At 58.7% G+C, this 120,768-nt stretch overlaps 4 protein-coding genes and 2 long non-coding RNA genes across 11 annotated transcripts; 4 read left to right on the top strand and 2 right to left on the bottom strand.

Annotated features, from left to right (window-relative positions):
* The first annotated feature begins 2,890 nt into the window (after positions 1-2,890).
* On the top strand, positions 2,891-10,713 carry C1QTNF6 (C1q and TNF related 6). The gene is made up of 3 exons (XM_070599169.1): positions 2,891-3,395; positions 5,812-6,070; positions 8,473-10,713. The coding sequence occupies exons 2-3, from the start codon at positions 5,818-5,820 to the stop codon at positions 9,018-9,020; spliced, it is 801 nt and encodes a 266-aa protein (XP_070455270.1). The 5' UTR covers positions 2,891-3,395; positions 5,812-5,817; the 3' UTR covers positions 9,021-10,713.
* A 22,518-nt stretch (positions 10,714-33,231) lies between these two features.
* Positions 33,232-50,869, top strand: IL2RB (interleukin 2 receptor subunit beta). Of its 3 annotated transcripts, none has more exons than XM_008540235.2 (10): positions 33,232-33,392; positions 36,498-36,618; positions 37,049-37,163; positions 37,952-38,030; positions 40,261-40,366; positions 41,744-41,892; positions 43,036-43,210; positions 43,795-43,918; positions 45,334-45,418; positions 48,271-50,869. In XM_008540235.2, exons 2-10 carry the CDS (start codon positions 36,531-36,533, stop codon positions 49,024-49,026), a joined length of 1,677 nt encoding a protein of 558 aa, XP_008538457.1. In that variant the 5' UTR covers positions 33,232-33,392; positions 36,498-36,530; the 3' UTR covers positions 49,027-50,869. The 3 variants fall into 3 exon arrangements, with proteins under 3 accessions (XP_008538457.1, XP_070455245.1, XP_070455244.1); XM_070599144.1 differs by having other exon boundaries at positions 33,256-33,392; positions 36,974-37,163; positions 48,309-50,869; XM_070599143.1 differs by having other exon boundaries at positions 33,256-33,392; positions 36,974-37,163.
* A 5,330-nt stretch (positions 50,870-56,199) lies between these two features.
* LOC139080322 (uncharacterized) lies at positions 56,200-59,385 on the bottom strand. Its single transcript, XR_011534755.1, has 3 exons — positions 59,305-59,385; positions 58,210-58,349; positions 56,200-56,453 (listed from the first exon to the last, which is right to left on the bottom strand). It is a non-coding gene; the product is annotated as an uncharacterized lncRNA (long non-coding RNA).
* Positions 59,386-63,593: 4,208 nt separating this feature from the next.
* TMPRSS6 (transmembrane serine protease 6) lies at positions 63,594-102,913 on the top strand. The gene is made up of 18 exons (XM_070600314.1): positions 63,594-63,911; positions 69,464-69,660; positions 74,248-74,381; positions 75,510-75,577; positions 76,164-76,348; positions 76,594-76,635; positions 80,792-80,996; positions 83,701-83,837; positions 84,999-85,111; positions 85,445-85,554; positions 94,517-94,662; positions 95,036-95,134; positions 96,076-96,189; positions 97,503-97,619; positions 97,953-98,121; positions 99,418-99,689; positions 101,461-101,597; positions 102,106-102,913. The coding sequence occupies exons 2-18, from the start codon at positions 69,465-69,467 to the stop codon at positions 102,262-102,264; spliced, it is 2,403 nt and encodes an 800-aa protein (XP_070456415.1). The 5' UTR covers positions 63,594-63,911; position 69,464; the 3' UTR covers positions 102,265-102,913.
* Positions 102,914-105,610: 2,697 nt separating this feature from the next.
* Positions 105,611-117,791, bottom strand: KCTD17 (potassium channel tetramerization domain containing 17). Of its 4 annotated transcripts, none has more exons than XM_070600316.1 (7): positions 116,297-117,791; positions 115,020-115,128; positions 112,569-112,660; positions 111,507-111,602; positions 109,380-109,505; positions 108,010-108,088; positions 105,611-107,838 (listed from the first exon to the last, which is right to left on the bottom strand). In XM_070600316.1, the coding sequence occupies exons 1-7, from the start codon at positions 116,504-116,506 to the stop codon at positions 107,477-107,479; spliced, it is 1,074 nt and encodes a 357-aa protein (XP_070456417.1). In that variant the 5' UTR covers positions 116,507-117,791; the 3' UTR covers positions 105,611-107,476. The 4 variants fall into 4 exon arrangements, with proteins under 4 accessions (XP_070456417.1, XP_070456416.1, XP_070456419.1 ...); XM_070600315.1 differs by having other exon boundaries at positions 105,611-106,440; XM_070600318.1 differs by lacking the exon at positions 116,297-117,791 and adding an exon at positions 115,993-116,130 and having other exon boundaries at positions 105,611-106,440.
* On the top strand, positions 110,348-110,734 carry LOC103542655 (uncharacterized). The gene is made up of 2 exons (XR_542746.2): positions 110,348-110,473; positions 110,617-110,734. It is a non-coding gene; the product is annotated as an uncharacterized lncRNA (long non-coding RNA).
* Positions 117,792-120,768: the final 2,977 nt, after the last annotated feature.

The raw sequence follows: 120,768 nt of genomic DNA, 5'->3' as shown, positions 1-120,768 counted from the left end.
GTCCAGAGGGCCTGGGACGGCGCCGGCTCTTCCCTTCTCTGGGTCTCTTGGGGACTCAGTTTCCCCTTCCGTAAAATGGGATTAAACTCGCCCAACTCGGACTGACGCCCCTATCAGACATGGGTTGCTGAAAGCCCAGGCCGGAGAAACTGAGTCCAGAGAGCGAAGGTCACCCGGGCCACCCCGCTAGTCAAAGGAGGGCTCCGTGGACCCGGGGAGCCCAGCGAGCGGCGCTCCGCCCGTTGCGGGGGGGTGGGCTCGCAGGAGGCAGCTGCATCTTCCCGCTCCCTCCCGCTTCGCCGCCTAGACGGGGACGGGACGGGGGCATCGCCCTGCGTCTTGCCCCTCCTTCCCGCTTCGCCGCCTAGACCCCCGGACGGGGGCATCGCCCTGCGTCTTGCCCCTCCTTCCCGCTTCGCCGCCTAGACCCCCGGACGGGGGCATCGCCAGCTCGCATGATGCTGGTGGGACGGCGAGCGTCGCAGCCGCCGCGCGGGTCTGTCCCCAGCAGGTGGCGCTCACGGTCCCCTTCGTTTGGTTTCTTAGTTGGTGGCTGTCCTTGAACAGTCAGATCGGTGACTTGCCGTTGACAATTTGCGTAGCTGACTCCAGGAACCATCGTGTTTTCTGTTCTCTCGCTTTTTGACAGGCACACGTTTTGTTTTTTGAATACAGGCAGGGTTCCCGCGCTTTGTAAGCACTAAATGTCACCACCTGTAGACCTTTTCCCAGCCCTGGGCTGAACGGTGGATGTGGCTGGAGCTTGGTCCTGAGCGGCGGTGAGCCGGTGCCTTATTTCCCTCATCTCTGCACAGGAGGAGAGGAGAACGGGTCCTGCCCTCACCGTGCTCGGGGTTTAGCCAGGCACTTGTGGGTGGCCGGTCTGCAGTTCCCCCTGGGGGGGGGGGTCCCACAGGCTGCTCAGATGGTCTTGGCCTCCTCATGTCCCTCTAGCCCAGGGACACCAAGGCTCAGTGACACGGCTAGAAGCAGGGGGCACTTGGACAGAACCGGGTGTGTCTGCCCCAGGGCGAGGGGTGTGCTACGGGATCCTTGAGATGGCAGGGAGACCAGGGATGGTAAACGAAGGGAGGGGTTTGAGGCATGGTGGAAAAATATTACAGTGTACTATTCCTGAGTCCTGCTCTCTTGTCTGCCCTGTCCCCAGCCAGCATCCTGGACCAAGGGGGACAAGGGGCCTTTTCTGGGGTGTCCACGTAGCTGGGAGCCAAAGGGGCTGGCCCAGGAGCCTGGCCTCGAGTGTGTGCCTCTTCAGGCCTCGACCCCTCACCTGTTCAGGAGGATGAGCAGCCCTCCCTGCAGAGGGGCCGTTGAGGGTGGCATGGAGCCCAGTGCCAGGCACACAATAGGCCCTGGACAAAGCCATGCCTCTGTCCCCAACCTGCTGCTCCCCATCCCCCACCCGTCTCCCATTCCCTTCCCCCTTTCCTCAGTTGCTGGGCTTTCTAAGCCAGAGAGCGAGCACACACACAGCCAGGAGCAGTTTCCCGCTCCGGTGCCGCTGACTCAGCCCTTTTGCCTGGTGGCAGCAGTGTTGGGGGGTGGCTCCCCTGGGCTCCCGCCCTCTGCAGCCCTGGCCCTGTGCCCTGGGAATGCTGCCTGGGGCAGGGCCACGTGGAGTGCACGGCCACGTGGGGTGTGGACCTGACAGTGTTCCCAGCCGTCAGAGTCGTCCATCTGCTTTCCTTTGGACCCCTTGGGCCCCTAAACAGGCCTGGGGGGCTGCCTGCGGGCTCGGGACGGGGAAGCATGCCAGGCTAGAGGTTGGGAGAGTCTGGCTCTGGTCCCAGCTTGGACTCCAGGTGGCTGTGTGACCTTGAGCCAAAGACTTGCCCTCCTTGGGTCACAGTGTCCCTGCTGGACAGCTGAAGGAATTGGATTAGATCATCTCTAAAGATCTTTCCAGGCCTGATATTTTCTGTTTGCTTTCCCCAAAATGAATAGGAAACTGAGACCCAGAGACAGAGCTGGTCGAGGACACAGCCCCGGGGCTGTTCCACCCTCCACACTTTGCCCAGCTGTGAGTGCCGACAGGGGTTTACAGCCCAAAGCCCCAGACTTCAAGCGATCTCTGCATTCCCGCGCCTCCTGAGGGTGATAATGTCACCGGCTCTCTCTTCCCAGGGAACAGACCCTGAACTGCAGCCTTAGCTCACAACCCTGCCCAGTTGTGCCTTCCTGGCAACTCCAGGGGGATGGAGAGCGCTTCCATTGGTTCCTTTTCACTAGCTCTGTGACCTCAGGCGAGTAGCATCCCTGACTCTAGCTCCCTAGGAAATAATGGATGTAAATGCCCTCTGGGTACCAAAAGCCCTGCAAAGGTGAAACCTGGTCCAGGCAGTAAGCACTCAACACAGGTAGCTGAGAGGCTGCTGGAGGGCTGGGGACACTGGAGATGGTCTTTGCACAGGGAGTGGTCTCTGACTAGAGAGAACCAGGGTGCAGCCTTGGCAAGACCTCCCACAGCCCAACCAGAGGGAAGCTGAGGTGGGACCCCGCCCAGGCCCAGGGCATACGTGCAGGCTGCCCTCCTGCGAACTTCCTGGGGGTCATTTCCATGGGGGGGTTGGCTCTATAGACCAGAAGGATGGATCAATCATGGCAAAATTCCAGGCAGAGGAGGAGGACTTTGGTGTCTGTTTGGGGTGGGGGTATTAACCTGGCTGCCACCGTTTCCTGATCCCTTGAGGAGGTGACACCTTCACTCAGCAAATGTTTACTGAGCTTCCCCTGTACCCGGCATGGATGGGGCAGGGGGCTGGAGTTCCACAGGCGCCTAAGGTCTGAGAGGTGTGGAACTGGCCCCAGTCACTGGCTAGTGGGTGGCGCTGGCAGGATTTGAACCTGAGGCTGCTGGGCTGGTGCCTGTGCCCGCTCCACTCTGCATCCTGCAGTGAGTGAGCTCTTCAGCTCAGGCTGGAGCCCGGACAGGGGGATTCCAGCGCTGCCCCGGCCTCCTGAGCATCGGAGGGGGGCTCCGCCCCGCCCCCTCCCCGCCTGGCTTTCCCACCCCGCCCATCAGGGGCATCAGACCCCTTCCTGCTCTGACTTTATTGGGCCTCTGAATCGACCAAGACCCCCTTGGACCACCAAAGAGTTAAGCAAAGGAAATCCAGCGCTCCTTTTATCTCCGCTGAACCCAGAGGCTGGAGGGGAGGGAGCCAGGAGGAGGGAAGTGGGAAGCCAGCTCAGCCCGCTCCCTCCGCCCGCCCGCCCTCCCTCCGCCCTGCCTCCATCCCTTCCTCCCTGCCTCCTCGGCTGGGCCTGGGGGCCTGGGCCAGCTACAAGTTGTGGTTGCAGCCATGGGCCAAGGAGCCAGAGGCCGCCCAGAGGCCGGGGGTCCGGCAGCCGCTGTGTGAGGCGCAGGACACAGGGTGAGTGGTGGGAGGCGCCTCAGCTTCCTCCAGCCGGGCCAAGGGGGCTGGGGTCAGAGCCTGGAATGTCTATCCTCCCTCCTGTCTTCCTGGACGCTCTCAGGTCCTGCTCTCTCGCTGGGACCCCGGCCAGCCCTCTAGGCTCTCCCCTCCCCGTTCTCTCCTGTGCCTGAGACCTCAGCCCTGGCCAAGGGCTGTCGTCCGCTGCTCCGGCCCGTGCCCACCGCTGCCTGGACACACACTAACTCAGATCAGCAGGTCTGGCCCTCCCCCGACCCCAGAAGGTCCCAGCTCCTGAGTGGAGGCAGCAGGGACCCCCACATCGCCCCCTGTGGCATGGTCCTCACACTTGCTCCCTGCCTGGCACCATCCCCCAGGGCCAGTCAATGATGTGGCTGTGGTTATTCTTTCTTTTGTTTAAGGCTGCTTGGCTTCCTGCTTCCTGCCCCCTGGGTCACAGTTCCATGTCTCAGAGCTTTTGACTCCCATCCAGGGCCGGGGCCAACAGAAAGATCCCCAGACAGGGCCACCCTCTGGGAGAAGTTCTGTTCTTCCTATCCTGTGCAGGCACATGGAAGTGGTCGTCTTGGGCAGAGGAAGGACAAACTTTATTAGGAGTCTTTTACAAGCCAGGCCCTTTCCCTGCGTTTAAATCCTCCCAAATAACCTGGGAGGAAGGTGGTGGTGTCATCTCCTTGTAAGTATCAAGGAGCAGGAAGCCCAGAGAGGTTAAGCCACTAGTCCTAGGTTACACAGCTTGTCAACTCTTCTGGGATTTCAGGTCTGACTCTAGGCCTCGCCTTTCTCCAAGAGGTCACATCTACGGCCAGGAAAAAGAGGGGATTTTTGCTCTTCTCAAAACCACCAGGATGTGTAATTTACAGACAAAAAATGAGGGTGATAATCTGGATGTGGGGGTGGGGTGGGGGAGCTCCCATCCAGCCCAAGGGAGTGGGGGTGGCGTGTGGGGAGAGGGCTCCTGGCCCTTTAAAGCCCAGCTCTTACCTCCGTGCTGAGCAGAGACAGCATGGCATTTAAAAAAAATAATAATTTTACCTTTTCTACATGTATTAACCACAGAAAAATATTTTTGAATTGTACTAAATGTTAAAGGAGAGCAAAAAGGAAATAAACAAACACCAGAAGTGTAAAAACCCATCTGGTTTCAAAAGCTGAGTTTCTGATCCTGTGATAACCGGGCGCCAGCCCCCAGAGCCTGCCGCCACCTCAAAGGCGCTTTGCCCAGCTTCCCGCCCACCCGGCCTGGCCGGCTTCCAGCGCTGCTGTCCAGGCGGCTTCCTTCCCCTCTCCTGGAACTCGGGATCCCTTCTTGGCCAAGGCCAAAGACAGACCCTCACAAACCCTTGGACTTCTCTGATCCTTTTGGATTTTCCAGACCTCCCGGTCCTGCCCCTTAATTCCAGTTTACCACCTGGGCAGCTGGTTGGCAGGTCTATGATGATTGACACACCACCTTCCAATGAATTAACTCTCCAGAGCCTTCCATGCAGGACTTCTGTGTGAGGTTGAGTTGTGCAGGTTGTTGACTGCACAAAGATGCTGAGAGGGGAGGTGGACTGACACCAGCCCTTGCAGAGCTACACTTCCTCAGTGTCACGTTCCTCCAAAAGGGTCTTCTTTCCTTTTATTTCTAAGTTGTCCCTCTAGAGTGGCACCTTCTTCTTCCTTGTACAGAGGCACTGTGTAGGCTAGCAGTGGCCTGCCGTCTACACTTCAGCATCCTTGCCCGACTTCCCACTGATGCAGTAACATCATCACCGGGTGTAACCCCTGCGTTTTCTCTCATGGATGCTGCTTGCTGTCTGCTCAAGTAGAGGGGCCTTCTAGCTCCTTTGTCAGGACCGTGGTGCTCCAGTGTCGGACCATGGGCTCTGCCACGTGTCCCCTCTTCTGGAGAACAAGCCAGCAGAATCCTCTGTGTTTGTCCCAAGGGCCCACTCCCTCCCTCGTGCTGCTCCTGGAGCGCTGCTTGCTGGAGGATGGTGGAGCCAGTGGGAAGAAAGCAGGCCCGAGGGAGGCGGGAGGGCGGGAAGAGCATTTTACCATCTCATGGGGGCAGCTGGGCATCTTCCCCACCGCCTCAGCAAAGGCCTCCAGGGACCCTGCTCTGCCCCTGGCTGTGGATCTCGTCAGAGGGGCTTCCTCCTTCACAGGCCAGGGAGTGGCAGGCACCTCCGCGGACCGGGTCCCGGGACACTCGGCCTCCCTGCCCTGCCCGAGTCTCTCCGGAGCACCTGCTTCGTCGTGTGGGCCTCAGTCTTCCTGCCGGTCGCGTGGGGCACTACGCTCCCTCCCACGTTGTGTCGGGAGCGCGCTGGCCGTGGGTGGCAGCATCCGCACGGGCTCTGCGCATACATTAAGTTGGACATGTTTCTGCCCCTCCTTCCTGCTCCAGGTCGCCATGGGGACAGCTGCCCTGGGCCTCCTCTGGGCAGTCCTCCTGCTCCCTCTCGTGGTGTTTGGGGTCCCTACCGAGGAGCCCACCTCTGGGGAAGCGGTGGCCTCCAGTCCCCCCGGGCACTGTCGGCGGTGCTGTGACTCTGAGGACGCCCTGGCCCCCGCCGACGCTGCAGACCTGTCCTCGGCCTCGCCGTCCGCCCTCCCGTACGTGCTGCCGGAGGTCAGGCCCTACATCAACATCACCATCCTGAAGGGTGAGCGCCCGCCGCAGCTCGGCTGGACCGGCCTGGTCAGGGACAGGGAGGGCACGAGAGTCTCGGCCAGGGGAGGTGAGGTGGAGGGAGCAAGAGAAAGCAGGACAGAAGACTGTCCCGGACCCCTTCTTCCATTCACACATTTATTGAGCACCTACTGTATGCCAGGACTATTCTGATTTCCAGGATGGAGTGTGAACAAATCAGGCGGGGACGCCCACTGCCCCGGAGCTTCTGTTCTGCGGGGGCGGGGGAGCCAGACAGTCAGCAATATGTGTCTTATCCAGGTCAATGAGAGGGAATGTTCGATGGTGACAAATGCTAGGGAAATGACAAGGTGGCACAGGGTAAGGGGCATCATCGGAGTTCAGGTGTGGGGCAGGTGGCCTGTCACCTGGGGTGCTCAAAGTAGGCCTCACTGAGAAAGGGAGGGAGAAGCCATGTGAATATCTGGGGAAGAGCATTCCAGGCAGAGGGAATGGCAGGTGCAAAGGTCCTGAGGCAGGAGTGGGGCTGCTGTGTTTCAGGTGCAGGGGGCAAGGGGAGGAGCTGAGGTTGGAGATGAAACAGGTGCCAGGTCACACTTGGGCTTCTCCTCTGAGTGAGATGGGGAGCAGGGGAGGGCTAGAGCAGAGGAGGGACCTGACGCAACTTTGGTTTCAAATGGATGCCTCTAATGTCACCTGAGGAATAGACGGCAGGGGACAAGGGTGGAAGCAGGGAGACCTGTGGAGGCCACTAAGGCCGTCCAGGTGAGAGCAGCTCCCTGTCCTCTAAGATCTCACTTGAAGGAAGCTACTTCTGCGGCTGGGGCGTGAACCGCGGGGCTGGGGCCCTCGGCATCCTTCCCCTTCTTTGCTCACGACACCCCCTCGAGGTCTGTACTTTGTCATTCCTCCCTCTTTGCACACGGGGAAACTGAGGCTCCCAGAGGGGAGGCAATCTCCTGGGGTCACACAGTTGTCAAGGGAGGAGCCAGGATCTGTCCCTGAGGTGTCCACAGGGCCGTTCCACCCCACACCAGGCTTGGTGGCGTCCGAGACCTTCTGGCCTTGGGATTTCCTGGGTGCGGATGCCTCTCCCCCCACCCCCCGCCCCCCGACATTGCAGCTTCCCCAAGGCGACAGAGCCCCCTGCATGAGGCTGAGGAGGTGCCTGCCTGCTGACGGCACTTCCCGCCCACCGTCCTCCTACAAAGCCCCGCGTCACGGCTCCTGGGCCAGGCTTAGCTGCCCGCCGGGGCGGGTGGGCAGTCTGCTGTGGCAGAAGGCTGGCACCAGCTCTCCAGCTCCTCGCCGTGGGGGTCTCTCCCTCCCTGGGCTCCCTGCCTCACTTGTAAAAAGGAGAAGGTAGCCTCTCCTGTCAGCACTCTCCACCCCCTCGGGGCCAGGGTGAAGCAGGTGCTCTGCAAACTGTAAAGCCCTGTGCACATGACGAGGCAGGGAGTTCACCAGCGAGGCCACCAAGCCAGACCTCCGCGGAGCTGTGGGCCCCTCCTCCCCCTTTCTCCAGGCTCTCCTCCAGGGCCCGTGCCCCCCTCTCTGCCCCTCCTCCACTCTTCCCAGCGGCAGTCACAGGGGACCTCGGGACAGCATGGGCCGGCCAGTTCACTCAAAGGGGTGTGGCTGAAGGTGAGGTTTCAGGCACCGGGAAGGCGGCCGGGAAATGTCTGGGGTCAGGTCCCTCAGGATGTCAGTGGCCACCTGCTCTTCCTGTGTTCAGGGTCAGCCTGGAGCGAGGGCTGGGCAGAGGCATGTCTGGCTGGGGGCAGGTGACCAGACCCCAGGGCAGGCAGAGATGGCCGCGCAGCGCTGGGTGATCCACCCTGCCTCGTATTTGCGGAGTTCGCAGAGCGTTTTGTGGAGGGCTCCACCCCTGTGTGGTGGACATGCTCCTCTCCAAGATGCAGACAAAGAACCAGACGCCAGCCACAGAATGCCCCAGGTCACACAGTGGGGCGACCAAGGGCTGCCTGGCTCCTGGTCCGGGAGCTTCCCTCCAGGGGGGAAAAGGTATTTTCCTTGGTTCCCTCTCTGGGTCAGAAACACAAATGCAGTAGCCACAGCCTACATCCCCACTGGAGTCTGGCTGGCTGATGTGACCCCTGGGTCTGGGCCTGGCCTCCCAGAGCCCACGGTCAGACCTTCGCTGTTGGGGAGGGGAACAGGCGGGTGTGGGGACAGACCGCAGTTGGAGTTCTGCCTCGCCTGCTCCTGAGCTGTGTGTCCCTGAGCTAGTCACTTAACCTCTCTGTGGGTATCTTCTTTAGAGGGTGTTCAGGGAGGCAACGTCTGGTGTGCAGTAGGTGCTCAATAAATGCTGGCTCCTCCTCTGGAGCAGAGGAGCCTCCTCAGTGCAGGCCTGGGTGTCTGCCCTGACTTCCCCTCATCTTGTCCTCACAGGTGACAAAGGGGACCGAGGTCTGTTGGGCACGCCTGGGAAGCTGGGCAAGGAGGGCCCCCGGGGAGAGCGCGGCCCGCAGGGCACCAAGGGCGCCAAGGGGCAGGCGGGCAGTCCGGGCGGCCCATGCCAGACGCGCTTCTCGGCCTTCTCGGTGGGCCGCAAGACGGCTCTGCACAGCAGCGAGGGCTTCCAGCCTCTCCTCTTCGACACGGTCTTCGTGAACCCCGACGGCCACTTCGACCTGGCCGCCGGCCACTTCGTCGCCCCTCTTCATGGCCTCTACTTCTTCAGCCTCAACGTGCACAGCTGGAACTTCAAGGAGACGTACGTGCACGTCGTGCACAACGAGGAGGCGGCCGTCATCCTGTACGCGCAGCCCAGCGACCGCAGCATCATGCAGAGCCAGAGCGTGATGCTGGCCCTGGCGCCTGGCGACCGCGTCTGGGTGCGGCTCTTCAAGCGCGAGCGCGAGAACGCCGTCTACAGCGACGACGTCGACACCTACATCACCTTCAGCGGTCACCTCATCAAGCCCGAGGACGATTAGTGCCTCGAGCGGGCAGCTCTGGCGTGGGTGGCGGGGGCAGGTCCGTCCCCAGAGGGGCCTCGCTGTGGCCTCTGTGAAGCAGGCCCCCGGGAACCGGCCTTCTCCTGGCCCCCTCTTCTTCCCCCCTCCACCGGACCGCCCCTCCCAGCCTCTTTCCACCTCTCCTCTCTTGGATACATTTTAAGAAGCCTTCTAACCTGAAAATTCTAGAACTTTCCCAGCCTTTTAGACTAGCACTCCTCAAACTCGAATGTGCCTATGAATCATGGAGATCCTGCAGATTCTGACTCCGCAGGTGCGGAGTGGGCCCAGGATTCTCATTTCTAGTAAGTTCCTGAGTGATGCTGACACTGCTGGTCTATAGATCCCACTTGAGTAACCAGATTCTAGAGGCTTCACAACATTCGAGTACTCACTGAACATTCTGGGATCCTCCAAACATTCTAGAATCTTCCCAACATCCTTAAGTTCTCTCATTCCTCTAGGACTCCTCCTCCTCCTCTGTTCTCTTGCCCCTTCCCCCTTCTCTCTCACTCTCCTCTGCACCCCCGCCTGTGCAGCTGCCATTCATTTATTCATTCATCAAACACCCACTGAGCGCTCACTCTGCACCAGGCTCTGAGGTAGCTGAGGTGACCCAGACACAGGCCCTGCCCTCCGTGAGTGCCCAGTCCAGCCAGGCCTGGGACACTGGGTTCTGAAACCAGACCTGGAGAAACTCACGGGGCTCTTATCAAGTCAGTCTGTGCTCTGGACATCAGGTACTGGGGCCCCTCATTACCCACTGCTCCCCAAGGCTGGTGGGCTAGGGTCCCCAGCCCACTCCTTTCCTTCCTGCCCAGCGCCCATTGTTAAAGTGAACCCGACAGGGGCCTTGGTCAGGGCAAGGGTGCTGTGCGGGCAGGGCCTGGGGCCTTGCGGTGTTTTGGGGTGAAGGGGGCCCCTGGGGGAGCCCAGCTGGTTTGGTAACCGCGAGGGCTCCTGCCCTCCTCACGGCATCCCCTCCCTGTCCCTCATGGGGCTGTCAGGGCCTTGCTCAGCCTGCCCTGCCCAGGCGCCAGGCCTCTGTCAGACACTGCCGTCTGTCCCCGGGTGCTCTCGCCGGCCCAGTGCCCCCAGCTCCTGGGCTTTGTTAAGGTGCTAGGCCCTTGTGGGCAGCTCCCGCCCAGCAGGGCCTCCTCTGGCCTGGTGCTGCCTTGACAGACGCCACTGGGCAGTGGGCCAGCACGGGAGGTGCCTGGCTTTGGACCCTCAGCAGGTCTGGGGAACTGAAGCGGGCAACATTCCAGGTCAGTCGGGGGACCCTCCTCTGAGCCATGATGCCAAGAGAGGCAGTGGGAGAAGCTGAGGCCAAGTAAAGGTGTCAGGCCTTCTGTCCCTCTCTCTCCAGGGGTGGAGCAGCCTGGCAGCCCCCAGCCTTCCCACCCCCCACCCCAGGTGGCCTGAACCCTCCCAGAGGGAGACGGCCTCCACCCATTGGTGCTCCTGCAGACTCCGGGGCAGAGGTGGTCCCGGTGGTGGTCTCTGGTGCTCACTTGGCCAGGGGAGCCATGGCTGCATGGTGCGTGGCTGGGGGATGGCAGCAAGGCCTGAGCAAGTGCCACGAAGGCCAGTGCTGTCCCGCCGCCCCAGCCCAACTTCGCCCCTGCCTTGCTTGTCTGGCGTGATTAAAGGATGTGTGTCTTCTTGGCAATTAGGGCTCGTTCTTTCTGCTGGGCTCCGCTCCCCTCCTTGGGAGGGCAGCTGGTCCTGGTTTCTGCCCGGGGCCTGGATCTGGGGCTCAGAGTGACCGAAGCAGCCTAGGGCTCCTCCCCACATACTCGCCACTCACAAGGACACCAGCCCCTCGGTCACTCCAGCAGCCCGTGTGCCTGGGGGTGAGTGGAAGTTGCTCAGAGTTTGCTATGTCGGGCCCTGGCTGTGGCCTCGGGAAAGTCCGCACATCCCTGAGCCTCAGTTTCCTTGTCTGTAAAATGGGGACAATGATCATCTACCTCATGAGGTGGCCATAAGGATTAGAAGAGGGGCTGCCCAGTGAGCGCCATGTTCATCCTTTGAACCACACCTGTTGAGCACCTACTGTGTGCTAGGTGCCCAACTAGGCACGGAGGCTGCTGTGGGGAGCACAGTCCGTCACCGCCCCGCCCCGCCCACGGAGAACACTTATGGAGTTAATGTCCTAGCGAGGCACTCGGGACCGGGGCATGACCGCAGCCCCTCCCGTGGGGGTTCTCTCTCACGTTTTGGTTTAACGTTTACGAGAGAGCTGGTGGATGTTCTCCGGAGTTGGACCGCTTCGACAGGTCCTGAGCGGCTGGACAGCCTGGCGGCCGCTCACAAAAACATACTGAAAGTAATCGTGTCGACTGCCCGTGCTGACTTGATGGGGCATCTGTGCTGCCATGCGTCACGCTGCTGTGTTACGTGGCTTTCTGGGCACCATTTGGAAGCGCATGCTCTGAGAACAAACCCATCATAACCGCCCCAGGATTAGCCAGGCCCGGCAGCCGCCCAGGCTGGGACACACTTGGGTCTGCGTTCCCTTGGAGGGCATCCGGCCTCTGAAGGAGGCTTCCCAGCACCCTGAAGGCCTGGCAGCTCCCGCCCTGGAGCCCTAACAGGGCAGAGGCTCCTCGGAGGAGGAGGAGAGAGCCACGGCCCGCTTTTGGTCCAGGCTCTGTGCCTCCTCCGCCTCACCAGCACCCTTGCTCTGACCCTGGTGGTCCCGTACCCCCCATTGCCAGGCGGGAGCCCTGTGTCCTGGCCGTCACGAGGACGGGCAGTTCGCTCATTGCTGAGGCAGCAAAGCTTTTGAAACTTCTCGCCAAGCACCTGCAGGAGGATTGAAGTTTGTCCCTCGCAAAGTGAGGCCAAAGGCCGAAGACAGTTCCAGGCCACATTCGTTCAGGGCTCCAGACTGGTAGCTCCCGCGTTGCCTCATCTGGCCCGCTGGAGACGCTTCTCCCGTCCGCGCCTCGGATGCGGCCTCTGGTCTGCCTGGGCCCGTCTTTCCCCCAGGATCCCAGTTCCTGACTTGGCGGCGCATCCTTGGTGGGTGGTAAGAGCCTCTAGGTCTCTGTGGTGGAGAACCCCCCAACAGGCAAGGCCTTAGCGGGAATTGGACAGGGGCCCTGGAAACCGGAGGCCCCCGAGCCTGCTGCCAGGCCTGTGGGGACAGTGCCCCCCAGGAGATCCACAACACTTAGGCCCGGTGACCCCAGCGAGCTGGGGAAACACGGTTGTGGACACCTCCCCACCCTGGGGACAATCCTTTTCAGTTAAGTATCTCAAAAGTGATATTTCCCCGCTGAAATGTTGGGCCACAGGGAAGGGAGAGGAGGACCAGGAGGAGAAGCAGCCCCACGAGATGGCAAATACCCCAGGCTGGGCATCAGGGGGCCTCCCCCCAGCTTCGCCATTGCTTGGTTGGGTGGCCTGAGGCGACTGTAGGGATGCTGAGGGGCAAGGGCGATCAGACAGTGACCTGAGCTGAAACCAGGGCAGAGCTGGTGCAGGTGGCTGAGTGTGGCTATGTCCCCGGTCGCCTGTTGCCTGGATGGGGTGCTGCATCCATTCTGTGGGCTTGGGCAGGGTGTGTCCGGAAGTCCTCAGCCTTCCTGGGAAGGATCCACACAGGAGCTCCTTCCTTTGCCACATGGGAGAATGGAGAAGAAAGTGGAGAATTCCAGAGGGGGGGGTGGCTGAGAAAGCTTCTTAGTGGAGGGGACATTTGAGCAGGGCCTGGGAGGATGAATAGGAGTTTGAAAGACACATGATGCGGGGAAAGGGGACAGTGGGATGAAAGGGTTGGAGGTGGGACAACACAATCTATGTTCTGGGTGGTGAGAAAGACCAGTGTGCTAGATAAGCATTTGGAAAGGAGGCAGAGAGAGAGACCAGGGCGGGATTTGAGACTGGAGAGATAGGGGCCAAGCCATGGAAGGCCTTGAATGTCAGGCTAAGTCTGGGCTTGAGCTCCTAGGCGCTGGGAGCAGCTGGAGGGTTCTGAGCCACACGGTTACTGGTTCGAGCTGATTTAAGAGGCGGATCGCTCTGGTGGGGCATGCATTGTAGAGGGTGAGACTGGAGGCAGTGGCGGGGCTGTGCCATGGTCCAGAGGAGGACATGGAATGCCTGGAGAGTGGGTGAATTGTGGGTGCCGTCCTGGAGGAGAGGGCCATGTGCCCACGGGACTTTGAAGGAGGTAAGAGATTTTATAGCAGAGGGGCGGGAGGAGGGCAGCCAGCTGGGAGGTCCAGCTCGGGCCAAGGGTCTCCCAGGCCATGTTACTCCTACAAGACTTTTCTCTAACAGCAGGAAGAGGGCCCGCCTGGTGCCAGGAGGTGGGCTCCTGTGCCAGCTCTGCCTGGGGGCATCACTGATTGACTCAAGGACTGGAGGGCGCTGGGTAACTGGTCTAGTCTCTCTGGACCCCCTCATGGTCCTTATCAGTCACATTGGATCCAAATCCCTCCTCTCTCGCCCCATCAAGGCCTTTGGGGGTATCCAAGGCTATAAGGGGTGACTGTATTTTCAGAACCTCAAATCAGGACCCCTGGACTAACAATGGGGCAAAAACCCTGAAATTAATGCTGATTGTCCCAGAAAACATTAAGTGCATGCGACAAGGCTTGAGAAGTTTCAGAGAAGCTCAAATCCCAGAGTGTGTGGCCTCTGGAGCCGGCCCAGGGGTTCTGTCCTCATTTCCTTCAAACAGCTCCTGCCTCAGAGCAGACATTATTTTTCCTACAGGTGTGATCTGGGCTTGTCACTTCCTCCCTGTGAGTCTCAGTTTCGTTCCGAGCGAGGACAGAATGTGGTGGTGTTTTGTGCATTAGCAGCAGCTGGCACACAGCGGGTGCTGAAGGGCGCTGGTTCCATAAATGCTTTTCACTGAGCGGCCGTGGGGAGAAGAAGAACCAGGAATCAGTGGCTGGGCGATGAAATCAGGCAACTCCCTTGCCTGCTCCCTCCTCCTGCCAGCTCCTCAGGCCCTCCGGGAGCCACATACTGCCACGTGTACATCTGAGGCAGGAGAAACAGAGGCAGGAACTCAACACTACCGAAACAGATGTCAAGAACGTTATGGGTGGGGCCGGGCGGGGGAGAGCTGGAGCCGGCGGGCAGCCGCAGGAGCCAGAGAGGAAGGAGGGATTTCCAGGACACGAGTCAAGAGTGCACGGGGCTGAGCCTGCGTGGCTGGGAGCCGCTGGCCTGCAAACCCAGGATGAGAGGAGAGTCTGGGCGGCTAGGCATGAGGCCCGGGGTCTAGGGCAGGTCAAGTCGAGGCCCGGAGGTGATGATGTGGGCGGGAGGAAGTAGTAAGTGAGGTCCAGGCCCACGGAGGAGACGGGGGACCCTCTGCAGGGCGGCAGCGGCGTGAGGGCACAGCTGCGGGTGGCTGACCTCCGCCTGGCTGGCTGGCTGTGCTTCACCACTGCGGGGGATGAATTTACCCTGCAAACTCAGATGTACCCAAAATAGAACTTGCTTTATTTCTCCACGACTAAACCTAGTTTCCATTAGGCACTTCCATTCTGTTAAAGTCAAAGAAATGTGATTTTGGCCAGCTGGGGTTCCTCTCCCACCACATTCCCCAGGGGGCTGCCCCACCCTTGCCGTGGGGAGGGGTCACCTGGCACTGCGTGTCCTCATGACATCTCCCGAGTTTGTTGAGGTCCCATCCGCTCTGGGCTCCTGGTTCCGCCCACACACCTGCTGTCCCCTGCTCGTGCCTGCAGAGCCTCTGGGTCCGCATCCCTCTTGGGACATCCAGGTCCTCTGCACAGGGGCCTAAGTCACAAATTCTGTGTCCCCAAAGGCCTGTGTGAGCCTGGCCTCATCTGCCTGGATGTATCCTGTGATCATTTCTTCCCTGGGGTCTCAGCCATCTCCCTGGGGAGAGAGAAACAGCCCCTCTGAATCTCAGATGCCCCAAACCTGATGGGGGTCTTCTCTGTAGCCCCCCCAGGCTCAGATGGGGAGGAGGGACCAGGATCCACTTTAGCCAGGAAGCCCAAAGCTGACACATTCCTCGCTTCCCCTCTGCCTGCCTCCCCCCGGGGGCATCTTGGGTGTCAGGGAGAGGGGACTATGTGTCTACTCAATGAGCTCTCTCCCCTGACTCTTGGCTGGGCAGACAAGCTCTTTCCTTCTTGTTTGGAAACTTAAGAACCTGGAAAAGACCTGGAAAAGAGCCTTTCTTCCCTCTGTTTTTTGCTGTCTATCCCTTCTGTATTTGTTAGGATTGGTGGTTTAGTGGTTAAGATCCCACGTTCTTACTGCAGTGGCCTGGGTTCGTTTCCTGTCAGGGAACCACGCTGTCTGTCGGTTGTCATACTGTAGCGGCTGCGTGTTGCTGTGATGCTGAAAGCTGTGCCACCGGGGTTTCAAATACCAGCAGGGTCACCCAGGGTGGACAGGTTTCAGCGGAGCTTCCAGACTAAGACAGATTAGGAAGGAGGCCCTGGCCACCCACTTCCAAAAAACTTGACCATGAAAACCCCGAGAACAGCAGCAGAGCATGGCCTGACATAGTGCTGGAAGCTGAGAGGATGGCGCGAAAGACCCGGCAGGGTTCTGCTCTGCTGTCCGCAGGGTGACCAGGAGTCAGAAGCGACTTGAAGGCACTAACAACAACAAAGAATTTGTTGGGCTTCTTCTGGGGGCAAGGAGCACATATAGAACACAAGGCATCAGAAAGGACAAACGGCCCCGAGTCGCAGGGTCAGGCAGCCCTGGGGCCAGCTGCTCCAGCAGCCCCACGGCATCACCACGGACCCCGGTCTGTCCCCTACTTCCTCTCGGCACACTTAGTGCGACAGCTTTGCTGTTAGGCAAGCTTCCCTCAGGGCCACAGGACGGCAGCCACAAGATGGTGGCTGCGGGATTGCTGTCCCGGTTCCGGTTGTCACATCAGGCATGACGAGGGCCAGTGACAGCAGCATCAGAGGTTCCTTCATCCAGCAGCCTTCCTCACTTCTCATTGGCCAGAAGTGGCCAGGTGACCACACCTAACCCCATCACTGGGAAGGAGGACAGGATTATGAGAAGCAAGACTTACCCCTGAACCCCGAGGGTCTGGGCTAAACCCTCAACGAGATCAGAGGGGTTGTGGGGGAGAAGCGGTCAAGAGCACAGCTGGGTCATTTCTCATCAAAGCTCTCTGGCCGCCTTATCAGATGTGGTGTCTGACTCAGCCAGAGTGTCTTGGTTCCAGGAAGTGGCCTCAGCCCTGTGTGTCCCCTGATTACAGCTCTTACCAGTTGTCAGCCCTGCCCATGGGGCTTCAAGATCCCGGGGCACTGGGCTACAGCAGCAGCAACGTCACCATGTCCGGGAGCCCTCCCCAACCCTCCCAAGCAGAGCCGAGCTTCCCTGAGTTCAGCTGAGGCTGCAGGAGACGCTGCCTGGGTTCAAATCTAACCAGGTAAACAAGGGCAGGTCACCTCACTTTCCTCACCTGGAAAATGGGGGTGATCACAACAGCATCTGCCCCGTAGGGCTGATGAGGATTCAAGGAGATGATGTCTGGACAAGCCGGGCACACAGCAGGCTCTCTATCGGTGTTGAATATTATTTTCAGGCAGACGTTCTCCATACTCACTTTACAGAGGGAGGAGCTGCAAGGTACAGAGACTGGATAATTTCTTCCCACATCACGTGTTCATTCCTTCAACGGTGGTGGACCGACTACCTGTTACAGGCTCCCGCTGTGCTGGACACGGGGCCGAGCGGTGAAGGAGAGAGCCACACAGCCCCTGCCCTCACGTAGTCTCCAGTCCAGTGGGGGAGATGGACTCACACAGGTCGTCGCACCAGGGCTCCAGATCAGGGGACGTGCTCAAGGAGTCACGGGAGAAGCTGGTTTGGAAGGCGGGAGGCGGGGTCTGAGGAAGAGGTGGCTCAGCTCAGCCCCAGAGGTGAGGGGGGCCCAGCCCGCAGGCGGAGGGCAGATGCTCGGCGCCTTCCAGGCCTGAAGGAGGGGCCAGGAGGCAGGAGGCAGCCAGGTTCACGGGACCCGGGTTTGGGATCTGTCCAGTGGGCGGCACCTGCAGGAGTTTAAGGTCACTGGGAAGCGCTTGGACGCAGGGGTCAAACCCAGGCCTTTCCGACAAGCGGCCAGGACCTGAGCCACGGTTTCTCCGAGGGTGGCTGGAGGATGCCACATCCCCTCGAGCTCTTTGGGTGGCTCTCCTTACAGGAGTTGGTGGAGCTCCTGCCCTTGAACCTCGACACCCACAGCCGAGCGTGTGGGTGTTCAGAGACATCATGGTGTTAACTTGAAGCTGGCCGTGCGGCTGTACTCACACCACAGAAAGTGGCAAATGTTAGAATTTTGGTTTTTATAAAACAAGGCCTTCATTAAGAATTAACCTCCGCCCCCTGGGTTGAAGGGGGTGGGCAGGCTTGGGTGGGGGCAGGGCCTCATCGAGGAGGCATTTCGGGCGTGGTCCCCAGGCTAGGGGACCTCCTCTTTCCCTGGAACCCCTCACCCCCCCCCCCATCCCACCCAAGGCCGAGCTCTCTACTTTACCCTGCCCCCTGGTGGCCAGGGTGGTTGGTGGCTCCAAGGGAGGCCCCAACACCAGCAGCCTGAGGCCGGCTCCCGGGATTTGGGAAGCAGAGCTGCAGCCGCAGCTGCCTGAGCCGAACACATTAAGGGCTCCAGTCAGGGAGCCCAGGCATGGCAGGTGCCAAGGTCCTGGGGCCGCCCTGGTTTTTCCCTCCCTGAGGTTTGGTTGGGTTCCAGCTCCTTGATCCCATCCTCAACATCACCCTTTTGTCAACTTTAACAGGAGTTGAATTTTCTTGCTCATAACCAAAAGGAGTTCAACTAATGTACCCAGGTCCCGGAAATGCAAACCACTTCCCTGAGAGGGAGCATCGAAGGGACAATAGATCTTTCAATTCTGTCACCATTAACCTAGCATCTCCAGGAGGCTCTTGGGCTCTAAAAATACCTAGGGCAGGTGAGATCCTCTCAAGGGCTCCTTGTCCAGGGGAAGGCCCAGACTGCAGGAAAATGAGGGAAATACAGTGCCTTGTGGGCTGTAAAAGAAGTTTGTATAAGATATAAAGTTTGCATAAGGGTGGGTAGCTCAAAGGAGAGAGCAACCAACTCTGCCCATATGTGTTTGGGTCTTGAGGGGTGAGTAGGAGTTTGCTAGGAGGAAGGTGAAGAAGAAAGTTGTGGGTAGCATTCCATTCTATACAATCCAGTCCACAAACCCCATAGATACCATCTGAGAGTGAGTCAAGCCATCTCATCCCACGTGGAACTCACAGGCTGGCGTGGGCAAAGGCGTGGACCAGAGGTCATGGGCACATTTCAGGGAGTTGCCAAGTGTCATGCACATTCTGGAGATATGCCATGTTTTCCATCTCTTCTCCAGTTCTGCCTGGCTCCCTGCTTCTCCCGGATTTTCCCGTCATCTTCTCCTGAGGTCTCCTCGGGCCGTCTTATTTAAAATTGTGCTCCTCACCTCCCCCATTCTGCGCTTATCTTCTAACTTCCTAGGGAATTTCCTGAGTTGTCATACTTATAGTCTATCTTCTCCTGCCAGGGGTGGGAATCTTTGTTGTGTTCACCGCTGTATCCCAAGCCCCTAGAACAGAGCTTGGCACATAGTAGGTGCTCGATAAATATCTGTGGACTGGATGAACACGAGTCCTAGAGGGTGGGAGTCTGAGCGTGTGGGGGCTCCGCTGCCCGCCCCAGCCCAGCGAGCTCTGGTCCTTTGTCCTCTGCATTGGTTCTGTTTGAACTGGACACGCCTTGTCTCTTACACTCACTGTGACCCCATTGTCTAAAGACAAAATTGCCTATATAGTTGGAAAAAATATTTCCTCTGTCTTGTTAATTTATTTAGAGAAAGACTTGAAAGGTTTAGAATCGAGTCCCCTGTACTTACTCCTATCGCTTGATACCAGGACTGGCTTGAAAATTCAAGCGAGGGGTGACCATACGGATATGCCCTTTTGTTACAGTTATTCGTGTATTTGTCCTAAGCCCATACTAGGAGCAGCTTCCTTGAGTTAGGCGGGCTTCAAGTCCCGCCGTCCTTGGGGCCCCCGCAGTGCCCAGCACAGTGCTGCCGGCAGGTGCTCAGTGACGCCCTGCTGAGTTAATGACAGGATGAACAGACACCGCCCCGTCCTGACACCGAGACCTTCCTTCCCTCTCTCCTTTCTTCCATCCTTCCAAGCATTCTTTCCATATCTACAGTTTGAGTGTCTACCCTGAGCCACACACGGCTTTAGGTGCCAGAAAAGCCAGGGGACTCCACGGCCTTGACCTGTGACCTTGTGGAGCCAGCCCAGAAGACAGACCCCAAGCAGATCTGCACCAGTGCGCAACCAGTTACAAAAGAGAGCAGGGCGCGGGGGCGAGGCAGGGGCAGGGCCCGCTGGCTGTGGCTGTGGACGGGGCAGCGCTGGCCGGGGACGGGCTCCTTGGGGAGGGAGCAGAGGCGAGGCCTGGGGAGGAGGTTTGAGTTTTCCAGGAACGGGGACAGGAGCCAGGGGCTGGACGGCAGGGCGGGCTCCTTCAAGACCAGGGGGTGAGGGTGCATCATGGGAGGCCTGTGAGGGCTTTAAGCAGGGATGCGACATTGTCTGATTTTCACTTTAAAGGACGGCAGCCGAGGGCATGGCAGTGGTTCTCCCGAGGCAGAGTGATGGACTGACGAGCAGGACGCGGGAGACAGGGCTGAGGATGCGGGTCAGGGCCGGAGGAGGTGCAGGACTGTGAGTCCTGGGCCCTCAGGGCAGTCAGGGCCGGCGGCGGGGTGGAGGCCATCACCAGGCCTAGGGGAAAGAGATGCAGGAGGAGCAGAGGGCTGAGCCCTAACAGTCAGGAAGGGAGCCACTTCTGATCTGCACCAACTAAAGGGAGGGGAGGACCCACCTGTTTTAACTTTCTTGCACTGAGTCTGGGGGTTAAGTGGCATGAAGGGATCTGAGAGTTTGGAGGCCAGAGTTCAAGCCCTCGCCCTGCTGTGCAACCTAAAGCTGATAGCTGCCCCTCTCTGGGCCCAGACTCATCCTCTGCACAGGGAAGCGATAGACTTGAGATCCCTTGTGGGTCACTGGCCTCAGCCTTCTCCTTCCTTGGCTCCCTCCCTGCTGCCTGCCTGGAGTCCAGGCGTCCTTCCTGCTCCCCCTCATGTCCCGCGGGCTCCTGGCACTCCCAGGGAGGAAGCAGGTACCGCTCCATTCCGCCACTCTCGTGCCTTTGCCTCATCTCCCGCCTGCAGAACAGGCCTGTGTGGATGCTGGGAGAAGCAAGCGTCGCCCTCTGGTGGCACCTTCTGGGCCAAACTTCACTGGGTCCTGCTCCATTTGAACTCAAGTATGCCTAAAGCAATTATTGAGTGCCTTTGGTGTGCGCAGTCCTGAGGCAGGCCATTAAGGAGGTGGGCAGTGAGGGGAAGTGGGGAGAATCCTGGGTGTGGTGTCAGAGTTCAATTCCAGAGTCAGGCCACCTGAGCTCAGATCCTGACTCCAGCCCAGATCCTTACCCCCCGGGGCCTGGGTGTCCTATATGTGGGAATCAAGGCCAAGGGGGTTCCTGGGGTTGCAAGGGGATCAAATGGCACCACCCTGGAGTGCGTGTCAGCCTCGCTCCAGGCCCCAGACACGTGGGCTGTGTTTATAACACACGCATGCTCAGTGCCTCAAAGGAGACCACCATGCGGAGGGGTGCTCTGCTGTGTGGGTGGATGTGCCGGCCTCGGGGTTCCTCCAGGCAGCGTGGAGCTCATGCTGAGGGCCCTTCCCAGGGCCGTGCCCACGGTGCAGTAGGGGCCCCCTGGCAGTGGCTCTGGGCAGGGAGACCTGGCTGTGCAGGTCCCCTGCAGTTACACTCCTGACCATCCATGGCGTTTCCAAGGAGCCGGGACGTCAAGCGCCTGGGGCTGTGGGGGCCCGTCCAGGGCAGCAGAGACCTTGGGTGTGTGCAGCATCTCTTGTTCCCCCGTGAGCAGCTGGGCTGGCTGTGTCTGCACGGCTCAGGTGTGCGTGAAGGAGGCCTCCTGTGCACAGGTGTCCTGGCTTGAATGAACACATCTGTGTGCACGCCAGAGCTGGATGGGCTTGCTCCCCTGAAAAGGAATGATCTCCCCATCACAGGGGGAATTCAAAGGAGTCTGGGATTCTGGGAGAGATGCTGTGGAGAGGAGATAGGTATCAGATGAGGGTCGGATTCAGGGATGTTTAGAGCTCCAGGCATCTGCTTCAGCCCCACAGGCCTCTTTGCATCTGTGTCTGCTGTGTCAGACCCCTTTGCGTCTTTGCTCAGGCTGGTCTTTTATCTTTGCTGTATGTTAGCCATTACTGAGCCTTCAAGGCCTGACTCAAAGCCACCTCCTCCAAGAGGCCTGCCCTGATCACCTCACGCCAACTCCAGTTATTGTTACTGCGTGCACGCACGGGACTGTCTCCTGTCTCCCGTCTCCCGTCTCCCGTCTCCTCAGCTGGGCCCTGGACTCCTGGAGGCAGGAGTGAGGCCTGAGCATCTTTGGTAGCTGCCATTACTCCCGGCCCAGAGCCGGGATGATGTGGATGCTGGACAAATGCTCCATGCTGACTGCTAGCTGTTCTTCCCTTCTATGCCTGAGAAAAGCATGATCCAGACTCCCCCTGAGGAGGCAGGGGCTGGAGGAATGGTGGGAAGGCCAGAGTGGGTTCTGGAAGGCCAGAGCAGCGCAGATAGGACAGGCAGAGATGGCCAGCAGTGCCTCGAATTCCCACAGCTCTCTCATTCCAGAGGCAGCAGCAGCTCGATAGTTAGAAGTGTATCCTCCAGAACCAGACGGCCTGAGTTCAAGTCTCAGCCCGGCACTTACCACCTGGCTGGCCTTGGGCAAGATACTTAACCTCTCTGTGCCTTAATTTCCTCACCTGTAAAGTAGGATAATAGGAGGACCTACCTGCAAGTGTGGTTGTCAGGATTAAATGAGTTAATATGATGCTTCTCAAACTTCCACGTGCACACGAATCACCTGGGGGTCTGATGAAAACCCAGATTCTGACTCAGTCATCTGGGGCCTGAGACGCCGCATTTCTGACAAGCGCTCGGGGATGCCAACACTGTTGGACCTCGAACCCTGCTGGCGTCCTCGGGAATTAATGTGTCAAGTGCTTAGAAGAGACCTGGAGCATAGTAACGGCTTGGGGAAGTGTTGTTAGCTGCTGCTAGCTGGCACCAATCAGGGAAGGGATGGGCTTCTAGAATTTTCCAGAGCCTTCTTGGTGCTCTGCTCTCTGGAGCCTTGGCGAGGCTGTAGCCTCTGAGGTCTTTGAGATGGGGCGTCCTGAACCTCCTTGCTCGGTAGTTTGTGCTCTGGGCCCTGAGGAGGGACAGGTGCCGGGGAGCAGGCAGAGGGCGATTTCAGGAGAGAGCTGAGAAGAGAAACCGGAAGAAGGCCCTGCGGCAGAGGCGGCTTCTCGGGCCCACTCCCTCGAGTGTCCGGGCTTGCTCTGGTGCGAGCTGCACAGCCGAAACCACACACCTTGCAGCTCCCCGCCCCCTCCGCTCCTGCCGCCCCCTGCTTCCTGCGGGGAAAGTCACAGGTGACTTCAGCCAGGGTGCCAGCAGCACTTCTGGGCTGGAACCGCAGGCCTGAAACCACGGCCACATCCTCTTGATTGAAGTGCCCCTTGGCCTCTTGCTAGGCCTGCTCCCTGGCCCCCGGCCGCTGGTGCACCGGCCAGGCCTGGTTTGGTCCCTGAGCCCGAGCTACTTCTGAAGAGGTGGGGGAGGTTGGGAGGGTGGGTGCTTGGAGGGGCCGAGGGGTGGGGGTGTGGAGAGCGGGTCCTGGGTCAGGAGGCTGGAGGGCCGAGTGTCCGACTCAGCTCTGCTTTGAGAGCTGCCTCTCTCTGCATGCCCTCATCTCATGGTCTCTCTCTCCCACCTCCCGGGGTCATTTGCAGGGGTCCCCTGTGGCAACCTGCGAAAAGGGGTTGGCAACACAAGCCCCTTCATCAGTTAGGAGAGGGCGAGGGCCTCCTGGCAGGTGCGGTTGGTTGCCGCCCAAGTTCCAGTTTGAGGTCATTTCCCGGAGAGCAGCTCCAGGCCCCGAGGAATTGAGCTGGTCACAGCGTTCCTCCAGCCTTGCCCCAGAGAGGGTGATGCAGCCTGGGGCCCCATCCTCTGCTGCTTTCAGGTTGGCTCATGAGCTCTGGGAGGCCCATGAGATCAAGGTCACTGGTTCAAGGCCCATGTCGGGGAAGAACGTGAGCTTCCCCCTTTCCACTCAGGTGGCAGCTCTGACCCTGACTGGTTCTCTCCTATATCGGGGTGGGGGGTGCTCAGGGTGAGTGTGCAGGCGTTCTCAACCCAGGATCCCCTCCTGAGGGCTGAGAAGAGTCCCTCCTCCCTGAGGGAGGCAAGGCACCCATTCAAATTCCTCCAATCAGAGGATGCCTCTCCTGGAGGAGCCCTCAGCATCATCTGACCGGATCCCACGCTTGTAGGGCCGGGAGGCTGGGCTCAAAGTGGGCAGGCCTGGCGCCCTGGGTCTGGCTTGCTCACCATCATCTAGCCCCCTGTTTCTGGTCGCAGCACCCTACTTTTCTTTGGACATCTACCTTCCTGCATTAGGTGAGGTCTTGGTCAAGCTGCCGATCAAAGTACAGCATCCATCCTTTCTAGCCAGGAGGTGGGCATTTGACCCCATCTTAGCCGATGAGACTCTGAATTCTACTGGGAGGCGGCCAGGCAATAGCTGGAGGTTGGTACCTTGAAGGGATCTTTGAAGCTGGTCTGGAGTCTGCTGCCCCTGAGGTCTGGGTCTTCAGCTGTCTCCAGAACTGTGAACCACTCCAGATCCTTCTAGTTAGTTCTGTTTGGCTCAAGTTAGCCACAGGCTGTTCCTGTGGTCTGTAGCCCCAGAACAGTGATTACGGTGGGGAGGGACATGTGACTAGCGAGCTGGTGGCACTGCTGGGACTCCAACCCGGGTCTTTAGACTCTCAATCAATGCTCATGTCCCCTGGGAGGAGCCTCTGGTCCCTAGAGGAGCGGTGGGACTCAAATGAATTGGAACCAAAGAGAAGAAACGAGAGTTCTCATCTAGGGCTCAGTGCTGGGTGGGGGTGTTGGTGGTTTGACTGCTGGGCAGAGTGTGAGGAGGCACACAGAACCTGGGCAGGCGGGCTGCGGGGGTGGGGAGGGGTCAGCCAGTGAGGCCCCTTGTGGCCCTCACACGTGCCCTGGCTCTGCCCCGCTCCCCAGGCGTGCGGTAGGAACTCTGCTCTAAGGTGGGAGAGGAGGAACAGGGTGCCCAGGAAAGGAGGATTTGGTTAACAGAGCACATGCTGACCTGGTTCAGAAAAGCCAGGGTGGGTTTGTGCCTCCCTGCGGTGGGAGGACTCACAATGGGTCTGTGTCTAACTCACTCTGAAAGTGAAACCAGCCACCCACCAAACACGGGGGCCTCTGCTCGTCCTGAAAGCTCTGGCAGCCTGTCTCTTTATTAGCCAGCACCCAAAGTAGAAACCAGTCAGCACGACAGATTCAAGGTCAGCCAGCCAGCTGGGGCGCATGGGCCTCACCAGGCCTTGGAAGTCAGGCATTCAACCATGTAGGCTGCCAGGAAGACATCCAGCTGTGACTCCCTTCTCAGGGTCACCCACCTGCGAGTACGCTAGGCAGCAGGGGGTTTTTGTCTTAGACCCTCCGGTGTTCCCCAGGATCCAGTGCTCACACCTGGCTCCAGGGCCTGCGTTGCAACGCTGATCCTATTCCAGGGACTCCAGAGAGAGAAAAACGTGGGGACATACACTTCTCCTGCTGCCCTCCACTCGATTCCCCGCCTCGCCACCACCCAGGCTGGCCGGTCACTGCTGAAGTGGGGGCTGGGGAGGGGAGGGCAGGCCAGTAACTAAAGAGGACTTCGAGTCCTAATCTGTGTCCAAGTGAACGTTCCTCCATGCTCGGCACAGGCACCTGTGTCTGCCAGGAATTTCAGTTGCAAACCACAGGACCCAACGCGTACTTTCATTAGAAAAGGAATTTATTCAGGATATTCTGAGGCTGGGGAATCTCTGACAGGACCCTCGAATCAGACTTGGAGGGCGGAGCATCTGAGATGGGATGTTCTGATGCCACCCTCCCCAGCCCCCTGGAATCCTCTGCCTCCTTAGCGTCACTCTTTCCCACATTGGAGTCTGCAGCAGAGACTTCTGATTGGAGGATCCCTGTCACATGCTCCCTGTCCCACATTGGAGTCTGCAGCTGGAGACTTCTGATTGGAGGATCCCCGTCACATGCTCCCTGTCCCACATTGGAGTCTGCAGCTGATTGGGGGAGCCTCCTCACGTGCTCGCTGCCCCAGCTGCAAGAGAGGCTGGGAAAGTAAAGTTTTACCTTGTTGCTTGGGACACAAGACTCGTAAAGAACTAAACACCACAAACACAGGAAAGGTTTGCAAAGCTGCTGTGTGACCACAGTGTACAATAAATATCCGGCCAGCCCCTGAGCAGAAGCATCGCTGACAGAGAGTCCTTTGTCAGCCCTGGTCCTCAGCTCCCCCCACCCCAAGGTACCCCATCCTTACACCTTCGTGGCCAGTGAGTGGTCTGTTGTTTTCTGCTGCGAGCCGGATGGTGGTGTTTTGTTGTGTGTCTAAGTTAGAACTAATGACCAATATTTTAAATGAGAAAATTCACATTTTTAAAAAAATCTCCATTTTCTACTTTTCTTGAAAATTCAGAATTTATTGGCAGTATTGAGTCAACATTCCCGTCTACCGTCTCTCCCGTAGATGGAGCCTCCAGTTTGTCATGGTCCCCGCCCACCATCCCGTCTCACGCTTCGTTCCTGCCTGGCCCGTGGGCATCCTTGTCTGGGACTCCTGCCCAAACTTACCACGAGGGTGAGAGACCAGGCCTCCTCCCTCACTTGACAGGCTTCGATGTTGGGAGGCCAAGAGAGCAGCATGCGTTTTAGTTAATTGCTGATTGTCCAGAAACGCCACTTGGTCCGTGATGTCTTTACAGTGCCATTCGGGTGGCCCGTGGAGTATGTCCACAAACCTGTATACATAGAAATGATGCAAGACAGTCCTGTTTTAAACCTGGTGGAGCACCTGTGTGAGTGCCCAGGTCGGGGAAGTTTTGGGCTGCAGATGCAGGTGGCCTGGAAGAACGACAGGTCCCCACCTTACTTCCCTGAGGGCCACTCAAAGGGGCCCCTCTCCAGGAATCCTGTCACTGGCCCAGCACCTTCTGAGGCTTTGCACTTGCCCCAAACTCCCGTTTCTCAGGATGTTTGGCCCTTTAATTCTGGAGAGGAGACCCATGGTCTTTTCTGCCTCCTCACCGGCACCTGTTTTGGGATCTGCCAAAATACGTTCGTCTCTCTTCTCTGGGCCCCACCTTGTTTAGATTCTCGAGGTGGCGATGAGACCAACACATCAGGATGCCAAGAGTCAGGGACCAGCGGAAGATTTTACAGTCTCTCTGTCTGATGCAGGGCCAGGTAGTACCCAGATCTGGTCGACTGTGCCCCTGTCCGCTGCTTGAAGACGGCATCTCCATTGCTCAGGGGAGTTCAGGGTCCCCTGTTCTCTGGGGGTCCAGCATCCCTGGTCCTGGAGCCAGGCTTGACTGGGGGCATCATTCCGGAGCGGCAGTGGATTTGACACACCATTTACTACTTTCCACTGAGCAAGCACTGCAGGCCGAGGGGACAGCCAGGGACAGCCTCCACAGAGGGACGTTTAGATGTTTTCCGATTCCCTAATAAAAACACTAAGAAAAAAAAGCAAGCAAGCATAACTTCTAGATAGAGAGGAACTTCTCACAGACAGTTTGCAAACATCACACGTCCTCTTTCCTCGGTGCAACACCTAGACTATCTTCTGAGAAAGATCACAGATCTTGCTGAAACCTGCTTAAGATTAAGAAAAAGTGAAAAGATTCTTTCTACCTGTTTCCCACGGGAAAGGGGGAAGGCACCGCAGGTGCTGTCCAAGGGTCTTTGGAGCTTTCCCGGCCTCCCCAGAACACGCCCCCAGCTGGGCAGTCAGGAGGGGGGCCAGGAGTCGGTGCCCTGTGGACAAGATGCCGCCCTCCCTGTCTGCCCAGAGAGGTGGTCCCACAGGCCCGGGACGCAAGGACAGTTTCAGGTTCCTGGGAAGAGGTTAGAAACGATCAGGGGAGCAGGAAGGCTGGGGTCTGGGGGAGCCCTGAGGGGAGCTCCATCTCCCACAAGGGGTCCCACATTCTTTTTCTTTTCTTTCTAATTTTACTTATTTTCTTAAGTAGGTATTATGTTCCCATGAAACAAAATTCAAATAGTACCAAAGGTTATTCGGGAAAGTTCCTCTCCCTCCTTTGCTCCCGGGCCTCGCAGCTCTCCTCCCAGCAGGAAATCGTGGCTACCGGTCTCTGGGGAGCCTTCAGAGCTACTCCGTGCACGTGCATGCAGCCTGCAGACGCGCTCGCACACAATGCACACTCACTTGCACACACATTTTCACAAACACACACATCTATACTTTCCCTCACACGTTCACATACCCTCACACCCAGACAAGCTCACCTTCATGCCCATCACACACTCACACCTACTCACCCTCCCACACCCCCTTACAAATGCACACACGTGCATACATACACACATGCACACACTCACAGATAGACAGGCTCACCCTCACACATACACACACTCACATTTATCCCTTTACTTCCACATGAGTGGTGGCACACTGCACATTTTGTCCTGAACTTGGCTTTTGCTTGCTCAATCTTACATCTTGGGCATTGCTCCATGTCAGGAACAGAGAGCTGCCTCTTTCTTTGTTGGCCCAGCTGCACTGTCCTCCCCCGTACGATGTCCCTCATTTATCACGGGCGGCCCTCTGTGGATGCACACTTAGGCTGCCTCCAGTCTCATTACTGCATGGATTAGTTGGCACACACATCTCCTACATGGACACGTGTCTCTCTACACAAGGACTTTGAGAGGCTGCATTGCTGGGTTGTGCGTCAGAGACATTGATAGATGTTGTCGTCAAATTGCGTCCCAGAGGGGTGGCACCACTTTGAGCGCCCATCAGCAAAGTGGCCCACCCTCTAAGACTGCTTTTGGTGGCGAACCTTTGGAAACTTCAAATTCATTCTTCCCAGTGTTGTTTTTAATGTGATTTTCTGGAGTCTTTGTGGTATTAGAGATCTGGAACATTTGATTCTTTCTCTTTTCCTTTTATCCTTCCTTCCTCTCATCTTGACACCTTCTGTAGGTAAGGTGGTTTTCTATACTCTGGAGCTGTCTGGATAAATCGCACACAGTCCTGTTCTCAGGGAACTCCTAGTGTAGTGGGGTGGGAATGGGGTGACCAACTTTGTCCCGGTTTTAGCACTGAAAGTCCACTGTCCTGGAAACCCCCTCAGGACCAGGCGAAGGGGGCGAGCGGCTCCCCTGGAGGAGTCCTGGTAAGGAACCGGAACAGGGAATGGCTTCCTACGTGAATGGCATGGTTCCACGAGATACGAGTTGCTCTGGGTGCTGGTGTTGGAGCGGCTGACGAACCAGCTGCTCACAGAGGAACACAGAACAAGGGTATTTAGGTCTGGAGCCCGGGAGGCTGGCGAGGAGGCGACTGTGTGGCAAAGTGGAGATGGTGAGGGTGGTGGCTTGGAAGTGGAGTGTCAGGAAGACGAGCCACAGAGGATGGCCACGTTCCAGCTTGGGGACTGCTGTGTGGAGCGTCCCAGTGAAGAGTGGATGTCGGCAGAAGGATTGGCTGGGAGGAGAGCCCCCAGGGCCGTCAGCCACCAGACTGTTTCCTCCTCCTTGTCCTGCTCCCGTCACTCTGAGCTTTCCTCTCACCTTGTGCTCTCCACCTGATGGGCGAGGGGGACCAGGCTGAGGGTTGGAGGCAAAATCATGCATGCCGGCGCCCCCCAGACCAGGGACCAGGACCCCTATCTGGTCGCTAGTGAAGCCGGGTGTGGTGGTGCTAGGATTTTCTCCAGCTGAGGACTCAGCTCCCCACTGATTTGCAAGAAGGCAGGTCACAGGCCCTGGGAGAGGGGTGGCCAAAGTGGAGAGAGAGTGTCAGCCAGACGAGCAACTATGCCATCCAGGCTGAGGAAGGGACAGAGGGCTGCCAGGTGGCCTGGGAGATACTGGAGGGCTTCATGACGGCAGAGGAGAGTGACCACAGAAGCCATTAATGCTCCCTCCGCACCTGGTCTCCCCTGCCTAAGGACCCTCTGTTTATAGCTAGGCACATTTCCCAGCCTCCTTTGCAGCTAAGTTGGTCACATGACTCAGTTATAGCCAATGCGATGTAAGTTAGAAGTGTCAAGGGCAACTTTGGGGAAAGGTCTTTAACAGGCAGAGGGATGCCCTTCTTTGCTCCTTTCTTCACTTTCCAGCTATAGGAAAGCAGATGTGATGGATGGAGCTCAAACAGCTCTCTTGGTCCATGAGGTAGGAGAAAGATATTGAAGATGCTCCAGCAGTGAGACAGATTTAGGTCGGGATCCTGACATCATCATAGAGCCCGCCACCGGCCCTGGAATGCCTGCCTCTGCACTCTTCTGTGTGAGACAGAAATACGCTCCTCTCTTACTTTGGGCCACCACTACCTTCTTCTGTCTCTTTGGACACACACAGCTGGACTTAATCCTTCCTGGGACACTATCGTAGAGTGGACGGGGGTGGTGGAAGTGAGGGGGATGAGGTGGCAGTTTGAGGGTTCTGGGCTGGCATGAGTCAGAGTGATGACAATGTCCCAGTGTGGGCCCGGGCACTGACGTGGAGCCACACAGAGGCTGCCCGGGGAGAAGACGGTGCCCGACTGGAGGCTGCAGCAGGCCCCCAAAGTACCCCCGGGGCTGGAGTGCAGAGGAAGGGGAGGGGGTGTTTGGTGGATGCCAGGGCAGAGAGGGGCAGGGAGGTCTGGCAGCCTGGCTTGACCCCAAAAAGAGACAGCCATATGATGGGCAAGTGGAAAAGTCATGGTCAGGGAGGGATGTGGAAGCCGGAAGGCCCCAATATGCACTTGCCCCATGGCTCCTATGAAACAGGGGCCAGAGGCCAGGTTCGGTGGTGGTTGAGCTGCAGGAGCTGCGTCCACAAAAGCTGAGGGTGCAGGGAAGTTGGTCACAAGGGGACACAGTGAGGACACAGGGGGGAGGGTTGGTGGGGTGTGGGGGGCACAGGAGAGGCAGTTCCGGGAACAAGAGTTTAAGCTGCTTGGTGGTTTGGGCGCTGGGAGGGGAGGAGGCTGGTGCACCCCCAGAACTCCTGAGACAAAAGTCTAGGCAGGCCTGAGTGGGCTCTGTCAGGCCCCTGCCATCAGAGAACCTTCTGGAAGATTCTTTAGGCTCCCTCAGAGGGAATCTGATGTTCTCCATCAGCCAGACCCAGGTTCCCCTCCTGGCCCTGCCACATTCTGGATGGATAACCTGTGAGCCTCGGTTTTCTTGCCTGTGAAGTGGGAAGGCAGGATCTAGCTCTGGAGGGGCAGGGAGAGTGGTTCAGGCAGGGCAGCATGTATGGAGCTCGGGGGCATGGAGAGCTTGGCTGTTTGCTGAACAGCAGCCGTGCCTGAGCTGGAGGGACGTTCAGAGATGACGGCAGGGCTTGCTCACGTAGAGTAGCACTGGGAGCTATGGAAGGTTTTAAAGAGGCGGGTGGCACAATGAAATGACCTGATTGGGGTTTGGGAAAGATGTTCTGGCTGCTGAGTGGAGAAATAGAGTGGAAGGGGTTAGGAGTGGAAGCAAGGAGGTCAGTAAGGGGGCCACTGTGGCCCTGGCTGGGGGGAGACGATGACAGCCGGGACTGGGTAGGGGCTGAAAAAACCACGTGCACTTCTCTGCACACCTGTCACCCCCGGCTTTGGGGCCCCTCCGGCACGCTCGCTCACACCCTCGCCTCGCTTTCACGCCCAGCTCAGGCACGTGGGCATCAGTCAGGGCGAAGCCCCCTAGCTGCTGAAACGAGAACCTACGTGTCTCAGAGGCCCACGCAATGCAGGTTAGTCTCTTGCTCCCGTTACAGTCCAGGACGGGTTGTCTGGGGAGTGGAGAGTGGGGCCTGTCCTGCAGGTGGCTCCCCACCCCCAGGCCTTCACTTTCCTCCAGTGGATTCTTGGGGGCAGAGGAAGGGAGGGAGGGCAGGAGGGAGAGACACAGAGGAGGATCAGAGGTGAGGTTTTTAGTCCTGGAAGTGGAATAAATCACTGCCACCCACATCCCATTGGCCAGACTCAGTTCACGGCCTGCCCACCTGCAACGGAGGCTGGGATGTGGGGTCTGGATGATTCCCAGGAGGAAGGTGCATGAGGGGCTACGGGGACATATTCCTATGCTCTCTTGCACCCTAGCATGCACCGCCTCCGACAAGCTCCCGCGGCTGTGAGGTCTCAGGCGGAGGATGCGAGGCTGCACATGATCAACGTTCTCCCTGTTTAGTGTAGCCCACCCCCGCCTCTCCACCCGAGGCACCCTGGCCTGGGGCTCTCGACAAAAGCAGAGCCCTGGGCCCTCAGGTGGGGGATTCTGACTGTGGGGGCTGCCCCTTCCCCATTTTCGGTCCCCCCCACCCCGCCTTAGAGCCACCTCCGCCTCCTCTCCTGTCCTGCCTGGGCCCGTGTGCTGCTCCTAAGGCACGGCTGGTGTCGGTCCCCTCAGGGTCCTCGGCGCCCAGCCTGGCCATGAGGACATCTTGGTGCTCAGTAAGTGTTTGTGGAGTGAAGAAGGAAGGAGAGAGGAGGAGGAAGAGCCCCCAGCCCCTCAGGTGGGGCAGGCTCTGCCCTCCCTCCGGACAAAGCCATTGCAAGCTGGTCCAAGACTTCTGACTTCGCCTGGGGCTGTATGTTTTCTTTCTATGTGTTTTTGAAAGTTTTAACTGAATTCATTTATTTGGGGCAGGAAATACGTTCGTGCAGTGCAAAAGGGACTACGGTGCAAAACATCCTTCCTCATCTGGCTTTCCTCCCCAAGAGATCCAGCGTTCTGGTTTCTGGAGAAACTTCCAGAAATATTCTAGGTTTAATAAATCTTGGCTGTTATTCTCATCCTTGTGATGGTTGCGTTTATGACCGTCTCCTGCATCCAGAGAGCCCGGCTCTAGGGCAGGGGGAGCAGGGGCTCATGGTGAGCCTACTGTGCGTGGTCTCAGGGAGACACGCTGTGTGCGCTCCTGCCCATTGTTCCTCCTGGCGTATCCAGCAGGAACTGTCACCCCTCATTTTATGGGTGTGCGTGTCAGGCACAGGGAGGCAGGGCCACTGGCTTCCAAGCGGCTTCGGGTCCAGTCTCGCTCTCCTCTCCCGCCTCCCACTCAGGAGGCAGTGGGGCCACGTTCTCTTTTCAGGGTTCTCGATTCTGCTTTCTCACTTCTGCGCACACTGGAGGTTCTGCAGAGCTGCCTGCCCCCCCTGCCACCCCCCAGCTCGCTCTATTCCCCTTTTTTGAAAGAGACAGCAGCTTACAAAAAATGCCCCCTGAAGCATGACTACTAGAATTGGGAGAAAGGGAGAAAGTGGAGCTGCTGCTTCTGGACTCTGGAGGGACCCTCACAGGGTCCCCGGACCTGTGACACTACGCGTAAATGGACGCGCACCTTTCTAGAAGGGTCCATAATCTCATCATAAAAGAAAAAAAGCCCTGAGCTGACATCCCCCTACCCCCCACAAAAGGGGAAAAAAGGATTAGGAACCATGACTTGAGAGGAAGAAGAAGGTTCTAGAACGTTCAATAAGGGGCCATCGAATTGTTTGCAAAGCCCCGAAAAGTGACTGAATGTTAAACTGGGTGAGGGGCTTCCTAGAAGGCTGGGCAAAAAGGGAGGTCTCAGCGAGATGGGTGGGATGAGCGAGCCGCGCTGGGGGATGCCCGAGGGACCTGTTTGTGAGGCCGGCGTGTTAGTGGGTGTGTGTGTGATTGGATGAGGGGGTCAGAGGCTGGAGGGGGCCTGTGCTAGAGGGGGTGGGCGTGGTGGGGGAGGGAAAGAAGGGGCTGCACCGCCTCGCGCTCCCTGGTGCAGCAAGGCTCTATCTGAGAGTGCGCGCGCACGCGCATGTGCACGCGCTGCCAAGGCGCCCACGGTGCCCCCCTCCACTCCCCCCACCCCGGGGAGGAGGGAGATCTTTATCTGGTCTCTGGGTGCTCAGGAGTTTCAGACTTTCTCACCAGCCAGACCTCCCCCGCCTCCCCACCCCAGGCCTTGCCCCCTCCATCCTCTGCACAGGAAGTGGGCTGGCCCTGGGGTTTAGTCTTTGCTGGCCCCATCAGCCGGCTGCTACCTGGGCCGCCAGTGCCGGGGCAGGGCCCTGGGGAGATGGCTGAGGTCCCAGCAGCCGACAGAACCAGAGAGAGCACGCCGCAGCCCCATGTCTCAGCCAGGTGATGCCCCGCCTTGCCCTCACCCTGCCCCTGCTCGTTCCCGGGTCCCCGGGCTTCCCTCCTGGCCCCTGCCACCAGCCAGGGACCTGGAAGTGAAGGTCCTGGGGACAACTTTCAGCTCTGACTCAGATCCCCCAGGAGCTTCTGCCTGAACTTCCATCTCCCAGCCCTCCCCCCAGCCTTCTCTGAGACCCCCAAGGAGGAGGCAGGCCCTGCTCTCAGGGCTTCTGGCTTGAGAAGAGGCTGGTACCGGGTCCTAGGCTGCCCTCCCTCCCAGCCCACCCCTAGGGAGGCTGGGGGCTGCTCTGGGATGAGGTGTTTCCCGGACCCTGTGCTGGGCCCCCCAACCAAGAGGCGGAGGGTAAGGAGGGGAGAGGACTGGGTGGGAGAAGGCCAGCTGAGCCTCAGATGGACTAGGTGCCCAGAGAGGGCACTGGGATGTGGGCCCACAGCGGGGAGGCACCCCCGTGTCAGGTGCTCCTAGGAGGCTTGTGGGCTGAGGAAGGAGACTTGGCTATGAAGTAGGGTGTGCTGGCAGTCTCTGGGAGCCTTGGGCCAGAGGCCAGACCCCTGGGTTCAGGTCCGGATTTGTCACTCACCTGCCTGTGTGACTGGGCAGGTCACTGTTGGAAGGGATGGGGCTCCATCCCTGGGGCTCCCTGGGGAGCATGCTCTCTCTCTTCTCCTGGGGGCCGAGGTCTCCCCCTGTTCACTGTGTCTGGAGCACTGTGGGAATGGGGACAGAGACATGCCCAAGGGTCCCCTTCGTTCTCCCGCGCCAGGATCCCACACCCAGCTGGAGAGATGCCCCCGGGTTAAACAGCCGGAGGAAGCCCTGTGTGTGCATACGGAGGGGTGGCCAGAGGTCGGGGGGTGGGGAGCGGGCCCATCCAGTTCAGAGGTCAGGTGGGATGCGTCTCTGGCTACTGAGCTCCTGCTTCATGTCCTCCCCATCCCCCACGTACCGCCGTGGACCCCCATGTCAGCCCTGGCGGGGGGCCTCAGACTGCACCGGACTGGGTTTAAACCCCAGCTCTGCCCCTCTAGCCTGGGCAGGAGGCTTACACGTGCCTCAGTCTCCTTATCTGAGAAAAGGAGTCATATTAGGACCTACTCATAGGGGCGCCGAGAGGATTAAATGAGGTCGCATCTGTGAAGTGCTAATGACAGTGCCGGACACAGAGGGAGACTGGGTATTAGTCACCACCAGCTTTACCATCAGCACCGTCACCATCAGCATCAACATCATCAGTGCCAGCATTATCTTCATCTTCTTCTTTTAACTTGAAATCAGGTGATCTGGGCTTGAGTCCAGCCCCTCAGGCAGCTCTGAGCTTCAGTCTTGGCATCTGTCACATGGGGATGGTGACGCCCACCTCCCAGGGTTGTGGTGGGGATCTGATGAGTCAGTGAGTACGAACGGTGTTGCAGTCGTGAGGGGCAGGGTGCATGGGTGTGCGTGAGAACCCAGGATGGAGGGTGCCTGGGACTCGGGTCCCACTGGCCCTCCCTAAGGCTGGGCTTCTTCCTTGCTCTGGGGCCTTAACCTCCCTGAGACTGTTTCCTCCTTTGCAGAAAGGTGCAGGCTCAGGCTAGGAGCCCCCCAGCCTCACCCCTGGGGCTCCCTCCTCGCCTTGGCCCATGCAGTCGCTCTCCTGGTCCACTGCTGCGCCCTCTCGGCCATGGGCGCTGGGGCTCATTTCAGACAGTGCTGCTTCACAGACAGGGGCTGTGGTTTGGCCCTGACTGTCCTGCGATCTGGCAGGCCTTTGCCCCCATCCGCCTCCTCTCACCCTGAGGCCCTGTGCCAGGTCTGGTCCTGGGCATGGGGTCACCTTGCTGGCTGGTGCCTGGCCCCAGACAACACCCTCCAGGGGATCGACAGTGCCCGTGCCCCGGAATCGAATAAGGGGCATGGTGGGGGGGCTTGCTGGGGGCCCCTTTGCTGGGCTCTGCACCCTTTGGGGTCCCAACCCTGTGCCCTGTGCTGTTGGGGGGTCCCAGCCCCGCCCCGAGGAGCTCACCCTCTTGTGGGCACAGTGGGCTGATCAAGGAGGAGCCCACGGGTACCTCTCTGGGCTCCCTCCCACACCCAGGCCATACGCCCGCCAGTTGGCCTGTGGCCTGCTGGGCCCTGACGCCCCAGGGCAGGGAGGCTGTGGGCCTTCCCTCTGGGACCAGTGCCTGGGGCAGGGTCTGCGCAGGGTGGACAACATGAGAGAACAGGGCTTGGGGTGGAGCCTGGGGATGGAATCTCTCTCTGCCTTTCCTGCACGTGTGACCTTAGGCAGGTTAATGACTGGATCCTGCCGGTCCTCATCTGAGTGAGGGGATAATACACACGTCCCACCCCCGAGCTGCGGGGCGTGTCAGCTGAGCCAGGGCATGTAAAGCACTTGGCACGGTGTGGCGCTTGGCATGGCGTGCGCGCTCACACGCACTGTGAGTACTGTCGTGGGGCCGTCAGCACCTGTTTATTGATGGTGTGAGTGGGCTCGGTGGGCGGGAAGATGCAGTCAGAGAAGCTACAGGAGGGAGGGCCCCTGCCTGGGCCCCGGGCAGTCTGCCCTGGCTCAGATTCCACATCTGCCTCTTGTCAGCTGTGTGACCTTGGGTAATTTGCTTCATCTCTCTCTGCTTCAGTTTCCTCATCTGAAAATGGGGATAATGAGTATCTGCAGTAGATGCTCTTATTGCTGTGTTTAGAGTTTAACACAGAGCCTGGCCTATGGGAACCTCTTGACCATTGGTTCGGTGTGGTTAAGGGGCGGTGGGGCAGAAGGGAGCTGGGCTCTCATTCTGGCTCCTCCATGCTGGCCTCCCTATGTGAACTTAAGCACATCTTTCGTCTTTCTTCTGGACCTGTTTCCCCAACTTTTGAACAAGAGTTCGGGCTCACTCAGAGAGCCCTTTTGGCTCTGACGACGCATGGGTCCGTGAATCTCTGAAGAAAGGAAATGAGTGTGTGGGGGGCAGAGGGACCAGCAGGTGCAAAGGCCCTGAGACTGGACTCTTGCATGGCGGACAGCAGACCAGCACACCCTGAGAGGAGAGGGACAGGGGTGGATGTTCACCTGCGCTCTCTCTCCCTTTGCGTCCCTCCAGGGCTCCCTTCTCCAGCTCCCACCCGTGGATGTGATGGCGGCTCCTGCTCTGTCCTGGTGTCTGTCCCTCCTTGTCCTCCTCCTGCCCCTGGCCATCCCTCAGGCATCCACAGTGGTGAACGGTGAGGACCCTGGCCTCTGGACAGCTGTGCTTTCCCTAGGGGAAGAGGCCAACACCCTTCTAGAACCCCTTTCTAGACCCCTTTCTGGACCTCTGCCTCTTGGCAGAAGATCCATCAGCAGGGGCAGGAGGCAGGGAGAGAGAGACATCCACCTTCCCCCTTGGCCCTCGGTCCTGCCCTCACTGCACCCATGTGCCTCTCCAAATCACAGGAGGACACTGGCTTGTGTCCCTGCCCTGCCCCGGCCTGCCTATGGGCCCTCACGGGCTCTGGGGCTCAGTTTGTCCTCTCTGAAATGGGTCCGCCCGCCCCTTCTCTGCCCACCATAATTGTTGCCCACCTCCCCATCTGGTAGGCGAGGGTGCCAGGAGCAGGGGTGAGGGCTGGGGGCGCCCTGCAGCCAGCCACTCATGCCCCGTCCCACCGGCAGACACCTCCAAACTCACATGCTTCTACAACTCGAAAGCCAACATCTCCTGCGTCTGGAGCCGGGATGATGGCCTGCAGGCCGCGTCCTGCCACGTCCACGCCAAGTCGGATAAACGGTGAGCACGGGGTTGGCGGGCGGTGCTGCAGGGTCTCAGGACGGTGGGGTCTTGTCCCTGGCTTTTAGACCCTTGGAGTCCTGACTCTCCGACTCCAAGAACCCTGCCCTTGGAGAATCTCGGAGCAATAGGACCCCCAGATCTTGGAATCGCATGGGTCTGGAACAATTTGGGAGTCAGATATTCAGACTCCTGGAAGCAGGGTGGGAGTGGGGTTCGGACGTCCAGATGGCAGGGGAGGGGCTGGAGACAAGCTGGGCAAGGTGGTTTGGGACCATTGGGCTGCACACCTGCTAGGCAGAGGCTGGACTCGACTTTAGAGGCCAGAGGGGAAGAGAGAGGACTCCCCAAGCTTTTCGAGGAAGCTGGGATTTTGAGAGACTCCTAGGGCAGCTGTGGTGACACGGGACTGGGGCATGGTCGGGATGCCTGGGGGCTGGGAAGGAGTCAGTGAAGGGGTTGCCATGATCCAGGCATCCTCGTGGCAGCAGCGTAGGTAGCACTGGCTTTTGGCCCTGGTCCCGGGGGGTGGTGATTCCATGGGGCCCCGAAGGCCCCATCAGGCCCCATGGGAAGACTCCGGGGGAGGGCTGCAGGTCCTGACCCGGTCTGTTTCTAGAAGATTACTCTGACAAGGAGGCAGGAAAAGGTGAGGGGACACAGAGCAGGTGGGCAGGTGGAGACCAGCCTTGCTGCGTGGGGGACCATCCCGAAGGCCAGCTCTACGGCGGCGGGGGCGGGGGGGGGGTCCCTCCTTTTCTTCTAAGGAGGTTCGTTTGTCTCGAAAGGACGTGGGAAAAATCCTGTGAGCTGCTCCCAGTGAGGTCGGCAACCTGGGCCTGTAACCTGATCCTCGGAGCCCCCAAGGTGAGGAGCCAAAGCCGAAGGGAGATGCCTGGGGGAGGGTGGGTGCAGAGGGGTGTCCCTCCACAGGAAGAGCTGGGCCCAGCAAGCCCAGTGGCCCTGGGCCCGGGGAGGCAGAGGACGGAGGGCAGTGTCCAGAGGCCAGCGCTCAGCCTGACCTGGGGGGCGAGGGCTCCATGGGTGTGAGGCTGGGCCGTTTGGCCTCTGCTCCGGCGCCATCCCCCATGCTTTGTGGGTCCTGTGACACTTCTGTCCTCCTCATCCAGCAGGGAGGGTTCCCAGTAATAATAACATCCTGCCATCTGACCCTTCCCGAGTCAGGGCAGTGCAGGGCAGTGTGGGCTTAAGAGTGTGGGTTCTGCTGGACGGTCTACACCAGCTGGGTGACACTGTGCAACTGCTGAGTCCCAGGTTCCTCTTCTATAATATGGGAATAACAATGGCCCTACCTCGTAGGGTTGTTCTGAGGCTTAAAGCACTCAGAGCGCCATCCAGGACAGAGCGTGCCCTTGACCCTATCGTCAGTGGATCCTTACGACTCTGCCTGTGGGCACCACACTGTCCCCTTCTTACCAAGGTGGAAAGGGAGGCTCAGAGAGGCGTGGTCCCTGCCCAGGGTCACACAACCAGAGTGTGGCAGAGCTGGGATTGAACCTGGGTCCGTCAACCCCCAGCGCAGCCTTTCACCGTTGCCCTAGGCTGCCTCTCGAAGGGCACATGGCCATGTCTGTGTGGGTATGCCTCACATTATTGTCCATCAAACCCTGCCTGGCAGTGGTGGGCACCAGGGATGCCCAGATCACATTTTCCAACCATCATCAGGTTATACGTGTTCTTGAAAGGCAGGAAAATGTGGAGACAGACTCATACAGTGTAGCTGACCAAGGCATGGCCTCCGTAACCAGACTGTGTGTCTATCCCCATGAGCTCTGATCCTGGCCCCACCATTTCCTAGCTGTGTGACCTTAGGCAAGTCCCTAAGCCTCTCTGTGCTTCAGTCTTCTCAACTGTAGGGTGAGAATAGTCATAGTGCCTGTCTCATAGGGTGTGGAGAGCATTAAATGAGATAGTATATGTCAAATGCCTGGCGGAGTGCCCAGCACAGAGTAAGTGCACAACAGAAGATGTTAGTGGCATCTTTACAACCACAACAATAAGAGTAATAATAATAATGATAATACTATTATTATCTGGGAAAATCTGGCCCCTATAGCAACTGGAAGAAGGCTGGGGCAGGGTCCTTGGGGTGGAGAGGGAGGAGTGGTTCCCAGCTTCGGGAACTCTGATGGTCAGGTTCAAGGTTTGCTCAGAGCCTGCCCTGTGGCAGGTCAGAGGGTCTGCGCCCGGGGGTCCTGGACCCCAGAACACCAGCCTGGGCCCCGGAGCACAGATCCTAACAGGGCCTCCACCAGATCTTCCTCCCGCAGCGCTGCAGGGCTGCCCCTGCACAGGGTGGAGGCTGCCACAAGCTGCTCGCTCGCAGCCTGCGGTCAGGTGCGACTGGCCAGGCGCGGTCTCTGTGGGGCCGTGGGTGCAACAGCCCAGGCTCGACTCCGGCCTCCCCTGCTGACCAGAGGCGTGACTGTGGGCAAGTGCCTGAATGAGCCCAGACCTCGGTTTCTTGCCTGCAGGATGGGGACAGCCCGCTGTGCAATCAGCAGAGTGGTGGCTAAGGCCCCTAAGTGCTGCCCGCCCACAGAAGGTGCTCCACACTTGGACGTTTTCTTCCAGAAAAGTCAGGGCGTGGAGGTGGGGAGAGATGGCGAGGAGAGTCTTTCACACTCAAAGCTGTTACACGGGGACAGTTCCAGACCTGAGCCTTGTGGGGGCTCACCCTGTTTGCACACCTCTGGTGACAGGGAGCTCCCTCCCTCCCAAGGCCGCTCACTTCACTTTAGATCAGGGGTTGGCAAACTGCTATGCCTCACGGGCCAAACCCAGCCTGCTGTCTGTTAGGTAAATAAAGTTTTAGTGGCGTGCAGCCACGCCCATTCTCTCTGTGCTGTCTAGGGCTGTCTTCACAGACCAGATGGCCCGCAAAGCCAAAATCTTTGCTCTCTGATCCTTTACAAAAGTTTGCCGACCCCGCCTGAGATGGTGGGGCATGTGAAGGGGCCCATCTTTGTTGCAGGCTGGGTCTCCCCTCCCGTCCCCCCCGTCCTCATCCCGCCGGCCTCCCGCTCCCCCAACCCCAGCTGCTGGCAGTTGTGACCCGGCCCTCCTTCCCCTGCAGGCTCAGAAGCTGACCTCCGCGGACACCGTCACCCTGAGCGTGAGGTGCTATGAGGGGGAGAATAGGAGCACGGTGCTGACCCAGGACTTTAAGCCCTTCGAGAACCGTGAGTGCCGACTCCAGGGGGCCCCTCCCTTCTTGGCGTCCCCTCTGGGGTCCTCCCTGCTCCAGTCTCTCTCCACACCCACATCTGACCTCTCACTGCCCACAGCCTGCAGGGTGAGGTCCTGGTTCCACACCCTGCCATTCAAGGCCCCTCAGCATTGGCCCTTGGCACTCCTCTCCTGTGGCCTATATTCATGCCATAACCAAAGCTGGCCCTCCAAACTCAACTTGCCCACCATACCTCTGAGCCCTTGCACATGCTGGTCTCACCACCTGGAAGGCTCTTCCCATCTAGAAAATTCCCTACTCACCCTTCAAGGCTCAGTGAAGAGTCACCTCCTCCAGGAGGCCTTCCCAGACTCTCCCAAACCTTTGAGCCTCCTTTCAGGGTGTTTATTTCTTGAGTCCCCACTGCTTGATTATGGGACTGTCTCCCTCACTGGGCTGTGAGCTCCCTGAGGGCAGAATCTCTGTCATCCCTATGTCTCTACTCTGAGTCCCCAGCACCAGGCCTGATCTGGGCAGTGCTCTGGGAAGGTTTGTTGAATGACTGAGTGCCCAGTCCAACCCCATCCCTTGCCCACTTCCTCCTAGACCTTCCAGGCCACCTCTAGGGAAGAGCTGGGGTGGAGGGTGAGATCCAGGCAGGGTTCTGGACGCAGCGCTGCCTTAACCAACTGTGATCAGACTGGCAGATCATTTCACATGGCTGCGCCTCAGTTTCCCCATCTGTACAGAGGGGGTAATCAGTTACCTGCTGCTCATGGTTGCTGGAAGGAGTCTGTGATCCAAGACACAGAAACTGCTTCCCGCGTGCTTGGCAAACACTCGCTTATCATGGTGTGTGTAGCTCTATGAGCCTCAGAATGATAAAAACTGAGATCAGTTTAACTTGAGAATCACAGAACAAGATTAATGGGATTAAGTGAAATGAAGTTAAACGAATGAGAAGATGCCTGCAAAACTCAGACGGATTCTGAGTGCAGAGAAAGGCGGCCTTGCTCCCTTCCTTCCCCAGATAGTTAATCAAGCGTCTGGACGTGCCAGATGACGTCCCAGGCCCCAGGGAGGCATCGGAGAGCAAAGTCCCCACCTTCAGCAGGCGCCCAGGCCGGTGGGGGCACAGAAAATGAATAAAGGACCAAAAATAGATATTTAATATGTCAGGTGTGATAGGTGCTGGGAAGAAACATAAGACAGGTGAGGGGATGGAGGGTGGTGGCCGGAGAAGGCTTCTTGGAACAGGTGATATTCCCACACCAGGAGGGAAGGACGACAGGTACGGAGGTGGAGGAGGGAGCATGCCTCGCTTTCTCCTCTCAGCCTCATGACGTGGCGTCCCCCAAGCTTGCTCTCCCGTGCTCTCTCCTGCCTCCAGTTCGCCTGATGGCCCCCGACTCCTTCCACGTTGTCCACGTGGAGACCCACAGATGCAACATAAGCTGGAGCGTCTCTCAGTGTTCCCACTACATTGAGAAATACCTGGAGTTCGAGGCCCGGATGAGGTCCCCGGGCCACAGCTGGGAGGTGAGTCCATGGGCCAGGCCTGACCTGCCCTGACTCCTCCTTCCTGTCCTGATCGCCCCATCCGCCCTTCATCTCAGCAAAGCCAGCAGCCCCCATTGGTCCACTGTACTGCCTGCTCCTGCCTCCCCCTCCTTCCACGTGCCCCCTGACAATCAGGTGGTGGCAGCTGCCAGGCTGGCACCAGGTGAGGTTTACACAGCCAAGAGGTAGGCGGCTGCCCTCTCTGTGAGATTTCAGAGGCCTGGGGAAGCCATCTTTCCACTCTTCAAATCCAGCATGGTCCAGGTCCACAGGGGTCTGTCACCTACTCGTTCACTTCCCCAGTCATTTATTCGCTCACTCGCTCACTCAGCAAACATTTACTGAGTACCTACTATGTGCTGCATACCGGAGAGCGAGTGGAAGGTGAGACTGACAAGCTTCCTGCTCCCGGGGCACTCACATGGCAGGCGTGGGGCAGACCGTCAGCACAGGAACAGGAGACCATGGCTATTAAGTGCTATCAAGACAATTAATGGGATGAGCATTTGAGAGGGACTGGCACAGGCTACTCCAGACTCAAGTGACCAGAGAAGACTGCTCTGAGATCTGAGCGTCAAGAAGCAGCTGGCCCTGCAAAGGTCTGGGGAGGGTTTTCCAGCAGTTGGTGCAAAGGCAAGATGCTGTTTGTGCATCTGGGGAACCGGAAAAAAGCAACAAGAGGGATCCAGAGTGGGGAGAGGTCTGTGGGAAAATCCCTCTTTCGGGTGGTGTGGTGCACAGACTGTGGCAGAGCCGCGTGGACGCAGAGACCACCTGCAGGCCTTCGAGGCTGTGGCCCTCAGACCTGGAGGGGGACGAGGGGAGAGGAGGGGACGGGTCCATAGCAGGATCGGAGGTGGAACCAGCTCCTGGAGGGGGAGCCAGCTGATCGGCTGATAGCTTTGGATGTGCGCGATGAGTGGGAAGAGGGGTTTAGGATGACTCTGGGCTTGGGGGCCCCAGCAACTGAGTGGTCAGTTTCATAGGATGGGGGGCAGAGGAAGGGGTGGCTGGAGGGGAGAAAGGAAGGTGCTGCCTTGCTCAGCCTCCGCCCAGCCCTGCCATGGGAGGTGAGGCGGGTGGTGGGGCCCCTCTGCTCTGACAGCCCTGTTTCTGCCCCAGGAGGCCGCCCTGCTGACCCTCCATCAGAACCAGCAGTGGATCTGCCTGGAGACACTGGCTCCAGACACCCCGTATGAGCTTCAGGTGCGAGTGAGGCCCCAGCTGGACAATCTCGAGGCTTGGAGCCCCTGGAGCCCCTGGAGCCAGCCCCTGGCCTTCAGGACCAGGCCTGCAGGTACTGTGGGCAGCAGGGGCGGGGACGGATCTGGGGCAGGGCGGTGTGGCTGGGGTGCGGCTCTGGGGGGGCTGCGGGGGAGGCCCGGGGATGGGGGTACGGTGTTCAGCCCATTCACAGTCACCGGCCACTTGATGTGTCACTTGATGTGGCCCTGCAGGGTGGGCCTAATTGTGCCCATTTCACAGATGGAAACAGGGCTCAGTGAGGGGCTGGCCTTGCCTATGGCCTTGTGAGTTAGTGGGGAGACCAGAAAGGCTCTTTTCACTTGCTCCACCCTGAAACCTCAAACTCCTGGTTTCTGCCACGGTCTGGGGCAGGGTGCTTTCACCTCTTGGCCTCAGTTTCCTCATCTGTGGAATGGGTACCATGATACTGAGGCAGGGCTGCTGTGATGAAGGCATGCGATGCCCCTTGTCAGCCTGGCCCATAGCGTGTCTGCTGGACAAGCAGGGACCCTGTGAAGGGTCAGAGGGCAGCCTGTCCCTCAGCGCCAGGTCGGGGGCCGCGGATGCTGGAGTGATGGGGTCAGTGGGGGCACCTGTCTGACCCCTCTCCCTGCTTCTCCTCTCGCCCCTGGGCAGCCCCCGAGAAGGAGACCCTGCCCGTTTCTTGGTGGGGCCACACCCTCGTGGGCCTCACTGGCGGCAGCTTAGGCTTCATCTTCTTGGTCTACCTGCTGGTCAACTGCCGGTACATCGGGCTGTGGTAAGAGCGCTCCCCTCCCGTCCGTCACATTCTTGTCTGATCCACGCACACCCCTGGGCGGGTCTGGTTCCCGGCTGAGCCCCCCGCTCTGGCACACCCGTGCTCCTCTGCCCTCCCGTGAGCCTCCCCGCCTCACACCCGGCCTGTCCCTGTGACCCACCCCCAAAGACGGAACCCATGGAACCAGCCTGAGGGGAGGGGTGAGGGAGAGCCCATGGGGGCCCTGTCCCCAGCATTACTCTCAGGACTCGAGTGCGTGTGTGCACGCGTGCGTGCGTGTGTCCACGTGCCAGCCGTCTGTGTGTGTCGGTCCTCTCGGTTCTGTTTAGGTCTGGGCGATCATTCATTCACCCCTTTCTTTACTGAGTCCCGGCACAGAGCCGGGGGGACCCCGAGTGCTGGGAGCACGGGCCAGCCCCGTGCCTGGGTCCCCTCCTCGGGGAGCTCGCAGTCCAGTGGGGGAAGGCAGATACTATTTGTCATATGTGTATCTAACGACACGCTGTCATTGGGATAGTGAAGGAAGCAAATGGATGGATGGGAAGCAGACAATGTGGAGTGGGATCCTGTCTGAGGGGTGGCTGGGGGCGGCTTCCCTGAGAAAGACATGATTCTGTTGAAATCTGAAGGAGGAGTGAACCAGGTGGAGTGGAGGGGATGGGGAGCACATCCCAGGCAGAGAAAACAGCCTGTGCAAAGGCCCTGGGTGGGAAGAAAGGAGGAGCATCCCAGGAACTGAGAATGCAGGGAGGCGGGTGTGGCTAGAGACCAGGAGGCAGCAGGGGAGAGGGCTGACCTGAGCCTGGACATGTGGGTGGCAGCCAAGCTTTATGGGGCCCTGAGGCTGTGGTGTACATCCTGAGGTGGATGCACACAGATACTGGGGCACTCAGCTTGGCCAACAGAACATGGGCTAGAATTCAGTCCCCACTCACCACCTGTCCCCAAACTCGGTGCCCTTGGGCAGTGCTCAACCTGAACCACTATCCATGGCAGCCCTGACTGGGAGGCCCACAATCTGGCCTCTCTCCTACCTCCCTCCTCCTGGTTCACTCTGCTCCAGCCATCTTCATCCGTGACCCCTCTAGCTCATGAGGTCTCCCACTCTCATATCCTTCTCTTGCACAGCACCTGCTCTTTGTCTCTGCAGAATGAATGGTCACGTTGCACACTTGGTTCGAGTCTGACTCCTCATTACAATGTCAGCTCCTTGAGTGCAGGGACCTTCTCCATCAGCCATTCTTGTGTCCCCAGCACAGTACCTTCCCTTAGTCGGCATTCAATTAGTGTTGACCGAACAAATGAACATCTGTGGGGTGGCTCCGCGCCCTGCCGTCAGAGCTAGGGGGCTGCCGGCAGGACCCCTGGGCCCCTTCCCTGCTCACCTCCTTCCCTCCCTGCCTCCCCCTGTCCAGGCTGAAGAAGGTCCTGAAGTGCCACATCCCAGACCCCTCGGAGTTCTTTTCGCAGCTGAGCTCAGAGCACGGAGGAGACTTCCAGGTAGGAGCCTGGGGGTGGAGGACGGCAGCGGGCAGCTGGCGGGGGCTGGCTGGAGGGTGGGCGTGGTGCATGTGGCTGGGGAGCTGGTGCAGGAGTAGCAGCTTTCGCGCTGTGTGGGAGGAAACAAAACGGGAAGTGAGCAGCCTGGGGTTGCGGGGGGGCCCCTTTCCCCAGCTCTGGCACCAGCGATCTCTGTCTGAGCCAGACTGTCTGGCTTCTAATCCCGGCTCCACCGCTTTCTGGCTGTGTGACCTTGGGCAAGTCATGGAACCTCTCTGTGCTCAGTTTCCTCCCCTGTAAACCGGGGAGGAGAATAGTGTTACTACGGGTATGGCCCCGGCACACAGTGAGTGCTCAGGGGGCCCTGGCTAGAATTCCTGTCACCAGGCTGTTGACAGAGTAGGACTTGCCAGGCACATGTTCTCCCCGCCAGCACCTGCATGGACCTGCTCTGCAAAAACCCGTGGGCAGGCTCCAGATCTTGTCCCAGATGCTGCCGAGTCCTCTAGTCACTTCTGGTCACAAAATCCAGATTCAATTAAAAGTACGGGCCCGTATGGTAGTAACACCCCGAGCTTCACTTCAAGTTTGGTGGTCTCCCTTCCCCCAGCCACACCCGCTTCAGGAAGGAAGCTTCGAGGGGGAGAGGGGCGTGGTGGGCTGCCACTACCTCCCCACCCCTAGCCCAGGCTGCCAAGACCTGCGGGGTGAGGTGGGGGCCGGAGGGAGGTCAGGAGGAGCGCTGAGGGGCTGGAAAGCCATCCTGGACCAGAGCTGTCATGAGCTGGCTTTGGAGTTCTTTCTCAGGGCTGATCAGAGCCCCTTCTGGAATTCTCTGGAAAAGTCCCAAGACTGGGGATATCTTACCTACAGTACTCTTGATGTAGGGGAGTGTATCGCCTTAAAATTCCTCCTTGAGCCGTAAAGGTAGTGAGCTCCCCACCAACAGAGGTATTCAAGCAGGCCTTGGCGGACTGTGTGTCAGAAGGGATTCCTGTGTTGGAGCTGGTTGGAGGCTGGACTGGATGCATCCTCAGTCCTCTCCCAGCTTGAAGTCCTTCTGATTCCATGGCCTAGGACATTCTGAAGTGGGAGTGGGGTCCTTCATGGAGAGCTGCAAACCACTCCATCCTCCCATGAGGTCATCCCTGGGTCTGGATGCCTGGCTCAGGCCCAGTGTGTGGCGGGGGGTATCCCGAGAAGGCTTTGGGGACGCACAATGTGGCTGGGGGCTGGGGGTGGCCAAGAGGGACCCAGCCCTCTCCTCTGCATCTGGCTGAGGCCTGGTCCTCCCTCTGTCTACCCCAGGGCCCCCAGCTCCAAGGCCACAAGGCCCACTGCCCCATCCAGGGGACCTGGGAGTGTGTGTGTGAGTGTGCGAGTGTGTGTGAACGGGGACGAGCTTCTCATTGTGCCCCCCTCCCACCCCACTTTGGGGCATGTGGACGGAGGCCCAGCCCAGGAAGTGGCTGACCACACACCCCTCTGAGCGGGGCCCAGTGAGGCCCTGGCACAGCAGCGCTGGCCACAGGCCTGGCCTCTCCTTCTGCTGCCACCCGCCTGGAACCCCTGACCCGCACCCCCTCTCTCCCGGGCTGCTGCCCTGCTCTGCCATTCCCGGTTTGCCCCGGGGCCATCTCTCTCTCTCTTTTGGCCTTTTCTCCTGCAACACAAACTCCTGGTTTGGGGGAGGGGGTAGGTTTTGTTGAGTGGTGTGCATGTGCGTGCGTGTGCGTGTGCGTGCGTGTGCGTGTGTGTAACAGCCGCTCAGCCCTGGGAACTCACTCTGGGGAGAGAGAACCGGCATGTTTCCCGCTGGTCCACTAGTTCAGCAGAAATAGATCGGCTGGAGCGCAGGGGGAGCCGAGCGCGGTGCTGAGGCTCCCGGGACAGAGGGCTGTTGGGATCCTCCAAGGCACCCACCTGAGGCCCCCATCACAGCATCCCAGAGTCTGCCGGCCCCCACACTCTGCTGTGTCGTCCGCATTTTACCTGTTGCCAGGTGGTTCCACCTTCGTTTTCTTACTTGACATCTGCCTACTGGCCCACAGGGAGGAGGTCAGGAGAGACGTGGCTAGCTGTTTTGGAATTGAGGCTCAGAGAGGTGCAGTGACCTGCCCACGGCCACACAGCTCACGAATGCCAGGGCCAGGGCTGGACCCTGGTCTCCCCGCTCCTTACCGGGGCTCTCTGGACACCCCAGAAACTGCGAAGTGCTCTGCTGGGCACTTTCCTCTCTCTGTGGAGGGAGCGTGCGGGAGGGGGGTGCTGCAAGGTGCTGGGAGGGAGAGGTAAATGGGGGACCATCAGCTCCCTACCCGAGATGTCTCCACGGCAGTGTGAGTGGGGAGCCTGGGTCCCTGCTCTGCTGCCAGCTGGCTGTGTGATCGACATCAGGGTGCACCCCCTCTCTGGGCCTCTGTGCTCTGAGGGACCTTTCTGCTTCCGTGTTGGTTGGCTGATTCACGCACTCCCCCTAGTCCCCACCACACTCTGAGGATTCCGCCCTTTGCTGTGTCCCTGGTACCGAGAGCAGTGCCAGGCTCACCGTAGGTGCTCAGTAAAGACACTCATTGAACCCACACATCCCCTGGGCACCTCCTGTGAGCCAGCAAGGCCTGTGCTGGGGCTGTGAGGCAGGCATACCCCCTGGGCTGACCCAGAGGGTTCTCCAAGCCAGGGGGCTAGTTGGTGTGGAGGTATAGTCAGGGAGGGCTTCCCGGAGGGGGCAGCCCTGCGTGGATGGCTGAAGGCGGAGGAGGAGCTAGGAGTTGTTGCAGGGAGTCTGGAGGAGGGGGTGGGAGGGCAGAGCAAGCATCCCGCTCACCCTCCCCGGCTCTTTCTCCCCACAGAAGTGGCTCTCCTCGCCTTTCCCCTCATCCTCCTTTAGCTCCAGCGGCCCAGCGCCCGAGATCTCCCCGCTGGAGGTGCTGGACAAGGACGCCAAGGCCACTCAGCTGCTCCTGCTGCAGCAGGACAAGGCGCCCTCGCCCCCGCGCGAGACCAGCGGCCACTCGCTGACCAGCTGCTTCACCAACCAGGGCTACTTCTTTTTCCACCTCCCGGATGCACTGGAGATCGAGGCCTGCCAGGTGTACTTCACCTACGACCCCTACGCAGAGGAGCTCGACGAGGGTGGGCCCGGGGCACCCGAAGGGTCTCCCCTCCCAGCCCTGCTGCCTCTGCCGGGGGAGGACGACGCCTACTGCACCTTCCCCCCCGGGGAGGATGTGCTGCTCTTCTCCCCTGGTCTCCTGGGGGGCCCAAGCCCCCCGAACCCCGCCTCAGGGGGCACCAGGGCCAGTGAGGAGAAGCTGCCCCGCTCCCCGCAGGAGGAGGTGGCTGGAGACTGGGCCCCGAAGCCCCTGGGGCGTCCCCCAGCAGGAGCCCCTGGCCTGGCAGATCGCCAGCCTCCCCCGGGGCAGCCGCTGGGAGAAGCAGGAGAGGAGGTCCCTGCCCCCCGCCCCGTGCAGGGGGCCGGCTTCCCCTGGGCCAGCCCTCCCGGGCACGGCCAGGTCAGGGCCCCCGCCTCCTGCCTGACCCTGAACACGGACGCCTACCTCTCCCTCCAAGAGCTCCAGAATCAGGACCCAGCTCACTCGGTGTAGACAGACGGCCAGCGGTGGGAGGCAGGTGGCTGCCCACTGTGGCACCAGGCCTAGTGGAGGACCCTGTGTCCTTGGGGCTTGTCCACTGCTGAGACACTCAGTGTCCGGCTGCCCCTGACATCTCCACCCAGAAGGCCCCGCCCAGCCCTGCACACTCTGCCCTTTACTTCCAACCTTGATTGCCGCTCCCTGGTCCTACTGCCCCTGCCCGGCACTGTGGGGGAGGGGCGTTGGACTCCCCTGCCCCCTCGGCAGTCATGGAGCACCCGGGTTTGCCGCCGAAGCGTCCCTCCTCTCCAGCCCTGCAGCTACTCTTCAGGGAGAGTTCTCGTGGCTCTCCAGGGGTCATCGCCCAGCTGCCTCACTGGGCTTCCTGCCCCAGGCTCCCCGCCTCCCTCTCACCCCCCACAGGGCAGGCAGAGGGCTCTTTCCAAACCACGGATATGGTTATGCTGCCCCTTGTTCTAAACCAGCACCACACCTTGGCCTGGCCCTTGCCCCTCCAGCATCATGTTGGGACATTCCCTTGGGGAATCCTCCCAACGGTCCTACTGAGCCACTTGGAGCTCCCTCAAGCCCCCGGAGCCTTGCACATACTGTTCCCTGTGCCTGGGGGCCCTCTCCTCCCTCATCTAGGTGACAGTGTCACCTTCGTGTCCTTCATGTGTCAGTTCTGCTTCCACTGGAGGGGAACATTGCCTCCTTTCATGTGCTCCAACTTCAAGATTCAGAGCTGGAGGGGCAAGCTCTCAGGGTCACAGAAGGGCTGGACAAAGCGGCCCTGTCCCCTCACCCCTGGGCTCTCTCAGGACCTCGGATGCTTGGCTACTGCATCCTTAACGCTGTGGCCCAAGTATGGACTCAAATCCCCCAGCAGAGTGGACGCTGGCTGGATCTTTCCATAGTGGCTTCACAGACCCATAGGGCATGCTGCTGCAAAGTACACACCTCCTGATGCTGCCACAGGGAGCGCACTCCTGGATCCCCGCCCCTCTGCAACCCTCTCCACCTCTCACTGGAGAGGTTTCTTCCGAACACCAGCTCCAGAAGAGCAGCTCCATTCACTGAACTTGACACAGTGCCCTCGGCACCCACCTATTCCCTGGATGAATTAATGAACTATCTGGCACCACCCGGCCTGGGCTCCCTTGTGCCCAAATGCTTTCACACAGGGAGCACCATCCACCTGGCAGGAGCACCCCTGGGGGCTTGATCCTTGTGAGGTTAAGACTCAGAGAGGCAGAGCCCCATGCCCACTGTGTTCCAGCATGCTGCTCCAGAAAGAGGCTTGTCCCCTCCCATGGCAGCCCTCCCCTCCCATACAGCTGGCCCCTTCCTTCTCAGTGCTCCCCACCACCCCTCCACTTCCTTTCCTTGTATCCCTGGCACTGATCACACTTGTGATGTCTGTCACAACCTTCTTCCTTGACTAAGTCTCCGGAAGACAGGGACACCATCCCACCTAACTCTGAGCCCTGAGAGCACCTGGCTGCACTTATAGGCCCTGCTTGCTGCTGATTGGGTGCCTGAGGCAAGCAGCCTATGAGGTGGCATAAAACAGAAGCTCTGTCCAATCAGGGAGGCCGGGCCTGAGCTGGCCAATCAGATTTCTCTCAGTCTTGGGCCTTTGAACTCAGGGAGGGAGGGAGGTCCCTGGGAGCAGTTGCACATGGAGTAGGCACCGGGAAAGGCTAGAGAGGAGCAGAGCCATGTAAGCAGAGGGCTCAGGACTCCCCAGACAGAGTCCTGCTCCCAAGGGGGCTACTGGCCCTTCGCTCAGCATTCCTGTTTCCCTTATATCCAAAATAAACTTTCCTGAGCTTGTCTGAGTCTTGAATCGTTACCACGGAACAGCTTTATTTCCTAGTAATCTCAATTCCTGCCTCTTGCCATACGATGCCGTATGATCTGGGCCACAAGGCTCTTCAGTCCTGGCCTGAGTGTCAGCCCCGAGCTCTGTGCCCAGACCTTTGCTGTGCGTCCTGGAGCAAACAAGGAACCCTTTCTGCAAGTCAGTTTCCACTTTGAAAAGTTCCGGGGAGGGTGACATTGCTCAAGCCATGGTCATTTGTGTTACGTATATTTTTAATGATCTGTGTGTACTATCTTTGCTGTTGTTTACTTAATATTTTTCTTTAAGCCAATTCACTTTAAAAAATATTTTTATTTAAAGAAAAATCTTTATATTGCTTTTGTAAATGGAAAAATGGATATTCACTATAAATAAAAGGTAACTGTAAAAAGTAAATACAATAAAACAAAATGTTTCAACTCATTGCCTGCTGGAAATCTGCTGTCTCTTAGTTTAAAGGGGAGATCAACAAGTGTTAGGAAGCTGTTGAAGACATGCCAGCACCGAATGGAGACTTCCTCCTTGAGAGAAAGCAAAAGAGTTGTAAAGGGAATATCTTTTTCACTAATAGGACTCAGATTTACCTTATTCTGTGTCACATATATATATAGATAGATATAGATATAGATTTTTTTTCAATGCCCTTGACTCTGAAAAGTCGGACCAGATCATGGATGGCAGTATCTGGCATTCATAAAGCTGCACCCATGGCAGACATTGCTAATTGATTCTATCCATGCAGGGAAGACATTGCTAATTGATCACGGCCCTCCTTCCTCTGGAGCTTGGGTACAGCTTTAGATTCTGTACGCAGGTCCCAATGGATCACAGCTGGCACACAATGACATCTCTGGAACAGATAATCCCTCAGGTTCCTTCCACACAGAAACTCTTACTTTTCCAGATTCTGATTTTCCAGACGGGGAAAACTGAGGCTGAGATGCCGGAGACTGGAAAGCTGAGAGGGACCTATGAGCAGGCACGCCCAGGGAACCCAGCTGCCCCACCATGTGTGACAAGAGGCCTGCGCTGGCAGCGAGCAGAATAAGGGGCCACCTTACATCAGCTGGAGATGGACTGCTGGGCCAGAAGCCACAGAGTGACATGTCTGGTGTGGCTTAGAGTGTGGGCCTTGGGTGATGGGGCAAGGAGGGAGCAGCTGGCAGAGGTGGAAGGAGTGAAGGAGAGACAGGCCTGCCTGGCTCAGATTGAGGAGGAGAGGAGCAGCGCCAGCTGGGGACCAGGCAGCCTAGGGGCCCGGAGAACGGTCAGGTGCAGAGCGGGAAGCAGGAGACAGCCGAGGCAGATGGGGGGATAAGAGAAAAGGCAGGAGAGGTAGGGGGGCCTTCCAGCCTCTCAGGTCTCCAATCTCTGGAGCAGTATTCCTTCCTCCACCTCCCCAATCCCCGGGGATCTCTGCTCCCCACACCTCCCAGCTCCCACTCCGAGCAGCTTCCAGCGCCCACAATTACCGAGAAGATTATGGTGGAAAGAGTTCATGACTAGGATGAATAACCCACCACCGTGCTCCTAATGATTGACATCCTGGATAACCTCAAAAATGATTACAAAGCACATTAAAAAGGGATAATAAAATTAATATTTATGCTCCAGACACTGTGTCAGGCACTTCCCAAGCATCATCCCTCAGTATCTGAAAGGGACCCTTTGAGGCAGGGGTTATGTTCCCCGTTGTGCAGATTAGGAAACTGAGGCTCAGGGAGGTTAGGAAAGGCAGCTGATGGTTGGGAAAGCCGGACTCAAACTCAGGACCAGAGCTTTTGGCCTTTGCATATACAAAGCTGCATAGGAGACAATTAGATTAATAGAAAAAGACCCAAGCAAAATTCCATTCTAAGCTTCCTGGCAACCAATTAAAAAGAAAAAAAAAGCGGCCCCCATTCCACGAGTGTGACTGTGGGAGAAACCGTCCTCACCCTTGGCACCTGGCGGCATCACCTGTAGCTCGGACGTCTGCTCAGCCTCCTCCTTGGTCCACCAGCCCCCCGCCACCTGCCCCTCCCGTCTGTCCACCTCTGAGCCCTGCCAAGGTGGTCTCGCTCAGGGTCACATCTGGCCATGTCATGCCCCTGCTTACGTCCCCAGTGACTCCTTGTTGTTTTCAGGACAATGGCCGAACTCCTTAATGTGACAGTCAATGACTTGGGGGACCTCAGGCAGGTCCCATCGGCTCTCATGCCTCCGTCACCCTCTCTGTGAATGGGGGAGTCTGGATGATTCCTAAGTGCTCTGCTAGCCCTGCTAGTCTGTGGTCTCAGGCTCCCCATGGAAGGTGGCTTGTGGCTGGGACTACACGTACTTTACTTCAAGACTGGGAGGGTGGGGTTGGGGGTGGGATGAGGACAGGGACCACAATTCACTCCTTGACTTTGGCACTTGTTGGTCCTTGGGTTTGAAGCAGTCCTGCTGCCCAAAAAATCCATTCTCAGACTCCTACACATCCCTCAGGACCCCACTCAAGCATCCCCACTTCTGAGAGGCCCTCTGGTTCATCCCTGGTAGGGTTGATGACTTCCTCCTCTGTCCCCCTCCTAAGCTACCTTTTTTATAAACAATCTGTTGTGCTGTGGGCCAGACCCTGGGCTAGATTCTGGGGATACAGGGGTGATGGCAACGGCTGTGGAAGAAAATCAATCAGAGGCCCACCAGCACAGCCTGATTCAAAAATCCGGGGCCTGAGAAGACTCTGGAGTCTCTGACCTTGGGAAGGGGGAGGGGAACGTTTCCAGGGCTTTAGCAAGAGAGGCTCAAGCCAGAGTTGAGTGAGTTTTAGAAATAATTGGTCAAAGATGGTCTTGGAAGAGAGAGGAACTGTTCCTGCAGATTAGCAGCCACTGTTGGCAATCTCGATTTTATAACAGGTGGCGGGGGGACGGACAGCGTGGGGACAAGGACCTGTGAGGGCCACAGGCAAAGGTTCGCGGTCCTTCAGGGTCCCTTCAAGAGCTACATTTACTGAGCACGCAGCATGCATCAGGTTCCGTTCTAAGTCCACCGTGTTGTTAACTGCCTTGATCTTTACAGCAATGCCACAAGGGAGGCGGGAGGTACTCCATTTTACAGATGAGGGAACGAAGGCACAGAGTGGTTAATAACTTGCCCAAGCCCACACAGCTAGAACAGGGTGGAGCAAGGATGTGAACCCAGGTGGTCTTCAGCACTCACAGGGCAAGCCCTTTACAGCTTTTAGAGTGTGTGCACGTCTAGTGTCTCATGCAGTCTCTCGGTGACCCAGCAAGACAAGAATGACCCAGATTCTGAGTCCTGAGTCACAGATGATGACAGGAGGCCCCGACAGGCTGGCACCATGTCCCAGGCTGTGAATTTAGGAGGGCGGGGCCAGGGGGCGGGGAGGGACTGGAACCCTGGGCTCTTTCCCCTACATCCTGCTGTCTCAGGGCCACTGTCATTGAGGATGGGGTGAGGGGGGTGGTTGGGTTGTTGATTGAACTTGAGCTCAGCACCAGCAGCCCGGGCCTGGCCCCTGTGACAGCCCCGGGACATCCCCTTGCTGGCTTGCTCAGAGACATTTTCCACCACCACAGGTATGACACATTCGATGCTCCCATCACAGCGCCGCAGGGGAAGGGGGGGTCACAGGGCTGGGGGAATGCAAGGCAGGAAGTGCTGAGTGGGGAGAGAGCTCAAGTGTGGGGAGAGAGGTACCCAGTCTACAATTCCAGGAAGCCAGGACGCGGAGGAAGGGAGGAGCTGGTGGGAGATGCATCGCCTTCCACTCCTCTGTGCACCCAGCCTACTGCCAGGCCCCGGCCACAGAGAGGAGGCTGGCGACTGCCCTGTCTGCAGAGTCCCCAGTCCTAGGGGGGCGGGAGTGACCACGGAGGACACAGACAAGTAAACCAACAGCCACATCCTCCCACTGGGGAAGAAAGTCAACCCAAGCCTTTACTGGAAACGCCGGCATGGGAGGCTCTGACAGAGTCCCCTAACTCAGGAAGGGAGAGAGGAATGCAGGGCGGGGCTTTAGGGAGGGGCTCAGCCAGAGCTCGCTGGCTTTGGATATAGTTGGTGGAGGATAGTTCTTGGAAAAGGGAGGAATTCTTCTTAGAGATTTGTTCATTCATTTACTCAACACACGTTTACGGGGGTCTATCATGTGCCGGGCATGGTGCTAGGTGCTGGGGATCCAGGAGTGGGAGAAACACCCTCTATCCTGCCCTGAGGCCCCTGCGGCCCCCTGAGGGTAGTTGGTGTGGTGGTTGAAGCACTAACTCTGGACCTGGGCAGCCCAGGTTAAATCCGGTTCTGCTGTCTACCAGCTGTGACCTTGGGCAGATCCCTACACTTCTCTGTGCCTCCGTTTTCTCATCTGTAAAAGGGGGACTTACCGGGACTGTTGTGAGGATTAAAGAAGTACTTAGCAGAGATGTGCTGGTTTCAGGGGAGGTGGGACAGGCTGGGGCAGGACTGCGGCCAGGGAAGCCCGAGGGCTGCAGGTGTGGAGGCAACTGGCCTGCATCTCGGGTGCTCTCCGCTGTCTTGGTGACGCCGTCTGGGGCGGGGCTCACCCGGACACCACTGCAGACTGGGTTCCAGCACCCCTCCTTGCCCTTTCTGACTCTTGGTCCTCACCGTCTGTCTGCTCCTTGCTCCTGGGTAGGTCTCAGGGATCAGGGTCTAAGGTGTGACCCTCTGCAGGGGTATCTAAGCACCCAACATGGCGTATCTCCCATGAGAGGATCCCAGGAGGTGTGACAAAGGCGAAAGGAAAGCTACAGGGTCTTCTGCCTCCCTCTCAGATCCAGCCACGTCAGCTGCCACCAGCCTGGTCCAAGGCCAAGGGCACTGAGTCCTTCCCAGTTCCGTCCCACCTGTCCCCTTTGAGCCTCAGTCTCTTCCTCTGTCAACTGGGGAGAAGGGTGCAGAGGAGAGGAGTCTGTCTCACCTCAAAGTTCCCTTCTGGCTGAACCAGTCTGTTCTGTGGCCTCTGGAAGGATGGGGACGGGGTCCCCACTCACTCTGGTAAGATGACCCAGCAAATTTACCATCCCAATTTTAAATCCCCGCGGGAGTTACTGACTGGAAAAGCCTCAAGCGATGTGCTTGGAGGCCCACCCTGCAGAGGGCCTCCCATTCCCCACTCATTCCACTACACTACTGAGCTCCTGCCACGTGCACTGGGCTGTTGGAAGTGACGTTTCGATGGGGGGGAGTTGGGAGTGCTCGAGACAGGGCGTGGTGTTGGTCAACCCCAGTGTTTGGGGGAGTGTCCCTGGCGAAGGGTCCAGTGACTCTTGTAACAGCAGGTGTAGGAGAGCAACCAGCCAGGAACGGAATAATTCAGCAAGAGATTTCTATTGCTTGTAACTCATGCAAATATGAAACAAACAGTGAAAACTGTACTTCTGGGACCCCAAACTCAGATGCACATGCTGATGGGGGAAGGGGGTGGGATGGGGTGGGGGAGAAGGGCAGGTAACAGCAACAGTGTTGGAAATGATGACAACGACGTGTATGTGCAGGCACTGTTCTCAGTTCCTCTCATAGGTTATCTCCATTTCCACAGCACAGCTTATGATTATTGTCTCATTTTCTGTAGAAGGAAACAAGGCACAATAAAATCAAATAACTTGTAGGTCAAGGTCAAGCGGCTAATAAGTGTCAGAGTCAGGACTTGAACCCAGGCTTCTGACTTCAGTACCCGTCTTTTTAACCCACACAGTGTGAGACAGTTGGGAGTGGTGGGGCCTGCGTCACACTGAAATTTCTCAGGGCAGCCACGGCTGACTGTTGCTGCATAGGAAGGCAGGGCAGATCTTCTAAAATTTAAGAGAAGCTGGAAATTCAGTTTTTTTATGTGAAGCGTCCTGATTCTTAAATATTGGCCACTAATTTTTAAAAAATTTAAAACAAAAGTAGGCCAAGAAAAATGTTTCTTCGCACTAGATAGGAAGGAAGAAAAGAAAACCATCCTATGAGTTTTGTTTGTTGTAAAGGTCACTTCTTCCTGACTCTGCTGGCTGGGTGCTTCGTGCCCCCACCCTTGGGCTCTCTGAGCCCCTGTGACCCTTTGCCGGCCCTGATCCCAAAGGTCCAGTCCATCACTCCTCCCAGCACCTGCCACCGGAGCCTCCCCAAGGGAACGTGTAGCTTGGTGAATGGGTGGAGGGAGAAAGGGAAGAGGAAAGGGAGGTTCCAAGAACAGGGACTTGCATATGAATTTGAAGACAACACGGATGGCATAAGGGACATTAGGACCTCTCACAGCCCCACCAGGAGGGACAGCTGCTCTGATGACACAAGTTATCAGGGAGAAGAGAGGCACCGGGGAGCCTGAGCCGTGGTTCCTCTGCGGGGCAGCCGGAAAGAGGCTGCTTGGAGAATCTTCCATGCCTCTCGCCTTGGAAGGGGCTCCCTCGGGAGTTAAGAGCCGGACCTTCAAACTGAACTGTCTGTGGGGGAGGAGTTCTGGTTGCAACAGCACTTTGAGGCCAAAAAAAAAATATATATATATACATATATATATATATATATATATATAGGTTGAAAACTGGAATTCTGTGTGCCTTGGAAATTTTTTACTGACTTTCTGCCTAAGGACTTGCATGTGTAAGACCGATGTTGTCCTTTTATGTGATGTTTAGAAATTTATTTTTGGACAGAGTCCTGGAAAGAGCATGGGACGAGGAAGCAGGTGACTTGAGTCCCAATCCGGACCCCGCCGCAGCCGTGCCATGACGGGGTTCGGGGAGCCCCGCACCACAGGCTGGGTGTCTGTCTCTGGGTGTGTTTCGGGAACTCCTCCTGCTGAGACCCCACAGGGGAGGAGGCCACGCTGAGTGACACATGCAGAGTTTCCATTCTGTGTCCCCAGCACGGCTTGAGGCAGCACCTCTCAAACCCCAAACCCCTGAGCAGAAGCCACTCCCCTGACCACCCGGCTGGGAAAGCAGCGAGGGGCAGGCCAGGGTCTGGAGAGCTGTCCCCCGGTGGCGCCTGCACATAGAGGCCAGAGGCCTGAGAAGAAATTTTTACATATTAAGGTGCATGGGGAAGCCGTTCTGGTTTACGCCCGAGTCAGCCTGAAATTTACGTAAACTCAAGAAGTCTGACTCACGGCCCGTCAAACATACGTTGTGCATCCGCTTTAAGCACTAAGGGGAAGGATGCGTCTGGTCACTACCCAACAGGAAAGAAGGCGCTCTTGGAGAGTGGGAATTAACGCCTCCCTTCCTGGGATGCTGGAAGAGTCTTCCTTCCCATGGCCCCAAGGTCATGTCGACCACTGTGTACAGGCTAATCTGTAAACAGAATATCTTCTTGAAACCTGGAGAAGAAATAAAACATACCCGTGTCGTGCTTGGTGTATGTTCTTTGTTCCAAAATAGTTTAAACTTCGCTGAAAGCTATGCTTCTCCGGGAGCTTTCCTCCTCCGTGAAGGCTGTGCTTCCGGGCTAGCCCTCAGCTTGGCTCGAACGAAACTCTCCTCTGTTATGGATGGATTATTGATTACTTGCGTTGACAGGCCAGGACCCAGGACTGTCAGAGGGATGAGGGGCCCAGAAGTGGTGGAGGGGCAAGGAGAGAGGGACACAGACAGGAGGGGGTGACACGAGGGTGGCACTGGGAAAGAACCACCCGCTCTGAAGTCAGGGGGTCCTGGGTTTGAATCCAGCATGTCCTGGCTGTGTGACCCTGAGCAAATCACATCCAGTCTCTGAGACTCCACTTTCTCACCTATAAAATGGGGAGAAATGGCCACTTTTCCTGCTTCTTCAACATGGGGCTCAGCACAGACCAGCATTGTGTGAGTGCTTGACGCCAGATTAAGGAACAAGTGGATGAGCCATGGTGGGCACAGGGTGTGCTGAACAGAGGTGGCAGAGGTGGGCCCCGGGGACCCTGCGCAGGCACCCTCTGAAGTCTTGCTCAAGGCAAGGGGCAAGGCTGTGCGGGCAGCCCATGGGGTTTCCTTCCCCCCAGCCACAGTGCGGCTCCCGCAGGCTCCAGAGGCTATGGGAGGGAGAAGGGGCGGGTACCCCTGTGTCGGCGCAGGCGGAGAGCGATGGTGGGGACAGCTCAGGAGTAGAGAAAGCACCCTTCGGGAGCAGCTTGAGGACTCAGGGTACACGGACTGTGGAACAGCGTCCACGCATCGTCAGTATCCATCCCGCTCCTGACCCCCCGCCCCGCCTGCGATGGGCTGAACTGTGTCCCCTCAAAAGATATGTTCAAGTCCCAACCCCTGGAACCTATGAATGTGACTTTATTTGGAAATAGGGGTCTTTGTAAATAAGATGAGGTCATTGGGGGGAGCCCTAATTCAGTATGACTAGTGTCCTCATAAGAGGAAGAGAAGAGACACAGAGAAAGACACACACAGGGAGAAGTCCAGGGGACGTTATGCTGCCATGACCCAAGGGATGCCAAGGACTGCCAGCACCTGCCAAGGCAGGAAGGACCCTCCCTCAGGGCCTTCGGAGAGCCTGGTCCTGCCGACACCTTGATCTTGGACTTTCAGCCTCTGGAACAGTGAGAGAAACATTTCTTAGTTTACGCAGCCCTGTTGGTGGCACTTTGTTCTGACAGTCCTAGGAAACTCATGCCCCGCCCTCAAGTCTGGAGGAGCTGCGAACCGCAGACGCCTGTCTAGACAGCATCTGCTGGGGCACCTGGAGCCGCCCCTCCCCCCTCCCCGCAGCCCCTGCACTTCCTCCTGGGTTCAGAGAGAGGCTCAGCCAGCAGAGAAGCTTCTCCCGGGTGGGCTGCACTCTCCTCCCTTGCCCCCTCCGTGGCCTCCTTGAGCTCTGAGGCTCAGGTGACCCCCAGGGCAGGCTGACCAGGAGGGGTGGCTCTCCCGCTATCTCCCAGCCTGATGCCCCTCCCTCAGAATAGTCCCTTCACTCCCTATGCTCAATTGAACAGTGTCCCCTCCAAATTCATGTCCACCCGGAAACCGCGAGGGTGACATTATTTGGAAATAGGGCCTTTGCAGACGTAAGCAAGTTAAGATGAGGTCACATGGGATCAGGGTGGGCCCTGAGTCCAGTATGATGGGTGTCCTTATAAGAAGAGGGAAATGTGGCACAGAGACACAGACACAAAGGAAGAAGGCCACCTGCCGAGGGAGGCAGAGGCCGGAGCGAGGCTTCTATCAGCCAAGGAATGCCAAGGACTGCCAGCAGCGACCAGAGGCCAGGAAGAGGTGAGGAAGGATTCGCTGCCGAGGCTTCAGAGGGAGAATGGACCCGCGGACAACGTTCGACTCTGGCCTCCGGGACCGGGAGAGAATGGACTTCTGCTGTTTTAGCCACGAAGTTTGCGGTATTTTATTATAGCAGCTTAGGAATCTGATTCACCTCCCATCAAAGAGACCAGGTCGGAGTCCCCGTTCCACTTGCAAGGGGCCGTGGGACCTGTGGCAGGTCAACCGCTCCTCTCAGAACATCAGTCTCCTCTTCTGCTGATGGGGACACATATTTTCTCTCCCAAGTCTGGACCTTTCACTGCGAAGGGCTCGGCTCAGGGCCCAGAGCTCAAAAGCCTTCCTGTATTATCAGTGAAGAAGTTGACAGCAACTGTCATTTATTCACTCCACAAACATTTGCTTGTCCTGTGTGCCATGCACCGTTCTAGGCTGGGATCCAGCAGAGGACAAGACAGATGGGGACTTTGTCTGCATGGGCTCACAGTCTAGGAATGGGGAGCAGGGAGAGAGACAAACCGCTGGAGCGGTTAATTGCAGAAAGTAAGAGTTGTGATATGGGGTTGTCCCTAAAGGCTGGTGGTTGTCATTCTTACAGGGCCTGCCTGAGCTGAGCCGAGGTCAGCTGCCCCAGCCTCCTCCCACTCCAGGCTGACCACAGCATGCTGCCTGAAGGCCTGACAACAAGGCAGCTCTCCGGGCTCGCCAGCCTCTTTGGTGGCCAGTGGTGAGCACCTGCTGTGTGCAGGGCCGTGGGAGGAAGTGGAACACATGACACACGACAGGCGCTGGCACGGCATCTGCCCACCTCCAGTTCACGGAACATTGTGTGGACAGAGTATCACGAACTGAGCGGCCGAAACAGCAGAGCTCTACTGTCAAACAGTTCTGGAGGAGAGAAATCCAAGAGCAACGTGTTGGCACGGCTATTTCTTCCTGAACCGTGAGGCCGTGGGGAAGAATCTATTCCAGGCCTTTCTCCTAGCTTCTGCTGGCTTGCTGGAGATCTCTGGCATTCCTTAGCAAGTAGAAGCATCACCCTGTTCTCTGCTTTCATTCTCACATGGCATTCTGTGTGTGTGTGTGTGTGTGTGTGTGTGTGTTTGTCTTGAAATTTCCCCTTTTTCTGCGGCCATCAAGGTTATCAGATTAGGGCGCACGCTACTCCAGCATGACCTCATTTTAACCAAATACATCCACAGCACCCCTATTTCCAAGTCAGATCACCTTCCGAGGGACGGGGGCTAGACTCCCACATGTGGATCTGGGGAAGGCACAGTGCTACGCCCACAAGCATCTTCTCTGTGCCCCCAGGAAGGCAGGCGGCACCCATCCCGTTGGGTGGCGCCCAGGCCTGGGGTCAGGGCTGTGACTTGCTGGCCCGGTGGCCTCCCTCTCCGAGTTCAGCTCCCCTTCAGAATGTCTTATGAAGTGGGATGTTGAATGTCCAAATGTTGTCTTTTCAAACCCAGGACTTATGTACAATGTCCCGCTCTGTTGGGCAGAAGTCACACGTGTCTCCTTCACGTCCCTGTCCCCGGTGCCCAACACAGGCCTGGCAAATTGTAGGCACTTAATCAACTAGGAGTCACGAGGTCAAATTTTCCCAGGGCCTTGGTTTCTGCAAACTGGGGCTAAAAACGGCATGGACGAACCGGTTGTGAGAAGTAAATGAAATAACCAGGAAGCGCTGGGCACGGCAGCTGGCCCACAGCAGGCACTCTCTGTGGCATCAGCCGGGACCGAGTGACCGTCATCAGAAGGCTGCATGGAGGGTGAGGGGGGACACGGCCGGCAGCCCCCAGCTCTGCCCAAACCCCGGATTGAGAGACAGGCAACTGACCTTTGTTAAGGGCCTCCCAAGTACCTGGCACACTTCTGCGATTTATATCCAGTTCCATCTTTTGCCCTCAACAAGCCTTCTCCCTGTCCTGCTGGGTCAAGCCCGCGTGCACCCTGGTCTCCAAGCCTGGCCAGCCAGGCTTCCAGGTGGCTTCCCCGTCCCTGGGGACCCTGGGGGCCTGGCGTTGGTGTGAGATGCAGATCCCCCGGAGCAGCGAGGCCTTCATGCCGTGTGTGTGTGTGTGTGTGTGTGTGTGTGTGTGTGTGTGTGTGTGATCCGCCCCGGGACAAGAGGATGGACGCAGGCCACACGGGTGCCCCGCTGCCAGAAGGAAGCCCTTTCCCCGCGGCCCTCTGGGCTCCCGGCACTTGACACCCTTGCCCAGGCCTCCAACGCCGCCTCCTCCGCGTCCCGCTGCCCCGCGCGGCCCTTCCCCGGGCTGCGGCCAGTCGATGGCTGGGCGGCCGCCAGGTACAGAGGACGCTGGTTGTGCAAGACCTTCGGCTTTTCCGACTGTCCAGCTTCCGGCCTGCCCGGTCCAGCGCGGGCGGCTGTGCCTCCAGCAGGAGCCTCTCGTGGGGGGGCGGGACAGAGGCTGGGCTCGGTCCCCACGCCCGCACCCCTGCTCCCACCGCAGCGCCCCACGCTCCCACCCCAGCGCCTCTCCCTGCAAACTTCGCAGGGCAGCCCCGCCTGGGAGGAGGGGACCAGGAGGGAGGAGGAAAAACTGCGAGCTGGGCCTGGCTGCGTCCTCGGCCAGGGCGGTGAGGCCCGGGCAGCAGGCCCTGCAGGCCCGAGGACCAGGACCCAGGGAGCCGGGGCGCCCCCGGCCCCGCCCCGAGAGGAGGGCTCTGGGCACGCCCCTCACGCCCGCAGCCACGCGGGACTCACGCCCCGCCCCGGCGCCCGTCACAGAGCGCGAGGAGGAGCACGCGAGGGGTGTGCGACGCACGGAGGTGCCACGAGGGAGGGACCACACAGGCGGCCTTCCCTGTCTTCACCCGCCCCTCGGTGCACACCCCAGACACACTGGCCGCGCGCATACGCGTCACACGCCACACGCACACTTTACACTCCACACACCCTCACACACCACACACGCCTCCCACTCCACACACACACCTCCCACTCCACACACACCTCCCACTCCACACACACCTCCCACTCCACACACACCTACTCCTTCACACGCACACGCCTCTGCCTCCACGCGCACGCGCACGCGTCCTCACGCCCGGCCCCGCTGTTCGCGGGGCGCTTGTGGTGGGTCGGTGCGCCCGGCGGACGGCGCGCGGCTCCGGGCTGTGGTGGCCTCGTCCGTCGCTGGAGAGAGACAAGTGCGGGTGGGCGCCAGGAGGACCCTCTGTGTGACCGCAGGGAGCCCCGCGGTGCCATGTGAGGGAGTGATCGTGTGACAAGTTCGTGCTGGGGAGGGTCGCCCCGAGTGTGGAGCCCGGCGTGTGTCCCACCTGCGACCGGTCCCAGCCCACGTGGCCGCGTCCTGCGAGCTCCAGAGCCGCACGTGGCCGGCGGCCGCCGGAACGGACTGCACGAGGGGGCCGCCACCCTGGCCCCCACCCCCACCCCCCAACCCACTCCCACCCCCGGCCTCACTTGTCCAGGTAAGGGGACCCACGCTCCCTCCGGGGCCCCGGGCTGTAACCAGGCAGGAGCGTCACCAGGCAACGGGCCCCCGGGGAGAGCTCCGGTCTCGCACCTGCCGCCGCCTCCAGGGTGCCCACGGGCGGGGCGGGGCGGGGCGGGCTCTGCCTGCCGCCTGCCTGTGGCCTGTTTACCAGGCTCAGTCACCGTGGCCGGCCCAGCAGGAGGCCCATGGCGCCTGAGGCCACAGGCCACAGGGGACAAGGGCCAGGCACCCCTGCCATGGCTCCAGGCCATTGATCCAGCCCGGCGGCCGGTGGGGGAGGGGAGACCTTGGCCTGGACAAACAGCGGCTCTGAGGCCTGCGTGCAGGCCTGGCACCCACCTGCCACTCCCAAAGGTAAGGGGGCCTCCGGGCCGGGGCACTGGGATCCATGAGTGACGTGGTGGTAGTGTCCACCCTGGTCGCCGGCCTGGCTCCCTGGGGCTTGAGCCATCTGCCCTGCTCGGAGGCCGGAGCGGGAAGGCTGAGCAGAAGGCGAGGGGTGCATGGGGCTGGGGTGGGGGCAGGACGGGGCGGAGCGAGGCCGCGTGTGGGGACAGGCACAGCGGCAGTTGAGGGGCCGCAGGTTCGGGGGGCTGGGAGGCCTGGCGTTCGGGTGGGGCCTGGGGCCTCTGGGGCAGGGACAGGGCCGGGGAGAGGCCCGATTTGCTGGGCTGACCATCCCACCCTCACTCGCCAGGGCTGGACACACTGCCCCCTCCAGATCCAGGTCCCCGACCTGGGTTTGGATGTGGGGAACGGGCCCAGAGCCCCACGCTGCACCCACTGCGGGACGCTGAGCTCACAGGCTCAGGGCTAAAGACGGCCGGCCGAGCGTGTGTGTGTGCATGAGTGTGTGCAAGTGTGTATGAAGTGCAAGCATGCATCGATGAGTGTGTGTGTCATGGATAGATGTGTGTCTCCATGTGTGTATACCTGTGTGTGAGTTTATGAATGTGTGCATGTGGTGGGGACTTTCACCCACTGTCCCCACACTCGGGGACACAGAAAGTGGCTGTAGAGAGGATTTACTCGAGGCCCTTTGGCCTCGCTGAAAGGTCCTGGGTCAGAATCCCAGCTCTGCCCTACTCTGCCCTGCCCAGCCTGGCTGAGTGATCTCAGGGAAGTCACCTCTCTGTACCTCAGTTTCCCCAAACACTAAGTAAAGACAGCAAAGCAAACGTCGCAGGCTGCCGGAGGCGGAGGCCCGCACGGGGCTGGAAGAGGGGTGGCCCCGCCCCAGCAAGCTCAGCTCCAGGGGCAGACCAGGGACCCTCCAAGGGTCAGAGGGCAGGAGGGAGTGAGGAGCAGGCTGGGAGTCCCAGTGCTTGGATAAGGGGCGGAGCCTCAGGCCCCTGTGGTGGGTGGGGCGCACCCAGCCCCTCCCTCCAGGGCTCCCCATCAGGGCACAGAGGATGCCCCCAGGTGAGCTGTGGTTGCCCAGGGAGGCCCAGGGCGCTGCAGAGGAGACGTGCCGGGAGCGGGCGGGAGCTGGGCTGAGGGTGATGGGGCCGCGTGAGGAGGTGGCAGTGCAGGCAGAAGGGGGAGGGTGCCGAAAGCAGGCTGTCAGCAGGAACCCGCTGGGCTCAAGAAGCCACCCACACCATGCTCTTCACCCAGCGCTGGCAAAGCCCTCGATCTGTCCAAGTTTCCTGCCATCTTCGTTATTAGGATTGATAACTGAGGAGTCCAGTGTCGCCGCGGTGCGACCAGAGAAGAGGGAGAGGGGAGGAAGGAGCAGGCCAAGTCAGCCAGGCCTCCGGGCACAAGCACGTTCCAGCTCCGTGGGAAGGAACTGGGACCTGAGCGGTCACTCGTTCAACAGCCACAGTCCTGCGTCGCTTAATGACGGGGGCACGTCCTTAGAGCTGCGTTGTTAAGTGATGTCATTGTGTGAACATCATCTAGTGCGCTTACACAAACCTAGATGGCATAGCCCACTCCACACCTAGGCTATATGGTACTGATCTCATGGGACCACCATTGTCTATGTGGTCCAATGTTGACTGACATGTTGCTATGTGGCGCGTGACTGTGTTGAGTGCCAGCCTCTGCTCTTGGCACAGGACACACAGCGGTGAACACAATGAAGCCCCTGCTCCTGTACAGCTAACAGCCAGGGAGAGACAGAAAAAGGACACATAAGTATAGAAAGATCTCGAGAAGTGCTGTGAAGAAAAGTGCAGCAGAGGGTGGGGAGTGGTCGTGGAAGGCCTCCTTGAAAAGGGAACATTTGAGCAAAGGAGGTAAAAGAACAGGCCATGAGGCAAACTGAAGGAAAAGTGTTCCTGGCGGAGGGAACAGCAAGTGCAAAGGCCCTGAGGTGGCATGTACTTGATATGTTGAAGGTCTGGCAAGGAGCTGGTGTGGCTGCAGCAGAGGGAGGGAGAGGACAGAAGGATGTGCAGGGGCCACGTCACATGGGCCCTTGTGGGCTGTGATAAGGGCTTCAGGCTCTGTTCTAGGTGGATGGAAGTCATGTGAGGCTTGTGAGCAGGGCACATGGTGAAGGGACCACCCTGGTGGTTGTATGGGAATTTGCTAGTGAGGGTGGCCGGACGACTGGCTACTGCAGGTAGGTGACAGATGATGTTGACCTGGATGAAGGGGTTGGGTTCTGGGGACGGTTGGAAGGTAGAGCCACAGACTTTTGTGATGAACTGGACCCTCGGAACAACGGAGGAGCCGTTGTGATAGTAAAAGACAGGAATGGTGGGGTCATCTTCACAGCTGTCAGCTGTCACCATCGTCCATCTCCTGCTGGGCTGTCAGTCCAAGAGGGTGGGAATGAGGTCTCTTATATTCACCAGTGTGCCCCGTCCCCAGCACCGAGCCTGGCACCAAGCAGGTGCCGATAGAAATGGGGTGGCCAGCTAACTGAATCAAGGACTCGATAGGCCGACCCCATCATCTGCGCCCCAGCTGCAAGCCCCACGAGTCCCACTTCCTGGAGGCAGTGAGATGTAGGAGAGAGCACTGCACCGGGAGTCTGGGGGCTCATTCATCTGGGTGGCAGGCTCTGGGCTGGGTTCTGTGGGGGGCAGGGCTGAGTAAGACACAGGCCCACTTCCTTCTGGGGGAGAGACACGAGGCCAAAAGCCAGGCAGATTGTTGATCTGACCGAGGGCTGCCCAGAGGAGGAGGCAACTTACTACCCAGGGCCCTGAGACCCCTCGCCTGGCAGGTGGCCTTGGAGCTGGCCTTTAAGGGTCCTTCAGGCAGTCCTTGAGGCAGAGGGTGTGGCAGCACAAAGTGGGGTCTCGTGGGCCTGCAGGGCGCTGTGCGTCATGGATGTTAGGGCCGCGGGGGGCGTGGGCAGCAGCCTGGCCATGGAGGGTCTTGGGCGCCACGGCAAGGGCTTTGGAGGTGGCTGGGAGCCATGAGAGCATTCTGAGCAGCTGAGCGGTTGGAGGTGGCCAGGGAGAGCTCTCTGGTGATAACGTGAGGAGGAGCCGGAGGAGGAAATGGGAGGCGGGGAGCCTAGTTAGGATGCTGGTCCAGGGGTCCCGGTGGGAGGCGATGGGGAGCCCAGGTGAGTTGCCCCCCCGTCTGGGCTGTGTCTAATCTTGGATTTTCACACAGCGAGTGTTCTGCAAATGGGCCCCCTCTGTGATGCTCAGGGTCTTCCCAGACAGACACGAGGGGCGTTTATGAGGGAGGCAGGATCCACAGAGTGAAGGCGTGGCGTGCGGGATGGGGGAGGAAGGGGGAGGCCTCCCTGACCATCCTACCCCGGACTGCTCTCTTGCTGCCTCCTCTCACGGACTCACAACCTTCTCTGAGCCTCGGTTTCCCCCTCAGCACCTGAGGAGGTGTAAGGCAGTAGAGCACAGGGGTTAGGGCATTCCTCTGAAGATAAAGGGCTTGGGTTTGCAGCCTGGCTCTGCTGCTAACCACCTGTGTGACCTTGGCCAAGCTGCTCAGCCTCTCTGTGCCTCAACTTTCTCATCTGTGGAAGGGGGATAATAAGACAACCTACCCCCACAGGGTCTGTGTGAGGCTTCCATGAGACAGTTCGTGTAAATGTCAACTATTGTCACCTCTGGGTCCCTGGGTCCCACGGCTCTGTGAGTCACCCCGAAATAGCTCCTTGGTGATCCAGACTCAAGAGTAAAAGAGGGGTGTGGCCACCTGCAGCAGAGAGAATGGACCTGGGGCTGAGAGGTCATGGAGCCGGCCGATCGCCTGGGCTCTCCCCGATCCAGCCACCCCACTCAGCTTCTGGGGACGGCCAGTTTCTCAGCAGGGGTGATGGGACACTTTGGGAAGTGGGCAGGCTGTCCTGCCTGTTGCAGGATATTGACCATCCTTGGTTCTGGCCCCAGCAGGGCCTGCCCCACACATATGGGTGTCCTCTGGTTACTGGGTGGAGGGGAGTCCAGGCCCAGTGGAGAGTCACCAGCAGTCCCTCCCTTCCTTATGTCTGATGGGGCCCACTCAAGAGGGTCACTGTGGCTGGCTGCAGCAGGCATCCTTGGCTGGCAACAATGCCAAGAGGAGTGGCAGGGAGCAGGAAAGTGGGAAGGAGGGCCAGGGGCCCTTGAATCCAGCTGGGAGGACTCTGAGCATCACTGAGGGGCCCCATTTTCAGAAAACTCACGGTGTGAAAACTCAAGGCACAGCCCAAAGGGAATCCATCCTCCAACCCCATCTGGGATGCATTTGAAAGGCCCAGCGGCATTTAAGGATGCAGTAATGGGAGACTGGCTTCTCAGTGCTCTGGAATCCTTGCTCTGCGGGTAGGCGGGGAGGGGGGTGAAGGGCCTTCTCTGTGCTGTGCGAGGACCTGCCTGAGAAGCCAATAACACTCAGAAGTTTGCTTGGGGGTCTGACAACAGAGCTGCAGGCCGGGGGCACCGAGGGGGATGACATTCAGTTGTTATTAAATGGTTATTTGTTAAGTAACAGCTCATTCACAGGAAGCAGCCCAGAGTAGCAGAAGGAGCAGGGAGTCAGACCCTGGGCTGGATCCCTCCTCACCTGCTGTGTGACGTTGGGCGAGTGGCTTAGGCTCTCCGGGCGTCAGGGTTTTCATCTGTAAAATGGGGCTGGTAGAGAGCGCCAGATATTCAACTCACATTGGGAAAACGAAGCCAGGAAAACCCTGGACTGAGTTGTTGCTAAAACGCTCTGGGCTTCAGTTTCCTCATCTGTCCAATGGGTGCAGAACCTTGAAAGGTGCTTGGAGGTTTCAGCAAGATAATACACATGAAGTGTGCACACAGAGGGGGCCAGAGGAAGAAGAATGCATGGTGACAGTGCTCCCCAAATCCCTGGGGGACCAGAGGCTTGAATGAGGTGATACCTGTGAAATGTGTTCTGTAGACACTAAACAAATACTCATTTTTGTCTTCTACCCCTAAGAGGCTTTCTGGTGGGTGGGGAGACAGGAGGGCTGGCGCTAAGGGCTGGCTCTCTCCAGGCCTTGGGGGGCTGGTGCAGTGAGTTCACTGCATCAGTATTACCAGAAACTCTATTGTGGAGACCCAGGAAGAAGGAAAAGCAGGCCCAGTGGAAGGGAAGCCGAGGGCGAGAGGAGCTGGTGCACAGAAGTTTGCACCCCGTGTGCTCCCGTGTGTAGGTACAGCTTCTGGAGGGCAGGGTCCAGGCTCTGAGACCTGCATCTGTCCTCTAACCCCAGAGAGGGTAGTGCGGGAGCAAAGGTGGGGGCTCCAGAGCCGCTCTGAATCCAGCTCTGCCACTTGCCCTCTGGGGCGAGCTGCTCGGGGACCCGCTTTCCCCCACTAGAAGCTGGCTCAGCTCTCACTTTCAGTCACTGCCCCCCGGTGTTATTTTCCTCCCATCCAAAAGGCAGAGGTGCTGTCTCACTTCTATGCATCGCTGGCATCCAGCAAAGGCTCCCTTGCAAATGCCAGATGGTTTCCAGCCCTGGTCTCTTTCTCCACCAGGATGCCCATGGCCGAGGCCCCCCAAGCCGCTGGTGGGCAGAGCGATGGAGGCGACGGCGAGGACGCAGAGCCGGAGGGGATGTTCAAGGCCCCTGAGGACTCCAAGAGAAAAGTCGGAGACTACCTCCGCCTGGCGCCCCTGTGGCTGGCCCTGGTCGTGCTGGTTTCCGTGGGGGTCTTGCTCTGGTATTTCCTAGGTAATCGCGTGGGCCCCCCTGGGAGAGGCACCTGGGGAGGACTCTGGGTGGCTGTGGGGGGCACAGCAGGGCAGATCCAAGCTCAGTGATGCCTATAACTCCGTGTGACCTTGGGCAAGGCACATTGTCTCTGTGAGTCTCCCTTTCTGTTCTGTGAGATGGGAGTGCTGCTGCATCCCCATGCTAGGTCTTGGGGCCCCAGGCCAAGTGCCCCCAGCTCCCACCCACTGTGGAAGGAGTGCTTTCTCAGCGTGCCCAGTTCTCGTGAACTGATAAACTGAAGGAATGTAAACATTGCCTCCCCTTGCCTGCAGCCCTCCTGGGTTGCCCTGGGGCTCAGAGCCAGCTGGCTCTGTGAGAGGGGGCCCATTGGCGCCAGTGGTGCCTGGCACCAATTAGTGCCTCTGCTCACTTGAGCGCAACCTGGGAGCTCGTCCGGGGTAGGGACCACAGCTCCAGCACCTCTGGGTCTCCAGGGCCCAGCAGGAGTGTGGATGAGGGGAGGAGGACACAGGACTCAGGCATCCAGGAGGTGTCCATGCACACAGATGGCTTTCAGACCCAGCTCGGCACATGTGGAATTCAGCACACAGTGATGGGGGGCCTGAGGTGTCCAGAGCTCAGGGCCTCTCCCCTGTCCTGAATTTTGGCCGCCCTCTCTGGTATCATAGCCTCAGTCAGTCGCCTGGAGCCCTAGGAGCAACTGGCCCATGTTCTGGGTCCATTCGTCCATCCTTCCATTCATGCATGCATGCATTCATTCCTTCATGCATTCATTTGTTCCTTCATGCATGCATTCGTTCACTCAATGAACACTCTTGAGTATCTACTATGTCTCTCTCTGAAACCAGTGGACACCAAACCTCATTCCTTCAGCTCTCGGGGGTGGGAGGTAATGGATAAACCAAAGTAGATGGGGCCTGTGAGAATGCTCTCGTGTAGTGTTAGAAGACTCATTCATTCATTCATTTATTCAGTACTGAGCACCTCCTGTACTCCAGCTCTGAGCTGGGCTCTGGAGAAAACCCCGCCCTCGCCTTAAAGCACACCAGGTGCTAGGACAGAGGAGCTGAGGCCAGGCAGCCACAGCAAGGGCCACCCACCCTGCTCAAGAGATCAGAGACTTCCCATTAAACACTCTGTGGAAGTTAGATAGTCTTCTTACTGGCTAAATCTCCTGGTGGAATTCAGGCCCGTTGAAAGCAATGGGGACCCCCTTTGGGGCAGTTATCAGGGAGATCAGCAAGGGCCCAGCTCCAGAGGGGTCCAGGGAGGCGGTGGTCTGGAGCAGCCCCTGCCGATGCTGTTGGGAGGCCCGGGTCAGATGCCGGCCGCCTGCTGTGACTCAAATGGACTGTGCTCAGAGCTGAGCAACATGGGCAGGGAGTGGAAGCTGTGTGTATTTCACCACCGGCAGGAAGCCGGCGCCCCAAAGAGCGCCCCAAAGAGTGCGGGGCTGCTGGGGCCTCCTTAGGCTTCAGGATAAATAGTCTTTAGGGTAGAGCTCGGAGCGTCAGTCTGGAGGCCCGGGAACTCACCTGCCAGTTGTCTCTCTTTCAGAGTCTAATTTCTCCTAGTTAAGTTCCAGGAGTAAATCACCCCCAGGGGTGGGTGCTCCTTGGGGCTGAGGACCCAGGGGGTGAGCGCTCCAAAGCCTCAACTGCGGAACCCACCCCCCATCCCCCAAAGGGATTAAGGGTGGAGGAGGCACTTGAGGAGATGTTTGAAGGGTTCCTCCCACCCGGGGCCAGGCTGGGACCTATGACATCGGAGCGGGAGAAGCCCAGTGAGGAGTGAAGGACTGGCTGAGTGGCAGCCTGACCCAGAAAGGGGCCCAGGAGAGGAGAGGGTGGGGACCGGCTTCCTAGCGCCGAGGAGCCCTGGGCCCGGGGTACGTTCTTCTTGGAGCAGGGCCCTCAATGCTGCCTGCCGGTATTTCCCCGGTCCTTTCCCTCTCCTGGGCGAGTTTTATGCTTTCTTCCCAAACCTCCCACCCTCACCTCCACCCGCTTTGCCACCTGCGTCAATGAGAAAACGGAACCACTCAGAAAAGAAGCCCGGTGGATGCCAGCACCACGTCCTCCCAGCTGCACCCCGGTGCTCTGCCCTCCCCGCTGTCCCTGCGGCTGGCCATCCCTCCCCGGCTAAAGCCGCCTGCCCTCCCAGGAGGCACCCCTTTTGCCCACGCGGCGGCTGGGGCTCTGGCAATGCTCCTTCTCTCCTCCAGCGGTGTCACCCTCAGTGTACAAGCGTGCTCCCATTGCTCCCGCACCAAATCCCTCTGTTTCTCCTCCGTTTCTCTGCCCCCTTTGCAGCAAACTCTCTGAAGGAGAAGTCTCTAAGAGCTGCTGCCTCCAACTCTGCACCCCTGATCTCTCTGCGCCCTTTCCATCCTGGCTCCCCGCCCCCTTCCCCTACAGCTCGAGCAGGGCTGGTCAAGGTCGCCAGTCATCATGTTGCTAAACCCAACGGCCAGTCCTCAGTCCTCACTGCCTTTGACCCGTTGACCCATGGGCAGCACTTGACCAGGCGCCTGTCCCCCTTCTCCTTGAAGCCCACTCCTCACTGGCTCCTGGGGCTCCCCTTATTTTCTCCACCCCCCCCCCACCCCAGCTCACGGTTGCTTCTTCTCCTGCGTGTCCTGTGCTGGGCGCGGGGCTCCCCTCCTCTCTCCCTCGGCCCACTCCCTTCAGATTCTCCTCCGGTGCCCTTGGCTTTAAATGCTTTTAGACCCTGAAGACTCTTAGTTTTGCGTTTCCAGCCTGGGCCCCTGGGCACCTCCCTCAAGCTCCACTCTGTCACTGGGGCCTCTCCACCAGGATGTCCAAGGGCCATCTCAGACCCCACGGTTCAGCAGGCCACTCTCATCACTTCCTCCAAACCTGCGCCCCCCACCTCCCAGTCTGTGGCCATTTCATCCTTCTAGTTACTCCCTGTTACTCTTTCTTTTACACCCTGGCCCTAACTTGCCAGCAAACCTGGTCATCTCCAGCCCCAGAATATCCTGACTCCAGTCGCTTCTCACGCTCTCTGCTGTGCAGCCTGGTCCAGGCTCCGTCGCCTTTCTCCTGGACTACTCTCCCCTGGACAGACCCCCTCACTGGGCTCCCTGCTTCTGCCCTTGCCTCCTTAGAGCCTGTTCTCAACACAGTAGCAGAGAGATTGTTTTATAAAGCGAATCAAATCATCTAACTTCTCTGCCTAAAACCGCCCATGGCTCCCATCTCACTCGGAGCAAAACCAAGTCCTCCCGGGGCTTGCAAGGCCCTCCATGCACTTCTCATCCCCCAGCTCATCTCCGCCTGCTCTCCCCTCACTCACTCTTTGCTGTTCCTCAAACATGCCAGACAAACTCCTGCCTCAGGGCCTTTGCACTTGCTCGTCCCACTGCCTAGAACGCTCTTTCTATAGATCAACATCCACGTAGCTGCTACCATCACCTTCTTCCCTGGCTTCCATGTTGCAGCTCACCCCTGGGCCCTGATTTCCACAGCACTTACACCTCGAACATGTTGTATACTATGCTTGCTGTTTATGTCTGTCTTTCTTGCTGGACTACAAGCTCTTAAGGACAGCTTTATTTATTCATTTATTGTTTTGTTCATTGTTATATTCCCAAGTGCATTAGGTCAGTCCCTATGCATAGCAGGTTCTCAATGAATATTTGTTGAATGAATGAATAAATGAATGAATAGGGGTATAAAATCAGGGCTATGAATCTGTTCTCTTCACATCAGCCAAAAACTGTCTTTGCAAAATGGAAATCTGATGACACATCCTTGATTTTAAACCTTTCAAGGTTCCCCTTGTTCATTGGGTAAACTCGTACCCTGCTGAAGTCCTGGCCTCTTGTTGCCCTTCCCCATATCTGATTGCTCCAGCCAAGCAGGTTTTAGCCCTCGTCCTTACCGCTATCCCTCTGCCCCAGGGCCTTTGCATATGCTATTCCTTCTGCCCTGAAGGTACTTCCCTCCCTGTCATCTTTTCAGTTTATACTCCACTCTTCCCATTTCATCTGGAGGGTCACCCTGGCCCAGGCCCAGTTTCTTGGTCACGTCCCCTTAATAGCATCTTGTGCCTCTCCTTGAAGGTGCTCCTCCCAGATGGATCCTCATGTTGTGTGGTTACTGGGGTAACACCTGACTTACCCACTACTGTCAGCTGCACACGGGGGGACACATCTGTCTTGGTTACTGTCATACCCTACATAGTACATGCAACTTGGACGACCTGGTCAATAGAAGATTCATAGAGGTGCTAATCCACGAACTTGACCTTCTGGGTTATGTGGGTGTCCTGGCCCTCATGTCATCCATGTCCTGGACTGGTCACTGCGTCAGCCTCTGCCTGGGACACCACCCATCTGTGGGCCTCTCTTCTCCCTGGCACCTTAGGGCCAGTGTGTCACTAAATAAACCTTGGATGAGGATGATGACAATGACAAAGACAATGATGATGGTGGTGCCTTGGAGGCCCAAGACGCTGGAGGCTGAGCCGAGGGTTCGGGTGGCAGGAGAAGGCGTGGAGGAGCCAGGAGCCCTCCCTGTCTGCGCCCTGGGTTAATCTTGCCGGTTTCTTCCTGGGCAGGGTACAGGGCGGAGGTGACCGTCAGCCAGGTGTACTCAGGCAGCCTCCGCGTGCTCAATCGCCACTTCTCCCAGGACCTCGCCCGCCGCGAGTCCAGTGCCTTCCGCAGTGAAACCGCCAAAGCCCAGAAGATGGTATGGAAGGACTGCGGGATGCAGGGACGGAACGTGGGGCTGAGGAGGGAGAGGGACAGAGCCGGAGCAGGTCAGGCCGGTTGGTCAGTCCATCTGGAACACTCCCTGGGAGCAGAGCCCTGTTCCAGGCACGATGGGAGGGGACGTGACACAGGGTGGTGGGAAAGTTAGCGGACTCTGGGGTCAGTCACTTGGCTTAAATCCTGATTGTGCCGCTTAGTAGGAGCACGACCTCAGGAAAGTTAGGGCAGCGTGGGGATGCTGGCGGGGCCCACCCTCCTGGCCTCCCTCCTTACTGCCCTGGGGATGGCCTCGGCTGCCAGCATCTTCCGCTCTTGGGCCACAGGACCGCGCCCTGCCCCGCAGGGCAGGCCGGAAGTGCCGAGGAGTTATTTCGAGGAGCGGCCCTCAGCCACGGGAGGTGGAGTGCGTGTATAGAATCCCCGGCTCCTTGGCTCTAGGGGGCAGTTTTGAGGAGGCCCCCCGCTGTCTGCCTGTTGGACGAGCCCTCAGCTGCCCACAGCTCTACCTGCTCCTTCACAGCCAGAGGGGCTGCCCGCTTCCTGTCTCTCTTCCCCGCCCCCACTGTCTTCCCCAGAATCACCTCCAAATAAGCCACTTGCCTCATGTCCCTGACTAGGGACCTGCGTCTGGGGGACCCACCCCCCCAAGGCTCTCTTTCCTCCTTTGTAAAGTGGGGTTGTCATGGGGTTGAAATGAGGTAATGAGGACATTCTCTGTGTGCCCTTCGACGTGCTTTCCAAGCATACACCCCGCCGTTCCATCCTGCCGTCAGCGCTGTGGTCGAACGTGTGCAAAACCAACCAGCTGAGCTCCCGTGGCTGGTGGCGCGGGGAGGGGACTCAGGAGCTGAGCGGGCTTTTCGGGGTTGAGGAGTGACTTTTGGCCAGGGGGAGAGAGGCCATTGGTGGTCGGTGAAGGCCAGAGCCGGGGCGGGGTGGGGGATGGAGGGCAGCGCCTGGGCGGAGGTGGAGGGGATGAAGATGGAGTGAGTGTGAGGTTTGTTTCCTGGCACGGCCCACGGGCAAGCCTCTGGCAAGCAGGGCTGCGGGCAGGGGCGAAGGGCATCCCCAGGTCAGAGGGGGCCATTGTTTCCCCTCCTTTTAGCTCAAGGGGCTCATTACCAGCACCCGCCTGGGCACGTACTACAACTCTAGCTCCGTCTACTCCTTTGGGTGAGTCATCCCGGCCCCCGACCAGCCCCTGCTACAACCCCGGACTCAAAGAGTGAGAGGGGACGCTGTAGGCTTCTGAGGCAATGCCCTTGTTTTTAAAAGTGGGGCAACTGAAGCATGGAGAGGAAACTTGGTTCCTGCATGTACCCACGCCCCCCCGCCCCAACTGCTCGCTGAGTTTGGTTTCCTCGTCTGGAGAATGGGCGCAGTGGTGTGGGAAGGATTCCGGTAGACCATTGGTGCGACGTGCTTGTCAAGGGCATGTATTAGGTGAGGCCGTGGGTGGGTGGGAGAGAGGGGTGGCCCAGCTGTCCCGCTCGTGTCTGGTTCTGCCACTTACGACACGGTCTGCGCCATCGATCTAACCTCCTGGGCCTCTGGGTCCTCATCTGTAAAATGGGCGTGTTGAGAGCGCCTCACTCTGAGGTTGTTAGCAGGCTCCCCTGAAGATGGAGCACAAGGCCTGGGAGGTAGTAAGCACTCAACACGCATGAGCCACGCTTGGTTTTCTCCCCGCAGGGGCAGGGGGCTGGGTGGGGGCCAGACTTCAGGCCCCGCCAGCCCCTCTCACTTCTGCCTGCCTTAGGGAGGGACCTTTCACCTGCTTCTTCTGGTTCATCCTCCAAATCCCTGAGCACCGCCGGCCGATGCTGAGCCCCGAGGTGGTGCGGGCGCTGCTGGTGGAGGACCTGCTGTCCACGGCCAACAGCTCGGCGCCCCCTCCCTACCGGGCTGAGTACGAGCTGGACCCCGAGGGCCTGGTGCTCCTGGGTCAGTACTGGGAGGGGGAACATGGGATGGTCTGGCAGGCCCAGGGAGGCCCCCAGGGTGGCCCCCTGCATGACCCAGGAACCAGGACCGAGGGACGGGGCGGGGCGGAGGGTCGGCATTCAGGGTCACTCTCAGACTGGCTGGCTCTGACGGGTCTCTTCTATTTTTATTTTCATTTTTCATTTCATTTTTATTTATTTATGTTTTTGTCTTTGTTTTTTTCTTTGTTCGTTTCCTTTTGACAGAAGCCAGCGTGAAAGACCTAGTTGCCCTGAATTCCACGCTGGGTATGCTGCTTCTGTGCTCTCTCTGTTCCCTTTTGAGTTGGTGTTTTTCTTGGCTTGGTCCAGTGTCAGGGGCTACCTGGCTTCTGTGGCAGGTGCGGGGCGCACTGGCCTGGAGTCACCCAGGGGATGTCTGATGGGTCCTGAGCAAGGCTTGGGGCCTGTGAGCACGCGTGTGTGTGTGTCTTGCACAGGAGTGTGTGTGTGTTGCCTGTGTGGGATGTGAGAGGGAAAAGCAGTTTCATTGTGCATAACTGTGAGTCGACTTCTCTATCATTGGATCCGATGTGCCCACAAGATGCTGTTTCCACTGCGGGTAGAAAATAATCCTGCCAATTCGAGGTGTGCCAGCCACTTTGGGTTGAAAACTTGGTCTTTTGGAGATATTTCTGTCACATTCAAGGATACTCCCTCCCCCCTTTCCTTCCTCAGCCAGCCAGGCTAGTCTGCCCTCTCCTCCCACCCCACCCCAGAGCCATGTTGCTAGAGTCGGATTGCTTTTCTCCAAGAGGCTCCACAGTCTTTCTGCTGAGCCCTGGGGAGCAAAGTACCAGCAGGGCCACCATGCTGACCAACGGCAGGGAGTACTGTCCACACTGGGGTCTGTGTGACTGGAGAGTCCTGGAGATGTGCAGTGCGCCACCTGGGCTACTGTACCCTGTGGCCCTGAGCACAAAATTCTCAGATTCTTCCTATACCACCTAGAGTTTGTACTGAGAGCTGAGGCAGGGCCTGGGGTTTCAGCCCCCTCTCAGTGAGGAAGGCAGAGTTTAAATCCTGGTTATACCTTCTCTGACCATCGTCTCGTCCCATCTGGCTTGTCAAATACCTACTTTCTTGGCAGATGGAGGTGATGGGGTCAAAGTGTAATTTTCAAATAGTTAAAATCATGATTCTCATACAAAGGCATTGTGAGCATGCCAAAGATTTATATAACTCATTAATGAAGGAAGCTGTAGGATGGTAAAGCTTGTTCAAAGGAGAACACGGGAAACTCATCTATCTACCTATTTATCTATCACCTATCATCTAGCTATCTATCTATCTATCTATCTATCTATCATCTGTCTACCATCTATGTATGTATGTATGTATGTATCTATCTATCATCCATCTATCTACCTATCATCTATCTACCTACCTGTCTATCTACCCATCTACCTATCTCTCATCTATCTACCTATCTCTTATCTATCTACCTACCCACCTACCTACCTATCTACCTACCTACCTGTCTACCTATCTATCATCTATCTACCTAAATATCATCTATGTACTATATATATATTTATGTATCTACTTATCTATCATCTATCTACCTATCTGCCTACCCATCTACCTATCATCTATCTATCTATTTACCTATCTATATATCATCTACCTACCATCTATCTATCTATATATGGATGTATCTATCTACTTATCTATCATCTATCTACCTATCTACCTATCATCTATCTACCTATCATCTATCTACCTATCATCTATCTATCTAACTATATATTGTTTATCTATCTACCATGTATCTATTTATCTACCCATCTATCATCTATCTATGTATCTATCTATCATCTATCTATCTATTAATCCTTTATCTATCTGTTAATCACCTACCCATCAGTCATCTATCTAGCACCTTCCATTGCCTCAGTACACCTGTGGCCCTGGCCCTTGGTCTGGGATGGGCCTTTTGGTTGCCCTTGCCTGCATGGGGTGTCCTTGTGTCCCCAAGTTTCTGGCAGCTGTTCTGCAATTATCCTTATCTGGTTCAGCGCACATCCAGAGCCCCTGCCCTCTGGGAGCACAGCGTTTAATGGGGCGAGGATGACCATTCAAATCCTTTAAACAGGCTTCTGCGCACCTCCTCCATGCCAGGCCCCCTGCCTGCGCTGGGGACGCCAGGTGACCGTGTCCTCACCCCTGCCCTCGGAGGAGCTCTGGCCCCGTGGGGGAGACAGACACATAAACAGAACCTCACAACACCAAGTGCGGCTGCTGGGACAGAGGTCCCCGAGGCAGCAGAGAGAGCAACAGAGACTGACACCAGGGGCCGCCATCCAAAGAGGGAGGAGGGAGTTGCTCCTGACTGGGGGTCCTGGAAGCTCTCATGGAGGAGGCGGCAGCAGACTCAGGCTTGGGGATAGGTAGGAGTCCGTCAGGCAGAGGGACCAGCGTGAGCAAAGGCCTGTCACAAGGCCGGTTCCCGGCGACCAGAGACACCAGGCTCCCCAGAGGTGTTTCTGATTCTCAGCAGAAACCAGCGCAAACCTCTCCACTTAATTAGTCTCAAAATAAACCAAACCAAAAAAGATTAAAATGGCAAAAGCAAAGCATCAGCTTGGAGCACGATTTAAAGGACACAAACGCCTAGGAACAGCCAGACACCTTTCCGCGGTGCTGGCGGAGGCAGATATCAAAGGCCTGTCCTTTCCACTTGCAGCTGTCAGAGGTCTCTCCCCGGGGAGGTCAACTCCCCACTGGGGTCACCATGGCCAGGGGTCAGGAGGAGGGAGTTGAGCAACAGGCAGCAGGATCAGAGCAAAGCCCGTTCACCACCATTCCCTTCTTGGTCCTCAGAACCACCCAGAGAAGGAGGTGGGACAGGTGTTATTATTGTGTTCGTTTGACAGAACTCAGAGTGGCTAAGCGACTGGCCCAGAGTCACACAGCTGATGTGAGGTGGTGCTGGGATTATAACAGATTGTGGACTGCCCACACACCTGCTGCCTCCCACAAGTGGGGCTCATCCCCACATCCTGACTGCTTCCTGGCAGAACACCATCCTCCCTGCTTCATAGGCTTATGGTGAGGTTTAAATGAGATATTTATGCTCCATGGGAGAGATTTGTTTGCCTACATCAAACACGTAATAGGTGATCAATAACTATGTTGAATGAATGAGTGAATGAATGAATGGTGCAGGTGGTACAGCTTTGCAAGTTCTAGCCTTGCATACAAAGCTCGTAGATTAAATGTAAGAGAGGAGCCACCGCGGGTGTGGGTGTGGGTGTGGGCGGGTGTGTCTGTGTGATGGAGAAGGAGGTGTGAAGTGAGGGCAGCCAGTGAGACTGGCCACATCTGAGCCTCAAGCGGGGCCAGCTGAAGGGTGACGTGTCACAGAACTTTCTCCCCAGCTCCACCCTCTCCCTCTCCCCCACACCCACCTAAAGAAGAACAGTCACTACATTTATTGAGTACCTACTGTGTGCAAGGCACTATGCTGAGCGCTCAGACATGCATCATCCCTAAGCTTTGTGACAGCCCTGCAGAGGATAAGATCCAGCAAAGAGAGGGGAGATGAAGGGAACCCAGGTCTGTCTGGCCCAGGCTGTAAAACGGCGACAGTGATAGACGCCGTTCCCGGGGCTGCTCAGCAAGGTGGTCAGTTTTGCTCAGTTCCGGCACGGATGCAGCACGTGATAAGTGCAATCTGCCTCCCTCTCCTTGTCCCGTTATCATTAGCTAGAAGCTCACTTCCTCTCCCAGGGCTGCCTCCCAGCCCCCGGAACACAGTCCCTTCCCTCCACCTTACGTGAAGCCCTCCCACTGCTCCCCCTCTTGCGCAGACGCCTCCCGCTCTCCCAGCCTCCTCAGTGTTGCTCCCAGCAGCAGAGGGGTGTGTGGTCCACGCCCGACCACGTCCCAGCCCTGCCTAACCTTCCATGGCTCCCAGGGCTCCTCTCCGGGGTGTGAGCTGGATCTGCCGCTTCTCCAGCTTGCTTCCTGCCTCAAGGTCCCTGCCCACTCTGGCCTCCAGCCCTTTGCTCACGCTGTGACCCCCCCAGGACTTCCCTGCCCCACGGCCGGGCTCAGCGCCCTCACCTCCTGAGCTATTACCCTGGGCTCTGTGTCTATGCCTGCTGTTCTGGGCGCTCCCACGCCGTGAAGGGACTTTCTCTGGCACTCGCCTGGCGGGGAGGGCTCAGTGAGTGCAAGTGAACGAATGAATGCACGATGAATGAATGCATGCATGAGGAGACTGGAGACGGATGGAAGCATCTGGGAAACAGAAAGATAGGACGTAGCACATCTGGGCTGATCCCATGCAGCTGCTCTGGCCGTCCCACCCCTGCCTGGTGAGGACCCACCAGGGCTGGCCTCCCTGGGTCTCTCCTCCCAGCTAACCGGGGTCAGGGGCCTGTCGCTCTCCTCCCTCCAGGCTGCTACCGCTACAGCTACGTGGGCCAGGGCCAGGTCCTCCGGCTGAAGGGGCCCGACCAGCTGGCCTCCAGCTGTCTCTGGCACCTGCAGGGCCCCCAGGATCTCATGCTCAAGCTCCGGCTTGAGTGGAAGCTGGCCGACTGCCGGGACCGGCTGGCCATGTACGACGTGGCTGGGCCCCTGGAGAGGAAGCTCATCACCTCGTGAGTGCTGGGAGGGTCGGGGTGAGGGGAGAGGTGGGAGGGGTTGGGGTGGGGTCAAAGGTCATGTCCAGGATTCTGAGACCAGAGGCTGTGTGACCTTGGGCCCACGTATCTGATGGGAGACAGTGAGGCTAGCCCAGACGGAGAATGGGACAGGAGGCTGGAAATGGCTGTGTACTACGGGCAGTCCTCTTCCTCTCCCAGCACCTCAGTTTCCCCATTTGTAACAAACCAGTTGTACTAGATGACCCCTAAGGTCAGCTCTGGGAGGAAACCTGGCTTGTTAGAAGAATGCTTCAGAGTCTGGCAGCCCTGACTTCCAACCCTCCCTCTGCTGCTTCCTAGCTGTGTGTCCTAAGGCAAGATACTTTCCCTCTCTGAGCCTCAGTTTTCTCACCTGTAAAATGGGTGCACAATCATGCTTACCTTGCAGGGTTATTCTGCGGATTTAAATCAACCCATCTGTGCCAAGATCCATACACACAGTAATGCTCTCCATTATTCCTCTCATTATCTACAGTCTAGTTGGGGGCGGGTCACAAAGGGCGTTGAATGCCAGGAGCAATTTGAACTGGAATACTTAGTAAGTGGGGAACTAACGGAAAGTTCTTGAGCAGAGGAGCAGGGCTTTAGGACACGGGATATGATGTAGTGGGCAGGAGTGACAGGTCCAGAGGGCAGGCAGTGGGTGGTGTGGAGACCATAAAGGGGCTGGAAATGGGCTTGGCCCAGGAGCATAGTCACCTCCCCACAGGGGAAGGGAGGGGTGTTGGGACTACAAGATTCTGTAGGAAGTGGGGGGCAGACACTCGGGGGCATGGGCTGCTGCCTTCTCTGTCTCGCGGGGGCCCCCAGCTTCTGGGCTGGGGTGGGGTGGGACCTGCGTGTTCAGACCAAGGACAGCCCTCGAGGGTGAGCTGGGCGAAGCTTCTCCCCAGCCCCTCCCCAGGGCCTCTCTGAATCTCTGGCTCCGAGGCTGCACACTCATTGGCACCCCCAGCCTGCTGCCCCACCACGTGGTGACCTCGATCTGGGTGTGCGTGGGCTGGGTTCCTGGAGGGAAGCACAGAGAAGCCAGATACAGTCTGCTCTCCCGGCCCGATGGGGGTGGGGATGCTCGTGGGCTTCCCTGGGGGCTTCTCCCAGTGCCCCCCAGCCTGCTGTTGGGGAGGGGACCTGCCTGCCAGTCTCTGCTCTGTCCCTGCTCACTGTGGCACCAGGCTGCTCACTCGTCTCAGAGCCTCAGAGAAGGTCCAAAATGAAGAGTCAGACAAGACTGGGGGTCCTCAAACTTGCACCCCAGAGCTGGGAGGGGGGACCTTAGTGGTGATGGGAAGACAGAGCAGGGGGGAACCTTGATCAACTTCAACCTCATGGTTAGACACTGTAGTTACAGCAAGGGCTCTGCTGCTAAGTAAATATGAAAAACGAAAGGTGAAGCCCCTGTTAAAGGCGACCTCAGGTCCCTCGTACCCCTAATACCTTATCTCCCACCTCCCACCTCCCGGGCAGATGAGCAGCAGAGGCAAGGAGGGCGTGGTGTGTGTGTGGGGGGCTCCAGCAGTGAGAAGAAACCAGAGGTGTTCAAAGCAGGAAGAACGAAGGAGGAACTGGGGTGCCTGGCATGGGAGAGGCAGGGGACATGACCCTTCCCAGGAGCGCTGGGCACCAGGACCCTCCCGGGAAGCTCCTTGGGATTATTCACTCCACCAGCCAGGTGCCGTGTGTGGATCTCACGCAAGCATTTCCATGGGGCCTGCGGCCCCCCCACCTCCCGTCAAGTCCATGGCTGTACAGAGTGGGCAGGCAGTGCCTTGCTGCCGGATGCTGGCCTGCCCACTGTGGGGGAGGCGGGGGTCTTAGCTTCCTGGGAATTGGTCTGCCAATTAGCAAGGGCTCCAGAGAATTCCGTCGGAGATGAAGGGAAGTTTGACAGAGGTTAGTGAGAGGGCGAAGGGGAAGCCGGGAGCACCCCTGCCTGAGATGGGCAGACCTTGGGTGGGGTGGGGGCACCTACACAGCGTCGGGGGGGTCACCACATGCTGGCAGATGCAGTGCCCAGAGCACATCTGTCTGCTGTGGATGGTCCTGAGCCTCAGTTTCCCTACCTGGAAACCAAGCAGTTGACAATCTCCGAAGACCCTTTTCAGGGCCGACCTTCCAGACTTCTAAGAGTCTAGAATTCTAAGATGCTATTATTTATTCCGTACCTCCCAGGCACCAAGCTCTGGGTGGAATCCTGGGGTGCCCCAGGGGTCACCAGGCCACACACCTGCCTTCCCTCTGGCCCAGCCCAGAATAAGGCCAGTGGCCAGGGTGTGGCCAGCCACAGGGAGTGGTCCCCACAGGTGCCAGCTGGGCTCCCTGGGGGGCACAGGCTGAGCACTCAGGGGTCCTGGGGATTCTGAGGGCGTGTTGTGAGACTGGGGTCAGCCGTCATGGTTGAACTACAAGCTCCAGAAGTCTGGCCAACCTCCTGGCCTCGCTCACCCGAGACGCTGGCCTGACCCTTACAGGGCCTCCAGTCAGTCCCTTGGACCCCAGAGGGTCAGAAACCTGCCCGCGGACACACAGCGGACTGGCTGCAGACCTGGCCATACAGATTCCCAGTCCGCCCTCCTTGGCTCCTCCCAGCAGCCCGTGGCCACCCCAGAAGCCCTTCCTGGACCCCTGCCTGCCCTTGCACCTTTCTCTGTCCCCTCAGGGTCTATGGCTGCAGCCGCCAGGAGCCTGTGGTGGAGGTCCTGGCGTCAGGCGCTGTCATGGCAGTGGTCTGGAAGAAGGGTCTGCACAGCTACCAGGACCCCTTCGTGCTCTCCGTGCAGCCTGTGGCCTTCCAGGGTGAGGGGTCCGGGGTCCCGGGGGTGGGGAGGTGTCCCCTGGGCATGCTCTTCACCTTCTTTGCTGTAGCTGGGGATGGCATGGGGGCAGAGGGAAGATTCTGTCATCTCTCCCTCATTCTCTTTCCTGCCTTCCTTCTGATATTTTCTGTCCGGAGTGTGTCTGTGGTCAGAGGCCTGAGAACCTCGGATTCACCCCCAGGCAGTCCTTGCACAAGGAATGGAACAGTGCAGACTCCCTGGAGGGGGCGGGGTGGGGCTCAGCGCAGGGCATTCACAGCATTTCAAAGGCTCTCCCCCGGGCTGCCCACCGGCCCTTCCCCAGCCCCCACGCTCCTCCTGCTTCAGGAGCCCCCTCCCCACCCTGTTTCTCAGGAAGAGCACACCCCACCCTTCATGCCCAGTGGCTGTCCTGGGCCTGGAGGGACGCGAACCTTCAGTTTCCGAGCTCTGCAAGGGCCGGGTGCACACGCACAGCCGCTGCTCCCCACCTCCGCCGGTCTGCCTCTCCCACTCAGCCTCCCCTCCCTCTCCTACTGTCCATACCCACTCTCCTGGCTGTGGCCCAGGGCCCCAGCTGGCCCCACCGGGGCGCTGGCTGCCCCCTGGGGGTGGGGGGTGGCGTCCCTGGGAGTCTTGACACACCTCTAGGGGAGGAGAGAGAGCGGCTTTAGGGACCTGGACTCCATGGAGAGGTGGGGGACAGCAGGCATACGCCTTCCCCCATCCCTCACTCTCCCAGTGACCTCAGCCAAGCTGCTTCTCTTCCTTGAGACTCATCTTTGAAAAGGGGACAACTCTCCCTCCCCTTTGACCCATAACCGTGGGCAGGCACAGGAGTGAACGTGTTCAGTAAGCTGTCAACCGCTGCCAGCTAATGTCATAGTCATAGCCGACATTCATTGAGCGCTTCCTACTTGCCAGGCTGTTTGAGTGTTTCGTGTCTGTTTCATCTGCTCAGCTACCCTGTGAGGTGTGGACTGTCATCGTCCCGTTTTATAGATGACGAAACTGAGGCCCGAGGTCACACAGGCACACTCAACCGCGGGGCTTTCCTGTTTAGCGGCAGGAGGGATGCTGGGGTTCCAGCTGCTCCCCTGGGTGCTGGGAGGGGCAGCAGGGTGGGGCCGGGGCCTGTGTAACGGCTGTTCTCGGGGCCCAGCCTGCGAGGTGAACCTGACCTTGGAGGGCCGGCTGGAACCACAGGGAGCCCTCCGCACACCGCACTTCCCCAGCTACTACTCGCCCAGCACCCACTGCTCCTGGCACCTCACGGTGAGCCCTGCGACCTGCCTGCCCCCCTGCCCTCGCTCAGAGCACCCCGTGCACCTCCGGGGACCCCAGCTGGGAGGGGGGCAATGTCCTGCCCTGCTGAAGCACCCACAGGCTGAGCCCTGGGTGCAAATCCCTGGTGCAGGGGATGGTAGTGTGGCCTAGGTTTGGGTCTTTAGCCACAGCAACACTTGTTTGTTGAGTGACTGACAAACTTCAGCCCCTCCTGGCACTCTGTGTCGGCGAGCCTCCTTCTGCCTCTGTTGTCCTGTGGGGTGGGACCACCAGCCCGGCCACAGCCCGTGGGCCACCTGGTGACCGGCTCCCCCGTCACAGGTGCCCTCGCTGGAGTACGGCTTGGCTCTCTGGTTTGACGCCTACGCGCTGCGGAGGCAGAAGTACGGCCTGCCATGTACCCAGGGCCAGTGGATGATCCAGAACCGGAGGTACCCGCCCCCTGGAGCCCCTTCCTCTCCACACAGGTGCCCCCACTTGGAACCCAACTCTCTGACCTCAGAGGGCAGCACCGGAAGAGAGCAGAGGTGGGGCAGGTCAGGCCTGTTGCCCCACCCCTTGACCCAGTCCCCTATCCTGGCCCCCCACCCCCTCCTCCTACCACCCAAAGGTGTCAGATACACATTTGTCATCAGACACCTTGGACGTTGATCCTGTTCGAGTGAAATGGTTTCATTTCCTTGGGTGCTGTCACCCCACGGTCTGGCACCCTGAGTCCTTAAGTGAGATGATGTGGGAGCCACAGGACTCAGCAGCGCTGGCGCGACCTGCCTTAAACCAGCCGAGTGCAGATGGAGGCCCCTCTTCCCATATTTGCTCCCTCCCTGCTGGTGGCCAAGGTCACGTGGCTTCCGCACAGCCAGTACTGCTTCTGCAGGGATGCGCAGTAACCACGGTCACCCTGTGTCCCCCACATCCCCAGTGGGGCACCAGCCCTGCTATTTGTCCTGCCCTTGGCCTCTCTGGTGACAAAGTTTGTGAGGAAGAAGTGAGTCCCTCAGGGAGGTGGGCAGGACATGGTGGGCCAGGCCATGCAAGGGGCCGTCCTCGGGTCAGCCGTGGCTGTGGTTGGATCAGTAAGCTCAGGACTGGTAGATGCCCACTGGGGCTGGCAACCTGGGGGCCGCTGGTGGTCCTGACAGCTGCAAAGGAGTGGGATGGGCAGGGGAGCGGGACGACGCGGTGCAGACGCACTTTCCTTTGTGTGGGGGGAGGAGGTGGGAACTAGGCCGGTCGGGGAGGGGGGCATCTACCATGGGAGGGGTCCACAACCAAATGCTGCGCCGGCCATCCTGTATAGAGAGAGGACATTAAGGCGCAGGTGATAATGGTTCGAGGGGGACGGCTGGGAGGGGAGTGGAAGGCATGGAGGGGAGCAGAGGAGGCCCTCCTGTGGCCCCCTTGTTGGGAGAGAGGAGTAGCCTTGTAGAGCCGGGAGACCCCTCCCCACCGGGGGTCCCAGGACGTTGAAGAGAAGCAGGTTGGGCTTCTGCTCTCCCTTCCACCCTGGGGGTCTGGGGGTCTAAGGCTGGGATGCTAATATGGAAGGTTCTTGATTTCTTGGCTATTTTGAGTAACCAAGATTCCAATAGACTGAAATTGCGGGGTTCTAGGACTCTGGAATTCCGGGATCTGGGGATTGGTGTCCACATTCACCAACACTTGACCTCTGCTTATCGGTTGATCCTATTCAAAAGCATCAGACAAAAGGTGATGGGAACTGACAATGCCCGTTGACAGGATGTCATCCTCTCCAGGGCTTTTGCAGTTGATCAGGGACTGTGATTAAAAGGAAAAAGAAGGGATGTCAATGGTGTGAGTTCCAGCTCGTGCTGTGTGGGGGGACATCAGGTGGTGTGAGTTCAGGCCTGTGCTGTCTGAGGGTGACATCTGATGTTGTGGCTCTGGCCTGTGCTGTCTGGAGAGCAGAAGGGGCATCTTGTCCCACCTCTCCAGCACATGGGTGGCATTTCTGGCCGTGACCACCTTGATCTTTCATGGAGCTCCCCGGGGGCCCTTTTCTACTTGCCTGGGGCCTACCCAGACCAAGGACAGTTGGGCTCACCCCTCAACATCAGGAGCCCACAGAGTGACCCTGGGAGTGGCCCATGATTCATAGTTCTTTGAATGATGATAACCTGTTCTCCTGCTGCCCTCTCAGCCCCAGAACTGAATCTGATATCTCGGAGAGGAGCTGGGAAGGAGCCAGAAGGGCCGCGGGGTCTGACAACCCTGCCCTCACCCCACCCCGTGGTGATTCCATTCCCCAGGCGCCAGGCCCAGCACCAGGTGCCCTGCGGCTCCACGCTTGGTGCTCAGCATGGGGCATTCAGTTCACCGGCCAGCGGCCTGTGACGTCAATGGCATCTTCATTCCATTTCCCAGAGAAGGAATCGAGGCTCAGCAGGATTAGGTGGTGCCCACGGTAAGGGTGTCTCCCATGCCCACCACCAGCCATGACTGGTAGGACACAGGACGGTCCACACGACACTCCCCAGGGAGAGCCTTCTTCCTCCCTCCCTGAGTCAGCCGGGAGGGTCGGGCAGAGGTATGGGCACTGGGTCCTAGGAATGTCATGAGCTACCCTTGGGGTTTGTTTTCACTTTTTTGAGGAAGATTAGCCCTGAGCTAACATCTGCCACCAATCCTCCTCTCTTTGCTGAGGAAGACTGGACCTGAGCCAACATCTGTGCCCATCTTCCTCCACTTTACATGTGGGACGCTAGCCACAGCATGGCTTGCCAAGCGATGCGCACATCCCCACCTGGGATCCAAACCCGTGAACCCCGGGCCGCTGAAACAGAATGTGTGAACTTAACCACTGTACCACCGGGCTGGCCCCTACCCTTGGGTTTTAAATGAGGACCGTGGACGGGGAGTCTTAACCAAAAGAATGTGACTGCAATGGTGGAATTTCAGGCACTGTGACAGATTCTAGCGGAGGTGGGGGGGGCTCTCCCTCCCGTGTCACCAAAGAGGGATGGAAAGTGTGGGCTGGATGGGCCATCGAGCCCCACTCTCACCCGTTGTACAGGTGGGGAAACTGAGGCCAAGTGAGGGCCAAGGACTTGGCCTCTTGTCCTTGTCTTTTTGCCTTGAAGTGGTGGGGACGAACTTCAGGGTGCAGCCAGCTGGTGGGTGGGTGGGGAGGGTGACGCCCGACAGGGTCTCTCTCCCCAAGCCTCCCCTCACCTCCTGGGGGGTTGCAGATGTGTGCAGGGGAGTCTGGCCACCTGGTTTTGCGTTAACTCTGGGCACACCCCCTTCCTTGTCTGCACAACAAGGAGGTTAGGCCAGCCCAGGGCCCCAACTTTTTATAGTTTACCCATCAGAAAGACGTCTCTCAGGAAGTTGTGTTTATTAGTTCCTAAAGAAATGTCCTTCCAAATCGGGCTGGCGAGGTGGAAAGAGCATAGGGGTTGAAACCAGACCGAACAGGGTTCCAGTCCTGCCTCCTCTCCTTCCTACTAGACAAGGACGCCCAGCCTCAGGTAACTCATCTGGAAAATGGGCCTGAAACAGAGCCCCCTGCCCAGGGAAGACTCAATGAGATAACGGGTGGAGGACACTGGCTCCTATGGGCCTGGGTAATGAGCAGTTCCAGAAGGCGCCAAACATTAATAACTCGCTTTCCACTCTGTGCTGGGCAGGCACCGAGCTAAGGGGTTCGCCGTGCCATTTCCTTCCTCCTCAACAACCTGGTGAGGAAGCAGGCCCCTGTACTGCCTTCACAGACCAATGGGGAGCCTCAGGCACAGAGAGGTAAAGTCATTTGCACAAAGTCACCCAGCTCGTAACTGGAGAAGCCAGAGTTGAGCAAGACAGTCTGATCCAGAACGTGTGTGGGTGCACATACACATGCCTGTGTGCGTGTGTCCATGCACGTGTGCATGCACACGTCACTGCTCACACTCATGCAGATTCTTTCACGCAAAGCCTCTGAGCAGCCGTGCCAGCTGTTCACTCTCTTGGCCAAGGCCCTCCCCACCAATCCCTTGGCCTCCTGGTGAGAGGACCGACAGCTTCTGCGGCTCTCGCCAGTTCCGAGAGCAGCCTGGGAAGTCCCATTTCCATCTTCTCAGATCTTCATTAAGGGTCCAGGGTCCCCAGGTGGAGTCTCATGTCCCCTGTGCCCCCCGCCCGTGTCTGAGTGTGGAAAGGAAGGCAGAGGTGTACCTCCAAATTATAAGCACGGGATAAACCATTTCCTCTAGTTACGATCTTTTTTGATAATGATCATCCTATGTAGTTGCTGGGAAATTCTTTGAATGAGCATTTGTTGGAAAATCTGCTGCGTGGGCTGCAAAGACACAGAGGTCCGGGGAAGGGCGTAGATTTCCAGCCACAGGGTTTGTAGGGAGGGGGTGGCACAGTCTTTGGGCTCAGAATGGCCAACGACAAGCAACAACTGAGGGTGGGTCGGGGGACAGGGCGTCTTACCCCTCAGGTGCCAGCAGAGCGGTGAGGAAAGGCTGGCCTGGGCTCCCTCCGCTGGCTGGGCATCCTTGGGCACATCGCCTCACTCCTCTGAGCCCTTTCTGCTTTCCCCCCACCTCCCTGTTTCTACCCAGCTTCTCCCAGTGCCCGCCTGACCCTGGCTGAGGCCTCATGCCCTGTGGGTGGCCTGGAGGCTGGGAGGGACTTGGCCTCATGAGATCTGGCCACCAGCGGCTTGGTTTCGCAGAACCACTCTGGCTGGGCGTCACCACAGCTCAGGCTTCCCCCTTTCTGGGAACCTGCCTCCCGCCAGCTTCCTCTCCTGTGATGTCACTTTTCTTGTCATCTGCCCAACCATTTCCACCTCCCTCCCGCCCATGGGAACAGGCAAAACTACTGGCTCCTTAGGCCTGCTGGAGCCCCCTCTGGCCTGGCCTGGCTATGGGGTGGCCCTTCTGCTCCCCTGAGCCCCCGGGCGGCCAGCACTGCCTATAGCCACAGAGCCTCCTGGGCACTGGCGAGTGTCAGACCCCGTGCTGGGTGCTGGCAATACGGAAGGCAGTGCCCCAGTGCTGCCCTAGACGAGTCGACAGCCTGACAACGACAGCAGCTTGCTTTCAGAGAAGTCATTGTCTCATGTATTCCTTAAAAGACCCTACGAGGGAGATAGTATCACCCCCATTTTACAGATGTGAAAATTGAAGCTTGTTGAGGTTGGGCCATAGGCCCAAGGTCACACAGCTGGTCCATGTGGCAAAGCCAGACCTCAGACTCAGCGCTGCAGCTCCACGTCCAATGCTCTGGCACCATGTCAGCTCGTCCTCCCTTCTTTGGTGCTTGCCTTCTCTGACCCTTCTTCCCATTTCACCTGTCCTTAGGGAGGGGAATGGATGCGTGCACCCATCCATCCACCCATCCATCCATCCATCTACTCACTCATCCTTCTTCCTTCCACCTGTCCACCCATCCATCCATCCATCTACTCACTCATCCTTCTTCCTTCCACCTGTCCACCCATCCATCCATCCATCTACTCACTCATCCTTCTTCCTTCCACCTGTCTACCCATCCATCCATCCATCTACCCTTCCATCCAACCACCCTTCCATCCATCCATCCTTCTCTCTATCCATCCATCTGCCCACCCTTCCTTCCTTCAACCTGCTCATCCATCCATCTATCCTTCCGTCCACTCACCCTCCCGTCTACCTTTCCATCCATCCACCCACCCACCTACTCATCTGATCTTTCTTGAATTCCTCCTTGTGTGGAGTTGCTGATACGCAAGTAGGTTGACAGGGTCTCTGCTTACCATCTGGGTGAGACAAGAAGAAAAATCTCCAAATCCAGAGAGGTGAGAAAGGCAGGCAGGACACAGTCCAAAAATGTACCTTCAGACCCCCAGCACTTTGTAGCTGAGATGAAAGGTGGGCTCCATGGCCTTCAGACTTCTGGTGCTTCTCAGAGAGGGCCTGTGGGGGAGAGCGTGGCATTTGCAGAGCGTGCATCCCCTCCCCCAGAAGGCTCTGCAGCAGGACCCAGAAACGCGGACGTGTGAAGCAGCCAGGCTGCCCTGTCGTTCCATGAGGCAGGCTGCATGGGGGCGAGTGGGAGAGGTAGGGACCTGGTTAGCAGGGCCACTCATGCCCTGCCTAATTCGAGCAGGCTCTGATTACTTCTAGCCAGCGTTTCTGGGGCTTATTTTTCAGGAAAAGCAAGAATCTAGATTATTATGTGAAATTAACTGGCACTAAACTTGAAAAGAAAAATTTTAACACTGTATAGACTAAACAGATCATCTTTAAGTTGAGTGACTCAGCCTGAGTCACTGGATTGCAGCCTCTGCCTCCAAGTCTTGTCTGGCCCCTAAGAACGGAGAGCCTCGCCCCGGGGATTCTGCCACCCTGCCCCTGCCCCAGACCTCTAGGGCGAGAACCAAATGCTGCCCAGGCTGGGCGGGCTCCTGGGGTACCAGGCTGAGCTACGGGCTGATTCTGGAATTCCCTCTCGGATGCCAGTGGAGAAAGCGCCCTGTCGGTACCTTAGGGCCCCTGGCCAAGGCTCAGGGTGACCACGAGCCCTCGAATTCTTCTGGATTGAAACATCCTGCTCCCCTCCATCCCGGTTCTGCCTCCTTGCCTGTCTCCATCTCTCTCCTGGACTGGGTGGGGATGGCACCTCACATCCCTGAATCTCAGGTATATTCCGGGATATACTTGATTCTTCATTTCCTTGCAGTATTTCCCAGCCCCTGATTCTCCTTTCCACTCCCCAGGGCAATTCTCTGGGGATGAAAATCCAGGATAACACTTTTTTATCCACTTTAAAAACAAACAAACGACCAAACCCCCTTGTTTTGCTTAGGTTTAAAAGGATGAGGGGCCAGCCTTGCTCGGGGGCGCCCCCTGGTGGCACCTCGTTCAGGGGTGGGGGTGGCTGTGGGAATGGTGTGCACAGCACGGGTTCTCAGAATTTTCCATCTCAGGCTCGTTTACACTCTTCAAAATTGTCGAGCACCCCAAAGAGCTTTTAATAGGTTATATACTCTAAATTTACAATACCAGAAATTAAAAGAGAGAAAATTTAAAAATATTTATCAATTCACTTAAAATAATAATAAACCCATTACATTTTAACATAAACAACATTTTATGAAAAATTATAGTTTCAAAAACTAAAAACATTTGGTGAGAAAAATACCATTTTTCACATTTTTTCAACTTTCTTTAATAACTAGATTAGTAATAGGCCACAACTGCATCCCCCCCATCCGCTTCCACATTCACTTGGTTACATATCACACATCCCGTAGTTTCTGGAAAATTCCACTGTATCCTTAGGAAAGTGAAAAAGGGCAAATGATATCTGGCATTATTATGAAAATAATTTCTACTTTGGACCCTCGAGGTCTCCAGACCGTGCTTTGAGAACTGTTTGTTGGTATGGGGCAAGAATAAGGTCACTGAGGCCAGACAGTACTCATAGGGAGTCTGTACCATAGGCCAGGTCCGTGGTAGGATGTGGAGGACGTGAGGGCTCAGCCCCTGGAGCTCCTGTTGCAGTGAGAGTCAGGGGCCCACCTCCCCCCAGAGCAGGCTGGGTGGGCTCCCCTGGGTCCTGAGGAGGCTGGATTCTGGCCCCGCTTGGCACTTCCCTTCAGGAGCCTCATCTGGAAAATGGGATGAGGACAATTCCTCCCTCACAGGGTGGAGTTGCTGCAAGAACCTCAAAACCCCTGTACAGCGAGGCCATTGCCATGCTGCTGCCGATGAGGGAGGGGCCGGACGAGAAGGCCCGACAGTGGCCAGCCCCAGCCCTGCACCTTGGGATGTTAAAACAACTCATAAGCCTTCCTCAGTTGTTCATTGATCAACTCCTTCATTAGTTAATTGAGCTGTAAGTGCTGGCCATGTTCTAGAAGTTCTGAGGAAGGACCTTGCCACTGGGAATTAGGCGACCTACCCTGTGGGCTGTTCCCATCATGCTTTGGGGCATTCGCACCTGATCTCTTGACTTGCTCCCACCTTCTCTGCCAGAGTACTTCCACTTCTCTCTGGGGAGCTTTCAACCCGTGTTCTGGGTGTGTTTCCCTCATCTGCAAAGGCATTCCTGTTTGGTCTGTGGGGGTACTCCCTTCCCTGTGGGGGGCATTCCTACAAGCTGATGGACCCACCCATCTGTTCTGTGATGGTGTCCCACCTGGGAAGGGAGGGAACCCCCGCTGCTTTCTGAGGAGGGTCCCCACTCTGGGGGAGTGATTGCTCCCGCTCTGTGAAAGCATGCATGCCCACTTCCTCTGTGAGGTGACGGATGACCAGACACCTTGTGGGATGAGCCCCACGTGACACTGACCCTGGAGATGGGAGGATTCCTACCTGGTCTCTGGGGAGAAGTCTGCCTCTCTGTGGGGCTTCTCCTACCTGCTCTGTGGGAACAAGAGCATCAGGGGAGGAGGAGTCCAGCAGGGATGTGAGGGTGCTCCCACAGTTGGGGGATGCTCCCATGGTTGGGGGATGCTCCCAGGGTTGGGGGATGCTCCCACAGTTGCGGGATGCTCCCACGGTTGGGGGATGCTCCCTTGGTGGGGGGGGTGTCCCATGGTTGTGGGGTGCTCCCATGGTTGGAGGATGTTCCCAGGGTTGGGGGATGTGCCCATGGTTGGGGAATGCTCCCTTGGTTGAGGAATGCTCCCATGGTTGGGTGATGCTCCCATGGTTGGGGGGTGCTCCCTTGGTTGGGAGGCACTCCCATGGTTGTGGGATGCTCCCATGGTTGTGGGATGCTCCCAGGGTAGGGGGATGCTCCCGTGGTTGGGGGATAGCCCCCCCGGGTGTGGCTGTACACGGAGAAGGTGCTGCCCATCAGCACTGCGCTACTGGTCCTGGGAGTAGGACTGGGGCCTCCCTCATGCCCAGAGAGTCACAGGGACACCACCAGGGCTGTGGAGGCTTCTCAGTGGGAGGGACAGTGCCTGAATGGGGCACGGTTGCCTTCTCACCCTACACCGAGCACAAGGGGACTGTCCTCTCTGTCTACAGAGAGGAGACCCATCAAGGACTTTGCCGCTGCTGACACATTGAAGGCTTTTGTCAAGTCAACAGACATGAGGTGCTCCCTTATTTTATAAGGGAGGAAACTGAGGCTCAGCGGAGGACTCTGACTTGCTAGAATCTCACAGCTCCTAGGTGACTGCCACTCGAATCCAGACTTTGAATTTTATCCTGCAGGCAGTGGGGAGCCATTGAAGGTTTTGGGGCAGGGCAGTGACATAGCCAGGCTGCTTTCTAGAAGATGACTCTGGGGGTGAGCAGTCACCCAAGGGAGAAATCAAGACAGAGGAGGTGGGGGTGTGTCTCTCCCTTCCTCTCCGGCTGCGCTGTCCTTGCCCTGTCTGTGCACTATCCCTTCCCTTGGGCCAGCCTGTGTCGCGCTGAGTTTGTCTCTGCTCACCCCTAGGCTGTGTGGCCTGCGTACCCTGCAGCCCTACGCCGAGAGGATCCCAGTGGTGGCCACTGCCGGTGTCACCATCAACTTCACCTCCCAGATCTCCCTCACTGGGCCCGGCGTGCAGGTGCACTACAGCCTGTACAACCAGTCGGACCGTGAGTGCGGGCAGGCCAGGGGCAGGGCGGCACCCCAGAGCCCCGCAGCCCCTCCCTGCCTCTTTGCCATCCCTGGAAGCACCCAGACGCTGCACAAAAGGAGTGTGTGTGTGTGTGCATGTACATATGAGCACGGGCACAGATGTATGCAGCTTTGTGTGTGTCCACATGTACAAGGCAGTCATGTGTGTTCCATGGGTATACACACCTGTGCGTGTGCTGCGTGCACATGCCTGGACACGTATGCCCACACAGACCATGTATACAGATGTGTGCGTGTACATGTGGGTTCACGTGTGAGCACACGGGGGGAGGGCTCGTCTGCATGCATTTTCATGATGGCGCATGTCCTAATGGCATCCTCCCTGTCCAGCCTGCCCTGGAGAGTTCCTCTGCTCTGTGAACGGCCTCTGTGTGCCCGCCTGCGACGGCGTCAAGGACTGCCCCAACGGCCTGGACGAGCGAAACTGCGGTGAGCGGCCCGCCTGGCCCGTGCCTCCTCTGTCTCTCCTTCTCTGCTCTGAGCAGAGCCCACCCTTTGACTAGAGCCCCTCCACGTGCAGTTCTCGTCATTAGCCTCCAGGAAGTGGGGCTCTCCCTGCACTGAGATGGCAAGCTGGAAGCCCAGAGTGGGAAAGTGGCCTCCCCAGGGCCACCCATGCGGCAGTGGCAGGGACAAGCTGGGAGTCAGGAGACCTTCTCCTCATCAGGCCATCTCCTCCCAGGCTTCTGTCCTGGCCGGCTGTCCTGGAGGGAACATCCAATAAGGATGAGGGTAGGACCTGGAAGGGCAACTGTTAAGCAAGGACAGAACCCTTTATTTCCCTCCCTTGAGTGGGGCTCACTCATCTACCTCAGGTCTTCAGACAGGAGGTGCCAACTCCCACTGGAATTGTGCTGTCCACTGCCCAGCCCTGGCAAAGGGGCTCCGGGTCCTGGTGGTCCCCAAGCCAGGGCTCTCTTGGAATAATACCTCTCCCTCTGGATCCTGGCTGCTGGCTCCAGAGTCACCATCAGGGCTGGCTATTCTGGTCTGATCTCCCCACGCCTCCCCCTTCTGCCATTCCATCAAAGTTTTAAATATATGGGGAGAGAAGCAGGAGGGGAGGGAGGTAGGCCGCCTCTGGGATGACCCTGCCTTCCTGCTCAGGAAGGTGCCTCGTATCTGGAACCAGAACCTCTGGCTTCAGGTTCTGGCTCACCCAGGTGACCTTGGACAAATCACTTTATTTCTGTTTCCACCAATGAAATGGGGTATCTCAGAGGATTGCTGTGAAACTCAGGTGTAAAGTAGCTGAGAAAGACATTTGTGGTTGTGACGAGTGGTATAATACATGTTCCACAGGCGCTCCAAGTCCCAGCCTGGTTCCTCTGGCTTCCTCCCACCTGCCCCCTCTCTGTGTCCCCACACAGTGTGCAGAGCCACATTCCAGTGCCAAGAGGACAGCACATGCGTCTCACTGTCCAGGGTCTGTGACCAGCAGCCTGACTGTCTCAATGGGAGTGACGAAGAGCAGTGCCAGGAAGGTAGGACCGGGTATGACCAGGTAGCTAGGGGAAAACCAAAGAATGGGCTCAGATAGTCCAGCTCTTCTGTGTGCTTCTTTGCAAAAGTTTCTGCCCTCTTGTCCAAACACCAGCCCATCTGTATGTACACCTATATGTCAATCCGTCCGTCCATCCATCCATCCGTCCATCCGTCCATCCGTCCATCCTTCCATCGTCTTGTCTCTCCAACCACCCTGTCTGTCCACTGATTCATACATCCACTCATTCATCCATCCATCAGCCTGTCCAATCACCCACCTCCCTTTCCACTGAACTGCCAACCTACCCATTTATTGGTTTACCCAACTAGCTGTCTGTGTGTCCATTGTTCCATCCTCCATCCATGAATGCAGGTATGCATGCATCCATTCACCGACCTCTCTAACTACCTGTTTGTCCATTGGTCCTTGCATCCACTCATTTATCCCTCCTTCTAGCTGTTTGTCAGTCTCCCTACAGGACCATCAATCCACCCATTCGTTGGTCTGCCCAATCTCCCGTCTATGTCCATTGTTTTATCCATCCATCCGTCATCCTTCCGAATGACCAACCAACCAATGCTTGTAGATTCCCCAGTGACAGGCAGACAGAGTTAGGAAGTGGGAATAAAAGACGCCCGAGATGTGGTCCCTACCCTCTGGGGATTATCTGTTAGTAGGAAGACATGAGTTCCTGGCCCAAAGCCTTCTGGGCATCATGTCCAGTAGTTTGGGAGGACCAGAGGGCAGGGAGGAGATCAGGCAGGAAAGCTTCCTAGAGGAGGCAGGCTCTGAACTGGACCTTGAAGAGAGGTAAATTTAAATAGGCAGGAGGAATGGAGACCAGGCGAAGAGCAGGTGGTGGAACAGAAAGTTCTTCACGGTGAAGACAGTGAGGAGCAGGTGGGCAGCCGGCGGGGCCAGGGCCTGCAGGTCTGCCAGTCTAAGTGGGAACCTTAGTCTGACGGGAGAGACACAGCCCTGCTCTTGGGAGCCTAGTCTGAAAGGGGAGGCACAGTTTTGCCTTCAGTTACCAACCTGGGGGGGGGGAGGCATGACCCTGTGGTCAGGAGACCCAGTCTGAGAGGGGAGACAGCCTCATCTCAACAGACCAGTCTGAGGGGGCAGGGGGTGGGGAGAGGCATGGCCTGACTTTAGGGGACCCTAAAGGAGCCCCAGGGGCCCCTTCAGTGTGGTCAAGAGACCCCTCCCCACCCACCTCCTGGCCTCTTCCTTGGTCCATCTTCCCTGAGGCTTGTTTTGGAGGCTCTCTCAGGCTCAGGGACCCACCCTCTGTGCCCTGCCCTATCCCAGGGGTGCCTTGTGGGACATTCACCTTCCAGTGTGAGGACCGCAGCTGCGTGAAGAAACCCAACCCACAGTGTGATGGGCAGCCCGATTGCAGGGACGGCTCGGACGAGCAGCACTGTGGTGAGCCTGCCCTGCCCAGCTGCCGAGGGCTCTGACAGCGTGGGGTGGGCAGAAGACCCTGCACCTGCTGGACCCTAGAGTGTGGGTGGGAGGGAGGTGCCCACACCGGGAAGCTGGAGGGAGATCTCACCGTTTGTCCGTCTGTTTGTCTCTGTCCATCTCTGTCCCACCTCTGCCCCCTCATCTCTTCCTCCCCTCTCCTTCCTTCTCTTTCCCCATCTCCCCCTGTCTCTTTCCTGTGCTCTTCCTCTACTCTGTGCTCTCTCTGTCTCTGTTTCTCACTGGCCTTGCTCCTGCCCCTCTCCCTCTGTCCATCCCTGCCCCTGCCCCTAGACTGTGGCCTCCAGGGCCCCTCTGGCCGCATCGTGGGTGGGGCTGTGTCATCGGAGGGGGAGTGGCCGTGGCAGGCCAGCCTCCAGGTTCGGGGCCGCCACATCTGTGGGGGAGCCCTTATCGCTGACCGCTGGGTGATAACCGCTGCCCACTGCTTCCAGGAGGACAGGTGAGGCAGGGAATGGGGACCGAGACCATGGCAGTGGGGAGGAAAGGCCGTGGCAGGGAGGTACAGTGTCCCAGGTCTAAGCTGACAGAGGGAAGGGTGGTGAGAGGCCCCCAGACTGGCTGTTCCGACGCTTGGGTTCAGTCCTGGCTCCGCCTGGACTGGTTGCTCAACCTCTCTGTGCTTTACTTTTGGTATCTTGCTTTAAGCCGAGTCAGTGATTCATTCATTCATTCACTCACTCATTCATTCACCTACCCATTCAGCAATATTTGTTGTGCTCCTGCTACGTGCCAGGGGCTATGCTGGACACTGGGGTACAGCACGGAGCAGAACTGCCTGACCTGGTCATAGGCCATGACCCCGTCATCCCCTAGGTGTGCCTGTGACCTGGGGGGTGGGGCCTGGGAAGCCTCTAAGAGGGGACATCTCACCCAGCCCCACAGACATCCTCCCCATCTGCACCCCCAGCCCGATCTTCTGGGCCCCCAGACCCCACCCCCAGCGCGGTCAGCCCTGGACTCCTCTCCCCACATCTCCTCCTCCACTCTGGGCCTACACAGTCCCCAGCCAAAGGCCAGGAGCCCCTGGGGCGCCCCCTCCTCCTCCCCTGACATCCAGAGCCAGGCAGCGAATCCTCTCAGTGCTCCAGATAGCCCTCGGCCACTGCCCGTCCCCAGTGCCCCTGTCGCCCTGGGTCACCCGGGGCAGCACAGAGCCCAGCTCCCTTTTGCAGCCTCTGCCTGGGTGCCCGGGTGCACTTCCTGGGTACAGTCTGACCACCTCAGCCTTTCACTCCATCCCTGGGTCCCCACTGCCCACAAGGTAAAGACAGACCTGGACGCTGACCTGGCATCCAGGGGTCTGTGCTGCCCAGTCTCTGCCGATTCCTCCCGCTCGACTCCCACCCCCTCCCGGTGAGGACCAACAAGCCTCAGCGAGCACACGGCACGCTGTCCATAAAGTGCACAGATGAAAAGGAGGGAAATGTTGTCTGGTGCTGGTGCTGTGCTAAGGTTTTTACATCCACAGACTTACTGAATTTCCCCAGGAACGTATGGATGTAAGATGCTACTCCCATTTCACAGATGAGGAAACTGAGGCCTGGAGAGGCAGACACATCTCTGGGGAGGGATGAAGCTGGGGGTCAGGCACACTCCAGGGCGAACACTGTAACCCCCACCAGAGCAGGGAAGGGATGGGGGTGGAGGACGGTGTCCCAGGTGGGGAAGCTGGTTAGCCTAAGGGTCTGGGATGGGAGAGGCAGCTGCTGAGCGAGGACACCCTCCCGGCCCCCAGCATGGCCTCCCCGGCGCTGTGGACGGTGTTCCTGGGCAAGGTGTGGCAGAGCTCACGCTGGCCGGGCGAGGTATCCTTCAAGGTGAGCCGCCTGGTCCTGCACCCGTACCACGAGGAGGACAGCCACGACTACGACGTGGCCCTGCTGCAGCTCGACCACCCGGTGGTGCGCTCGGCCGCCGTGCACCCCGTCTGCCTGCCTGCGCGCTCCCACTTCTTCGAGCCTGGCCTGCACTGCTGGATCACGGGCTGGGGCGCCCTGCGCGAGGGCGGTGAGCGGGGAGATGGGTGCAGGCTGCCTCCTGCAACATCCGGGCCTGGGGGGCGGCATGCACAGCAAGGGGCCCCGGGGCTCCACCCCCCAGGCCCTCTAGTCCTGGGATTAAATTGGGCTGGATCTCACAAAAGAAAACCACTTTGACTATGGCTGTGGGCCTCTGCCTCCTGGCCCTTCCCTTCCTTCTGGACTGGCATTTAAGGAGAACCGAGGTCATGGGAGCTTATGTGGGGGGATGTGTGTGGGGTGAAGGGGCCGGCCAGGGACCCCACAGCCCAGAAGCAAGCTCTAACCCTCTGCTCCTTGGACAGCGTGTGTGTGTGTGTGTGTGAGGCTCTTAATTATTAACACTGCTACCTCGAGGTTGGGTTTTGGGAGAACATGACTTCATTTAACCCACCCAATAATCCTAGGAGTGGGCATTATGGCCTCATTGTATGGATGGGGAAACTGAGGCTCAGAGACATTTAGCAGTTGCTCAAAGTCACACAGCCAGAGAGAGTTAGAGCAGAGACTGGAACCCAGGACTCCCTGGCCCCAGAGCCCCTGCTGTTCCTGCTTCAGCCTCTCAGAAATGGGGAGTTTCTCCCCTTCCCACCTAAACTGACCCGTCTCTAGAGGCCTCGTCTCAGTCCTGTGAACACAGGCTGGGCTGGCCTAACTGTAGCCACGCCCTGCACCCTTCATGGTGGCGGCTTTAAAACTCTGTACAGTGTTTCACAATCTGGGGCAGGCAGGACTGTGGAGATAATGTGAAGATGGGGAAACTGAGGCTCGGGGGCAGAGTGACTTGTCCAAGAGCAGGATGGAGAATAGAGGTAAAGCAAGTAATGGTTCACTCACTCATCCATTCATTCATTCATTCAGCGACACATTTATGAGCACCTACTCTAGGCCAGGCATCAAATTGGGCAAAGGGGATACAGAGATGGAAAGAGAACATTCTAGGGGAGACAGACAGTCCTAAGAACTGACATGGATGGGGAGGTGCAGGGGATGGCAGCCCGAAGGAGGTGCCCACCCAGGCGGGTCAAGAGGGTTCCAGGGGAGGGGTGGGCTAAGGCAAGGCTTGGAGATGTCCGCAGCATCCCGTGGAGGGGAAAGGTGTTCCTGGTAAGGGCACAGATGACAACCCAGGGAGCCCGAGGACACCAGCACCAGGGGAGCCAGGGCAAGGGGCTCTGCGTGAGGATGGGCAGGGCCTCGCAGGCCACCCTGAGGATCTGGAGTCAGGAGTCCGCTTCTCATTCTGCACTTTAAACCATCGGGGGGGCCTCGAGAAAAGCAGTGCCGTCCCCTCCCAGCCGAACAGACCAGATCTCTGGTGGGACCAGGCACGGCACATGCTGAAGCTCCCCGGGGGCTCAACACGCAGCCTTCTGGAGAAGCACTGGGCTGGACAGTGGGGAGACACTGATGAGTTTAGGGAGAGAGTGGAGGGGTCAGATGTGTGCTCTGGACCGCCCCCCCGACGGGGCTGTCACAGAGCAGAGGGGAGGTGGCCAAGAGGCCTCAGGCAGGAGGAGGGAAGGGGGAGAAGCTGGAGGAGAACACTACTGCAGAATGGCTTTGTGGGGGGCTCTGTCCGCATGAGCAGAGAAGGAGCCAGAACAGTGTCAGTGAAGCTGAGCGGCACAGGTGGGCAGAGCAGGAGAGATGGAGGGGGGCTCCTGGGTGGCAAGGGGCATAACAGAAGGAAGGGGAGACCTCCTGGGCCGCCTCAGATCTTCTCACCTCTGCCCTTTGCCCCCGACCCCACCGGGCAGGCCCCACCAGCAATGGTCTACAGAAGGTGGACGTGCAGCTGATCCCGCAGGACCTGTGCAGCGAGGCCTACCGCTACCGGGTGACGCCCCGCATGCTGTGTGCTGGCTACCGCAAGGGCAAGAAGGACGCCTGCCAGGTGAGCCTGTGGGGGGTGCGGGGAGGGCGAGCGGGCGATGCTCACACCTCCGGGGGCCTGGCCCTCTGCTCGCGTCAGCCTGCACATCACCTCCCAGCCAGGTGGGGATGGCTGTTCCCACTTTACAGACGAGGACACTGAGGCTCGGGGAGGGGGAGGGACGTGCCCCGGCTCGCAGGCCGTGGATCAGAAGAGACCCGTTCTCAGACTCGGTTCTGTTCCTCGCAAGGTCACACAGCAGAGAGGACTAGAAGGAGCGCACAGTGGGAGGCGGAGGTGGGTGGGGCATGGGGCACACATCCAAGGTCCCACAGCAGCCAGGACCCACTGGAGGCCAGGCTGGGCTGGTTTGAGCTCTCTCCATTTATCAGCTGTGGGGAAGCAGCAGCTTCAAAAGGAGCTGTGACTTTCTTGCTGTCACTCAGAAGATCTCCAGCAGTCAGGACCCCTGCCTGGAAGGGGGTGCCCTCACCCTGATGTGGTCCTGTCTCTCCTCTCCCCGCTTCAGGGTGACTCCGGTGGGCCGCTGGTGTGCAGGGAGCCCAGTGGCCGCTGGTTCCTGGCAGGGCTGGTCAGCTGGGGCCTGGGCTGCGGCCGGCCCAACTACTTCGGCGTCTACACCCGCATCACGGGGGTAATTGGCTGGATCCAGCAGGTGCTGACCTGAGGACTGCCCCCTGCAGAGCTGGGCCCCGCTCTTGGACTCAGAGATCTCAGGGCAAGCACCAGGCGGGGGAGCACGTATTCTGGGGGCGGCAGGGCCCTGTGGAGGCAGGAGCAAGCATCCCCTCCCATAACCTGCTCCCAGACATCTGCCCCATGGAGGGCACCGGAGAGAGGAGGGCCAGCAGCTGGTGGTCAAGACTTCCCCTGAGGGCCTGGGACGGTCACCAGGCCAAGCTGGGGGCCTCCCATTCAGCCCTGTTACCTCCCGATCGATTCTCTCTCCTCCATCCCCTTCGTCCATTGCTGACTTTAGGGGGTAATAGTTCAGGGGTGATAATCCAGCTTCTAGGTCCCAGCAGGAGTGTCTGAGCACAGCTGCCCGCCCTGGGCAGCATCGGCTCCGGAGCAGATTCCATCCCGTGAGCCCTGCCTGACGTGAGGGGCAGGCATGGAAGGAGCCCGCGGGGAGGGGCCCTCAGAGCCCTGGAGACAACCAAGTGGGCCAGCTGCCACCGTAAGCCAAAGGGTGGGGGAGCCTGGGCCAGGGTCCCGCCCCACCCCTACCTGCCCCTCGCCCCCTGCCCACCCTGCTTGGGCCTTCACTGCCTGCTCTCGCCCAGCTGCCTGTGGAATAAAGCCAGCTGACCAAAGGCCCTGTTCTGGGGTGTTCGTGGGGTCCCGGGCACCAGCCCCACGCCCCGGACTGAGCAGCCTCTGCTTCCTGCTCAGCCTGCTCGCCAAGTGTCCAGAAGGCCAAGGTGGGCTCAGGGTGTGGGGAGCGGGGGACAGGGGTGGCCTCCAGGGCAGCTGCCCAGGTCCCAGGGGCAACCCCAGGAAGGCGATGGTTTGGTGGCCCTCAGGTCACAGTGAGGGATGGGACAAGTGATGGGCTCTTTCCGGAAGCTGGGGAGGAAACTGAGGCGGAGAGAGGGCAGAGATGCCCTGGCGATGGCACCAGGGGTTAGGAGTGGGGTCTGCGCGGAAGCCCTGCCTTCTGGTTCCCAGTCCCCCGCTTCCCCTCCACCACGACACTCCCTCCGCATGCTCTGAGTCTTTTATTCAGCACGCAGCTCATAGGCTCTTCGATGTGCCAAGAATGGTGCTGGGGCCACAGAGAGGCACAGAACTTGGCTCCTGACCCCTGGAGGGGACTGACGATCCAGCATGAAGGGGCTTTGGGGTAGCCTGTAACTCAGGAAGACAGGGAAGGCTGCCTGGAGGAGGTGAGACTTGAGTTGGGGTTCAAAGGTGGCCAAGGTGGGGAAGGGCATTCCAGGCAGGAGAACAGCATGTGCAAAGGCATGAAGTCCCCAAACAACATAGCATATGAGGGAACAGTAAGCCGTCTGTTTAGTTAGAACAGAGATGGAGAGGGGAGGACTGAAGAGGAATTCGCGGGGCAGCTGAGATCAGAAGACAAAGAGCTTGGAGTTGAGCCAAGGGCTAGACCCTGAGTGCTCTGGGGAGCCACAGAAGGCTCTATAGCAGAGGAGTGACACGGGAGGGGACTCACATTTTAGAACCCCCACTGGCACCAGTGCGGAGGGGGCGGAAGACGGGGAGGCTGCTTCGAAGGCTGCTGCAGAGGACAGGATGGGGGGAGGGAAGGGTGCTGGACCGAGCGGGGCAGTGGGGACAGACTGGGGGTTTGTTCAGGGTGGAAGGACCCTCACTGCCCTCCAGGTGCCTCAGTGGATGGGGGTGGGTGAGGAGGAGTCACCCCGGTCCACTCCTGGGGGTTCTGGCCTGAGCAGCTGGGCTGGTGGGGGACCCCTTGCCTGTCCTGGTGCATGCGGGGAGGGAAGGGCTCTGAGCAGGTGTCGTGCGTGTGCTTGGGGTGCCTCTGGGAGGGAGATGTCCAGGAGGCGGGCAGAGCTTGCAAGGCAGGCTTGGAGGAGGGGTTTTGGAGCCCCCAACCATGGAAGGCAGTCTGGGAAGGCTGAGCAGGGGAGATTCAGACACCTCAGACATGGGGGCCCAGAGTGGGAGCTGATGGGCGTCGCCACAGGCTGGACGGGATCTGAGAGGGGTGCAGACTTCCAATGGAGGCTGGGGCCAAGTGGGGCTGGTCGGGGAGGACCCTAGGCGGCTGGTGCCCTCTGGGCGCAGTGGTGGAGGAGCTAGGTGTGGACAAGTCTTTCTTGAAGCCCAGCTGTGAGAAGGAAAGGGGAGCCTCAGAGGGGACCTAGACTCGGGGGTTTCAGCTACTCAGTCCGCGGGTGGAGGGAGCAGCCTCTGGCAGGCAGTGGGGGAGCCGAGCCCAGGGAGCACACTCCCCACCCGCAGGGGCCTGCCTGCTGGTGGATATGGAGCAGATGCTGTGGGGGCACCTTTGGGTGGGGGTGGGATGTTAAAGCATTGCACCCCAGTGGCCCTCACAGTCCTCAGAGGGGCGAGTAGAACACAGTGATGGGGGCTTTGCTGAAATGCAGATTCACAGCCCTGCTCCAGCCTTCATTTGTCAGAGTTGTGTGTGTGTGGGGGGGGGGATGGGTAGTCTGTTCCTTTAACAAGCCCCCTGGTGACTCTGCAAGCTGAGCTGAACACAAAGTGAGGTCAGCTTCAGTCCCGAGGGGAAGTGGCTGGCGAGGGCCCCCAGACTGAGGGGGGCGGGAGGGCCTGGTCCTAGGGGGTCGTGCTTTGCAGGAACGTCCCAGCAGTGCTGAGTTGCTGGGGGCGGAGGGAACAAGGTAGAAACTCAGCAGGGCGGGCGAGGGAGGTGGAGGAAGCTGGCTGGAGCGGGAGCCTGGGTGTTTGTACTTCCTGGGCCTTGGGGCAGACGGTGGACCAGCAGGGAGGGGTGGAGGTGACCAACAGGTGTCATGGCGGGAAGAGGGGGCATCCTGGGGGATCAGGATGGAGCACAGGCCGCCTTGGGCCGTGAGCAGAGCGCCACTGGATGGTGCAGTGAGGCTGGGAAGTGGGGGGACAGGGAACCAGGCTTGGAGGACCTGGTCTCCTGATTCCGGGAGCCCAATTTCCTAGCCCTCAGAGACCCCAGCTGGCTAGGGCCACCTAGAGGGAGGGGTCTGCCTGACTCCAGGGGGCTGGGCCTTACAAGTCACCTGGTCCAACCTCTCACGTTATAGATGAGGAAACTGAGGCCCAGAGAGGGGCAGGCACTTGCCAACTTCCCCCAACAAGGCGGAGTTGGTGTCGTCAGTGTCTGGCCACTGGGCCACGGATCCAGCCGTGGTCACCTGCCCCCAGCATACACAGGAGAGTGACAACAGGACAGGGCCCCCTAGCTTTAGGAAAAAGCCCCATTACCTTTGAGTCGTCTCCCCGACCTTGAGTTTAGCCCTGTCCCCAACAGTGGCCCAGAGAAGGAGAGGGAGGCAGCGGGGGGCTGTTCCTTCAGGTTTTATTATGTGGTGGGTCGGACACAGCTGAGGAGCAAGAACCCAGCCCGGGGAAGTCACAGACGCGGGAAGGGCCCCTCGCTCCGCCCCTGCGCCCCAGGCTCTCCCCTGGGCAGAGGGAGGAGTGTCCCCCTTTCCCTTATCACAAGTTCCTAGGTGGCCCCACTGGCCCTGCTGAGCCACTGCCTGCCCCCTCCTGGCCAAGACATTCCTCACCCGCATCCCGCAGGACAGAAGGGGGGGAGCAGTCAAGGTGAAGGCTGAGTCCCACCCCTCCATCCCTCACCAATACCTGAACCTCCATCGAGGGCTAAGGAGGGCCATCCCCCTCCCAGGGCAGGGTGACGGGGGCCACCCTGTGTCTGGCGCCCTGCTCCCCAAGGGCTTTCTGGGACCCCACTCCTCTTTGCAACCTCACAACAACCCTGTGAGGTAGGCGGGGCGGGAAGAGGGAACCCACTGGACAGACGGGGAGACTGAGGCTCCGGGAGGTAATGTGACTGGGCCTGGAGGCAGCCTATCTGCCATGCAGCTGGAGGCCCCGGGGGAAGGGATGCAGGGGCCTGGGAGACACAGCTGGACAGCGCCACGCTTTGGCCACTGGCAGGCGGCTCTGCCCAGGGGTCCCAGGGCCCACCTCAGGGGTAAATCACAGCCCTGCAGGTGTAGACAGAGGTGGCAGCGGGGAGAGCGCTTCCTCCACCTTGGGCCGGGGGCCCAGCCCGTGGTACAAAAATAACGAATTTCAGATGGGAACCCCAACTCCCTGGAGGTGATCTGGGGCCTCACATCCGGGTGCCTCTGGCTTGTAACAGCTAGAAAATAAAATGGGAGGGCAGGGGGATGGGGTGGGGGCGGTCAGAACACGGGGGGGGGGGGGGGGGGAGAGGGTGGGGCAAGTGAGGAGGGGGTGGTGCAGGGCCAGGAGGAGGGCAGAGAGGAGATTGAAATGGAGGGAGGGAGGGGAGAGAGGGAGAGAGAAAGAGGTAGGTGAGTCACAGGGTCCCTTCTGGGAGGCCCAGAGAAGGTGGATTCAGAGCCGAGAAGAGGGAGCAGGAGGGGACCCAGCTCGCCGGTCTGGGAGCCCCACGCCCCATCCTGGGCTGGGAGGTGGCCGCTTAAGGGCCAGATTCTGGCAAGACTCTGGTCAGGGGGTCAAGGCCAAGAGAGGCAGATCACTGCTGTCTCAGGCAAAAGGTCACAGAGAGCAGCTGTCTGTCCTCATTTGAGAGGCAACTGTTGCCCAGAGAGGGACAGTGACTTGCCCAAGGTCACACAGCAGGTGGATAAGATTGAGTGGGGGCTTGTGGGCAACAGGCCAGTGCTTTTTCTGCCACACCGTGATCTTCAGCCAGCTCTGGCTGACTCCTTTTAGGCCAAGGGAATCCACCCCCAGAACCAGGGAACCTAGTGCCGTGAGGCTGTGATGCAGGAGCTCTGGACGTGCAGGGGTGAGGCCAGGGCGTCTGGCTTCAGTTTCCCTCCCGTCGTCCCCAGCCTGGCTCTGGTGCTGAGGGGCAGGTGGGAAGAGTTTCTGCCCCCGGAACTTGCTCCTCTCAGAGCCTCACACCCAAGGCCAAGACAGGCTGAGAAACTTTGGTGAGGAGAGGGAATCAGCCGGAAATTCAGCTCCAGTCCAAGGAAGGAGAGATGAGCACCCTCCTGGCTCCCGCCCCACCCTCCAGCTCTGCCCAGCCACAGACCAGGGACCGAAGCTCTGGGGGAGGGCGAGGGCCGAGGAGAAGCCCTCCCTGCAGGGCAGCCTCAGGTCTGAGGGGTGCAGACGGGAGCCTGTAAGGAGGAAACGTGAGGAGGCAGCGAGGAGGTGAGGCGCCGGGTCGGGCGGCAGCCTCAGAGGTGCCCGGTGGGGTTGGCAGGCACGGAGGAGGGACAGCTGCGTCCCTCGTCCCTGGGCCGGGAGGCGGGAGGTGCCGGAAGGGGTGCGGGAGACAGCAGGCAGGATGCTCCGGGATGCAGGACCAGGGCACCTGGGTGGAGGGCGCGGGAGGCTGGGACCAGGGCAGCCCCGGGATGGAGGTGTGAGCAGGCAGAGAGAAAACCGGGACAGGAGCAGAGAGGGAAGAGGCAGGGTGCAGATGAGATCCAGGAGGAAGAAGAGGTAGATGAAGATGAGGCAGGACCTCCAGCGGGAAGCGGAGGAGGAGGCGGTGGTGGGAGGGAGAAAAGGTTAGCGGGATCCTGAGATGACTGGGCTGCAAAGAAAAAGTGAGAGAAGGGATGGTTATGCGGGTGAGGCGCCAGGCACCGGCTGAGCTAACCCTGGTGGGCCCGTCCCCCCAGTCCCCGGCCCCCCAGGTTCTGCAGCTCCAGCTGTTATGAGCAATCATTCTCCTCGGGGGTGGCTGCCCCTTTCTCCTGTGTACCTGCCTCCACCTGCACCTGTTCCACCTCCACCTCCACCTCCTCCTCCTGCTGCTGCTCCTCCAGCTGCTCCTCCGTGCTCTGTGAACCAGCCGGCGGACCCAGGGAAGAAAGAGTGGAGAACTAACGAGGGGGCCAGGCCTGCTGGCGGCTGTCCCCATGGGCCCCCATCTCAGGGCAGGCGGGCGGGTGGGCAAGATGAAGGGGGACCTCAAGGAGAGGGGAGGGCTATAGCCAAAGAGGCTGGGCCATCTTGTCCAGTCCCCTGGGAAGGGACTGGAGAAACCAGCAAAGGACGGGACCCTGCTGGGGATGCTCATGGATCAGTCTGGCTGCTGTGACATGGAGCAAGGCTGGCTGAGGGGTGGAAGAGGAACGGGGGGGGAGGTGTTTGGCTGGGGTATCCTTGAGGGGCACCTGGGAAGGCCTCATTTTAGGAGGCCTGACCCAGAGCAGAAATGAGACCAGGGAGGGCCCAGGGCAGACACCATAGAGATCTGGGGTGCCAGCAACAGGCTCTGGCAGCCCAGGTCCCGAGAATTTGGCTGAAAGAGGCAGGAGCAGCATCCTTAAAGGCATCGCCAGCCACTGTCCCCGATGGGGGTGTGGTGGGCAGGGGAAGTCACAGGAGAGGGAGACAGACAGGGAGCCGGAGTTTGTAAGTCTCCACTGCACAGGGACAGGCCCCCAGAAGGAATGGTCTCCCTTCTTCCCAGCCTGGCTTCCTGCCTGCCCCACCGGCCCTACCAGAGGCCCTCGAGGCTTCTAACCAGCTCTGGGTCTAGGGTGGCAGGACCGCCACTCGGCCCCCTCCCCACAGCCAGCTGATGCTGCCTCTAAGGCCAGGGCAGAAACACAGGCCGACCCCAGAGGGTTCCTGGCCCCTCTCCTGCAGAGTGCCCGAGGAGGGGCCCGGGACATGGACAGGATTAACAGGCTAGCGGGGACATTCACTCGCCCCCAGGAAGTAAACTGGCCATTTGGATCCCAGCAGTTCCAAGCTTGACAACACCATGGAGAGGACATGGGACTTGTCCAAGGGCCCACAGAGCATGGCCCACCACACCCAGACCCCTAGTTCAGTGCACTCCCCCTCATGCCACGTCCCCCCGTGGCCACCACGTGGCCACCATTCAAGTGGCATCTACGTCCACTCCGCTGCGTCCTCGGGATGGTCCGGTCTCACTGCTCCCCAGCCTGGGCCTGGGTACCGGCATGAGCAGACGGGACCGTGAGTGGCATGGGATGGATGGCATCGGCTGTGACCGGGGGTTATGCGTGTGCAGCAGGAGGGAGAGAGAAGCAGCAGGAATGGCGGGGTCGGGGGCGGGGAGGGGAGGGAGAGTGGGGGAGGCTGAGCTTGGGGGCTCACCTTGGTTTTGCGGCTGGACTCAGAACTCAGCCCGTGTGGGGCGCTGTAGAGCTCCTTGGACACCACGCACAGGAACTCGGCCTGGTCCTCGCCGCCGTAGTTGTAGGAGGAGCCGATGTTCACCAGCTGGAGGGGTGGAGCATGGGGACAAAGATGCCAGGTCGGGATGGGGGCAGTGGGGAGGGGGGTGGACAGTGGCACTCGACACAATGCCAACATGTCCTGATGTTGCTGTTCCGTGCAGGCCCCTCCCTGGGTTTCCATAGGACACCTGGGGCCAGGCCGACACTCAATCTCCTCGCCTGCCCCCACCTATGCCTCTGGTCTGTCTGCGGGACTAGCCGGCAGTGTCATTGCTGCTCCTCCCCCACCCCAGCCCCAGCCCTAACAGGCCACTTTCTAAAAGCAGGCAGAGGCCTATAATGGGCAGGCCGCCCTCTCCGTTCCAGATGTGGCTGAAGCAGCCCCAGAACCAGGCTGCAGGGTGCGGCTGCCATGGTGGAGCCTCATAGAATATTCTCTTCACTCTTGGAAGCAGAGGTAGGGTAGGCTGCCCATTTCTGAGGCCACAGGGCAAGTGACCTGTGGCCCCCGACCTGCTTGTTTGGCTCCTGACAACCCATGGCATTGGCGTAGGCTCTCAAGAGTAGCCCCACCTTTGCTCTGGGGTCTCTAGAATAACCACACCCACAAGGCCCCTTCTGGCAGATAAAGGCCGTGCCCATGACGGGTCTCCAGCCCCGGGGACCCTCATCCAGCAGGCAGAGAGAAACATCAGCCCCTTTGGCGGACAAGGCCTGGCGAGGTGGTGACCTGCTGGAAGTCCCACAGCCAGGAAGAGGGGGACAGGGGTCAGAATCTGGGATCCCAAGTCCTCTCTAGGGTCTTGTAGACTCAAATCCTTCCAATAATTTGCATGATGCTAGCTAGCTCCAATGTCTAGAGTCCTGCCCTGGGCTGGGGGCTTTCTCAGTGGCCCTTCTAATCTTCACCACAGCCCTGCAAAGGAAGTACTTTTGGCCCACGCCACAGATGAGCAAACTGAGGCCCAGAGACGAGACGTGACTTGCTCAAGCTCTCCCAGCACATCAGTGGTGAGGCTCCTGGACTGGACTTGTTCCTCCAGACTGCCCGGCCATCCTGGGGGGGCCCCGGCCTTCTCCCTCTGCACCTCCACCTGCCAGGGAGCTTGTGGGTGGGTGTGGATACAGGGCTAACAAAACCCTTCTCCTCTAAGGGCAGTCTGACCTCGGGTTACCCTGCTGGCCTGGTTCCTCTGGAAACCCAAGAGAGGTGGGACGTCTGCTGTATTACTGGGCAACCCCGCTTACAATAAAAATTTCTCCTGGGGCCGGCCTGGTGGCCGAGTGGTTAAGTTCCCGCGTTCTGCTTTGGCAGCCCGGGGTTCACAGGTTCAGATCCTGGGTGTGGACTTACACACTGCTTATCAAGCCATGCTGTGGCGGTTTCCTACATAGAGGAACTAGAATGACCTACAGCTAGGATATACAACTATGTGCTGGAGCTTTGGGAGAAAAACAAAAAGGAAGATTGGCAACAGATGTTAGCTCAGGGCCAATTTTCCTCACCCAAAAAAAAAAAGCATTAAAAAAAAAGATTCTCCTGATTGGTAAACTGCATCTGGAGCAGAAGGAAGTTTCGGTCACTATAGAACCCTCATGGGAAATCACCGCTCTGGGCTTCCCGGAACGTGGCAACGCTTGCAACTGGGCACGTCCCTTGTGGGGACCCTGGAAGCTATGCCCATGGAATTGTTACAAGAGGTGTTGACCCACAGTGGACCGTGCGCACCTGTGTGGATCTGGTCTCCTTGCACCGGAGCTGTCACTCGGGGGCCAGAGACGCACTCATACTGCCGTGTAGACCATCACCCGGTTGCCATGAGAACTCCCACCCAGGAGGATGCCCGGAGCCGCCCGTGCCAACGGGGGGCTTCTGTCCCCTCTCCTTCTTGGTCGATCTGCTGCCAGTGTGGCCTGTCCTGATCTTGTTTAGTTTGACTTAAGAAGACCCCTGAGTGGGCTGCCGGGGGAACCCAAGCTGAGGCTGCAGGGAGGGAGGGCCCTGGAGGCTGGCGGGCCGGTGTGGCCTCGTGCTCCTGGCTACCTGCTCGAAGCGCCAGCCGTCAGACATGGTGGAGACCATCTGCGTGAGCTCCTCCTCCTGGCACTGCAGCACGCGGTACACGTGCTTGGGCGGGACCTGCAGGCAGAGGGGTCACGTGGAGGCACCCGCGGGAGCGACAGGCACCCAGGAGCACCCGCTGTCCCCCCAGCTCCTTCTCCCCCTCCACCACCATACACCCCTGGAAGGAGAGGAGGGGAGGGGGCCAGGTTGGGAAAACAGAGCTGTGTTCTGACTACCTACTATGTGCCAGGCACTCGACATGTGCGCTCTCACTTAATCCTTCCAAAAGCCCTCTGAGTTGTGGGATTTTCACAGGAGCTCAGAGAGTGTCAGTTACATGCCCCAGGTCACCCAGCTACAGAGCGGCAGAGCCAGAACTGAAACACGGGTGATACAAGAGGGAAGGAAGGAGGGGCCTGGGGGACATTCTGGGTCATTAACTGAGGCAGGCCCTCCAGGAGACAAGGGGCCTGGGAGATGGTGCTCACCACCTGTCCCCCACCTCCCACGTCTCCCCAGGGTGGGCATAGAGTCTCTCCAGCTTCTCCTGCTGACTGCTCCCTTAGGCCCAGGTCTGGGCTCAGAAATGCCAGGTCCCATGGCCTGTCCCACCAGGGGACCACCTGATCCCACGAAGCGGACAGTTTCCTAGTCCCGTACTGCACTGACCCCCGCAGGGCCCCGAACCTCCACCCTGACCCCGCTTTGCCTGTGAGGAAGGGAAGCGTGGGCAGTTCTCAGCGCTTCTGTGTTCTACAAGAGGAAATCAAGGTCCAGAGGGGGCATGATTGGCCCAAGGTCACACAGCGAACAGAGCCAAGACAGGGACAGAACCCAGCATCCGTCTCCCAGTCTGGCGCGCTGCTGGGCAGTCTGGGAGCTGGACAACCACCCCTCCCCTTACAGGCTGGCTCAGCCTCCCCGAGGAAAACACTAGCTCCACCTCTCCCCCTCCCTCTCTCCCTGCCTCCCCCTCCTGACCACGCCCTGCTCTGGCCCTGGGCCCTGCCCGGCCCTGGATGCTGCCCGGCAGCTCCAGACCTGCGTGACGGTGTAGTCCTTCTCTTCCATCCGGTCTTTGATGATGCGGATCAGCGGGCCAATGTTGTAGAACTCCGCCTCCTCCAGGACCCCTGGGGGAGACAGAGAGAGGAGCTCCAGGTCACTGCTCTGCCCCCATGCCCTGTTCTCCTTTTGTCCCCTCTGCCTCCGAACCTACCTCCTGCTCCAGTCACACGAGAGTGATGAGCACCTGTGAGTTCAGGGGTCAAGCAAGAGGGAACATTTCCTGCCCTGGATCCCACACTCTCTGTGGAAGGGGCGAGATGCCGCCACTCGGCCAGCCCTACATCTCTGCTGTGCTGCGCGTGGTGACCCAGGGACGCCTGCCAGCCCCCTGATCTGGGCGGCTGCCGTAGCACTATCAAGAGGCAGCAGGCTTGTTGGCACTGGACCCTAGAACGCCACAACGAGAAGGGCCTCAGCTGGCCCCCATCACATGCTCCCATTTAGGAAGCACATGCCAAGTGCCAGGCACTCTGCCAGGCATTTTATATTCTTTATTGAGTTAATTCTCAGAACTAGAAATAGGTACTTTCATCGCCCCAATTGAACAAATGGGGAAACTGAGGCCTGGAAAGAGAAGCAGCTTGTCCAAGGCCACACAACCAGAAAGCGGGAGCGCTGGGATTCAAACTCAAGCTCCTCTACTTCAGAAATGCATGATCCTTGTGTGTGTGCATCTCCCCGATTGCAGCACCGTACAGTTTGCAAAGCCCCTCATGTGCTCATCACAAGCCCCGGGGGACAGTGGGGAAGCAGGCATTATTGTCCCCATACAGTTAAGGGGACAGAGAGGCTTAGAGACTGGGTCACCACTCCAGAGAAGTAGAACAGCCGCAGGCCTAGACTTCCCTGAACTCCTGCAGGGTAGGGACCCTTCTGGTCTTTTCCATGATTGGCCTCTGGGCTCCCTGGGGACAGGGCCTGTGTCTGATCTACTCTGCTCTCCACAGTGCGCACACAGCCCCTGACACAGAGGAGGCAGTTGGCCAGTGTTGCTGCCTGAGCGCTCCTTGTGGGGCCCTGCAGAGGACAGACAACTAACATCGCCTCACCAGTCCCCGGTGCCACGCGCTGCACCACGTGACATGCTTGTGTCAGACCCTTGTATCCTCACAGCAACTCAGCAAGGCGGGTGCTACTGTCACCCCATTTCACAGATGCGGGCACAGAGGGGTAAGTGGCTTTCTCAGTGTCACACAGCTAGGAAGTCCCCTCACAGATACCCTGGCCTCCTGGATGGGGCCCTCGCCCTGTCTGAAGGTGCTGGGAGTGGCAGGACTTTGAGAGCCCTAGAACCTGTAAACAGGTGTCAGCTGTGACGCAGCCGGAACGTTCACCTCCACTCCCCAGGGGCTGGCGCCCAGGCCCAGGCCACACCCACGGTTCTGTGCTCCCGAGGGGCTGCCAGGGAAGCCACGGGCTCTGCAGAGCCGCTGCCTACAGTGGGCTCTGATGTGGAAGCGCTGGCCGGCTGGGGAGCCACTTGGCCTCTAGATCACTGTGTCCTACGGGGGTCAGGAGGGGAGACCGTGGGCCCAAGTGAGTTGGGTTGGGCTGTGCTAGACACCCACGGGGTACAAGCGCCTGGACTTATGACATCTGTTGTCTCCAAACATGTTCTCCCCAATGCAGATCACCGCTCCCACTTTATATACACAAGTGGAGCCTCAGGAAGGAGAAGTGACAGGTCCAAGCTGGCCTGGCTGGGTCAGCTGACCCAGAGCCACACCCTTCTGCCCCAAGGGAGAGTTAACCTGCCTCTGACTATAGTCCGTGCCCCTGGCTGGGGCTCTGCCAAGAGGCCATTCTCCCAGGCACAGCTTCCCCACTGTCTGCTGGGCCCGGCAGTGGGCATCTACAGGGCCTCAGCCACCCAGGCCTAGGAGAGACCAAATCCTGGCTGGGGAGCGGGCTCCCTCCTCCCCGCCTCCACCCACGACCAGCGTGGTGCTGCAGAGGACGCCAGCTTTGGGGAAGAGCCGTCGGCTCCACCCGCCTGCAGCCTGCAAGCCCTTGCCAGGCATCTGAGCCACTGGATCACCCAGAGAAAGAGCGCCACACCTCTCCCCGGGTCATCTCCACCCCATTCACACCTGGCTTCCCAGGAGGAAGGGCATCCCTGCCCACAACGGAGGCTGCCAGCCTCACTGGCTCCCTCCATCCTCGGCCTGTGTGTTTCCATCGCCTCCCCCACAGCACGCAGAGAAAGCTCGGCCGGTCAGCTTGGCAGAGGCCCTGGGCCGAGCCCCAGCAGAGGTTTGGGGATTCAGCCCTGTTAGGGGTGAAGAGGCAGGAAACATGGAAGAAAGAAAATGTCCCTCCCTCCTGGGAGAAACGGCTTTGGTCCTCCTCGGAAGGAAGGCCCTGGCAGGCTGCCGAGGGCAGGGCTAGGAAGCGGGCCCCGGCCAACCCCCTGGACTGACTCACCCTCCTCAGCCATGTCCTTGTCCAGCACCAGCTTGCCGTGACGGAGGAAGTTCAGGATGGGTCCGAAGTAGGTGGGGTCGCGGTCAATGAGGTAGGCCCCGGTCTCATCCTGCGGAGGCGAGGGCACAAGCAGAGAGAGGAGAGTAAGGCCTCCCCCCCCCACCCGACCTGCAGACAGCCCCTCACTTCAGGCCGGTGAAGGATTGGAGGGAGGCGGCGAGCGAGCAGAGAGTCAGTCTTCCCTGGAACAAAGTGGCATGATGGAGCAAAAGGCTTTGGGGTCAGATACACCTAGGTTCCAATCCTGCCTCTGCCTTTTCCTGACTGTGTGGCTGTGGGCCAGTGATTTGGCCTCTCTGAGCCTCACTCCTCTCTCCCATAACTAGGGGTCATTGTGAGCATCCAGTGAGGTCTGAGTGGCACCTGACCCAGAGGAGGACTTAGTGATTTTCCCTCTTAGAGGTCTGAAGCCAGCCTTACACTGTCTCCACCAGATCCCCAGTCATTCTGGGGATGTTTACAAGTTTGCAGAGGAGCCGCTCTCTCATTGGACACCCTCAGCCTGCAGGCGGGCATCAGCGCAGCTCCACAGGGAGAACGGAGACATCAAGAGGTGAGGGGACTTGCCCAAGGTCACAGCATCAGAGGGTCAGGGGACGGGGGAGAGTGGCCCTTAGAGGTCATCTCCAGACCAGCCTCCTCTGGTTACAGACAGGAGGCTGCGCCTGGAGCAGGGGAGGGTCCCTCAAGGTCATGCGGGCAGTTTGCCGCCGAGAGGGCATGGGAGCCCAGAAATGCCCACCAGGCCAGCGCTCCTGCCTGATGAAGCCCAGCTCAGAAGGCACCCGGGGGGCTTCTCCACCCAGCTCCCTGCACCCCTAGGCCACCCACACCCCGGAGGGCGGAGAGAAGCAGCCTCAGCAACTCCTTCCCCAGAGCGCGAGTCCCATTTGGGAAGGAGGGAAGGCCCTACCCGTCTGTCCGTCTGCACAGCCCCAGAGTTAGGAAAAGTCCCCATCCCCAGCCTCCTAGGCTGGCAGCCCAGGGCAGAGCTCAGAAGCTCCAAATGGCCGCGGCCTGGCGTTGCCCCGTTGCCACGGCAATGGGCACATCCCTCACTCTCCCATCCACTTCCTCCTCCTCTCCTCCGGCCAGTTCTTCCCGTCTCCGGCTCTCGGGAAAAACCAGCGGGGTTCCCAGCGCGGCGGGCAGGAGCGGCCAGCCGGCCCCGATGCCTGCGCGCCGCGGACCCCCGCCGCCCACCCCGCGGGCCTCACCCGGTCCGACTGCAGCTCTTCCCCCTGGCACAGGCGGCTGAGGAAGGACTTCTGCTCCCGGCACAGCGTCTGCCGCGTAGTCAGGAACACCGTGCCCCCCACGTTGAGCCGCACCCACTTGCCCCAGCCGCCCCCGGCGCGGCCGCCCGGCCCCGGCGGCGGCGCAGCCTCCCCGGCCTCCATCCTCATCGCTCGCCCCGGCGTCTGCATCCTCCGCGCTCCAGCGGCGGGAGGCGGGCAGGGACCGCGCGCCGGGCATGCCGGGAGCTGTAGTCCGCGCCGCCGGGGCTCGTGCGGCCGGGGGCAGGGTCCGCGGGTGTCAGCGATCTGCCGTCCCCAGCCCCACTCGCTTTGCCTGTCCCGGGAGGCCCACAAACCCGGCGTTCTTGAAAAAGCCGTTTGATCAAATGACTGCGTGTTTGGGGAAGGTCAAGTTCGCGGTCACTGGGAAGATAGTGAGCGATGCCCCAAATCAGCAACCCCCCATTTGTTCTCCACATTACTGCTTTCCCTTTGTCCAGTCTGGGCTATCACACAGCCCATATGGGAAGGAGCTTTTCCCTCCTGGAATTCCCGTGCCATTTACCTGTATCTGTTTTCCAATATTCTTCCGTTCTGCCCTTAGTGTGGGAGGGCGGGACCAGGGGAGTTGGGTTCTCTCCCCACAGACGTTCTTCAAGGACAATGTGGTGGGGTTAAGGTTGGCTCGGCACCTTCTCTATTCCCCAGGCTTCGTGGGTCTTTGTTGTTCACTGGCGCTCTCAGCAGCCCTGTGAGGTTGGTGTTACTGTCCCCATTTGACAGATGGGGACACAGAAGTGAAGGGATGGCACGAGCTCCGGGTGGGTTCCCAGTGCGTTTCCACCAGCAAGGCCCCTTCTCTGCACCCCGCCATTGTCAGCACCCCCGGAAACATTTCTAGGGAGGAAGCGTGGAGAGGGCACTGGGGCAAAGTCAGGAGAACTGGGGTTTCAACCTGGCTTTTATAGGGTGAAGTATGGGGAGAGGTCTGTTTTCCATCTGTCATTCGGGAGGGAGAGGCGGGATTGGTCTGCGGTCCCCCTTCTGAGCCGGATAACTGGGAGGTGGGACTGACATCGTGGGCACACGCTGGGAGGGTGTGGGGGGGGGGGGGACAAGGGCTGAAGGGGAAGCTGACCCCCGCAGCTTCCTCTCCTTCTCCATGTTGCGGTCCTGGGCCTGGATTGGGGGCGGGGTCTGAGGCTCCCCTCATTGATCCCGTGTCACACACACAGGCCCGCACCCTGGGCAGCCTGGCCATGTGCTGGGGGAAGCTTCTGTTAGCTCCCGAGGCTCTGCTCTCCAAGAAGCCTTGCCCCTTGGCGGGGTCACAGCTGCTGAGAACTCACCAGTGTGATCTGGAGCAACTTCCTCTCTGAGGCTCAGTTTCCCCTTTGGCGAAATGGGAATTATAATATAATGCTACCCGAGAGCATGGTTGTGCAGTGAAGATTAAATTCTCTAATGTCTGTGGAACACCTAGGGTAGTCCCTGGCACTTAATACATTGAATGAATGAGTGAATGAATGAATGAAGTGGGATATGAACTGGTCTTGAAAGGTCAGTGGCACTCCAGGTGCTTCGGCAGCCCTCAGCCATTGTTTGCTAAAACGAAACTGGAGCCAGGGGTGCTTCTGTATCTTTTTATTAAGGGCTGTAGACAGGGAGTGACCAGTCAGATTTGCTACTTGGATCATTCTGGGGTCTGAGAGTTGCCCTGGGGGCTGGGGCCCTGGAGGTGTCGGGGAGGCTGGGCCAGCACCTTTGTTCCCAGAGGGGAGGGGAGGCTTTGCTGAGCCAGTCTCCCCACCTCTTTCCTTAGAGGCACCCCCCCCCCCGTCCCTGGCCACCAGTGTCCCCTCAGCAAGCACCTAAAATGTCCCCACCTGAAGCAACAACCTCACTGGTGAAGGACACAGCCAAGAACCAGGTGGCAGGTTCCAAGGCCCTTAAATAGAGCTGACAGGTGCCACCCTATCACACCCAGGTGTCCCTGCCTGTGTCTGGGCTTTGTCTGGAGGAGGACACCCACGTTTGAGTGGCAGAACACTGGCGGGTGGGGAGGGGTACGCCCACCTCTGGAAACTGAATCCGGACCCCTCCCTCCCGCCAACCATCATTCAGCGTCATGGCTGTTTGTTGAGCGCTGACTATGTGTCAGACATTGAAACACAGAGATGAAGACGTCAGAGGTGGTCCTTGGCCTAGAGGGGGCTTCTGTTTGGGGAGGTGGGCGCAAGAGGCTTAACAAAACATGGAATGTTGGTTCAACAGTCCTGCTTGTAATCACAGACTGGCACTCTTCATAGTTTTTTGCATGAATTCCCCATTTAGAGGATAAAACCGAACATTCCTTGGATGTTTTCTGGGGTGGTGGTTACCCTGGGGGAGGGCCAAGCTTCAAATGCCTGCTGGTTACACTGCCCCCTGCTGTCCCCTTCTGGGAAGAGCAGCTTTCAAGTGACAATAGGGCTCTGAATTCGACTTGAAAGTGGGACAGGACAGAGGTGGTTAAGGGGCACAGGCTCCCAGACAAGGATGCCAGCCTGAGCTTTGTGGCTTGCTAGATGGGTGACCTTAGGAAAGTCACTTAACCTCTCTGACTTCAGTTTCCCCATTTCTAAATTGGGAATAATAATGGTACCTAGCTCAGGCGGTTGTTACGAGGATTCAATGAGCTAACCTGTGAAGCTCCATGAACAGCACTCAGCACACAGCGTGAGCAAGGCCTCAGGGGATATTGGCTTTCCGGAAGCTGGCCACCCTGTCTATGGTTGGCTGGACCCAAGATCAGTGCCTGAGCCAAAGGCTGCTCCTTACGATTCATCCCGTGGGATGAATCAACCTCACCAACTCGTCCCTGCTGGGGTCGGAGGGAAAGGCAGAGAGGAAGGCCACCCCAAATGGTGCAGCCTCCAGAGCAGAGCGGCTGCCGTGTTCTCGCTGGAGCCCCTCCCCGTGTCCTGGTTTGAACCTTCCTGTCTTCTTAGCAGCATCCCCCACATCTGAGTGGCTCGTTTCACATCCGCTGACAGTTCCATGACTAAGATGTCACTCATCCCTGCTGGGCGTTTGGATCCAGTCCTCCTCTCCCCCAAGTTCAGAACGTTCTGACATTCTGATGAGTCTTGACTCTTTTTTTTGGTGGTTGCTCTTTACATTAAATCCGATCCTATCACTGCCTGAGCTGGCAGTTCTGCCTCTTACCTTGGAGGGGGGTGCTGTTGGTTCTGAGTCGGCACCTTTTCAGGTCATTCCGGCACATCCAGTCAAAGAGGCTGTGTCCTGACCCACCAGAGTCTCTGCTGTGTGGCTCCCGGCTGTGAGACATCTGGCTGGTTAGTTACATAACCTCTTCAACCCTCACTTCACACCGCACTTACATCCTCGTGTTAGCCATCCGTCTTAGTGTTACAATGTGCAGTAAACGTTAGCTATTATAACTGAGCAACTGCTATGTGCCGAGCCCAGGCTGGAGGCATCCTTCAGTATTGCTATGCCCATTGTACAGATGGGGCTCAGAGAGGTCCACAGACTGCAATATTTATAAGACAACAGTGCTCTGATGCTTTTACCTAGAAATTCCTCTAATTCTCAACAAGCTTCCCCCAATTGCTGGACTTCCCAGTTTCAGAACTGGAGATTGTGCCCTTGGCCTTGAAGAGCTCAGAGGGGGCTCCTGCTGTCTTCAGACTCCAGGGGGCGCCGTTCGCATCGCGTAAGGGCAGGCGCGCGGGGTGCCCGTCTCCAATTTGCGCAAAAGCGCACGCAGCCCCGGCCCGGGTCCCGCCAGGCCAGCCCAGCCTGGGGCTGCTCTTCAGCCGCGGCCGGGGCTCAGCGGGCTCCCGGCCCGTCCCGACCCGGCGCGGGGGTGGCCGGCCATTCGGCTTCACCAGCAGGGGCGCACCGGCCCGCCCCGCAGTCCGTCTGCTCCCGTCGGTCCCTTCTCAGCTCCGCTCCCGGGGACAGAGGCCCTGACAGTCGGCCACCTCTCACCAGCTTCCTCCAGGGACCCGACTCTGGCTCCTGTGGCTGTCATTTCACAGCTTGAGACAGGAATCTAGTGATCAAGCTCGAATCAGGAATTGCACAGAACCAAAAATCTACTGCCCATCCCCCTGGGCCCCTTGGACCCCGCCCCTGGGGCCGGAGGGGCCTTTATGAGCGCTTCCCTGGGCCCAGCTCTGCGTGCACCGGGCACTTTCATGGATTCTCTCCTTTATCCCAGCCCAACAGGGAGATGCAACTGTAATGGCCATTTTACAGAGGACGAATCCTAGGGGGTTCTGTGCGCTTTCCAGCCCCCAGATTCTCCTCCTGCCTCCCTACCCCCACCCCCTGGGCTCTTCCGTGGCCAGCGTGGCATGGGGTGGGAGACGAAAAGAAAGATTTCCTTTGCCTGGCACCCACGTCCTCTGGTGTGGCTTTGCTCTGGCTGGAGCAATGATTCA

The sequence above is a fragment of the Equus przewalskii genome, chromosome 29 (genome assembly GCF_037783145.1).
Source record: "Equus przewalskii isolate Varuska chromosome 29, EquPr2, whole genome shotgun sequence".
Classification (NCBI taxonomy): Eukaryota; Metazoa; Chordata; class Mammalia; order Perissodactyla; family Equidae; genus Equus; species Equus przewalskii.
Note: the sequence above shows the minus strand (reverse complement) of the source record. Positions and strands in the feature narration are given on the sequence as shown.

Coding starts and splice junctions, on each gene's coding strand:
- C1QTNF6 (XM_070599169.1), top strand. CDS start 5,818: ATGGGGACAGCTGCCCTGGGCCTCCTCTGGGCAGTCCTCCTGCTCCCT. Junction 6,071..8,472: donor CAACATCACCATCCTGAAGG/GTGAGCGCCCGC, acceptor TTGTCCTCACAG/GTGACAAAGGGGACCGAGGT.
- IL2RB (XM_070599143.1), top strand. CDS start 36,531: ATGGCGGCTCCTGCTCTGTCCTGGTGTCTGTCCCTCCTTGTCCTCCTC. Junction 37,164..37,951: donor CACGCCAAGTCGGATAAACG/GTGAGCACGGGG, acceptor TTGTCTCGAAAG/GACGTGGGAAAAATCCTGTG. Junction 43,919..45,333: donor TGCCGGTACATCGGGCTGTG/GTAAGAGCGCTC, acceptor CCCCCTGTCCAG/GCTGAAGAAGGTCCTGAAGT.
- TMPRSS6 (XM_070600314.1), top strand. CDS start 69,465: ATGCCCATGGCCGAGGCCCCCCAAGCCGCTGGTGGGCAGAGCGATGGA. Junction 76,636..80,791: donor TGCCCTGAATTCCACGCTGG/GTATGCTGCTTC, acceptor TCCTCCCTCCAG/GCTGCTACCGCTACAGCTAC. Junction 95,135..96,075: donor CCTGGACGAGCGAAACTGCG/GTGAGCGGCCCG, acceptor GTCCCCACACAG/TGTGCAGAGCCACATTCCAG.
- KCTD17 (XM_070600315.1), bottom strand. CDS start 116,506: ATGCAGACGCCGGGGCGAGCGATGAGGATGGAGGCCGGGGAGGCTGCG. Junction 115,129..116,296: donor AAGAGCTGCAGTCGGACCGG/GTGAGGCCCGCG, acceptor TCGCCTCCGCAG/GATGAGACCGGGGCCTACCT. Junction 108,089..109,379: donor AGTCCAGCCGCAAAACCAAG/GTGAGCCCCCAA, acceptor GCTGGTTCACAG/AGCACGGAGGAGCAGCTGGA.